The 141,920-nt window shown below is 51.2% G+C and overlaps 1 protein-coding gene across 1 annotated transcript; it reads right to left on the minus strand.

Annotated features, from left to right (window-relative positions):
- Positions 1 to 14,536: 14,536 nt before the first annotated feature.
- HIVEP3 (HIVEP zinc finger 3) lies at positions 14,537 to 111,390 on the minus strand. The gene is made up of 6 exons (XM_054395178.1): positions 106,270 to 111,390; positions 100,223 to 100,368; positions 46,819 to 46,994; positions 30,047 to 30,145; positions 18,301 to 19,361; positions 14,537 to 15,421 (listed from the first exon to the last, which is right to left on the minus strand). The coding sequence occupies exons 1-6, from the start codon at positions 111,388 to 111,390 to the stop codon at positions 14,537 to 14,539; spliced, it is 7,488 nt and encodes a 2,495-aa protein (XP_054251153.1).
- Between the last annotated feature and the right edge of the window lie 30,530 nt (positions 111,391 to 141,920).

A 141,920-nucleotide genomic window follows, 5' to 3' on the forward strand; every position in this document is an offset into this window, starting at 1 on the left:
ACCCATCTGGCCCTGATGGGCAGGAGGCTGAGCTCAGCCCCAGGCAGAGGGATGGGGAGGGGGGGAGGGCTGCCTCTCCCCACCTTGACATTTTTTCTTGGGTCCTGTTTCTCAGTGCTGGGTGCTGGGCACACGTGTAAGGAGCTGTCCCCTGGCTGGTCTCTGCAGCACAGCTTCATCTCATGTCCTGACTTGCTGACACCACCCCAGCCCCCTGCACTTGCTTGCAATCTTCTCTGTCTGTCCCAGTCATAGCAAGGGGACGTGGAGCAGGTGCAGAAAGGACCCTGGCCCTGCCCAGCACCCCACAAAGAGGCAGCATGGTGTCAGCTCCTGCATTTCATGTCAGTCAGGTGCCTCACAACCACAGGATGACAGAATGGGTTGGGTTGGAAGGGACCTGAAAGCTCATCCAGTGCCAACCCCCTGCCATGGGCAGGGACACCTCCCACCAGCCCAGCTTGCTCAGGGCCTCATCCAGCCTGGCCTTGAACACCTCCAGGGAGGGGACAGCCACAGCCTCCCTGGGCAACCTATGCCAGTGTCTCACCACCTTCACTCTCAAGAACTTCTTCCTCATCTCCACTCTCACTCTCCCCTCTCCCAGCTCAAAGCCATTGTCCCTCATCCTGGCACTCCCAGCCTGGTCACCTGCACTCCTGTGTGAAACCACAGCTCCTGGACCCAGCTGATTAAGTGAAAATGTTGGCTTCCATCATGAGAAAGGTTCACATCTGTGACCTGCCTGAGTGATCTCTCCTCCCCATCAGCTCACTGAGTCCCAGAGCCAGGTCCTCTGAGCCACTCAGCTCTTGGGGGTCTCTTCTCCTCCCTGTATAACACAACCCTAAGGCACAGGCAGGATCAAACAGGATCAGCTCAGTGCAGATTACTACGTCCCCTAAGCTCCCTGTAGCTTCCTCAAGAGGGACCAGAACCATAGGCACAGCCTGGAGGCACAGGGGCCACTGGGCATTCATTCTGTGTGCCAGAAAATCCATCAAATCCAAGGCTTCAAAGGCATTTCAGAGAATCACAGAATCACTCTGGCTGGAAAAGATCTTCAAGATCAAGTCCAAATATTCTCTAACTCCACCAGGGCCACTACTACACCATCTCCTTGAACACCATATCTGGCCAGCATTTAAACACATCCAGGGATTCATCCAATTCTCTGGGCAGCCTGTGCCAGTCTTTGAGAACCCTGGCAGTACAGAAGATTTTCCTGTTGTCCAGTTTCTCATTCTGGAAGCCTGAGGCCAGCAGCAGATTAGAGGCACTCAAGCTCAAGCAGCTCAGGGCAAGGGGTTGCTGCTACACCAAGAAGTGTGCAGGAAACACAGCACCAAGGTGAAGCAACAAAAATCTGAGTTTTACCTACTCCTTACTCACTCCTCACAATCCTTTGGCCATCATCACCCTCACTGGTGGCTCTCAGCCTCTCTTTCCCAGCTCCTTTCCAGCAAGCTCTGGCAGCTCCACTCCTCACAGAAGCATCCACAGCCCTTTGAACTGATGCTGGTGTGAAAGAGCATAACAAGAAACCAACCAAAACCTTGGTGGCAGGGCTGGATCTTGGTGTGGACAGTTGTCCCTGTCCATCTCCACCCCAGCTCAGCTTCAGTCCTGCTACATCTCCCTGAAGGCATCCCTTCATCCCTGTTCCCAGTCCTTTCCCCTCTGTTACCCCTCCCATGCACTGGTGCAGCTCTGGGAGTGTTCAAAAGCAGCTAAAATGGACTGAGTTTGGCTGAAGGCCTAAAGCCACCCAGCTCACCATGCACACCAGCTCACCATGCACACCAGCTCACCATGCACACCACCAGCTCACCATGCACACCAGCTCACCATGCACACCACCGGCTCACCATGCACACCAGCTCACCATGCACACCAGCTCACCATGCACACCACCAGCTCACCATGCACACCAGCTCACCATGCACACCACCGGCTCACCATGCACACCAGCTCACCATGCACACCAGCTCACCATGCACACCAGCTCACCATGCACATCACCAGCTCACCATGCACACCAGCTCACCATGCACACCACCAGCTCACCATGCACACAACCAGCTCACCATGCACACCACCAGCTCACCATGCACACCAGCTCACCATGCACACCACCAGCTCACCATGCACACCAGCTCACCATGCACACCACCAGCTCACCATGCACACCAGCTCACCATGCACACCACCAGCTCACCATGCACACCAACTCACCATGCACACCAGCTCACCATGCACATCACCAGCTCACCATGGACACCAGCTCACCATGCACATCACCAGCTCACCATGCACACCATCAGCTCACCATGCACACCACCAGCTCACCATGCACACCACCAGCTCACCATGCACACCAGCTCACCATGCACACCAGCTCACCATGCACACCAGCTCACCATGCACACCATCAGCTCACCATGCACACCAGCTCACCATGCACACCACCAGCTCACCATGCACACCAGCTCACCATGCACACCACCAGCTCACCATGCACACCAGCTCACCATGCACACCAGCTCACCATGCACACCAGCTCACCATGCACATCACCAGCTCACCATGCACACCATCAGCTCACCATGCACACCAGCTCACCATGCACACCAGCTCACCATGCACATCACCAGCTCACCATGCACACCATCAGCTCACCATGCACACCAGCTCACCATGCACACCAGCTCATCATGCACACCACTAGCTTACCATGCACACCACCAGCTCACCATGCACACCAGCTCACCATGCACACCAGCTCACCATGCACACCACCAGCTCACCATGCACACCAGCTCACCATGCACACCAGCTCACCACGCACACCAGCTCACCATGCACACCACCAGCTCACCATGCACACCAGCTCACAATGCACACCACCACCAGCTCACCATGCACACCAGCTCACCATGCACACCACCAGCTCACCATGCACACCAGCTCACCATGCACACCACCAGCTCACCATGCACACAACCAGCTCACCATGCACACCACCAGCTCACCATGCACACCAGCTCACCATGCACACCAGCTCACCATGCACACCACCAGCTCACCATGCACACCAGCTCACCATGCACACCAGCTCACCATGCACACCACCAGCTCACCATGCACACCACCAGCTCACCATGCACACCAGCTCACCATGCACACCACCAGCTCACCATGCACACCAGCTCACCATGCACACCACCAGCTCACCATGCACACCAACTCACCATGCACACCAGCTCACCATGAACACCACCAGCTCACCATGCACACCACCAGCTCACCATGCACACCAGCTCACCATGCACACCACCAGCTCACCATGCACACAACCAGCTCACCATGCACACCAGCTCACCATGCACACCAGCTCACCATGCACACCACCAGCTCACCATGCACACCAACTCACCATGCACACCAGCTCACCATGCACACCACCAGCTCACCATGCACACCAGCTCACCATGCACACCAGCTCACCATGCACACCACCAACTCACCATGCACACCAACTCACCATGCACACCAGCTCACCATGCACACCACCAGCTCACCATGGACACCAGCTCACCATGCACACCAGCTCACCATGCACACCACCAGCTCACCATGCACACCAGCTCACCATGCACACCACCAGCTCACCATGCACACCAGCTCACCATGCACACCACCAGCTCACCACGCACACCAGCTCACCATGCACACCAGCTCACCATGGTCACCAGCTCACCATGCACACCACCAGCTCACCATGCACACCAGCTCACCATGCACACCACCAGCTCACCATGCACACCACCAGCTCACCATGCACACCAGCTCACCATGCACACCACCAGCTCACCATGCACACCACCAGCTCACCATGCACACCAGCTCACCATGCACACCACCAGCTCACCATGCACACCACCAGCTCACCATGCACACCAGCTCACCATGCACACCACCAGCTCACCATGCACACCACCAGCTCACCATGCACACCAGCTCACCATGCACACCACCAGCTCACCATGCACACCAGCTCACCAGCTCTGCCCAGCAGAGATAGAGTAATTTGCCTGGGAGAGACCTTCAAGATCACCACTGAACCATTGCCCTCAGCACCACAGCTACACAGCTTTTACCCTCCAGACATGGGGACTCCACCGTTGCCCTGCGCATCCTGGGCCAGGACTTGACAACTTTTTTGGGGAAGACATTTTTCCTCACCTAAACCTCTCGTGATGCAACTTGAGGCCATTTCTTCTTGTCCTATCCTTTGATTCTTAGAAGAGACCAATTCCCACCTGGCTTCAACCTTCTTTTAGGGAGTTGTAGGGAGCAAGAAGGTCTCCAACCCTCCAACACAGTGCAGCTAAAACCCAGCCTGGTCTGGTGTAAGAGACTGGTCTCTCTTGATGTGAATCAACAAAGATGTGGTTGCTTGTCTGGTTCGTTGGGTTTTTTGGTGTAGTCTTTTTTTTTCCTCCTAATGGCCAGGCTCATTTCAGGAGCAGCACTGGCACTGGACCAGCCTTGGCCAGGGCTGGCACCCAAGATGTGCTGCTCACTGCACTGAGGCTTGCAGGAGCTGCAGAATGGGGTGGGAAAGGTTGGGGGTTTGCAGAAGTGTTGGGGTGCAGCAAGCACCCAGCTACTTCCTGCTGACAGGAGAAAGGGCAGAGCAAGAAGAAGAGCAGGGCAGAGCAAGGAGAAGAGAAGAGCAGAGCAGAGCCATCCCTGCTCCCAGGCTCCCTCTGCAGTTTTGCTCTGCCCTGGCTGCCCTATGGCAGGGATGCTGTGGGGCAGGCAGTGTGGGGCAGAGGAGGGACACCCAGAGGTGCCCTGGGCAGGGCAGGACAGAGTGCAGGGTGGTGACAAGGAGAGAGTGAGGACAGAGAGATATAGAGAGCTAATGGAGAGAGTCCAGCAGAGGCTGTGAAGCTGCTGAGGGGCCTGGAGTAGCTCTGTGAGGAGGAAAGGTTGAGAGCCCTGGGGCTGAGAGCCTGCAGAAGAACAGCCCCAGAGGGGATCTTAGACCAGAAGATCTTTGGGGTCCCTTCCAGCCTGGTATTCTGTGATTCTGTGATCTTCTCAATGCTCAGCAAGAGCTAAAGAACCTGTGGGGGGCAAGAGGCTCGGGGCAGACTCTGCTCAGTGGTGCCCAAGGACAGGACAAGAGGCAATGGACACAAACTGGAACCCAGGAGGTTCCATCTGAACAGAAGGAGAAAATTCTTTGGTGTGAGGGTGCTGGAGGCCTGGAGCAGGCTGCCCAGAAAGGTTGTGGAGTCTCCTTGTGTGGAGAGCTTCCAACCCCCCCTGGCCATTGTGCTCCTGGGCAAGCTGCTGTGGGTGCCCTGCTGGAGCAGGGGGCTTGGACTGAATGATGAGGAAAGGGACTTGGGGGTGGATGAGAAGCTCAGCAGGAGCCAGCAGTGAGCACTTGCAGCCTGGAGGGCCAAACACATCCTAAGCTGCAGCAAGAGAAGTGTGGCCAGCAGGGCCAGGGAGGGGATTCTCCCCCTCTGCTCCACTCTGCTCAGACCACACCTGGAGCTCTGTGTCCACTTCTGGAGCCTCTGTTCCAGGAAGGATCTGGAGGTGCTGGAAGGTGTCCAGAGAAAGGCCACCAGGATGAGCAGAGGGCTGGAGCTGCTCTGCTCTGGAGACAGCCTGAGAGAGTTGGGGTTGTGCAGTCTGGAGAGGAGAAGGCTCCAAGGAGACCTTCCTGTGGCCTTCCAGGATCTGCAGGGGGCTACAAGAAAGCTGGGGAGGGACTTTTTAGGCTATCAGGGAGTGACAGGACTGGGGGGGATGGAGCAAAACTAGAAATGGGGAGATTCAGATTGGATGTTAGGAAGAAGTTTTACACCATGAGGGTGGTGAGAGACTGGCACAGGTTACTCAGGGAGGTGGTGGAAGCCTCATCCCTGGAGGGTTTTGCAGCCAGGCTGGAGGTGGCTGTGAGCAACCTGCTGTGGTGTGAGGTGTCCCTGCCCATGGCAGGGGGTTGGAAGTGGATGATCCTTGAGGTCCCTTCCAACCCTGACAATTCTGTGATTCTGTGATCTCCAGAGGTCCCTTCCAACTTCCACCACGCTGGGATTCAGGGAGCAGCCTCAGCTCCCTGAGTGCCCTCCCAAAGGAGGGTTACAGAGGGGCAGCCAGGCACACAGGGGTAATGTTGGGACTTGAAAATTTATTCCAACATGCTGTTTTTTTAAAAATAGGCCCAGACAGAGCAGACAATCTGGGCTGTAGTAAAGGCAATCTTATACTTGTAAAAACTTCTCATTCACAGTACAGATGTCATTTACAATAAGGGTCACAAACATCAAATACTGAGTAGTTTTTTTCTTCCTCTTTTTTGTTTCTTTTTCCCTTTTTTTTCTTTTTTTCCTTTTTTCTTTTTTATTTTTCTTTTTTTCTTTTTTCCTCTTTTTTTTTTATTTCCTTCCCCCCTTTTTTCTTTTCTCCTTTTTTTTTCTTTTTTGTTTTTCCTTTTTTCTTTTTCCTTTTTTGTTTCTCCTTTTTTTTCTTTTTTCCTTTTTTCTTTTTTCCTTTTTCCTTTTTCCCCTTTTTTCTTTATGCTTTTTTCTTTTTTCCCTTTTTTCTTTTTGCTTTTTTCTTTTTTTAAAAATCTTTTCCTTCCCCCCTTTTTTCCCTTTATTTTCTTTTTTCTACTGCACGTTTTCTTTTTTCTCCTCTTTTTTCCTTTATTTTTTCTACTGTGTGTTTTATTCCTTTTTTTCTCCTTTTTTCCCCTTTATTTTCTTTTTTCTTCTCTGTGTTTTATTCTGTTTTTTCTCCTTTTTTTTCTCCTTTCCCCCCCTTTTATTTTCTTTGTCTTCTGCTGTGTGTTTTATTTTCCTTTTTTCCTTTTTTCCCTCCTTTTTCCCCCTTTGTTTTTTTTTCAGCTGTGTATTTTATTCTTTCATTTTTTCCCTCATTTTATTTTTTTTACATCAGACTGTGCTTTTACCTGCATTTTTAATTTTTTCTTTTTTTCTTTTTTTTTTTTTTGCACTGCTATAACCATACAGACATTGCAAGATGCAAGTGTAGAAACTGAAGTTAAAATCAAATCCCAGGCAAAAAAAATCCAAAACAAAAAAATAACCCCCGCAAAAAAACCAAACCCTACCAAAGGACATTGGAGGCTGTACATATTTACAGGACCTTTTGTTTGTTTGTTTGTTTCTTTGCTTCTCTTTGTTTCATTTCAGTTTGTTTCTTTTTGGAATGTATTGCCATTTTTAAGAACAGATAGAAACTCTCTACAGACTATTCCACTTACAGAATACAATAACACCTTTTAGAAAAAAAGGCAAATATTTATCTTACATGAGACCATGTATATTAAATTTGCTTACACATCATCATTATCATTAATTATTATTATTATTTTACATTACATTTACTAAAGTGATCTTAAGTGCCATCATATCTCAGTAATGAAAACAGGGTCAGGTTTTTTTTTTTTTCTTTTTCATCTTTTTCTCTTTTTTTTTTTTTTGCAAATAATTTACGTTTGTTTTTTTTTTCTTTGTTAAATGCTGTGCAATAGAAGGAAATCAAAAGCCAACCAAAAAGAAATAATAAAGAAAAGCAGATGGTGAAACCAAGTCAGCCAAAGGGGAAAAGAAAAAAAAAAAAAAAACAACTATTGCATGAACAGCAGCAAAGGGCTAGACCAAATTGTCCAGGATCTCAGGTGAAATTGGAATCACTTCAATGGCTTCTGCATGGCCAAGGGTATTGCTTGTTCAGGTGCTGTTTCTGGGGTGAAAGGGAGAGCTGGCTGAAGAGGAAGCAGCTCCTGCGCAGGGATTTTAGTGATGGTGAAAGAAAAGGGATGGGGAGGTGGCCAGTTGTGCCCAACCACTCTGCTGGAGATGGTGGTCAGCGACTGGGAGGGTGCTTGGATGCTTTACTCTGGCTGAGTGCAGGTAGACATCACCCAGCTCTGCCAGCAGACATCTCCTGCAACTTCCACCCAGCTCTGCCAGCAGACATCTCCTGCAACTTCCACCCAGCTCTACCATCAGATATCTCCTGCCATGCCCACACAGCTCTGCCAGCAGACATCTCCTGCCATGCCCACCCAGCTCTACCAGCAGACATCTCCTGCCATGCCCAGCCAACTCTGCCAGCAAATATCTCCTGTGACTTCCACCCAGCTCTGCCAGCAGACATCTCCTGCCATGCCCACCCAGCTCTACCAGCAGACATCTCCTGCCATGCTCACCCAGCTCTGCCAGCAGACATCTCCTGCCCCACATCCAGCTCCAGGGCTCAGCAAGTGAGTGGGAAGTGGGCCCAACAGAGTGCTCCCAGCAAACCCCAGCATCTCAGACAGCAGCAGGATTTGGGATGTGGTTTCTATCAGTGCCCCCAACACTGGCTGAGGATTGTAGCTTTAGAGACACCAGGGCCAAAATGTCACCCCCTGAGGAGCAGGTGATGAGGAACATTCTCCAGCCATAAGCTGTAAAGTCACAGCTACTTCATCATTACTGCTGCAGGTCCTGGGTATCCAGCCAACAACCTGTGAATAATCAGAGCTGACAGAGATCTGCTACAAGGCACAGGGTTGGTCTGGGGAGCCAACTGCCCCCCCCCCTCTTTTCCTCCCATGGTCTGCTCAGTCCTGCAAGACACCAAGCTCTGTAACCTTGATAAATTCATGCTTAAGCACAAAGAAGTTACTGAAACTCTAGAATTTCTTAAGGTTGTCAGTGTCCAAGTGCTTTATTAGCTCTGGATATAAAGCTTGGTACTTCACATGACTGCTTCAAGGAGTTAGGAGCCAACTCCTCCAAGTGCAGAATGATTTCTTGGATGCCACAGCATCCCTTTGCTGTTGAGTACCTTCATTCCTGGGAGCTACACCAACAGCTTGCCAGGGAAGGAAGGATCAGAGCAGGGTTTTGGCTGCTTGACCAGGTACATAACAAAGAGGAGCAGCCAGCCTCTGGAGGCCAGGTGCCTTCACAGAACCATAGAATTGTTTTGGTTGGAAAAGCTCTCTGAGATCATCCAATCCAACCAGCAACCCAACACTACCATGGCCATCAAACCATGGCACCAAGTGCCATAGCCACACCTTTCATGCACACCTCCAGGGATGGAGACTCCACCACCTCCCTGGGCAGCCTGTTCCAATCCCTGACCATTCTTGCAGCAAACAAATTTTTCCTCATCTCCAACCTGAGCCTCCCCTGGCACAATTTCAGGCCATTTCCTCTACTTCTCACCTGATCCCAGGGAGAAGAGAGCAACCCCATGTACTGTAAATTGAAGAACCTCTGCCAAAAGAAGAGCAGAAGGTTTTTTCTCTCCCTGCTGATGGAAGAGCTGGGATCTGCTTTTCCATTTGCAGTATGAATCCATTCTCTTGCAAACCACAGCTCTGCAAAGCCTCTGTGCAGATCCAAACTCAGCCACCCCTGCAGCCCTCCTGGGACATAGATCAGGATTTATCCTATCTATATGACAAAGGGAACAACACACCCAAAGTGATACCAAAAGCTGTGACCCTCCAAGCAGCTTTCCCCCAGCGGGAGGCAGGGCAGCCAATGGGTGCTGCAGATCGGGAAGGCAGCCACCAGCGCTGGCCGGGTCCCCAGCCCTGCTGTAAGCAACCCTGTGAAGGTCAGTGGGGCTGCACCTCTGTGCTCCTTGGCTGAATACGAGTTGGGGGGACACGGGATTTGCACAGGGTCATGCTCTGATTTCACAGCAGGGCTGGGGCTGCCCCTCGGCGGACTCCGGAGCTGCTCCTCGGCGACTCTGGGGCTGTCCCTCGGGGACTCTCGCCCTGCCCGCAGACGGAGATGCTGGTGCCGGCGCGGAGGAGGACAGCCTTCCGCGGAGCTCTGAGCTGTCAGTGTGATAATTAGCCCTTAAAGAGTAATTGATTAGTGTGTGTGAGCCTTTTTGCCTGGCCAATAGGCTATATTGCGCCCCTTGGGCAGAGCATGAAGCACCATTTCAGCCCAGCCAGAGCCTCCCTGCCATGCCCAAGCCCCGCCCGGGTGAAGATTTGGGGCAGCCTGGGCGTTTTGTTCCCCATCTCCTGAGTTTTCAGAGGTCCCGTGGCTGCCAGGTGGGGGGGCGTGGAATCCAAGCAAGACCATGACCCAGGAGCACTTCATTGCTGCGAGGACCTTTTCCTAAACTTGTTTTTGCCCGTGGGGAAGGACATCTGGGTGGTCACATAACTTGCTGCCCCACGCAGAGCTGGCTGCCAGCCTGGGTGCTCTGCAGCAGAGCTGCTGAAAGCTTCAACTGATCTTCAGCTGCTGGAAAAGTTTTAAATAATGATAATAATAATAACAATGACAAGAACAATAAAATAAACCACAATGACAAAAGAAAGAAATCAATGTAATGACTTCTGGGGTCTGTTGGGCTTTGTTTGTTTTTTTTTTTTTGTTTTTTTTTCTTCTCCCTGTGTCTGGATAGGACAAAGGGAGAAAAAAAAAAATCCATGCAAAGCATCACCAGGATTGAAACAGAGATACAGAAAGAAGCCAAGCAAATTTGATCTAGCCCAAAGCTGATCTCAAATGCACCAAACAGGAGGCTGAGTGCACAACTGCTGCAATATTCTTCCTTTTATGTACAAATTTCAATCTCTCTCTCTCTATATATATAGAATATAAAAATGAAATACAAAAAGCTATCTTGGAATAAATGTTAAGAGTGTGACAAGGGCAAGGGTGGGGGAAAAGCAGTTGGAAGCCAGGAAAGTCAAACCTGTTGCTGAGATTTGGAAGGTGGTTTCCCTCCAGAGGATGTTCACACCAACCCTGACTGAGCAACCCCCCTCCCACTCAGCTTGGTGTTAAGCATCAGCTTAAAGCTGGAGCAGGATTGAAGCTGGTGCTGAAGTCGCTCTGCTGAGCTGAACCCCCCCCAGCCCCTGCTCCTGCTCCTGCCATAGGACCTGGCTGGGTTTGGAAGCAGAACCAGGCCTGGGGCTAAAGAGAGGGGAAGCTGGGGGGGGGGGGGGGAAGGAAACTTGATAAAAGTGCTAATTAAGGTAGAAAAGGGTTCTGGAGGTTGTTTTGGTCAGTGTCACAGCCTTAATGCCATTTCCTTGATATCTTCTTTTGTACTTAATTCCCTTTACAAGAAAAGCAAAAAAAAAAAAAAAAAAAAAAAAATCAAATCAAATCACAGAAGACTATTGAAAAATTTATATTATTTGCCCATGAAAGGGGAACAGTTCATAGCTCATCAAGTCTGGTAAGGAAATAAGTTCTCATTCAGGGTTTTTATTTGATTTTTTTTGTCTTTTTCTTTTCTTTTTTTTCTTTTTTTTCTTTTCATTTTTTTCTTTTCTCCTTTTTTTTTTTCTCTTTTCCTTTTCACCTTTTTTTTTCTCTTTTTCTTTTCACTTTTTTTTCTCTTTTCCTTTTCTTTTTCCTTTTTGTCTTTTTTCTTTTATTTTTCTTTTTGTCTTTTTTTTTTCTTTTCCTTTTTCTTTTCTTTCTTTGTTTTTTGGTTTGTTTTTTTTTTTTAATTACAAAGTCTATTACATACCCAATAAAGCTGGAACAGCTCTGAAAGGGAAAATGAACTGCTCCACTGGTTAAATATTTAATTTTTTTTTGTCTTCTTTTTTTTTTTTTTTTGAAGGGGGGTGGGGTTAAAATTTTAAAAAATGGAAATTAAAAAAAGGAAATTAAAAAAAAAAAGGAAATTAAAAAAAAAAAAGAGGTTTGTAGAGAGATTCTATAGACCAGAAAAACCCTATGAAATAGTAAAGAACCTGCTGCCTGCTGGGGTAAACACCCATTGAGGAGGAGGGGGGTGGGGGTCTGTGTGTCTAAGAAGTGTGATAAGGGGACAGAGAGGGGTGGCCCCCCCCGGGTCTCTCTGTATTTGGTATCAGATCTCTTGGCAGTAGAGGACATTGCTCTGCTAGAGGATGGGCAGCCTTCAAAAGCCACTCTGGCAAGCAGGAGCTGATTGCAAACACCAAGTGCTCAGCAGAACTTCTTTTTTTTTTTCTTATTTTTTTTTCTTTTTTTTTTTTTCTTCTTGTCCATTTGCCATATCCAAAAAAATAAAATAAAAACAGAACATAAAAAGAAATAGGCCCAGCTGCAAAGTCATAGAATCACAGAGTGGGGTGGGGTGGGAGAGACCTTAAAGGTCATCCAGTTCCAACCCTCCTGCCGTGGGCAGGGACACCTCCCACCAGCCCATGTTGCTCATCCAACCTGGCCTGGAACACCTCCAGGGAGGGGGCAACCAGGACAAGGACTGCAGAGTTCCACTTACATAAACAAATTAACTTAAAACAAGAGGCAGAGTCCTTGGTGAACTGTGGAGCTGCAGGTGTGCTGAGGAGCAAAGCTCAAACTGCTCCTGCATCCCTGGAGGGATGAGATGGGATGGGATGTCTTCTCCTGGGAAGACAGGCTGAAGGGATTGAGGCTCTTCAACCTGCAGAAGGCTTTGGGGACATCTTAGAGCTGCATTTCAGTATCTAAAGGAGACCTATGGGAAGGCTGGGGCTGTAGAGATAGGATGAGAGGCAATGATTTGAAACCGGAGCAGGGCAGAGTTAGGTTGGACCTCAGGAGGAAGTTCTGCAGAGTGAGGCTGGGGAGACACTGGAACAGGCTGCCCAGGGAGGTGGTTGAGGCCTCATCCCTGCAGACATTCAGGATCAGACTCGATGTGGCCCTGGGCAGCCTGATCTATGTGGAGGTGTCCCTGCTGCCTGCAGGGGGGTTGGACAAGATGACCTTTGATGGTCCCTTCTAACCCAGTGCAATCTGTAAATCTGTGGGATGAAGGCAGGTTGTCCACCACTGAAAAATGTATGGAGGGGAAATGGCTGCAAGGTTGAGTTGACTTCTGCTTTGAACAGGGCAATGGCCTGTCCTACAAGGAGCAGCTGAGGGAGTTGGGGGTGTTCAGGCTGGAGAAGAGGAGGCTGAGGGAGACCTCATTGCTCTCTACAGCTCCCTGAAGGGAAGTTGGAGCAAGGAGGGGGCAGTCTCTGCTCCTTGGTGGCAAGAGACAGGAGCAGAGGTTTCAAGCTGCACCAGGGGAGGTTCAGGTTGGATCTCAGGCAATATTTCTGCACTGGGGGAGGGTTCTCAAACATTGGAATGGTCTGCCCAGGGCAGTGCTGGAGTCACCATCCCTGGGGGTGTTTGAACAATGTGAGGACCTGGTGCCTAGGGACATGGCTTAGTGATGACCCTGCAGTGCTGAGACAAAGGTTGGACTGGATGAGCTTGGAGGTATCTTCCAAGCAAAGATATTCTGTGATTCTGTGAAGGTGAGGGAGGGGTGTTCAGAGAGGGCTTCCAAACCCCAGCAAAGAGGGGCTCTGAGGCACAGGCATGACTTTGCCTGGGCAGTCATGGGATGGAAGGATTAAAGCAAGCAGGGGGATGGCTCGTCCAGCGAGAGACACCAATCCTGGCACTGGCTCTACATTGGATACATTCCTATGTTCTTGCAGTTAAATCTTTGAAGAAAAAAATTTTTTTTTAATTTTTAATTATTTTTTACTTTTTTTTTATCTTTTTTTTTTTTTTTTTTGTCCCTTTTTAGAAAAGTGCTTCGATGGGTTCTGCAGGAGGGAAGGAGGGATGCTCAAGATTCCTTTTCTCTTTCGAGTGCCAGCTCCTCTGGCTGCTCCTCTGCTCTCCCCCTACTCAAGGAAGTGCTCAGTTTCATTTACAAGTTCAGGGTAAACGCGTCTTTGAAATGTAAAGCAGTCTCAACTGGTTTTAAAGCACAACCGTAGGCAACCTGAGGGATGCCAGAAGAAAACAAAACCACAAAAAAAAAAAAAAAAAAAAAAAAAAAAAAAACAAACCAAACAAACCAGAAAACAACGACCAAGCACTTTGCAGGAATTAAATAAAGCTTGTAATAAATACCAACCATAAACATCTGTACAGGGGAGCCAGGAGGGTTTGGTTTTGTTCTCTTTTTTTTTTTTTGTTTGTTTGTTTGTTTTGTTTTGTTTTGAATCATTTCATCAGTATATATATATATATAAAAAATGTTTTTCTGTTTTGTTTTTTTTTGTTTGTTTGTTTTTCTTTGTTTTCAGTGCATCTTCATCCTCTTCAAATGCTTAACCCTTTCCTTTCTGCATCTCTCAGGCCCATAATTTATGCACACACCGAAATGGCAACAACAACAACAAAAAAAATACAACAACCAAAAAAAATTAAAATAATAAAGACAAGGTCTAACAAACCCCTTTTCCAAAAAAACTCTAAAAAATTATTCACAGCCTCGAACAGTTTTTTGTACATTTCAAGCAACAAAAGGTCTAGAAAAAGGCACAAGTAACTGCATACATGTGGAGATAAATACCAGACTTGGGACAAAGAAAACCAGGAAATCTTCCATGGGTTTGGTCATTCACTTAAAGAGTGCTGCTGATAGCCAGGATTATACCAAAGGAAATAGTGTTGAAAATGTCTTGTTGATTTTACAGAGGAAGCCTAAAGGTGGAACTGATGGTGGAGGCTTAAGCACTTCCCGTGTTTTCATCCACCTTTTGTTGAGTTTGACCTAAATCTGCCTGCTCTAGGTGTGGACTGCTCCTCCTGGAGGTTCCCCCCGCTTGGCAACTGGGCTCTCCGGAGAGGTTTCTCCTGCGGACGGAGAAGGGTTGGGCATGCGGGTGGCTGGGTGAGGGCTCTGAGAGGCAGCCGGTGCTGCTGCTTCGGTCCAACGGCTGGGAGGGGAGATCTGAGATGAAAGTGCAGGATGATTCCAAAGAAGTGCTCGAGCTGCCAGATTGCTTCTTGCCCGTTTGGATCGAGGCTTCTTCCCCGCTCGTCGAAGGCTTTGGAGAGTGCTCGTGGGGTGTGCTGGGGCTGGCTGGGGACGCCGAGCAGCCGGCCTGCTCCGCGCCACTAGGCTCAGCCAACGTTTTTACCCTGTGTTCCTCCTGCTCTGGCGACTGCTGAAGCTCACTAGTCCTCATTTTCTCTTCTAGGTAACCACCGCCGGTACGCTCTGGGGACAGGGTGTACTTAGAAACCTTTGCCACCGGGGAGACGGACGCCGAGGACGGCTCCCGCGGCGCCTGCGGTTCCTCGTCCCTGCTGGGAGCCCAGCGGAGCTCCGGGACGCCGCTGCCCTCGGAGGCAAAGGATCCTGCTGGCAGGGACACGACCGAGCTGGGCACCAAGCTCGGCCTCGCCTGGACCATCTGGATGCCCCCAATGGGAATCATGGGATACGGGGTCCTCGTGAGCTGCTGCGAATGCAACGGGAGATGGCTGAAGACATTCTCCTCCCCCCGGCTGGGAGCGTGGACGTGGATTTCGTGAGGTGCCTGCAAGGGTCTGGAGCAGACAGGCTGCGTGAGGCCGGGTGAGCACGTTGGGCTCCGTGGTTCTATCTTCTGCACCAGAGAGGGAAAAGAAAGAGCTGAATCAGTGCAACACACAGGTTACAGCATTAGCATCATTAATGCTCCCTACAGGGATTGGGTTTGTCAACGTTATGTTCGAGTTTGAGGGGGGTCGATCAAGTGAGGAGGATTTGGACCCCAGAACCTCTAAGGTAAGGAGCAGCACAACCCAGAGTATTGGCCTTCTGGGTATAAATATGCCCATAGTCTGTTGGGGCAGAGATCCAGGGCTTTGGTCCAGGCTTGGATCCTTATAAAATCATGGACTGGCTCGGGTGGAAAGGGACCTTTAAAGGTCTCTAGTCCAACTCCCCTGTGGTCAGCAGGGACATCCTAGTTGAGCCCCAAACAACTTGACCTGGAACAGTTCCAGGGATGGGGAATCTGCCACCCATCTGGGCAACCTGGGTCAGTATTTCATTACCCTCATCACAAAAAAATTGTCTTCCTTGTATCTAGCCTGAATCTGCCTCTTTTAGTTTAAACCATCACCCCCTGTCCTATTATCAGGGCTGCCTTTGAAGCCCTGGCAGAGGCTGTCAGTGTTTCCTGCCATCTGAGCTGCTTTGGATACCTTTCAGTTTCTGAGAGCCCCAAATGATGATGTTTATTTTCACTGTGCTTTCCTACAGCAGGATTACATCCTTACAGCTGCTAACTGCAAGGGAAGCTTTGGATGGAATGAGAGTTCATTAACTCTCCAGTGACACAAAGCACACCCATCAGTGTGGTCCCCACCACCACCCTCATGGTGTGGTCTGTAGAAATCAAGGGTTAAATCCCTACCATTTTACCTTTTCCTCTTTCTCTCCCGGTGCTTCCCATAGTTTCCTAACGTACATCATGGAGAGATATGTGGCTAAACAGAAATGGAGGAATTAGTGATGAGGTTAGAACTAAACCCGTGAACAGGGCTCCCAAGAAGAGGAAGCAACAGAAACTGAAATCAACTTTTGGTGAAGCTGGGGCTAGCTCTAAAATCTGAGGATTCACTGGAGGGTGAATTTCTTTGTAGGGCTGTGGAGAATTGCCTCACCCTGCCAGATGGATCTCTAGGAAGAGGTGACAGAGGAAAGCAGCAAAAGAGAAGAGAGAGAGAGCAAGAGCCACTGAAGATAGTATCTACTTGGTCAGCAGTTAGAAGATCAAAACCTCACTAAATCTCACTTAGCCACGTGGAGTCTTGCTAGAATCAGTAGAGGGGTGCTGGGAAACCCCCAAACAAACCATCTCAGTGGTGCAACAGCCACCAGAAGGAGAAATAATCTACTGCAAGAGCCACTGGGAAGGGAGATGGTCATGGTGAGGCCTTATGCAGAGCTGGCAGAAAGCCTTCTGTTGAAGCTAAGCTAAGATGGTCTCCAAGTTTCCAAGCAATGTGCCAAGCTCTGGTTGGAATCTGCTAAAGCCACCTCTGAGCTTTCTGTTTCTTGTAGCCTTACCAGCAGTGTAATTTTTCAGGGAAAGCCCAGCTGTCCATCTGACTGATAAATGGGAAGTGTCCCATTCAGGTCTTCATTGTGGCTTTGGAGGTGCAGGAGAAAAAGCAGTAGTGGAAGAGAACTGCACTCTTCTCGGGTGTGGAAGAGAAGCAGAAAATGGAGCAAAAAGGGAAGTGTGTGAGAGTGTCAGTTCAAAGGGGGGAATGGGCAGATAAGCAGAGGAGCAGAATTGTCTCCTACTGTGGAGTAGGGAGCTTAGGGCCCTTGCTCCAAGGTGGGGCAGTGGGGCAGTGTTCCTGACAGAGACGCCTTAGAGCTGAAGGGTTGGGGGTTTCCACAGCCTGGAGAGTCACCATAAGTTAATAGACAGGAGAGGGAAACAGCGTGAAAGTAAGGCAAAGTCTGGATCTATAGCAAAAGGTAGTCTCTGAGAAGGCAGAATAAAGACTCGCAGGGGGGAGCAGAAGGAAGATAGCACCAGAAGGTGTCACATATCATAGACATGGAAGAAACGCACACTGGGCAGCGCGGCTCTGCTGGAGGAGACCTGGGTCAGCATCTGCCGTGACAAGTTCTCCAGGGCTTGTACAAAGGCCTCTCTCTCTTCCCAGTGCAGTCCCTAAGGGCTCGGGGTCTCTCCTCACACCAGTTTCACAGCAGAGGAACTCCAGCAACTGAATCTCATGGTCATCAGCACAAAATACAGGAGAGCCAGGCACTTCAGGAGGAATGGGAAACGTTCCACCAAACCCGACGTCTAATTTGCCTGCAGCAGTGGGAGGAACATGCAATTTTCCTTTACCCATAGGATTGGATATGTCCAGCAGAGAGATTAAATAACTTTCTGGACCCAGTGGGAAACACCTCTCTGTGCTGAAGAGAGAAGTGAGATGAAATCAAGAGATGTCCAAACAAACATTTCTCAGCAGTCAATTGAACAGAGCTGGCCGCGTCTGGACCTTAGCCAGGAGCCAGCACTGGAGTGCAGCGGCCAAGTCAGATCTGCTTCAGGTCACTGAGCAGGGAAAGCTGATCACAGCTTCAGCCCAGATGGTGAAATCTCTGCAATGGGAACAAATATCCCAGGAGAACATACATCTCTTAGTGACAGCTCGGTCATTACTGAGTGGTGGTCACCCCTACTGCTTGTGTCAGCGGGAGGCTGCTTGGGGCAAGAGTGGAAGTAATCCCTTGGAGAAGGGACAACTTCCCTTCAGCTGAGAAGGGCAGGACCAAAGTGGGTGCAAAAGCCATTGCTGCCCACCAGCACTTTTCTCTGGGTGACCTGTGGCACTGGTCACAGAGTCACTCAGGTTACCTGTGCCATTGGTCACAGAGTCACTGTGCCCCTCTGCCTGGCAGCCTGCAGGAGAAGCACAACAGAGAAGGCACTGCAGGGATGAGGAGACACAAGGGGCTTGGACTTACCAGCTTGGACTCGTAGAGCTGCACGTTTTTGCCAAAGAACCTGTGAGGTAGAGGCATCGAAGACAATATCCCCTGCTGGGCTTGATATGAGCCTTGAACTTGGTCATCTGCTGCTGATTTGCTAGTCCCAGGCAAGTCCTCTTTCCCAGGGGATGGATACCTGGAGGACTCCAGGCAGCCTGGGGCCAAGACCTTCTTCAGGGACAAGTACCTGACCGACGACATCTCTCTGCTCGGCGATGAGTGCCTCACAGGGGAGGCTTCTTCTTCTGGTGGAAGGTATGGCCTTGGGGACAGCTCTCTTCTGGGGGAAAGATGCCTGCTGGGTGACAGCTCAAGTCTGGGTGACACACATCTCAGTGGAGATGCCTCCCTCCTGGGAGAGACACGCTGGCAAGGAGACAACACTCTCCCTGGAGACAGGCACCTTAGAGAAGACAGCTCTGCAGTTGGTGAAAACCGTTTGGGGGAAGTTTCATTTTTGGTCAGGAGATGCTTTCTCCCTAGCATTGGTCTGCTGCTGCCACCACCTCTGCCAGAGTCCTGGCTTGGAGACCACCTTTTCCTTGGGGAGGTGTCTTTGGAGGTTGACAGGTCCATGACTAAGGACATCTGTGGCCTTGTGACAGACTCTCTTTCAGCAGAAGTCAAGTGTTCAGTGGAGGTCAAAGCTGGTCTGTGGAGACTCAAGAAGCTGTGGCACACAGCAATGTCACTGCTGTCTGCTGACCACTTTGTTTCCAGCCCTGAGGACGAGGCCTGCTGGCCTTCACCTACTTTTTGGCTGCTGGAAACAGTTTCTTGGGCTAAGGGCAATGCTGCTTCAGTGCCTTCTTCTTGAGAAGATGGAGAGCCACCTGAAGAGTGCATTGGGAGCGTGGTCTGTTTGCCTTCAGGCAGCTTTAAAGGTGGCTCATCTTGGCTCTCCTCTTCCTCCTCATCTTCCTCATCTTCATTGTCATCATCCTCATCAGATTCCTCTAGGTCTGAAAACTGATGTTCCTCAATTGGCTCAGAGCCCTCCCGCCCCTCAGAGTCCTGGAATAGGTCTTCACTGGTTCCTGAAGGAGCAAACACAAACAGGGTGTAAACCACACACACAGCAACTGGGGTGGTGCTGAACCTGCTCCAACCTTCTGTGGGGACAAGAGGAGAGGACTTGGCTCTTTCCTAGGTCTGATCAGCTTATGTTTGAAGGCTGCAGGCTTGCCTTCTGTGCCAGCTCCCTCCTGATGATCCCAGTGAATCCCACCACGGGGACCTCCCACTCCACCCTAACTTTGGTGCTGTGCCAACACATGCAGACATCTGTCCCTGCTCCTGCTGTGCCCCTTCCACACCCTGCCTGACCTTCTCATGGGTGGATTCAGATTGGATGTCAGGAAGAAATTCTTCCCCATGAGGGTGGTGAGAGACTGGGACAGGTTGTCCAGGGAGGTGGTGGAAACCTCATCCCTAGAGTGTTTTAAGGCCAGGCTGGATGTGACTCTGAGCAACCTGCTGTAGTGTGAGGTGTCCCTGCCCATGGCAGGGGGGTTGGAACTGGATGATCCTTGAGGTCCCTTCCAACCCTGACAATTCTGTGATTCTATGCAAGGAAGGCTCCAGACAGAGGAGGGCATCACCACTGGCATCCCTTGCTGGGGTTTTTATGACTACCTGTTGCATTAGTGCCTGCAAAGTATCCACAGCTGCCAAAGGATGGGGAAGTTGCTGGGGTGGCTGCTCCTGTCCTCCACCTGTGGGGACTTTTGCTGCCTAGAGGTTGTGACAGTGAAGCAGCAGCAGGACAGGACTTTCATTACAAAGCAAACAATAAGGTTGGAATGAACCTCTGGATTCTGGCCAGTGCTGATAAAAGCTGGCTATGATGCAGATGAGTCTTGACTGTTGGCTGAAGATGAGCCAGGGTGTGCCAAGGTGTCCAAGAAGGCCACTACTATTCTGGCCTGGACCAGCAATAGTGTGACCAGTAGGAGCAGGGCAGTGATGGTGCCTCTGCACTGGGCACTGGGGAGGCCACACCCTGGGCATTGGGTTCAGGTTTGGGCTCCTCACTGCAAAGAAGGACATTGAGGGGCTGCAGTATGTCCAGAGAAGGGCACAGAAGCTGGCAAAGGGTCTGGAGGAGCTACCTGTGGTTGGTGGAGACACCTGTGGTTGTCCAGCCTAGAGAAGAGGAGGCTGAGGAGAAACCTTCTGGCTCTCTAGGAGGTTGGAACCAGGTGGGGGTTGGGCTCTCCTCTCAAAGACCACCTGATGGGATGAGAGGGAATGGACTTAAATTGCACCAGGGGAGGTTTAGGTCGGACATTAGGAAAAACTCCTTCACTGAAGGAGTGGTCAAGCATTGGAACAGGCTGCCCAGGGCAGTGGTTTAACCTCTGCCCCTGGAAGTGTTGAACAAACTTGCAGGTGTGGAGCTTAGGGACATGGTTTAGTGGTGGACTTGGCAGCACTGGGTTACCAGATGGACCTAATGATGATCTTGAAGGTCTTTTCCATCTGACTGTTTGTGGCAGAGGCTTTGCTGCTTGCCTGGGGAAGGCCTTGCACAGGGACACTGTGAGGATGTTTGTGAACAGTGAGGAACACACAGGAAAGAAATGCTAAAGGTGGCTCTAAAGACACAAACACAGCCTCTGTCTAGTGCAGGGGCCGGCAGAAGCGTCCTGAGGTCAGCACCAAGCTCCCAAGCAGATCACTGCCAGCTCCCCCTCTGCCCTGCACTGAGGACGAGCTGCCGTGCCCCATCCAGATCCCGGCAGCAGGGGAAGCTCAGCCTGCAGAGATCCATCGGGAACAGCCACTGGATGTCACTGCAGCTCAACACAACTGCACTGTCGGGAGGCTTCCCGGCGAGTCCCTCCTGCTCTGCAGGGGACAGCAAAGCACCCTGCTTGTGGCAAGCACCTTGCTTGTGCCAGGCACCGAGAGGAAGGGTGCAGAGCTTCTGGGACACAGCCAGGACGTAGTGTGAGGTGTCCTCCCCATGGCAAGGGGGGGTGGAACTGGATGATCCTTGAGGTCCCTTCCAACCCTGACTGATTCTATGATAAAGGGTGGTGACCAGGAGGAGGGAGACTCCCTTTCCACAAGGAATCCCATGGAAAAGCCAAGGGGTGATGGGGACAAGTGACTGCTGGGGACATAGAAGAAAAATGTTTGCCATGAGAGCAGGCAGAGATTGGAATCATCTCCCAAGGGCAGCAGTGGAGTCCCCTGCACTGGGCAGTTTCAGACTCAGCTTGCCAGGGTGCTGAGCCAGCTCATTGCAACTGCACCAGCACCTAGGGAGGTTGGAGCAGAGGATCCTTGGGGCCCCTTCCAAGCTGGCAGTCTGGGGTTGTGTGTAACACATGGTCCCTGGCTTTGAAAGGAGAGCTCTTGGATGCTGCTTTGACACCTATGTGGAGCCAGGTGAGTGCTGGCAGCACCACTGGCCTCTTTCCACCATCAGTTCAGCCTAGGACACAGTTCCTCCTCTGAAAACTGAGCTGGTTTTCCCTTCAGAGCTGCCATCTGCCAGCAGGATGAGCCCAAGGGGGGAACTCAGCAGAGCTAACCCTGAGGCTGGACCACACTTGCCTGGCAGCAAGCAGGGTGGCTCTCAGAAGGGGACATGGCCACACAGTGAGAAGTCACTGTGAGCTAGGGATGAAAAGCACAATGTTGTTTACTTTGAGTAGTGAATGCTCATGAGGTGTTTGTCCTTTCCACTCACAAAGGATGTGTGTTTCTACCAGGGCTTGGGATCCAGCCAAGGGTCAGCCTGAAATACAGCTCATTTGCTCCCCACCCCAGCTCACAAAGCTGGGGAAGGGTCTGGAGAACAGGGCTAGGGAGGAGCAGCTGAGGGAGCTGGGGGTGTTCAGCCTGGAGAAGAGGAGGCTGAGGGAGACCTCATTGCTCTCTACAGCTCCCTGAAAGGAGGTTGGAGTCAGGTGGGGGTTGGTCTGTTCAACCAAGTAACCAGCAATAGGACCTCAGGTTGCACCAGGGGAGGGTTAGGTTGGAGATGAGGAAAACTTTTTTTGCTGCAAGAGTGGTCAGGGATTGGCACAGGCTTCCCAGGGAGGTGGTGGAGTCCCCATGCCTGGAGTTGTTCATGGCACTTGGGGCCATGGTGGTGTTGGGTTGATGGTTGGACTGGATGATCTCAGAGGGCTTTTCCAACTGAAACAATTCTATATTTGTATGACTCACAGAATCACAGAATTAACCAGCTTGGAAAAGACCTTTGAGATCATCCAGTCCAATCTATCACCCAACACCATCCAGTCAACTAACCCATGGCACTGAGTGCCTCATCCAGGCTTATTTTAAACACTTCCAGGGATGGTGACTCCACCACCTCCCTGGGCAGCACATCCCAATGGGCAATCACCCTCTCTGTGAAGAACTTTCTCCTAATATCCAGCACAAACCTCCCCTGGCACAGCTTGAGACTGTGTCCTTTCCTTCTGTCACTGGTGCCTGGGAGCAGAGCCCAACCCCCACCTGGCTACAACCTCCCTTCAGGTAGTTGTAGAGAGCAATGAGGTCTCCCCTGAGCCTCCTCTTCTCCAGGCTGAACACCCCCAGCTCCCTCAGCCTCTCCTCACAGGGCTGTGCTCCAGACCCCTCCCCAGCTTTGTTGCCCTTCTCTGAACACCTTCCAGCATCTCAACATCTTCCTTAAACTGAAACTCTCTCTGTTAGTCCAGAAAGAAAGACCTGGTCAGGACTCACAGAGCATCCTGTTGAAGTCAGCAGCTCTTCACCAGGACCCTCAGTTGCCTTGGGAAATGTTTGTCTGATGATGGTTTTTGCTGGACTGAGGATCCAGCAATGGGTTGTTTGCAAAATTCCCAAAGGAGCTGAGCTCAGAACAAATATTATTCCAAACCACCAGCTGTAGGGTGAGCTGTGCATATTTCCTGCTTGGAGAAGGAATGCATTGCACTACCAGAGCTATGAGCTGCTCTGGTTTTGAGGTTTGACATCTCTGAGCTCTGGGATGGATGCAGAGCTATAGCTTCAGGATCCACCACATGGCTCTCAGAGCCTTGTCCTGTGTGGTCTCCTTGTTTGGCCTTCAGTGACACAACAGACAGGCTCTGGCCAGGACAGAAAGCAAGGTCAGAAGTATGGAGTGAGGGGCAAGTGAAGCCAGCTCCACACTGGGGGAGTTGTTTGCATTTGCCACTGAGAGAAACATTCCAGTGAGTGCTGGGACAGCCCAAAGGGAGTTTGCTTTGGCCTCCTAACATGATCCTTGCAGGCAGAAAGAGAGCTCAGACCTGAGCCCTGGTTTCTTGCAACTGAAAGGCATTTTGCTGAGCTGTGTGGCAGAGAAAGGGCAAGTCAGGAGAAGAGGGAGGGAGAGGCAGAGGGAGGAAAGGGGAGAGGGAGCTGGTGCAAATAGGCCCTGCCTGAGGGCTGCAGTTCATTCCATGTGTGTTATTCTAAGGCTGTTCCACCACACTGCTGCAGTCACACCAAGTAAAACCTCTGCAGGAGACGAGAATTTGACTCCAGATCTCCTTTTATAGTCACACCCTTCACTGTCTGCTGCCTCTTAAACAGCAAGCAAAACAAGCAGGCAAAACACTGCTCCAGTTTGAAACAATCTGGGGAGCTTTAGGGACTGCTTGCTCCCTGCCTGCCTGATCCCAGGGGGAAGCACAATGATCTGAGGGGAGACCTTCTCACTGCAAGGAGGGCAGAGTGAGGTGGGGGTTGATTTGTTCAACCAAGTGGCTAGCAAGAGGGTGAACCTGCAGGAAGGTTTGCCCACATCTTTTTTTTTTTTTTTTTTTTCTTCATATTTAGCTTAAATTGGCCATTTCTTGGTTTCACTCTGCAGTTCCTAGCATCACTGTCAGTAATTTCTGTCCAGTTTGGGCACTGCAGTCTAAGAAGGACATGGAGAGGGTCTAGAGAAGGGCAACCAAGCTGGTGAGGGGTTTGGAGAGCAGGGCTGGTGAGGAGAGGCTGAGGGAGCTGGGGGTGGTTAGTCTGAGGAAGAGGAGCCTGAGAGGAGACCTCATTGCTCTCTACAGCTCCCTGAAAGGTGAGGCTGCTGTTGGCCTCTTCTCACAGGTAACTAATGACAGGACAAGAGGAAAAGGCCTCAAGCTGCACCAGAGGAGGTCTCAGTTGGAGATTGGGAAAAATTTCTTCGCTGTAAGAGTGGTCAGGGATGGGCACAGGCTGCCCAGGGAGGTGGTGGAGTCCCCATTCTGGAGGTGTTCCAGAAACCTGTGGCCATGGCACTTGGGGCCAGGGTTTGGAGGCCATGGTGGGGTTGGGTTGATCTTAGAGGTCTTTTCCCACCTTCATGATTCTATCCTATTCTATGACCTTCCTGTGCTGGTTTCTGTCACATGGAAATAGTACAGATTTCTTTTTTTAATTATTTTTCTTTTTTCATTCCAAAAGTCCTTGCTGGGCTCTGTCCTCAGCCTCTTTGCAAAGGAGAGAGAAGGCTCTGTGGCTGCACAGGGAAAGGCTCTCTGCAATCCCCATCTCTGGGCATCTGTCTTCCAGCTCTGCTCTCTGATGGCTCTTGAACTTTTCTGCCATTTTTATGTTATTTTCTCATCCATCCAAACAGCCCCAACCATTATGGTAGAAACCACAATTTTCTGGCCATCTCCTGGGCTGCTTTATTTAGTATTTATTTGTCATTTGTGAGCAATGGAGCTGCTGAGGCTGGAGGGGCAGCAGAGCTCCAGCATTCCCTTCAAGCAGGTGAAAAAGAAACTGGGAGGAGAAGAAGGAAGCCTCCTCTGACGCCACCCCTGCCTCTTCTCACCTTTCTGCAGGCCTTCCTGGCAGACCATCCCCTTTACACAAGCACAGCCTCTCCTCATCTATGGGAGGAAAGGGAGAATGGATATTTTGGGGAATTCTAAAGTTACAGAGATTGCTGCATAAGGCCAGAAAGCCCAGAGAGGGCAACACACTGCATGGCCACAGAGCCAACAGCAACCACAGGAGTCCCTTCTGCAAGCTAAGCTCTTCCTGTCCCTGCACTCACAGACCCCAGCATGGTGTGGACTTGGAAGGGACCTCTGGAGCTCATCCAGCTTCCATCTGAACAGAAGAAAGTTGTTTGGTGTGAGGGTGCTGGAGGCCTGGAGCAGGCTGCCCAGAGAGGTTATGGAGTCTCCTTCTCCAGAGAGTTTCCAACCCCATCTGGCCATTGTGCTCCTGGGCAAGCTGCTGTGGGTGCCCTGCTGGAGCAGGGGGTTTGGACTGGATGATCTCCAGAGGTCCCTTCCAATCCCCACCTTGCTGGGATTCTGTGCACACATTCTGCCCACTGCTTTTGTTGTGTGTTCTGTCAGCTCCAGCATCTCTCCCCCCTCTCCATTCTGGTGCTGCTACTCTATCTCCACACAACCCCAAACAGTGCTCAGATGCAGTGTGCTGCTGTCCAACCTGAACACTGAGGTTCCCTGGGTACCCCAAAAGCCCAAGGTTGTCCAAGCTGGCTGGTTTTCCATCCAGGCCCATGGAAATTAACCAACAAAATACATTTATGTGTATCCATCTCAGAAGCCAAATCCTCACAGTGAAAACTTCTTCCACTGTCTGGGGTGTTCTCCAGCATTCCCACGTGGGAGCAGGGCTGAAGGAGTTCTCCAGCATTCCCAGAGGGGAGCAGAGGAGGCTGAGGGGGATCTGATCAGTGCTTACAAATATCTTAAGGGGTGGGTGCCAGGAGGATGGGGCCTGACTCTTCTCAATGGTGGACAAGAAGCCATGGACACAACCTTGGCCATAGGAAGCTCCATCTAAACATGAGGAGGAACTTCTTGACTGTGAGGGTGGCAGAGCCCTGGAGCAGGCTGCCCAGACAGGTGGTGGAGTCTCCTTCTCTGAAGACTTTCAAGGCCCTCCTGGATGTGTTTCTGTGTGACCCTGCTCTGGCAGAGGGTTTGGACTCAATGATCTGCAGAAGCCCCTTCCAGCAACTGCCCTTCTTGGACCCTGCACCAATCTGCAGCAGAGCAAACTCCATCCCTCCAGGAGCTGCACAGGGGAGCTGGCTCAGTGCCTTTAAATTCCCTGTGCAGCAGGAAGCCTGGAACACTGCCCATGGCCCAGGAACCAGCCCCCTGCCCTGCAGAGCCTCTGATGGGCTTGAGCCCAGCAGGGCAGCAGGGTGATAAGCACTGGTTGTGATTCCTGCCGACTTAACATTCCCTGGCTCTCAGCTCCAGAACTTGCTCAGCTGACGTTCACTGGACAAAAATAACCCTGGAGCTGTGTGAGCTTCACTTGAAGTCATTGGCAGCAAAGCCCTGGGGGCTGGGGCAGCACCAACCCCAGGGATGGGGGAAAGAAAACTGGTTGGGGTGAAATAGGAAACAAAAACTGCTGAAGGCAGCTGCAGGAGCTGCTTTCATACTGCCATTGCTGGGGTGGCAGCCAGGAAGGGTCAGTGCTAGCCTGACCAGTCTGCAAGGCAATGCAAACAGAAAGGACCACCCTGAGCTGTGGCTGTCAGGGTTGTTTCCAGGAATAGACCCAGGGCCAGAGCTGTGCTCCCAGAGCCTCTCTGCCCTCTAGGGCTGCTGTCTGCAGGGTCTCACAGAGTCACAGATTGCATTGGTTTGGAAGGTTCCCTCTCCCTGGGCAGCCTGTTCCAGTGTCTCCCCAGCCTCACTCTGCAAAACTTCCTCCTGAGGTCCAACCTAACTCTGCCCTGCTCCAGGTCCAAACCATTGCCTCTCATCCTGTCCCCACAGCCCCTTCTGAACAGCCTCTCCCCTGTAGGTCCCCTTCAGGCACTGAAATGCAGCTCTGAGATCTCCCTGGAGCCTTCTCTTCTCCAGACTGAACAGCTCCAACTCTCCCAGCCTGTCCCCACAGCAGAGCTTCTCCAGCCCTCTGATCATCTTTGTGGCCTCCTCTGGACCCTCTCCAGCAGCTCTCTTCTGTTTTGGGGGTCCCAGAGCTGGACACAGCACTTCAACCAACTCACTGAACACACATGCAGATGACCCAAAATTTCATGAGCATTTGAGATCTGCTGCCCCTAAGGCTTCTTCTCCATCACTGCTGCACTGAGGCTCCAGCCCTGAATTCTCAAGGGTCTTGCTAAAGGAAACAGAATAATAATGGCAAAAAACATCTGAGTGCTCCCTGGGGACACATAACCCAACCCTCCACAGCTGCTGGAGCACAGCCTCCAATAACTTGGCTAAAATATCTCTTTCTAGCTCCAACAGCACAGTGCACAGGGGACTTCCCCATGTTCCTTCATCTCCCAGCTTAAAAGGTTGGACTAGATGATCCTTGAGGTCCCTTCCAACCTGGTATTCTATGAATCTATCAATCTGTGACTCTTCCTCAGCATCTCTGATGGAGAGAGGATTGCTCATGGTCACCATGCACTTGCCTGATGCTCCCAGGCAGGAGCTCCCAGGAGGAAATCTGCTTCCTGGGATGGCTTCAGGCAAATCCAGCTGTGGCTATTATAAAGCAGGGGAGGAATTACTAATTCAGAGTCAGGTGCCCTCCTCAAGGAAGAGGCAGACCCCTGAGGGTCCTGACCAGACTCTGTGTGTGGGGTTGTCCTTAAGCAGATGAAAGAAATCAGCAGCAGAGTCAGGGGGAAGGTATCTCCTTGAGGTGCCCTCAGGATGGTGCCCTCAGATGTCACAGCACCTCCTTAGTTTGGCTTTGCTGCCTCTTCCCCTACTGAAAAACCTTCCAGGTCTTTTCTGACCAGGGTGATTCACCTTCATCCTACATATGGGAAAGACCCACGAGAGGGAGGGCTGAGGGAAGCAGCTGTCCCCACGCTGCTCCATTCCCATCCTGACATGCTGAGGTCTCCAGCAGTGGTGCTGGGTCTGCCTGCAGAGCTGAGAGCAGTTCATGCATGGCACAGCCCAGGTCTGCACTGGGGATTTGGAGTCTCTTGGGGTCAGGCAGACACAGTAAGATGTGCAGGTCCCCAGGAGAAGATCCTTGTGGAAAGGTCTTTCTCAAGAGGCCGTTTCAGGAGGTGGCTGCTCACTGAATCCCAGACTGGTAGGGGTTGGAAGGGACCTCTGGAGCTCATCCAGTCCAACTCCCCTGCTAAAGCAGGGCACCCACAGCAGCTTGCCCAGGAGCACAATGGCCAGGGGGGGTTGGAAGCTTTCCACAGAAGGAGACTCCACAACCTCTCTGGGCAGCCTGCTCCAGGCCTCCAGCACCCTCACACCAAAGAGATTTCTCCTCCTTTCCAGATGGAACCTCCTGGGTTCCAGTCTGTGCCCACTGCCCTTTGTCCTGTCCCTGGGCACCACTGAGCAGAGCCTGGCCCCAGCCTCTTGCCCCCCACAGCTCCTTTAGCTCTTGCTGAGCATTGCTCAGCTCCCCTCTGGGGCTGCTCTTCTGCAGGCTCTCAGCCTCAGGGCTCTCAGCCTTTGCTCCTCACAGAGCTGCTCCAGGCCCTACAGCATCTTTGCAGCCTCTGCTGGACTCTCCCCTGTCTCTTTTGAACTGGGGAGCCCAGAACTGGACCCAGGACTCCATCTGTGGCCTCACCAGGGCAGAGCAGAAGGTCAGGAGAACCTCTCCCAACCTGCTGACTACTCTTATTAATGCACCCCAAAGCCAGGCTCGGAGCTTCACAGCCCCAAGCAATGCAGCTTGAGGGTGGGTCTCATTTTGAGACCAGGCTCCTCCAGAGCACAGCAGCCAGAGATACTCTGAACACCAAGAAGCACTTTCTCACACCACAGATCCACTCCTTGTTATGCCCCAGCACACATGGAGCACTGGGCCAAGCACAGATGCTCACTATCCACCTGTTGAGTCCTGGCTCTGTCTGCAGCCAGACAGAGATGACCTCCAGGAGGGAATTTCCTTGAGATCCTGGAACAGGGATGTCCCTATGGCTGCCCCCTCCCTGGAGGTGTTCAAGGCCAGGCTGGATGAGGCCTTGAGCTACCTGGGCTGGTGGGAGGTGTCCCTGCCCATGGCAGGGGGTTGGAACTGGATGAGCTTTCAGGTCCCTTCCCAACCCAAACCATTCTGTGATTCATCCCTGGGCTCATACAGGGTTAGTAGTGATGGACTCAGCAGCACCTTCAGTGAGAGCTGTGAGAGCCCTTATGGGAACACTCTGCTTGTGAAAACTGAGGTCTGGGAGGTGACCAGGCTGAGCTGATCTCAGACTTTGTCCTTGTGGAAAGAGTAGGTCTAAGCAAAGGCCCTGGGCAGGTCTGTCTTGCATCCCCAGGTCACCTGGCAGAGCTCTCAGCAGAAAGCAGGGCACCAGCAGCTGCAGCACTGCCTGTGGCTGAACATGGTGGTTACACACCAGCTAAGGACAGCAGGGAAGGTTCCCCAGGAGAGTGGTGAGAGACTGGCACAGGTTGCCCAGGGAGGTGGTGGAAGCCTCATCCCTGGAGGTTTTTGCAGCCAGGATGGATGTAGCTGTGAGCAACCTGCTGTGGTGTGAGGTGTCCCTGCCCATGGCAGGGGGGTTGGAACTGGCTGAGCCTTGAGGTCCCTTCCAGCCCTAACTCTTCTATGTACAACCTGCAGCACAGGGACTCAGCCTCACAGAGCATCCTACCCTTCCAGCCTCGCAGGATGGCTCCAGAACTCAACCCATGCAGGCAGATATCCCCTCCCTGGGGTGAACCAAACTGCTCCACAGCTTTGAAAGGAGGATGTGTGGAGCACACCTCCTGCCTGGCTGGGTCTTGCTCTCTCAGCACCAAGAGCACTTTGGTTGTGTGGAAGATTTTACCTTCCTCGGCTTCCAGGTCCACCAGTGAAGATACCAACACGCCCATCTCCTGACATTTTTTGCTGTGGGCCTTTGACTTCATGTGTTTAGTCAGATTCCCTGGGGGAAAAAAAAAAAAAAAAGAAGCAGAAAACATATTTGGGTCAATGTGGATCTTCTTTTTGTGTTTCATTGAGCAAGCTCAGCAGTGACAATTCCCCATCAGCTGGCCCCCATCAGGAGGCCTCTGACTCTCCCCAAACCACCACCCATGGCACAAGGCTAAGTCCTCCCTCTCCTTTGCTGCTGCTCTGGAGGTGCTGCAACCTTTCAGGTGTTCTGCAACCTGAAATAAAACAGTTGGAGGGGGTGAGGGGGGACACACACATTTGGGTGTGGAGGGAAGAAAAGTCCTGGGTTACTTTCAGCTGTGATGGTGCAGCAAAGAAAAATGGTAGGAGAGGAGGAAAGAGAAACATCTCAACCTAGCATCCACCTCCCATCTCATCCCAGTATCCACCTCCCACCTCATCCCAGTATCCACCTCCCACCTCATCCCAGCATCCACCTCCCACCTCATCCCAGCATCCACCTCCCACCTCATCCCAGCATCCACCTCCCACCTCATCCTAGGTCACCTGCCTGGAGGTGAGGAGCTCCTTAGCACCATGGGGCAGAGTGGTACTATCAAAATGAGTGCTCCAGGTGCCAGCAACAGGATAATAATGGTAAAAAATATCCAAGTGCTCCCTGGGGACACATCACCCAACCCTCCACAGCTGCTGGAGCACAGGCTCCAATGACTTGGGTAAAATAATCTTTTTCTAGCTCCAACAGATAAGTGCACAGGGGACTTCCCCATGTTCCTTCATCTCCCAGCTTAAAGGTTGGCCTGGATGATCCTTGAGGTCCCTTCCAACCTGGTATTCTATGAATCCATCTACCAATCACCCTACCCCCACAGCAGGATGGCTCAGGTGCTCTGCTCTGGCATGCACTGAAGCAAAAGTTCTCAGCTCCCCTGGAACAGGCCTCCTGGACCTTTGTAGCCCTCTGCACCAGGGTCTGGCAGCACTGAGGAAACCTGCTGAGCACTAATGAGGCTTAATTGGGGCCAGGATGGAACAAGCAGCCCCTGTAAGGGGGAGGTCTGGGATGGGGGCCATGGGCTACTGGTCTGAGACAGCATGATGGGATGACTGGTGGGCATGGTGGCCTCACAGGGCACCTCTCTTAATTGTAACTCCCAAATTACAGGCAGGTTAATTAGACACTTATTAACTTGACTTGGATCCAAGGGAAATGCTGAACAAAGGGAAACCTTTTTCTGAGAGGGAAAAGGCAGGGAGGTGGAATGAAGGGAGAAATAAAGGGCAGGAGAATAAAAGCAAAAATGTCATCAGAGAGTCATGGAATCACAGAGTGGTTTGGGTTGGAAGGGACCTCAAAGCTCATCCAGTTCCAACCCCCCTGCCATGGGCAGGGACACCTCTCACCAGCCCAGGATGCTCAAAGCCTCATCCAGCCTGGCCTGGAACACCTCCAGGGAGGAGACATCCACAGCCTCCCTGGGCAACCTGTGCCAGTCTCTCCCCAGCCTCACTCTAAACAATTTCTTCCTAAATGTCACATTTTCCCCTTTTCTCTCCCACACCTCTTTGTGATGAGGATAAACCTGAGCCTTTGCTGAAGCTCCACCAAGGGCTCTTTATCTTCCCAGCAGAGCCCAGGAGGTGGCTGAGCACTGCCAGTGCAGGGCAGTAGCAGGATGTGCCATCAGCCTTCCTGTGAGCTAACACTTGAGTGCTCTGCACCAGCCTCGTTTTTCTCACAAAACAAACCCCACAAAACCAAAAGCAAAGCCAAACACAAAACCAAAACTAAACCAAGCCAAATCAAAACAGAAAAAAACCCCAACAAACCAAAACCAGACAAACAAACACACAGAAAAAGGCAAACAACCACCAGAAAAAATATTAATTCTTGCACTTTTTAATAACCTTCAGCTGAGGACTGAGGTCCCTCTGCTGGTATCCTGCTATCCACAGAGCACCCTGGTCCCTGAGCTGGGTGGGAGTAGAGAGGGGTCTCTATCAACCTCTCTTTGGGTAGTATAGATCAATCAGTAAGCAACTATTCATTGGAGCAGAGCATTGCCTGTGATGCCTTCACATCTCAGAAGAGTTGCATAACCACCCAGCCACCAATTTCCTGTCTCTTTAGAATTATAGAATTGTCAGGGCTGGAAGGGACCTCAAGGCTCAGCCAGCTCCAACCCCCTGCCATGGGCAGGGACACCTCACACTACAGCAGGTTGCTCACAGCCACATCCAGCCTGGCTGCAAAAACCTCCAGGGATGAGGCTTCCACCACCTCCCTGGGCAATCTCTGCCAGTCTCTCACCACCTTCATGGGCAAGAACTTCTTCCTAACATCCAGTCTGAATCACCCCATATTTTTTTGCTCCATCCCCCCCAGTCCTATCACTCCCTGACACCCTCAAAAGTCCCTCCCCAGCTTTCCTGTAGCCTCCTTCAGATCCTGGAAGGCCACAGGAAGGTCTCCTCAAAGCCTTCTCCTCTCCACACTGCACAGCCCCAACTCTCTCAGGCTGTCTCCAGAGCAGAGCAGCTCCAGCCCTCTGCTCATCCTCATGGCCCTTCTCTGGACACCTTCCAGCACCTCCAGATCCTTCCTGGAACAGAGGCTCCAGAAGTGGACCCAGTGCTCCAGGAGTGGTCTGAGCAGAGTGGAGCAGAGGGGGAGAATCCCCTCCCTGGCCCTGCTGGCCACACTTCTCCTGCTGCAGCCCAGGCTCTGCTTGGCTCTCTGGGCTGCAAGTGCTCACTGCTGGCTCCTGCTGAGCTTCTCCTCCCCCAGCACCCTCAAGGCTTTTTCTTCAGGGCTGCTCTCCAGCCAGTCCCTGCCCAGCCTATGTCACTGCCTAGGACTCCCCCTCAGCTATTGCCTGAGCCCATTTTATACAGAATGGAACAGCTCCAGCAGGAAAGACCAAGAGAGAAAAAGGCTGACTATAGAGCCTGATGTATCCCCAGCTGGGATGTGGATTCCAAGGATATTTAAGAATTGCAATGCAGCAAACCAGCTTCAATGAAAGAGGTTTACTTGGGATGAGGATGAGGCAAGCCTGGCTCAGGTCCTTGCTCCCAGTCAGACCTTTCTTTCTCCTCTCTGGGGTAGGAGCTTTGTTGTGCACCCCATGACACTCAGCCTCATGCTCTGCTTCCAGTGAATCACTTGTTCGAAAGTCAAAAACTGTTTCACCCTAAAGTATCCAATGAGTTCCATGTGGCCTCATGGAACTGGAATTGAATTTTGGACCAAATTAGCAAAGAGACAAAACTGGCTCAGGCTGTTGAAATCAAGCCCTGCTGCTGCTGCTGCCTGTCCATCAGGGCACATCACATCTTGGCTGGCAAAAGTGACTCAGCTTTGCCTGCCTGCCACAGCAAAAGCCCTTTCTGGTTTCCATCCACACAGGAAATCAGCCCAAGGTGTGAGCAGGGGGTTGTTGGTTAACCCAGGCTCTGTGGCACCTCAGGAACTCAGCTGTGATCCCCATGGTGTGGGAGGAAAGGTCCAGCAGGTGTTCTGGTGCTACCTCATGGCCCAAATGAGCTCAGAAATGCTCTGTGCTGCATGAACATGGCCTGGGCTGGACTGGGAGGGTGAAGGGACACTGTTCAGTGCCATGCTTGGGGTAAGACTGCAGCCACCTTGTGCTGGGGGGAAGGGCTCTGGTCCTCAGAGGCACACAATGGCCACCTTGGCCACTTCAGGTGTCCAAAGGACCTCCTGCTGCCTTAGCCCCAGGGCTGTCCACCTTGAACTCTGCTCTCCCTTTGCTGCTGCAGGATCTGGGTGGGCCTGGGGGCACCCAGCCAGCCACTCCTGCAGCTCTGCACTCATCACTGCACCTCTGCTTTGCTCCACCTCCACCCTGACCAACAGCTGGGGCTGGCAAGCTCTGCATGAAGCCAGCACTGTCACTTCTTTTTTTTTTAAATTTTCCTTCACTGGGGGCAACTGTCCTTGAGCAAGGCAACACCACAGCTTCTCCTCTTCCTCCCACACACAGGTGTGAGCTAAAGTCACTGCAGGGGCAATGCCAACTCCCCCTGTGCAAGGGAGTTTATGCAAAACACCCAAGGGCCAACTCACAGCATCTGTTGTTCTCTTTTCCCTTCTGTTTTCTCCTCTGCTTTCCACTTCCCTTCATTCTCATTTGCTTAGATAAGGGAATACTCACACTAATGAGCATGATAAGCCTGCAGTGCTCACCCCCCTGGGCATTGTGACAGCATCAGAGGATGTTAGGGGTTGGAAGGGACCTCCAAAGATCAAGTCCAACCCCCTGCCAGAGCAGGACCATAGGATCCAGCACAGGTCACACAGGAACACATCCAGACAGGGCTGCAAAGGCTCCAGAGAAGGAGACTCCACAACCTCTCTGGGCAGCCTGCTCCAGGGCTCTGGGAGCCTCACAGTGCAGAAGTTCCTCCTCCTGTTGAGGTGGAACCTCCTGTGCTGCAGTTTCCATCCATTGCTCCTTGGCCTATCCCAGGGCACAACTGAGCAGAGCCTGTCCCTGTCCCCTCCCTCCTGACCCCCAGCCCTCAGCTATTGACAGACATTGATCAGATCCCTCTCAGCCTTCTCCTCTCCAGACTGCACAGCCCCAGGGCTCTCAGCCTCTCCTCCCCAGGCAGTGCTTCAGTCCCTTCAGCATCCTTGCAGCCCTCCCTTGGAGTCTCTCCAGCAAATCCCTGTCCCTCCTGAACTGGGGAGCCCAGGCCTGGATGCAATATTCCAGGTGAGGTCTCCCCAGGGCAGTGCAGAGGGTCTGTCCATGCACAGCACCCTGCATGCACCCCAGGAAGAAATCCCAACCACAAAGGGATGCTGCCAGCCTATTAGGGACAGGATGCTCTGCAGACTAGATTCTCATCTGCCCTAGGACTGCACCACTTCAAGGAAGTCAAAAGCTCCAGGCTTCTACACATCATCTGAGAAGCTGAGCTCTCATCTTGGGAGCTCTTTGGAGGAGAAGGACATTTATCTCATCAGGTTTCTTCTTACAGTTTGTGATTTTAGACCCTCTTGAGCAGTGCTGGCAGGATTAAATGCTAAAGTCCTTCCAGTAAAATCAAGACCACTGTGTCTAAGACAAAGCTGGATGTGACTCCTACAAGGAAGGACTCACAGCTGCTTCTTGCCTTACAGAGTTCTGGCTCCCAGCTTCCTAAAAATCACCAAAATCCACCTGGCCTTACTTCCTTGGAAACAGTGGGAAAGTGTATTTGGAGGGGCAAGAGAGAAAGGAGCAGGCAGAGAGGGAGGGTGTATGGAAATAGCTGAGCAGTTGGATTGAATCCTAGGTGAGAAGTGGTCCTCACTAGGGACTGTTTACTAAACCTTCCCAGATCTGGAACCATACAATCATAGAACCACAGAATGGGTTGGGTTGGAAGGGACCTCAAAGCTCATTCAGTTCCAACCCCCTGCCATGGGCAGGGACACCTCCCACCAGCACAGCTTGCTCAAGGCCTCATCCAGCCTGGTCTTGGACACCACCAGGGAGGGGACAGCCACAGCCTCCCTGGGCAACCTGTGCCAGTGTCTGCCCAGCCTCACTCCAAAGAATTTCTTCCTCATCTCCAGTCTCCATCTCCCCTCTCCCAGCTCAAAGCCATTGTCCTCATCCTGGCACTCCCAGCCCTTGTCCAAGTCCCTCCCCAGCTCTCCTGGAGCCCCTCCAGGTACTGGAAGGCTGCTCTGAGGTCTGCCTGGAGCCTTCTCTTCTCCAGGCTCAACAGCCCCAACTCTCCCAACCTGTCCCCATAGGGAAGGTTCTCCAGACTCTGATCATAGAATAATAGAACTACAGAATGGTTTGGGTTGGAAGAGACCTCAGAGACCATCGAGTTCCAACCCCCTGCCATGGGCAGGGACACCTCCCACCAGCCCAGGTTGCTCATCCAGCCTGGGCTCAAACATTTCCAGGGATGAGGTGTCCACACCTTCTCTGGGCAATCCATTCCAGTGTCTCACCACCCTCAGAGCAAAGAGCTTCCTCATGTCCCCATGCTGTGGCTCTATTTACACTCAGGAATCAGTGGAAGTTGTGACCCCACCCCAGCTACTGCTGCATCAGAGGAGCACAGGTGGTGTCAGCACAGCTCGCTCTCTGCTTACAAGTGTCTATTATGGGCTGCTTAAGCTCTTCTGATGTTGTGAGGTCTTATTCTGGGCTTAAAGCAGCTTAAATACTTGTGTTGTTTTGAGAAAGCTGAAAGTCTCATGTTCCAAAAGCACTTAAAGCAGCTTAAGAGGGACAAAAGTGATTTCCCAGTGACACTGGCAGAGGGGAATTAATTTCTCAGAATAGCCATTGCCATATTGAGTGGTGGCAGGGTTAAAGAAAAAAGTAGGAAAAAGAAAGATGAACACACTGGAGGGAAGGATCCATCCAGAGGGACCTTGACAGGCTGAGAGCTGAGCCCAAGCCAACCTCAGGAGGTTCAACAAGGCCAAGTGCAAGGTCCAGCAGCTGGGTCAGGGCAATCCCAAGCACAGATCCAGGCTGGGCAGGGACTGGTTGGAGAGCAGCCCTGAAGAAAAGGCCTTGAGGGTGCTGGGGGAGGAGAAGCTCAGCAGGAGCCAGCAGTGAGCACTTGCAGCCCAGAGAGCCAAGCAGAGCCTGGGCTGCAGCAGGAGAAGTGTGGCCAGCAGGGCCAGGGAGGGGATTCTCCCCCTCTGCTCCACTCTGCTCAGACCACTCCTGGAGCTCTGTGTCCACTTCTGGAGCCTCTGTTCCAGGAAGGCTCTGGAGGTGCTGGAAGGTGTCCAGAGAAGGGCCAGGAGGATGAGCAGAGGGCTGGAGCTGCTCTGCTCTGGAGACAGCCTGAGAGAGTTGGGGTTGTGCAGTCTGGAGAGGAGAAGGCTCTGAGGAGATCTTCTTGTGGCCTTCCAGGATCTGAAGGGGGCTACAGGAAAGCTGGGGAGGGACTTTTTAGGCTCTCAGGGAGTGATAGGACTGGGGGGGATGGAGCAAAACTAGAAATGGGGAGATTCAGATTGGATATTAGGAAGAAATTCTTCCCCATGAGGGTGGTGAGAGACTGGCACAGGTTGCCCAGGGAGGTGGTGGAAGCCTCATCCCTGGAGGTTTTTGCAGCCAGGCTGGATGTGGCTGTGAGCAACCTGCTGTGGTGTGAGGTGTCCCTGCCCATGGCAGGGGGATTGGGACTGGATGAGCCTTGAGGTCCCTTCCAACCCTGACAGTTCTGTGATTCTATGAAGATTTTTGTAAAAATGATCCTGTCTGTCCTGGCCATACCCCATCCTTTTATTTCTATTAAATGGGAACAAATTAACAACTCCATGTGTCCCTGGGCAACCTGCTCTAGCTGGAGGTGTCCCTGCTGACTGCAGGGGGGTTGGACAAGATGCCCTTTGAGGGTCCTTTCCAACCTGATGCAATCTGTGAACAATAAACCAACAAGTGACCAACTGCATGGACTCCTGCACCTGGGGAGCAATAAGCTCCTGCAGTAGTACAGATAAGGAGTGACCTGCTGGGAAGGTCCTGGGAGTGCTGGGGGACAATGAGGTCACCATGAGCCAGCAGTGTGCCCCCATGGCCAAGAAGGCCAAAGGGGTCCTGGGGTGCATGGAGAAGAGTGTGGGCAGCAGGGTGAGAGAGGTTCTCTGTCCTAATGAGGCCACAGCTGAAGTCCTGGCTCCATTCTGGGCTCCCCAGTTCAGGAGGGACAGGGATACACTAGAGAGTGTCCAAGGGAGGCTATGAAGATACTGAGGGGTCTCCAGCAGCTCTGTGAGGAGCAAAGGCTGAGAGCCCTGGGGCTGAGAGCCTGGAGAAGAGCAGCTCCAGAGGGCATCTCAGCAATGCTCAGCAAGAGCTAAAGGAGCTGTGGGGGGCAAGAGGCTGGAGACAGACTCTGCTCAGTGGTGCCCAGGGACAGGCCAAGGGGCAATGGGCACAGACTGGAACCCAGGAGGTTCCATCTAAACAGAAGGAGAAAGTTGTTTGGTGTGAGGGTGCTGGAGGCCTGGAGCAGTCTGCTCAGAGAGGTTGTGGAGTCTCCTTGTGTGGAGAGCTTCCAACCCCCCCTGGCCATTGTGCTCCTGGGCAAGCTGCTGTGGGTGCCCTGCAGGAGTGGATGAGCTCCAGAGGTCCCTTCCAACCCACAGCACTCTCTTGATTCTGTGAGTCTGTGACTTAAACATCCATCCTGCCTGCATCAATGCAGGCTATAAAATATTTCCCATCTTCTGGAGTAACCCTATCAGCTTCTATTTAGCCTAAAATGAATCTTCCAGAAAGGGATCTGGGCTGGATTTGCATATTTCCAAAGACAGAGCATTAGCAGATTTCCCATTGAGGGTTTTGCTGAGACTTAATAGCTGCACTGTTTAAAGAAATAGCAGCCAATATCCCACTTGAATTTGCCAGTCTTGTGCCTCCAGCCCTCAGTGCTGGTTTTATTTTATTATTTTATTTTATTTTATTTTATTTTATTTTATTTTATTTTATTTTATTTTATTTTATTTTATTTTATTTTATTTTATTTTATTTTATTTTGGTTTATTTTTTTTTTCACCTTTCCCTGAACGATTTTCTCACCATGTGCCATCTCCTGGCTGAGCCACTGGGGTCCTTTTGTGTTCCCAGCAACCCATCTCAAGCCACTCTGTGTAATGGAGAAGGTAACAAGTTCATGAGGATCATAGAATCAGAGAATGGGTTGGGTTGGAAGGGACCTTGAAGCTCATCCAGTTCCAAACCCCCTGCCATGGGCAGGGACACTTCCCACCAGCACAGCTTGCTCAAGGCCTCATCCATCCTGGCCTTGAACACCTCCAGGGAGGGGACAGCCACAGCCTCCCTGGGCAGCCTGTGCCAGTGTCTGCCACCCTCACTCTCAACAATTTCTTCCTCATCTCCAGTCTCCATCTCCCCTCTCCCAGCTCAAAGCCATTGTCCTCATCCTGGTACTCCCAACCCTTGTCCCAAGTCCCTCCCCAGCTCTTCTGTAGCCCCTTCAGGTACTGGAAGGTTGCTCTAAGGTCTCCTTGGACCCTTCTTTTCTCCAGGCTGAACAGCCCCAACTCTCTCATCCTGTCAAAGTAACTCTGTCCTCATGGGATAGCTCTTCCAGGATAACTCTGTCCTCATCCCATTGGAGATTTGCCACATCCTGAGGAGTTGAGGACACCAAAGCCTCTTCCCAGCAGTGGCTCCACAGGGATCCTCAGACCCTTTCCCTCTTCCCCACCTCTAAGGAGTGGTCCCAGAACCCCCAGGCCGCAGGGACATTCTGCAGATCCCCATCTCGGGCTGCCCTGCTCCCACAGCAATTAATTCCTTCAGAGCTTTCCTCCAGTGGGAGCTGCCCTGGAGTTTCCAGAGGAGGCTTTAGCAGGGGTCTGAGTCTGCTGGAGCAGTAATAACAACAATAAACTCTGCAGCCCTGAGCTTGCCTGTAAGGGCTGAGGGGTGATGCATTTAATACATTAACATGCTCAGGAACCTCAGTGCCTGCCCTGTGCTGATTGAAGGAACTGCAAAGTCATTTATTAGAGGAAGGCTATGGCAGAGGACCTGAAGAAGTCTGGTGTCTGGAACCTGGGAGTGGAGCAGACTGTCAAAAGGAGACCTTCCGCCAACAGGCAGTGGTGTCCTTCCCACAGGCACCTTTTGAATCAAGACAAAGCTCTGTGTCCCTCCTGACCTCCAAGCCCAGGCAGCAGCAGCTCTGCCAAGGTCAGCTCCACCTCGAGCAGCTCCACTGTGAGCAGCTCCACCTCGAGCAGCTCCACCTCGAGCAGCTCCACCATGAGCAGCTCCACCTCGAGCAGCTCCACCAAAGCAGCTCCACTGTGAGCAGCTCCACCTCAAGCAGCTCCACCTCGATCAGCTCCACCGTAAGCAGCTCCACCATGAGCAGCTCCACTGGAAGCAGCTCCACTATGAGCAGCTCCACCAAAGCAGCTCCACTGTGAGCAGCTCCACCTCAAGCAGCTCCACCATGAGCAGCTCCACCGTGAGCAACTCCACCTCGAGCAGCTCCACCATGAGCAGCTCCACCTCGAGCAGCTCCACCGTGAGCAGCTCCACTATGAGCAGCTCCACCATGAGCAGCTCCACCGTGAGCAGCTCCACTGTGAGCAACTCCACCTCGAGCAGCTCCACCTCGAGCAGCTCCACCTCAAGCAGCTCCACCATGAGCAGCTCCACCTCGAGCAGCTCCACCGTGAGCAGCTCCACTATGAGCAGCTCCACCATGAGCAGCTCCACCGTGAGCAGCTCCACTGTGAGCAACTCCACCTCGAGCAGCTCCACTGTGAGCAACTCCACCTCGAGCAGCTCCACTATGAGCAGCTCCACTATGAGCAGCTCCACCATGAGCAGCTCCACCGTGAGCAGCTCCACTGTGAGCAACTCCACCTCGAGCAGCTCCACCTCGAGCAGCTCCACCTCGAGCAGCTCCACCAAAGCAGCTCCACTGTGAGCAGCTCCACCATGAGCAGCTCCACCGTGAGCAGCTCCACCTCGAGCAGCTCCACCATGAGCAGCTCCACCTCGAGCAGCTCCACTATGAGCAGCTCCACCATGAGCAGCTCCACTGGAAGCAGCTCCACTATGAGCAGCTCCACCAAAGCAGCTCCACTGTCAGCAGCTCCACCTCAAGCAGCTCCACCTCGAGCAGCTGCACCACGAGCAGCTGCACCACAAGCAGCTCCACTGTGAGCACCTCCACCTTGAGCAGCTCCACCTCGAGCAGCTCCACCTCAAGCAGCTCCACCATGAGCAGCTCCACCTCAAGCAGCTCCAGATACTTTGCTCAGACACTTGGAGACATTGTAATGACTCAGGAGGTGAGAGCTTGGTGTGAGCCTGAACCAGAGCAGAAAAGAGCTGTGGGAGGCAGAACATCTGCACAGCAGGGCAGTACTTGTGCCAGCACTGCCCCACACCCCATTTCCTTCCCAGTTTTCCAACTTATTTTCCTCTTTTTTTTCCCTTTTTTCTTTGTTTTGCTTGTGGGTTTTGGTTTGGGTTTTTTTGTTTGGTTTGGTATTGGTGGGGGTTTTTGTTTTAGTTTTTGGGGTGGTTTTTGTTCGGTTTTTTTTTGGCTGTGGTTTTTGGTTTGGTTTGGTTTTTTGTTTGGTTTTTTTTTTTTTTTTTATTTGGTTTGGTTGTGGGTTTTGTTTTTTTGTTTTTTTTTTTTTTTAGTTTTGTTTGGTTTGGGGGATTTTCTTTGTTTTAGGGTTTGACTTTTTGGGGGGGTTTGTTTTGGTTGTGGATTTTGTTTTGGTTTTTATGTTTGTTTTGGGTTTTTTTGGTTTTGTTTGCTTTGGTTTGGGTTTTTTTTTTTGTTTGGTTTCGTTTTTTATTTGGTTTGTTTTTAGGGGTTTTGTTTGTTTTGGTTGTGGGTTTGGTTTTGGTTTTTTTGTTTGTGTTGGGTTTTGGAGTTTTTTGGTTGATTGGTTGGTTTTTGGGGCTGTTTTTTGTTTTGGTTGTGAGGTTTGCTATGTTTTTTATTCTTGTTTTGTTTGGGGTTTTTTGTTTGATTGGTTTGGGTTTTGGGGTTTTTTGGGGGGTTTTGTTTTGGTTGTGGGTTTTGTTTTGGTTTTGATGTTTCTTTTGGGGTTTTGGTTTTTGGTTTGGGTTTGGGGTTTTTGTTTGATTCTGTTTTTTTTGCTTGTTTTGTTTTTGGGGGGGTTGTTTGTTTGGTTTGGTTGTGGGTTTTGTTTTGGAGGTTCTCTTCCCAATCTACTCTGCCCTGGTAAGGCCACACCTGGAATATTGCCTCCAGTTCTGGGCTCCCCAGTTCAGGAGGGACAGGGAGCTGCTGGAGAGAGTCCAAGGGAGGGCTGCAAGGATGCTGAAGGGACTGGAGCACTGCCTGGGGAGGAGAGGCCGAGAGCCCTGGGGGTGGTTCAGTCTGGAGAGGAGAAGGCTGAGAGGGGATCTGATCAATGTCTGTCAATAGCTGAGGGCTGGGGGTCAGGAGGGAGGGGACAGGGACAGGCTCTGCTCAGTTGTGTCCTGGGATAGGCCAAGGGGCAATGGATGGAAACTGCAGCACAGGAGGTTCCACCTCAACAGGAGGAGGAACTTCTGCACTGTGAGGCTCCCAGAGCCCTGGAGCAGGCTGCCCAGAGAGGTTGTGGAGTCTCCTTCTCTGGAGCCTTTCCAGCCCTGTCTGGATGTGTTCCTGTGTGACCTGTGCTGGATCCTATGGTCCTGCTCTGGCAGGGGTTGGACTGGATGATCTTCAGAGGTCCCTTCCACTCCCCAGCAGTCTGGGATTCTGGGATTCTGTGAAGTCACCCACGAGAATGTGGGGAGTCAGGGGCTGCACTTCCCTGGAGGGTCTGGAGATGAGTGGCAAGGGAAAGCTCCGAGTCCTCTCTGCCAAGGTGGCCAAAGGAAAAGCTCTCCCTGACCTTCCTGAAAGGGAAAATTATTAGACTGCAACTTTTTCTTCATTTCCTTCCTGGTAAGAAAACAATGAAGAAGCTGCTTTTAAACAACCTCTTGGAGGCCACATAGCAAAACCTCTTAGGGGAGCACTGCTGCAGTGCAGGAGGAGGCAACTTGGTAGAGAGGCACTTCTAGACCTGGTCCAGAGACAGAAAATCAAATCAGGCTTCAAAAACTACATCTCCAAGGCTGCTGCTTCCATCAGCTAAGTAACCACACACAAAAAAATCTCATGGGCTTGCTTTAAGGTAATCATAGTAATAGCAATAGTAATAAATAGCAATAGCAATAGCAGTAGCAATAATAGTAATAGCAATAATAATAGTAAAAATAATAAAAATAAAATAAAATTTAATAATAATAAAATTAATAAAATAAAATAAAAATAATGTTACAATTAAATAATGAAAATATTAATGAAAATATAATAATGATAAAAATGATTATGATGATAATGATAATATTAATAAACAATATGCAATAATAATTAAAATTAAATTGAAAATACCATTAAAACTAAAATGAGAAAAAATAGGAAAAATAATACAAAGAATAAGATCATAATGATAACATAAAACATAAAACATAAAATAACATTAATAATAAAATAATAAAAATATTGTACATGAAAATATAATAATAATTATGAAAATAATGATAATGATTCTAACTATGATAACAGGAATTAATATTAATAATATATAATAATGATGAAAATGAAAATACCATCAAAACTAAAATAATAAAAAATAGGAAAAATAATACAGATAAGATAATAATGATAAAAATAAAATTAATAAACGATGATAAGAACGATGATTTAAAATATAATAATAGTAATAATAATAATAGTAATAATAATGATAATGATAACAATAAGAAAATTATTCCCTGCAGTTCTGTAACCCAAAGGAAGAGGAACACCCAAAAAGCAGTCAGACAACAGCATCAGTGAAAAGGGGAAAACAGTGAAAGCTTTTTCTCTTGTGAAAGTTTTCACAGCTCTTGGAACATGGATATGGATTTTCTGGGATGGGAAGGGACAGGGAGGGGAGGTGCATTTTAACCAGATAAAGATCCTCATTAAACACAATAATAATCTCCGCTCCCCCCTCTCCCTCCCTCCCCTTGAACTGCTTCCAGACTACCTGAGAGTTTAGAGCATTAGGTCATGCTGGAGAGATCTCCCACAGCCAGAATGAAGACAGCTCCCCAGATAGCCCCAGGGAGCTTACCCTGAAGGCTAAAATTCCCTTTGGAAAGCTGATTTCTGAAAGAGCTTGGGCTTTTTGCAAGAGCAGCCCTGAGCTGCAGCTTCTCCATCCTGCAGCCCACTGCGGCTGCAAAACTGCACACCAGGAAGGAGGCTCCTGATGAAGCAGGATACAAACAAACCTACTCTCAGATGGCTGCAAACTGAACTGTGAAACCCTCCCCCTCCTCCCCACCCCCAGTTCTGCCAACCTCCTGGACCTCTGCATCACACTCCAGGACCACCAGCAAGGATTCTGGAACTGGACTTTTAACTGCTCACTGTATCAGCACACGAGGCTGATCTTTTTCTCTCTCTTCAGTAACTCTTCCAAAGGTCCTCATGTCTCCATCAGCAAACAGCTTTTACCCCCGTGGGGTGCAGCCATGCCCACAGGACTGTGTCAGCCCCTTCCAGCAAAGAGCTATTTTCATGCAATTCCATATTGCTATCATGCAACTACTTGTCCTGAAATGCTGATGTGGGGAGGTTCTGCCCCCCTCATGCATCCAGAGGCAAACAGAGAGTTTTGCATTTGAATCCCAACACTGGGTTGGATTGGTTTGGGGCTTTTTTTTTTCTGAAGGAAGCATTTCCATGCTCCCTTCCTCATGCAAGTTTCCTGCAAAGCTGAAGAAGCTTGGGGGCAAGGGAGTGTTTGCAGTGTGCAGTCAGCACAGTCAGTAGCACTGATGGTTCATGTGCTTCAAGGGAGCAGAGATGAAGAGCAAAGCAGCTAGAGAGATGGTGAGGAGGATGGTTTGATCACAGCATCCTGAACAAAAGCCCTACAGAAGCGTGGGGGATAGCAAGGTGAAGGGAGGGAAGAGGCAGAATGAATTCACCTCTGGAAGGCAAACCTCAGAACAAAGTGACACAAGCAAGAGGGAAAGAGAAAGAGAATTAATCAGAGAGAGCTCCAGGAGGGGGGGGAGGAAGGAAGAACCATCACTCAGACTTGCTGCATGTGTCTGACAAGAATTTGGCCTCAAATCCAGTATCACTTTCCCGTGCTCCCATATGCCAGTGATTACCAACAGGTCCTTACCCAGAAATCACCACCAGCTAAGCCCTCATCCAGCAACTGCCAGCCTGAACCACCCAGCATCAGGGGCACTTGTCTGGCACAGACATGCCCTGGCTAAGTACATGTGCCATGGTCCACACAGCACCCAGTGCCTCCTCCCCACACCTATGCTGTGCCAATTCCTTGGACAGCACTGGGGTTTTTTTGGGGGTGATGCTCTTCTTGAGCAGCCAACTGTCCCCATCTGCTGAGATGGAGCTACAGACCACAGCCTGTATTTTCCTATTCACATCACACTCGAATCAAGAAACTCGGCTCAACATCTTTATTGCAAGGCTTGATGCAAGCAAAGATGGAGAGGAGCTCTGTCAAACCCATGGTGCCAGACTCTTCTGAGAAGTTAAAGGTACCTGGGCACCTCTGAAAACTCTCCCCACAGTCTCTTGGAAAAGACTTTTCCTTTGCAGCTCCTCCCTGCTAGAGCTCACTCGCACGCTGAGGCAACGGTGGAGGTGTCTTGCAAAGAATTTCAGGGGGTGGTGAGGCTGTGGATCATTCATGACTAGATGCCCTGGAATGGAGATCTTTAGAGAAAAAGCCCTACTGATGTGATCTAGAAAATGTGGAAGCTACATGCAACTGTGAGGGATGAGAATGTGCAGAGCAAACAGATCTTGAGAGCAGCAGCATCAAAAGCCACCCAAAACTTGTCCTCCAGGGGCTCGGTCAGGGATGTTTCCCTGAAGCCAGGAGCTGCTGCTGTCACTTTGGGGGTGCTTTGGTCTATAAATCCCTAGACATGAAGCTGTACTTCAGGATCATTCCCTTTAAGAAGCACAAATAGGATGGCACAGATTCAGAGTCATAAATTCGCAGAATGGTTTGAGTTGGAAGGGACCTCAATGATCATCCAGCTCCAACCCCTCTGCCATGGGCAGGGACACCTCCCACCAGCCCAGATTGCTCAAGGTTTCATCCAGCCTGGCCTTGAACACCTCCAGGGAGGGACAGCCACAACTTCCCTGGGCAACCTGTTCCAGTGTCTCCCCACCCTCACTCTAAAGAATTTCTTCCTCATCTCCAGTCTCAGTCTCCCCTCTCCCAGCTCAAAGCTATTGTTCCTCATCCTGGCACTCCCAGCCCTTGTCAAAAGTCACTCCCCAGCTCTCCAGTCTCAATCTCCCCTCCACCTCCAGGGATGGGACAACCTGTCCCAGCATCTCACCACCCTCACTGTAAGCAATGCTCTGCTGCATGCTCTTCACCAACACCCTCATCCAAAACCTCATCCTCCCTCCCCCCAGTTCCTGGGGGAAAAAAAATCCAAAGCAAACCAAAGCAAACCAAAGCAAAGCAAAGCAAAGCAAAGCAAACCAAAGCAAAGGAAACCAAAGGAAACCAAAGCACAGCAAAGCAAAGCGAACCAAACCAAACCAAACCAAACAAAAGGAAACCAAACCAAGGGAAACCAAACCAAACCAAACCAAAACGAACAAAAGGAAACCAAAGCAAAGCAAAGCAAAGCAAAGCAAAGCAAACCAAAGGAAACCAAACCAAACCAAACCAAAGCAAACTAAGCCAAACCAAGGCAAAGCAAATCAAAGCAAAGCAAAGCAAACCAAACCAAACAAAACAAAAGGAAACCAAACCAAACCAAACCAAACCAAACCAAAGGAAACCAAAGGAAACCAAACCAAACCAAACAAAAGGAAACCAAACCAAAGCAAACCAAAGCAAACTAAGCCAAAGCAAAGCAAAGCAAAGCAAAGCAAACTAAACCAAACCAAACCAAAGGAAACCAAAGCAAAGCAAAGCAAACCAAGGCAAACCAAACCATAAACCAAACCAAACCAAACCCCAAACCAAACCAACACCCAAACAAACCCCAAACTTTCCCTTCCCCTTTTCAGCAGCACCCCCGGAGCAGGTTGGGAAGTGAATCCACTAAGGAGAGGTGCTAGGAGCTGGCTGTCTCTTACCTTTGGTTTTAAAAGCAAAGTTACAGTACTTGCAGACGTACGGCCTGACGTCTGTGTGCGTGCGAATGTGCTTCTTCAGCATGCTGGGTTTCTTGCAGCGAATTCCACACTCCTCACATACATACTTCCCTCGTCCACGGCCTCGCACATACACATACTCTTCGTTTGATTTGTACCTATGAGCAACAGGGGGCAGGATAATATAAAAAAAAAAAAAAAAAAAAAAAGAAGATTCCCACCTCCAAAGTCAGCACAGCTTCCCTGCTGGGCGTTCGAGCAGCTTCATCGACAGCACGACTGAGGCTGCTCTGAGCTGTACAGTTATAGGGGAGGAGAATGGGTCTGGGTTGGAAGGGATCTTCAAAGGTCAGACAGCCCAACCCCCCTCACTGCAATCAGCAAGGGACATCCTCCACTAGGTCAGGTTGCCCAGAGCCCTGTCCAGCCTCATCTTGAATATCTCCAGGGATAAGGCCTCAACTACCTCTCTGGGCAACCTGTTGCAGTGTTCCACTACCCTTGCGGTAAAGAAGCTGTTCCTAGCATCCAATCTAAATCTGCTCTGCTCTAGTTTCAAACCATTGCCCCTGGTCCTGTCCCTGCAGGCCTTTGCAAACAGTCCCTCTGCAGCCTTCTTGCAGCTCCCTTCAGGTACTGGAAGCCTGCCCTAAAGTCTCCCCAGAGCCTTCTCTTCTCCAGGCTGAACACCCCCAGCTGCCTCAGCCTGTCCCCATAGCAGAGATGCTCCAACCCCCTGAGCATTTTTGTGGCCTCCTCTGGACCTGCTCCATCAGGTCCATGTCCTTCGTGTATTGAGAGCTCCAGACCTGGAAGCATCCCTGCAGGTGAGGTCTCCCCAGAGCAGAGGGGCAGGATCCCCTCTCTCCATCTCTGGCCACACTGCTTTGGATGCTGCCACTGGCTACATTCAAAACATCTTCATCAGCTTTTTGCCCAGATGTCTGTTTCCTCTTCTGGAGCATGGCCTGCAGCTGTCTCTCTGTACATGCAAATAGCCCTAAGGCTGAGATAAGTCACAGGGCCACCCAAATGCCCTGTTTTGCCCTGTCCTCAAACACCAGCTTAGGTGCTTGGAATAGCCTGAGTAAGATGTGTCACAGTGCAGCCTGGCTGCCTGAATCATCTCTCCCTCAGCCCCTGCTGCATTTTAAAATAAGCCCAGTCTGGTGATGTGCTGTGCAGAGCACTGAGGAAATCCACCCCAGCTAAACCTCTTGTGATCCAACCTTCCCCACCCACTGGGACAACAGCAGAAGCCATCTGAGGAGACTGTGATGCCACACTGCAGGTTGTGTTCCCTGCACAGACATGAGACACCCAGGATGGCCACAAAGAGAAGAGAATCACTCTTCAAAGAGGTTGGGACCACCTCTACTTGTAAACACCACCAGGCACATTATCAGGATTTAGGATTCTCTAAGGGAATCACAGAATTGTCAGGGTTGGAAGGGACCTCAAGGCTCAGCCAGCTCCAACCCCCTGCCATGGGCAGGGACACCTCACACCACAGCAGGTTGCTCACAGCCACCTCCAGCCTGGCTGCAAAAACCTCCAGGGATGAGGCTTCCACCACCTCCCTGGGCAACCTGTGCCACTCTCTCACCACCCTCATGGGGAAGAAGTTCTTCCTAACATCCAATCTGAATCTCCACACTTCTAGTTTTGCTCCATTCCCCCCAGCGCTATCCCTACCTCACACCCTAAAAAGTCCCTCCCCAGCTTTCTTGGAACCCCCTTCAGATCCTGGAAGGCCACAAGAAGGTTGCCTCAGAGTCTCCCCTTCTCCAGCCTGCACAACCCCAACTCTCTCAGTCTGTCTCCAGAGCAGAGCAGCTCCAGCCCTCTGCTCATCCTCATGGCCCTTCTCTGGACACCTTCCAGCATGTCCAGATCCCTCTTGTAACAGAGGCTCCAGAAGTGGACACAGAGCTCCAGGAGTGGTCTGAGCAGAGTGGAGCAGAGGGGGAGAATCCCCTCCCTGGCCCTGCTGGCCACACTTCTCCTGCTGCAGCCCAGGCTCTGCTTGGCTCTCTGGGCTGCAAGTGCTCACTGCTGGCTCCTGCTGAGCTTCTCCTCCACCAGCAACCCCAAAGCCTTTCCTTCAGGGCTGCTCTCAAACCAGTCCCTGCCCAGCCTGTATCAGTGCCTGGGATTGTCAGAACCCATTGCTCACCCTCCCTCACCATTTCTTTTCTGTCCACACATCAGTGCACAGGGAAGGCTACGTGATGGAAGGGAAGGGGGGAGGGGGAAGCTGAAAAATATTTGTGAGCCTGAGCCAAATCCTTCAGCCTCCTGCTGCTTAGCAAATGGAGGCTGTAATTTCCTGTGCTTGCAGCACAAGAAGAATAAGGTAACACCAAAGTGGTCCCCTCAGGTTTTTCAGAGGCCAGGTTTCTGAAGCAGGGGACTTCTTACAACTCATGTTTTGCCTCCCTCTCCAGTAAGAATTATGTGTGGACTTCAGAAATCTCCAAACATCTGCCTTTGAAAATCAGACCTTTTAAAGCATCTTAATAGGGAGCCAAAAGCACACACCACCACCAGGCACCTTTCCATAGCTTCCCAATAAAACCTATTCCAACCCAGAATGGTGAGAAAAACAGCAGCCAGAGCAGGGAGAAGCAGCAGTACCAGGAACAGCTGGTGGGAGGGGGAGGGTTAGTAAATCCTAAAAAACTCTGCATTTATCATGAAAGAAAATAAATCAATTAAAACCGAGTGAAAATACATCAAGGGCATGAGTCCAGCCCTGAGCTGGTAGGATGCTAATGGCATAGTCTGCACAGGATGCATCCAAAAGAGATCCCAGTTACCCACCAGTGTAGATGTAGGAGCAGGTAAGTCACACTGCATGAGGCCCTTGATCAGCCATAGAATGGTTTGGGTTGGAAAAGCCCTCTGAGATCATCCAGTCCAGCCATCAACCCAACCCCACCATGGCCACCAAACCCTGTCCCAAGTGCCATGGCCACAGGCTTATGAACACCTCCAGGCATGGGGACTCCACCACCTCCCTGTGCCAATCCCTGACCACTCTTGTAGCAAAGAAATTTTTCCTCATCTTCAACCTAACCTTTCCCTGATGCAATATCAGGCCCGTTCCTCTCCTTCTGTCACTTGATCCTAGAGAGAAGAGACCAACCCCCACCTGGCTCCAACCTCCTGTCAGGGAGTTGTAAGAGGGCAAAGAGGTCTCCCCTCAGCCTCCTCCTCTCCAGGCGGGATGCATGACCTGGGGTCCAGTTTGTTTCATTCCTTTCTGCAATTTCAGTCCCTGGTGGGTGTTTAAGGGACCTGCTGCAGTAATCTGCCTGGGTGCCATCTGATACATGTTCTGGACTGAGCCCTTCCTCTCCTGCCAAGACCTGGTTTCTCTGTCTCAAGGTCTCATCTGTAAGAGGCAGCTGAACCACTTCTTTGCTTCACAGGAGAGATGTCAGCAGCTGCTTGAAAGGTGATGAGCTGCTCATGCATGAAGGCAAAGTCACAGATCCGCTCTGCAAGTTCAGACACAGAGAAGAGAGAGGAGAAATGGATGTCTAGATAGCCCCAACCCAACCTGAAGTACCAGTAGCAGCACCACCATAACCAGGTCTTGGTGTCCAACAGCTACAGGTAGGGGGATGAATACCTTTTTGGTTTTGTCCTTCAGCATCAGCAGAAGTTCTCCAGCCCATAACCAGGGTCACCTGGCAGCCCAGTCTGTCCCATCTCCTGTAACTGGAGGCACAGCAAAGCCACCTTCTCCATGGCTTTCCCTCTAAAAAAAACCCAGCACCCAAACTCCTTCCTCACAAGGTTCTCCAGAAGGGACAGTTTAGGTTGGGCATCAGGAGAAAGTTCTTCACAATGAGAGTGGAGAAACTCTGGAACAGGGTGTTCAGTGGGTTGGTTGGAGTGCTGTGTCCAGCTCTGGAGCTCCCCAGGGAGCACTCAGATGTTTTTTGCCATTATTATTGTTTCCTTTAGCAAGACCCCCGAGAATTCAGGGCTGGAGCCTCAGTGCAGCAGTGATGGAGAAGAAGCCTTAGGGGCAGCAGATCTCAAATCCTCATGAAATTTTGGGTCATCTGCATGTGTGTTCAGTGGGTTGTTGGGAGTGCTGCATTCAGTTCTGGGACCCCCAAAACAGGAGAGAGGTGCTGGAGAGGGTCCAGAGGAGGCCACAAAGATGATCGGAGGGCTGGAGAAGCTCTGCTGTGGGGACAGGCTGGGAGAGTTGGAGCTGTTCAGTCTGGAGAAGAGAAGGCTCCATGGAGACCTTAGAGCTGAGTTTCAATATCTGAAGAAGACCTCCAGGCAGGCTGGGGAGGGACTGCTCAGAAGGGGCTGTGGGGATAGGACAAGAGGCAATGGTTTGAAACTGGAGCAGGGCAGAATTAGGTTGGACCTCAGGAGGAAGTTCTGCACAGTGAGGCTGGGGAGACACTGGAACAGGCTGCCCAGGGAGGTGGTGGAGGCCTCATCCCTGGAGACATTCAAAATCAGATTCAGTGTCTCCCTGCTCTAGTTGGAGATGTCCTTGCTGACTGCAAGGGGGTTGGACAAGATGACCTTCGAGGCTCCTTTCCAACCTGATGCATTCTGTGAGCATCCTAACAGCACAGCCTCCACCCCAGCATGTCCAGTCAGCTCCCTTTAACCACACAGACACCAGGGTGCACATCCTGAGTTGCCAGGGCTGGCCAATTTCCCATCCTTATTCAATCAGTGACTTTAAAGGAGCAGAAGGAGCACAAGGAACCCAGGAGCCCTGATTTGTCTTTTTCTCTTCCAATCTGTGCTGGAAGCCTCCTCCTCACCCTCCTTCCTTCTCCCCTCCTGTCATTGTGCTGGTAATCACCTTGCCATTTAAACATTGTAACTGCTCCTTCATCAGCCTTGTACTTGCACCACCCTTAATTACTCTCTCACATGGAAATCTCTAAGCAAGTTCTTTGTGTCCAGCAGTCCCTCCAGCAGCCTCATTAGAGCTACCAGGAGCTGCCTTTTGCAGAACAAAAAGGGACAGTCGATGTGAGCCCAAAGGAGACCTTGCTCCTGATCTGACACTGTTGAACCTCAGCCCTCTCCACATCTGAGACTTCTCTACAGCTCCCTGAGACCATGTGGAAGCACAGAGAGAATCACACAACGACAGCATCACACCATGGTGGGGGGGTGGAAGGGACCATGGGAGATCATCCAGTCCAACCCCCCTGCCAGAGCAGGGTCACCCAGGGCATGTCACACAGGAACACATCCAGGTGGGTTTGGAAAGTCTCCACACAAGGAGACTCCACAACCTCTCTGGGCAGCCTGCTCCAGGCCTCCAGCATCCACACACCAAAGAATTTTCTCCTCCTGTTGAGATGGAACCTGCTGGGTTCCAGTTTGTGTCCATTGCCCCTTGTCCTGTCAATGGGTGCCACCAAACAGAGCCTGGCACCTTCATCCTGACCCCCACCTCTCAGCTATTGATAGACATTGATCAGATCCCCTCTGAGCCTCCTCCTCTCCAGACTAACCAGCCCCAGGGCTCTCAGCCTTTCTTTATCACACTGTAGTTGCAGTTCCATGATCATCCTTGTAGCTCTCCACTGGACCCCCTCCAGCAGTTCCCTGTCTCTCTTGAACTGGGGAGCCCAAAAGAGTGTTCAAGGTGTGGTCTGAGCAGGGCAGAGTAGAGGGGTAGGAGAACCTCTCCAGACACACTTTTTTTGAGAAGCAGAAAAAGGAAGGTAACCCAAAAAGCACCAAACCTAACCAGAAGAAGAAAGCAAGGGAAGTGAAACTGCCACAGCACAGGAGAAGGCTGCTGGAAATGCCATCTGCCTACACTGAAGGCTAAAGCAGGAGACAGTGAGGTCCTGGAGCAGGTCCAGAGAAGGGCAACCAAGCTGGGGAAGGGTCTGGAGAACAGGGCTGGGGAGGAGCAGCTGAGGGAGCTGGGGGTGTTCAGTCTGGAGAGGAGGAGGCTGAGGGAGACCTCATTGCTCTCTACTGCTCCCTGAAAGGAGGTTGCAGTGGGGTGGGGGTTGGGCTCTTTTCCCCAGTATCAGGTGATAGAAAGAGAGGAAATGGCCTGAAATTGTGCCAGGGGAGGCTTAGGTTGGAGAGGAGGAAAAATTTCTTTGCTGCAAGAGTGGTCAGGGACTGGCACAGGCTGCCCAGGGAGGTGGTGGAGTCCCCATGCCCGAAGGTGTTCCAGAAACCTGTGGCCATGGCACTTGGGGCCAGGGTTTGGAGGCCATGGTGGGGTTGGGTTGAAGGTTGGACTGGATGATCCTAGAGGTCTCTTCCAACTAAAACAGTTCTGAGATTCTATGCTTCTGTGGATAATTACTTCAATACAACCCCAGGGTTCTCCACTTGCATGATTTGCATCCGAATGACAAACCAATGAAGGCTGACCCTGGAGAAAGGATCTTCCTGCTCTGTAAGGCTGGATGTAAGCAGATCCCTCTAATATCCACAGCTGGAGTCTATGTCAGCAAATCTGGGCTTCTCCTCCAGAGCACTGTGGAATTCATCACCTTGCAGCTAGCAACTTCCACAGCTCCTGCCCCCATCTAATACCCAGGAGGCTCAGTGGTCATGATGAGCTCAGAGACTAATTTAGGAAACCATTCTTTCAAACAGACACACCAAAAAAAAAAAAAACCAAAACCCCAATTCAGTTATTTTCTGCATTCTTGGATGAGTATTTGCTGTGTTCTGCTGCAAGTCCATCAATTGGGAGCAATTCTGATGAATTTTGTGCAACCTCTCCAAGCTTAAGAGGAACTGGCAGGGCCATGGCAGCATCAGTGCTACCAAAGGCAGTGCCAGATTCAATCATAGCATGGGTTGGGTTGGAAGGGACCTCAAAGATCATCTAGTTCCACCCCCCCTCCCACCAGCCCAGCTTGCTCAAGGCCTCATCCAGCCTGGCCTTGAACACCTCCAGGGAGGGGGCATCCACAGCCTCCCTGAGCAACCTGTCCCAGTGTCTCCCCACCCTCAATCTAAAGAACTTTTTCCTAATCTCTGGTCTAAATCTATCCTCCTGAAGCTTCAATCGTTTCTCTGGATTGAATGAATGAAGACTTGGTGGTCACAAGCCAGGCCACCACTCTCAGGAGTCACAAGAAACCCAACAATGAGCAAACATGAACCTGGAGAAAGCTCTGTCTCAGCTCTTTCCCTTAAACTGAGTTGAAACTTAAACCATGAACCATTTATTCCTTTGCAGCCTTTAGGAGGCTTAGCTCTTAATATTTGCTGTTACAAACATCTGAGTCTCCTTTTTTTAGCCACAGACACAACTTCTTTCTTTCCCCCAGCACTGTGAGCCACATCCAAAATCTTCATGTGGCTGAAAACCACACAATAAAACCTTGGAGAGCAGAGAAGGGAGGAAGTTTGGTGGTTCTCAGGCAGGAAAGGAGAGCAGGTTTCTGGGGGACTCATTGCTTCACTGAGACATGGTTGGGCTGAACTGCCACGTTGCTCTGCTCTAAGAACTCATCTGGAGTACCATGTCCAGCTCTGGGACCTCAACACAGCAAAGACCTGGACCTGCTGGAGTGGGTCCAGAGGAGGCCACAAAGATTATCAGGAGGCTGGAGAACTTCTGCTATGGGGACAGGCTGAGGGAGGTGGGGCTGTTCAGCCTGGAGAAGAGAAGGTTCCAGGGAGACCTTAGAGCTGTCTGAAGGGACTACAGGAGAGCTGGGCAGGGACTGTTTGCAAAGGCCTGGAGTGATAGGATGAAAGGCAATGGTCTGAAATGAGAGAAGAGCAGATTTAGATTGGATGTGAGGAGGAAGCTCTTTACCAGGAGGGTGATGGAACAATACAACAGGTTGCCCAGAGAGGTAGTTGGAGTCCCATCCCTGGAGATATTCAAGGTCAGGCTGGACAAGGCTCTGAGCAACCTGATCTAGTGGAGGATGTCCCTGCTGACTGCTGGGGTTGGACTGGATGAGCTTTAGAGGTCCCTTCCAATCCAAACCATTCTGATTCTCTGAATCACTCCATCTCTCCTGCTCCTATAACCCCTAAGAGTTCACCTTGTCTGACAAAGCCTTTGCTGCTGTGGCCTTGCTGGTCACAGCCCCAGCACAGCAGCTGCACACATGTAGGCAGCCAGGTTTTGTGAATCCCCAGAATCTGGAGCTCCATCGTGCCCTGGTGAAGGCTACACCACTGGTGAGTTTTGCAGCAAGTGGAGAAGTATTTCCTGGGCTGGTTTTGACATTTGTTAGTCACTTGTTTGCTTTTTGGCACTTCTGGTGCCTGCTCCCAGCAGTCAGACATCTGATCCCTGTGCTTTGTTCCCCACCAAGGGAAGAGAGCAGCTCCAGTTGTTGTCCTGGGTGGAAGTCCTCTGGTTTCACTGATGGCACATTTGATCTGTCATCAGGCTGCCCACTCATCTGGCCTGGCTGCAGCCTCCAGAAGTTGCTGACAGCCTGCCCTGCCGTTAACAGCTCTGATTTATGGGGTTTATGCCTCCTGCAGAATTTGCCAGATTGCTGATAAGTGTGAGGCTCTCAGAATGTCTCCTTGCTAGGCAGTTTGTGACCCCTCCTCACAGCTCCCCACTGCATAAGCACACAACTTCTGCCACCCTGCAGTCCCACTCTGAAACTGCATTGCAGAAGTCCTCAGCCTCACTCATCCCACACCCAAAGGAAGCTCAGGGTGGGAGAGCTGCAGCCCATGTCAAGGATCACCACACACAGAGGAGTGTCCTTAAGACCAGACAGTTCCTGTGAACTCTCCCTTAACTCAAGCCAAGCTGCAGCAGAACAAACAGATTGATTTCCTTCCAGATCCAGACCAGACAATGTCATTTCCAGGTTTCTAAAAGCATCACAAATCCTTCTTGCATCCCAGACAGGGACACTGCACCAAGACAAACAAGGAACTACAGCAAGACCCAGAGCAAGAGCTGGGTATGACATGGGAGAACCTGGCAGAGAGATCTCCTCTGCCCTGCTCCAGACTCTCACCACCCTCTTACTGAAGAACTTCTCCCTCAGCTCCACTCTAACCCTGCTCTGCCTCAGCTTCAAACCATTCCCCCTTGGCCTGTCTCTAGACACCCTCAGGAGAAGTCCCTCTCCTGTGGGATCCCTCCAGGATCCTGGAATGCAGATGGACTTACACCTACAGACTTCCCCATGCTGTCATCCACACCAGCTGAACAAAGCAGAATTAAAAGTGCTGCTCAGATTTCCAGGGCCAGGTCCCAGGTGTGGCTCAGGCCTTTGCAGAGCAGGTAGGCAGTAGGTCAAGCAAACCAAAGCCAGGCTTTGCTGCTTTCCCTTCATCAGCCACTTGCAGCTGGGACTAACAACACTGAAAGTCATCCTGGAGAGATCACGAGCCTTCTTGATGACCTTAAAGGTCTTTTCCCACCTTAATGGTTCTGTGATTCTCTGGTTTGTGTGGAACAAGGCATGGTGTAAAGAAATATAGTTGTGAACCTCTCCTGTCCATCCTCCCCAGGACATCAGTGGGGCTTAGAGGCCCTGCTGAAAAATGAAGGACTTGGCAGGAGGGCAGGAGCAAGGAGACATTCCTGCATTTTGGCAGGTTCTCTGGATGATGCCCTGGCAGTGTGAGAGTCAAGCAGCACTGCCACCAGAGCAGCTCTTGCTCCCCCACTGAATGGGACCTGGCAGCTCTGCACCCAGTGAGGATCACTTTCTGCACCTCCAGCTGTGGGGCACAGTGCTACAACTTGCCTGCGTTTTTTTTTCCTCACAGTGAGGATCATCTCTAACCCAAGCCCTTAGTGAAGATGCCATGACAAGCCCAGGAAAGGAAATTTTGTCCCAAACCCAGAGCTGCTTTCCAAGCCCTAGGCTCTTCAAAGCTTCTCATGACTCAGCAGCAAACACTGGAGAAATCCAGAGGCCAGGAACTCATAGCCACAGAATCACAGAATGGGAGGGGTTGGAAGGGACCTCTGGGGATCACCCAGTCCAATCCCCCCTGCTCCAGCAGGGCACCCACAGCAGCTTGCCCAGCACTACAACAGACAGGGGAGGTTGGAAGCTCTCCACAGAAGGAGACTCCACAACTTCTCTGGGCAGCCTGCTCCCAGCACCCTCACAACAAACAACTTTCTCCTCCTCTTCAAATGAAACCTCCTGGCTTCCAGTTTGTGCTCAGTGCCCTTTGTCCAGTCCCTGGGCACCACTGAAAAGAGCCCAGCCCCAGCCTCTTGCCCACCACCCTTTTGCAGATTTCCTTTCCTACATGGAGTGGGAACCTCCTCACAAACTCACCTCTGTGATCTTCTCTGTGGGATCACTTCTGCACTCACTGACATTTCATATTCACATCCCAGCCACATACACAGAGCAGCTCACCAACTATCTGCCACTTATCAGGAGTCATGAAGCAGCAGGAGAGCACTGCAGAAGGGGCTCTGAGTGGATGGAAACCCAACCTGCCTATGGCAGGAGAGGCACCAGTCAAGGACATCCTGTTGCTGGTCTTGAAACCTACCAGAACTGATTGATCTTGCTCAGAGAACCGAACAGGTGGAGTTACAGGAGCACCAAATAATGGTACTTCTACATCAAAAGCAGATCAAAGTTTTTCAAAGAAACTCTTCAAACCATTTTGCAGAGGAAAGGTTTGAGCCTAACCAAAGTGCAGCACCTCCAATATCACAGAGTCACAGAATGGTTTGGCTTGGAAGACATCCTAAAGCTCATCCAATGCCAACCCCCTGCCATGGGCAGGGACACCTCCCACCAGCCCAGCTTGCTCAGGGCCTCATCCAGCCTGGTCTTGAACACCTCCAGGGAGGAGACATCCACAACCTCCCTGGGCAACCTGTTCCAGTCTCTCCCCACCCTCACTCTCAACAATTTCTTCCTCCTCTCCACTCTCAATCTCCTCTATCCCAGCTCAAAGCCATTGTCCTCATTCTGGCACTCCCAGCCCTTGCCCAAAGTCCCTTCCCAGCTCTCCTGGAGCCCCTTCAGGTACTGGAAGGTTGCTCTAAGGTCTCCCTGGAGCCTTCTCTTGTCCAGACTGAACAGTCCCAACTCTTTCAGCCTGTCCCCATGGGAGAGGCTCTCCAGCCCTCTGATCATCAGATGAAGATGCTGCTTATGATCCTCCAGTCCATCCAGGCAAAGAGAGGTGATGATCAAAGAACCATCAGGTTTCTTGCCTGTGAACCTCCTTTGTGCAATGCCATTGACTGGAGGACAGGCAGACCACTCACACAGCCCCTGGCACACATGAAGCACAGGACAGCACATTTCTTTGGGTTGGAGATCAGAAAAAATGTCTTTGCTGCAAGAGTGGTCAGGGATTGGCACAGGCTGCTCAGGGAGGTGGTGGAGTCTCCATCCCTGGAGGTGTTCCAGAAATGTGTGGCCATGGCACTTGGGGCCATGGTTCAGTGGCCATGGTGGGGTTGGGTTGAAGGTTGGACTTGGATGATCTCAGAGAGCTTTTCCAAACCATACAGTTCTATGATTCTGTGATCTGCTTGTTTGGACACCAGTTCTCCTTGTTCCAGAGGGACCCTGACAGGCTGCAGAGCTGAGCCCAAGCCAACCTCAGGAGGTTCAACAAGACCAAGGGCAAGGTCCTGCAGCTGGGTCGAGGCAATCTCAAGCACAAATCCAGGCTGGGCAGGGACTGGTTGGAGAGCAGCCCTGAAGAAAAGGCCTTGGGGGTGCTGGGAGAGGAGAAGCTCAGCAGGAGCCAGCAGTGAGCACTTGCAGCCCAGAGAGCCAAGCAGAGCCTGGGCTGCAGCAGGAGAAGTGTGGCCAGCAGGGCCAGGGAGGGGATTCTCCCCCTCTGCTCCACTCTGCTCAGACCACTCCTGGAGCTCTGTGTCCACTTCTGGAGCCACATCACAAGAGGGCTATGGACATGCTGGAAGGTGTCCAGAGAAGGGCCACGAGAATGAGCAGAGGGCTGGAGCTGCTCTGCTATGAGGACAGACTGAGAGAGTTGGGGTTGTGCAGTCTGGAGAGGAGAAGGCTCCCAGGAGATCTTCTTGTGGCCTTCCAGGATCTGAAGGGGGCTCCAAGAAAGCTGGGGAGGGACTTTTGAGGGTGTCAGGGAGTGACAGGGCTGGGGGGAATGGAACAAAGCTGGAAGTGGGGAGATTCAGATTGGACATGAGGAAGTTCTTCCCCATGAGGGTGGTGAGAGACTGGAATGGGTTGTGCAGGGAGGTGGTTGAGGTCCCATCCCTGGAGGTGTTTGCAGCCAGGCTGGATGAGGCTCTGGCCAGCCTGCTGTAGTGTGAGGTGTCCCTGCCCATGGCAGGGGGGTTGGAACTGGCTGAGCCTTGTGGTCCCTTCCAATCCTGCCTGATTCTATGATTCTATGATTCTCCTTGGCAGTGCTGGTGTCCCACAGAGCTAAACATCCCCTTGGCTTGGCAGCACTGTTGATCATCACCCCTGCAAGACACAGAGAGATGCAGCAAGAAGCTCTACAGGCACCTTTAGGAACCAAGGATCCTGCTCATTCCCTCTCTGTGGGAATCTAAGCATCAATAGGAGGATCAGGAATTTCCTGGCACTGCAAAAGAAGCCCTGATCACACAGGACAGCTCAGGCCTAATTTACCCTTTCTGCTTTTTCTGCTATCCCTGGTGGGTCCTCCCAGCTCTCATTTCACTTTTACTTAAGGCCATTTTCCACATCTCTCTGAATGGGAAACAATGAACTGGGTGTATCACCACGGGGTGCTCCTTGGGATCCCAGCTCTGGCAGCACGACCTTGGTGGCACTGGGGCTGTGTGGGACATGCCAGCTGCTTCAGAAGTGCTGCTAGCACCATGGGTGGTCAGGGCACTGGCCAAAAGCAGAGCAGTGACTCTCCAGCTTGCCTGCAAACAAACCATCCATGCAAGTAGCCTCAGGAGTTGTTTCCTATAGCTCTGCCCTGTGCCAAGGCAGCCAGGCCAGCAGGACGTGGGGAGGTGGATGTAGAAACACCAAGGCAGAGGAAACCTCTCCTCCTGTGATCACATCCAGGACACTGTGCTCAGGATTTTGAGGACACTGCATCCAGGTTTTTGAGTTTCAAAACTCAAATGGTGCCAGCAAACAAGGAAAAAAAAAAAAAAAAGGGAAGGAGAAGAACATCTCTGGTGAAAGGGATGGACTCAAAGAGGGGTTAGGGAGGAAAGCACAGAAAAACTGAGCTCCAGACACAGGCAGTAAAAGGTCTAGGGGCAAGCAAATGATCTGGAAAGTTGTTCATGATGGGCAGGACGGAGAGACAATCACTGGGATCACAGAGTCATGGTTGCAGCTGGAAAAGACTTCTAAGATCATCAAGTCCAACCTTCCATCCAACACCTCCATGGCCACTAGACCATGTCCCAGAGTGCTACATCTGCTTGGTTTTTGAACACCTCCAGGCATGGAGACTCCAGCATGGTGTTGCAATCCCTGACCACTCCTGCAGCAAACAATTTTTTCCTCATCTCCAAACTATCCCTCCTCTGGCACAACTTCAGGCCATTTCCTCTTGTCCTGTTCCTAGTTACTGGGAGCAGAGCCCATCCCCCACCTCACTGCTACCTCCTTTCAGGGAGCTGTAGAGAGCAATGACATCTCCTTTTAGCCTCTTCTTCCTCAAGCTGAACAACCTCAACTCCCTCAGCTGCTCCTCACCAGCCCTGCTCTCCAAACCCCTCACCAGCTTGGTTGCCCTTCTCTGGACCAACTCCAACCCTTCGATGTCTTTCTTAGACTGCACTGCCCAAAGTGGACAGAAGCTGATAGAATCATAGAATCATAGAATCAGTCAGGGTTGGAAGGGACCACAAGGCTCAGCCAGTTCCAACCCCCCTGCCATGGCCAGGGACACCTCACACTACAGCAGGCTGGCCAGAGCCTCATCCAGCCTGGCCTTAAACACCTTCAGGGATGGGACCTCAACCACCTCCCTGGGCAACCCATTCCAGGCTCTCACCACTCTCATGGGGAAGAACTTCTTCCTCATGGCCAGCCTGAATCTCTCCACTTCCAGCTTTATTCCACTCCCCCCAGTCCTATCACTCCCTGAGAGCCTAAAATGTCCCTCCCCAGCTTTCTTGGAGCCTCCTTCAGATACTAGATGGCCACAAGAAGGTCACCTCAGAACCTTCTCCTCTCCAGACTGCACAACCCCAACTCTCTCAGTCTGTCCTCATAGCAGAGCAGCTCCAGCCCTCTGCTCATCCTCATGGCCCTTCTCTGGACACCTTCCAGCATGTCCATAGCCCTCTTGTAATAGAGGCTCCAGAAGTGGACACAGAGCTCCAGGAGTGGTCTGAGCAGAGTGGAGCAGAGGAGGAGAATCCCCTCCCTGGCCCTGCTGGCCACACTTCTCTTGCTGCAGCCCAGGCTCTGCTTGGCTCTCTGGGCTGCAAGTGCTCACTGCTGGCTCCTGCTGAGCTTCTCCTCCCCCAGCACCCCCAAGTCCCTCTCCTCAGGGATGCACTCCAACCAGTCCCTGCCCAGCCTGGATTTGTGTTTGAGATTGCCTCGACCCAGCTGCAGGACCTTGCCCTTGGTCTTGTTGAACCTCCTGAGATTGGCTTGGGCTCAGCTCTGCAGCCTGCCCAGGTCCCTCTGGATGGATCCCTTCCCTCCAGCCTGTCCAGGTCCCTCTGGATGGATCCCTTCCCTCCAGCCTGTCTGCTGCACCACACAGCTTGGTGTCAGCAGCAAACCTGCTGAGGGTGCACTCAATGCCTCTGTCCATGGCACAGACAAAGATGCTGAACAAGCCTGGTCCCAGGACTGGTCCCTGAGGGACTCCACCTGTCCCTGGCCTCCACTGGGACATGGAGCCATTGACAGCCACTCTTTGGGTGCAGCCATCAAACCAGTTCTGTATCCATCTCATGATCCACCCATCAAACCCATGTGTCACCAGTGTGGAGCCCAGGCTGTGATGTGGGACAGTGTGGAAGCTTTGCTCAGCTCCAGGTCAATGCCATCAGTTGCTCTCCCCTCATTTATTAATGTTGTGACCTGCTCACAGAAGGCCACCAGGTTTGTCAGGCAGGATTTGCCCTTGGTAAACCCATGCTGACTGTACCAAATCTCCTCTTCACTATGCTTCTGTCTCAAGTTACTGACAGTGATCCTAGGAAGTACAGAGTGAAACCAAGAGGTGGCCAATTTAAGGAAAGCATGGAAACAGAAGGGCAAATCTTCCTGCAGGTTCACCCTGCACAAACCCATGGCATGGGTTCAAGCAGTTTAACATCTCCTGCATGTTCAGCCTCTAAGGCCCCTTTCACTGGACACAGCTTCTTGCTTTCACTGGAAGAGCTGGCAAAAAAAAAAGTGCTGACACCTCTGCACCACACATCCAGAGGTCTCCAGAGGTGGACAAGCAGCCAGAGTGAAGGCAAGATGGAAAATAGGCAGAAACAACCCAAACCCACACAAGGAGCTTTTGCTGCCATAAAAGCACAGGTCAGAGAGTGACTTTTGATGGAATTTCTCCATCAGCAAAAGCAAATCCTTTTGATATGAGAGCCTGCTGTGATTGCAGTAGTTTTGTGGGCTATGGGCTACAGGGACTAGAAGATCTGCAGTTGCATGAGGTGGACTCCACCAAGAGGACTGCTCCACCAGCAGCCACACCTGAGCCCTGATTCTGAAGCTGGCCCTTGAGCAGTGTGGTATGGGCAAGACAGACCTTGGGACTTCATTCCATTGAAGTACACAGAACCACAGAATGCATCTGGTTGGAACAGACCTCAGAGACCTCTCCTCACCAGACCTGCTCTCTAAACCCCTCACCAGTTTCATTGCCCTTCTCTGGACACACTCCAGCCTCTCAGTGTCCTTCTTGGAGTCAGGGGCCCAAAACTGAACTCAGGATTCAAGGTGTAGCATCACTAGAGGTGAGCACAGGGACACAACCACTTCCCTACTCCTGCTGGCCACACCACTGCTGGTGCTTCACCTGCCCCCCTGAGCCAGCTCAGGCACCAAGGTCACCAATGAATCAGCACAGAGAAGTCCCCAGGGGAAAGCAGACGTGGTGTTCCCAGGGTACTGCTCCAACAGCACCTTTCCCTTCTGGAGGTCAAATACAAATCACAGGATCACAGGATCACAGAATCACAGGATCACAGGATCACAGAATCACAGAGTGTTAGGGGTTGGAAGGCACCTCAAAAGCTCATCCAGTCCAACCCTCCTTGCCAGAGCAGGATCACCCAGAGCAGATCACACAGGAATGCATCCAGGCAGGCTTTGGACATCTCCATAGAGGGAGATTCCACACCTGCCCTGGGCAGCCTGTTCCAGGGTTCTGTCAGCCTCACAGGAGAAAAAAAATTTCCTCCTGTTTCCATGGAACTTCCAAGGAGCTTCCACCAGTGCCCCTTGTGCTGTCTTTGGGCATCACCCAGCAGAGCCTGGCTCCAGCCTCTGGGCACTCATCCTGCACATCTTTATCAGCATGAAGCAGGTCACCTCTCAGGCTCCTCCTCTCCAAGCTAAAGCCCCCCAGCTCCCTCAGGCTCTCCCTGCAAGCAAGATGTTTCTCTCCCTTAATCATTTTTGTGGCTCTGTACTGAACTCCCTCAAGCAGTTATTGAGGTCTTTCCTAAACTGAGGGGCCCAGAACTGGACACAAGATTCCAAAAGTGGCCTGACTAGAGCAGAGTATAGGGGGAGGAGAACCTCTCTCAACCTCCTGACCACAGCCCTTCTAACCCACCCCAGGAGTCCCTTGGCCTTTTTGGCCACCAGAGCACTTTGTTGGCTCATGGTCAACCTCCCATCCAGCAGGACCCCCAGGGCCTTTTCCCCTTCACTGCTCTCCAACAGGTCAGTCCCCAGCCTATACACAATAGACAGTGAAATACCAGATTGAAAACCCAATCTCCACAACACCAGCCAGCTGGTTCATAAAATATTCCTGGCCACAGTCCCCCACGGATGTCCCCACAGAGGACCTGTCTCAATCCCACTCTTTCCTCCTCTGCCTCCATCAGAATTGATTAAACAATGTCTGGATTAATGACTCTGTCTGACTCCAAGTGACTCCCATCTGACACAGGTTCCTCCTGTTCTCAGAACAGCTCCTTCTGAAACTGTTTTGCTAAGTGCTAGGAAGGACTCTGGCTGCCATGGCTGCTTCAAGTGCAGGCTGTCACCATCTCCTTCTGCTGCTGGTCACAGACAGGAGGAAGGACTCTGCTTAATGACTTCTCTCCAGTCTGTTATTGCTGACTCCCTGCAGGACATGCTGGAGTGCTGGAGAGGGTCCAGAATAGGGACAAGAAGATGATCAGAGGACTGGAGAAGCTCCCCTGTGGGGACAGGCTGGGAGAGTTGGGGCTGTTCAGCCTGGACAAGAGAAGACTCCAGGGAGAGCTCAGAGCAGCCTTCCAGTATCTGAAGGGGCTCCAGGAGAGCTGGGGAGGGACTTTGGACAAGGGCTGGGAGTGACAGGATGAGGGACAATGTCTTTGAGCTGGGAGAGGAGAGAGTGAGAGTGAAGATGAGGAAGAAATTGTTCAGAGTGAGGGTGGGGAGACACTGGCACAGGTTGCCCAGGGAGGCTGTGGCTGTCCCCTCCGTGGAGGTGTCCAAGGCCAGGCTGGATGAGGCCTTGAGCAAGCTGGGCTGGTGGGAGGTGTCCCTGCCCATGGCAGGGGCTTGGAACTGGATGAGCTTTGAGGTCCCTTCCAACCCAACCCATTCTGTGAATCACCTATGAATGGTTGGAGATGTTAGGTGCCTCCAGTGCTTGTTTGTCCTAAACAGATCATCAAATTCTTGATGACTACTTCAAACTCTCCTGAGGACATCAAATGGAAATATCCAATGTAAGAAGCAAGACCCTACATCATTGGCCAAGAAGGTCAATGGTCTACTAAGGAGCATGAAGAAGAATGCAGCTGGCAGGTCAAGGGAGGTTCTTATCCCCTTCTGCTCTTCCTCAGTAAGGACACATCTGGAGTACTGGTTCAGTTCTGGATTCCACAGTTCATGAGAGACAGGAAAACACTGGAGAGAGTCCAGCAGAGGTTACAAAGACTCTGAGGGGCCTGGAGCAGCTCTGTGAGGAGCAAAGGCTGAGAGCCCTGGGGCTGAGAGCCTGGAGAAGAGCAGCCCCAGAGGGGATCTGAGCAATGCTCAGCAAGAGCTAAAGGAGCTGTGGGGAGCAAGAGGCTGGGGCCAGACTCTGCTCAGTGGTGCCCAGGGACAGGACAAGGGGCAGAGGGCACAAACTGGAACCCAGGAGGTTCCATGTGAACAGGAGAAAGTTTGGTGTGAGGGTGCTGGAGGCCTGGAGCAGGCTGCCCAGAGAGGTTGTGGAGTCTCCTTCTCTGGAGTGCTTCCAAACCCCCCTGGCCATTGTGCTCCTGGGCAAGCTGCTGTGGGTGCCCTGCTGGAGCTGGGGGTTTGGACTGGATGATCTCCAGAGGTCCCTTCCAATCCCCACCATGCTGGCATTCTGTGCACACATTCTGCCCACTGCTTTTGTTGTGTGTTCTGTCAGCTCCAGCATCTCTCCCCCCTCTCCATTCTGGTGCTGCTACTCTATCTCCTCACAGCCCCAAACAGTGGAAGAAGTTTTCACTGTGAGGATTTGGCATCTGAGATGGGTACACATAAATGTGTTTTGTTGGGCAATTTCCATGGGCCTGGATGGAAAACCAGCCAGCTTGGACAACCTTGGGCTTCTGGGGTACCCAGGGAACCTCAGTGTTCAGGTTGGTCAGCAGCACACTCTATCTGCCTCCACATTCAGCTTTTTTCCTACATCATTTCCTGAAAGGTTGCTGCTATTTATTAGCATTTTTCACATTTGCTGGCTTCTTCCACTTGAGAAGCTGAACTTCCAGCAGCCCAGCAGAAATCCACTCCTTTGGAAGGTCAGTTCCATTCCTTACAGTAGTCTTGATCTGAGCCAGTTATTAGTTACATGGGTAAATAGAACTAATGCTTCAGCCTCTAATTAGTCCATTTATTAGCTGCTGAAGTGCACACACTACAGGATTAAGCAGCTCTGGGATGTAAAAGTCTCTCAGCAGCAATATTCAGGCGCAAAAATCTGCTTTCTGGCATGATGCTGTCCAGTGACTCAAAGTTTATTCCATTCAGGCATGAATTTTGGAGGAAATTTGGTTTCAATCCCCTCCTGCTCCACGTGGGATATGCAGAGGTTGCTCAACACCTCCGGGTCTGCTGCGGGGATGGTCTAGAAGATTCCATTTGTCAGGATTTCCTTCTGTCTCCCAGACATGGCTGTCTCATCCTTAAGCTCTCTGTGTGGTGCCAGTGCATTCTGAGGGGTTCAGAGTGCTCTGCCTGCCTGCTCCATCTGTGAGCCAGGTTTGCCTTTAGCTGGCCACTGGGTCACAGCAGTGCTGTTACCAGCCTGGCCCCAGCTGCCCAACAGGAGGCAAGGTGAGGAAAGCTTTAACACTCCTGCTGTGGCACAAGCTGAGAAACCTCTGACTCCACTGACTCCCTTACACAAGTGCAGGCTCTCTTCTGTCACCACATCTGGCACAGCCTTCCTGTCCTCCAGCCTATTAGAAAGGAGCAAATAGGCCAATTCCAGCTCACACCTCCTGAGAACACAGCAGTGGGTCCTGGGGACATGGACAGACAAAAGCACCACTGCCTCTGTGTGCTCTCCAGAGCTGCACCACAGAATGGGTTGGAGTGGGAGGGGTATTAAACTTCATTCAGTGCCAACCCCCTGCCCTAGGCAGGGACATCTCCAACCAGCCCAGCTTGCTCAAGGCCTCATCCAGCCTGGCCCTGAACACCTCCAGGGAAGGGACACCCACAGCCTCCCTGACAACCTGGGCCAGTGTCTCCCCACCCTCACTCTCAACAATTTCTTCCTCATCTCCACTCTCAATCTCCCCTCTCCCAGCTCAAAGCCATTGTCCCTCATCCTGGCACTCCCAGCCCTTGTCCCAAGTCCCTCCCCAGCTCTCCTGGAGCCCTTCAGGTACTGGAAGGTTGCTCTGAGGTCTGCCTGGAGCCTTCTCTTCTCCAGGCTGAACAGCCCCAACCCTCCCAGCCTGTCCCCACAGGGGAGCTTCTCCAGCCTCTGATCATCTCTGTGGCCTCCTCTGGACCCTCTCCACCAGTTCCATGTCCTCATGCTGGGGGCCCCAGAACTGGAGGCAGTGCTGCAGGTGAGGTCTCATCAGAGCAGAGCAGAGGGGGCAGAATCCTCTCCCTGTCCTGCTGCTCTCCCTCCTTTGGCTGCATGGCTGAGGTTCAAATTATTCAACAGTGGAATTTCATCATTTCAGTTGAGACACAAACTCAGCTGACACTTATCAGAAGGCTGTGCTGGATTTTTGGTGGTTTGTTGTTTTTTTTTTCCACCCTAGCATTCTATCCAAAGTCATATTTACATTGTTTTGCCCAATCATTGCTCCATCTTCTGCAAGTAATTCCTCTGCCCACAGAGATCACTGACCCACAACTGGAGCTGTCCCATCCATGCTCTCTGGAATTACTGCTAGGCAGGCAGGGAGGGGGGAAAAAAAAGAGCTGTCTGCTGGCTTTTACAATAAATCTGTGGGGTAGCAGCCAATTTTGCAAGGCCTTCAAACACTGAAATCTTATTTTATGCTCAGCCTGATGCTGATTGCTTTCGTGGTGAGACTCCTCAAGCTGGTACCTAATGAGGTTGGTTGTTCCTTTTGTACAGAAAAAAACCCCAACAATCCTAAAGTAACAAAGCAGAAGTCATGCTGCACAGCTTCAGACTAAACCACTCTGGTGTTAAAAGGCATTAAAAAAAGAAAAAAAAAAAAAAGCCCAAATTTCTGCACATAAGGAAAAACAGTAATTAAGAGGAACACCACTCAAGGGAAGTCTCGCTGCGGCGTTGTGCTCCTGCTCTGGAGTGAGGCAGTCTGTGCCTGGCTCTCCTGCCTCCTGTTCTCAGGATCACAGCACCTGAGGATGGTAGGGGTTGGAAGGAACCTCCAAAGATCATCCAGTCCAACCCCCCTGCTAGAGCAGGACCATAGAATCCAGCACAGGTCACACAGGAACACATCCAGACAGGACTGGAAAGGCTCCAGAGAAGGAGACTCCACAACCTCTCTGGGCAGCCTGCTCCAGGGCTCTGGGACCCTCACAGTGCAGAAGTTCCTCCTCATGTTGAGGTGGAACCTCCTGTGCTGCAGTTTCCATCCATTGCTCCTTGGCCTATCCCAGGGCACAACTGAGCAGAGCCTGTCCCTGTCCCCTCCCTCCTGACCCCCAGCCCTCAGCTATTGATAGACATTGATCAGATCCCTCTCAGCCTTCTCCTCTCCAGACTAACCACCCCCAGGGCTCTCAGCCTCTCCTCCCCAGGCAGTGCTCCAGTCCCTTCAGCATCCTTGCAGCCCTCCCTTGGACTCTCTCCAGCAGATCCCTGTCCCTCCTGAACTGGGGAGTCCAGACCTGGATGCAATATTCCAGGTGTGGCCTTACCAGGGCAGAGTAGGGGGAGAGGAGAACCTCTCTGGATCTTCTGGACACACTCCTCTTAAAGAACCCCAGAACGCCATTGGCCTTCTTGGCCACCAGGGCACATTGCTGTCCCATGCAGAACTTGCTGCCCACCAGCACTCCCAGGTCCTTCTCCACAGGGCTGCTCTCCAGCAGATCCCCTCCCAACCTGTACTGGTTATCTGATATTCACTCCTGCACTGGGGGCATGTGGGGGGACATGTGGTGCTGGAGCTGAATGAGGCATCTGAAACCTCCACATCGTTCACAATGTGGGGGAAGAAGCAGCAAAGAAACTGAGGTTGAGATCAACAACACCCACTGTGAATTCGTGGTTCCTAAGCACTAGAAATGTCCTTGCTGGGCAGCACTGCTGGAGAGATGCCAGCTGCATCTTGAGCAGAAACAGTCAGTGGCAAAGAAGGTCTCAGGAATGGCAAGGAATGCTCTGGAGTTAAAAGAATTCATGGAAGGGCTTCCTGGAGCCTTCTCTTCTCCAGGCTGAACAACCCCAGCTTTCCCAACCTGCCCCCACAGGGGAGGTTCTCCAGCCCTCTGATCATCTTCTGGACCTGCTCCTCAGTTCCATGTCCTTCCATATCCTTCTTGTGTAGGGGACCCCAGAGCTGGACACAGTGCTCCAGGTGAGGTTTCACCAGAGCAGAGCAGAGCAGAGTCTGCTTTGTCACATCTGTTCTCCTCTTGTTGTCTCATGGCCTTCATCCTCCTCACATGTAAGCTTATTTATGGCAGACTCTGACAGTGACCTCCTACATTCCCACTGCTTGGTCAGTGAGAGATTTTGGGACCATCACAGGAGGAATCTGTAAGGACAACAGGAAAGGTGAAAGCAAAGTAAACTTCCTCTCAGGTTCCTCCACCTCCACACTGGAGATGCTCTCCCTGGGGCACACATTCTCCTTCTCCAGTCTACACCAGCAGGCTAGAGCAGTCAGCCCTCAGTGGAGGTGCAGAGGGGTTTTGGGGGGGAGGGGGATGATGTTCAGGAACTGTTTTTATCCTCATCCTTTTTTTACTTAGCAATAGAAACCCAAACACTTCTCCTCCAAGTGCAGAAGGCTTCCAGCAGCTCCAGCAGGAGCCCTGCAGGGAGTATTGGATTTCACTCACTCCTTCACCAGTGACATGAATACCCCTCCATGAACTGTTGGCACAACAGAAGTGGAACATCTAAGCCTGCCTGCCATGAACAATGAGGCCAACCCTGGCCAAGCAGTGGCTGCTTACACTCTGAAATAACAGGAAGTGCCTCGAGTTCAAAGAACCTTGGACCTGAACCTGATATCTTGCACATTATGGAATAACTTCATCAAGGCAAACACTTCATTTCCAAATGTCTTCACAAGACAGCCCAGACAACCCTACTGCCAACCCCATGCAGAGCTTCAGCAGAAGGCAGGTTGCTGGTTGAGTGCTTCAACAGCAGAAATGGGTCCCTGTGCTGTGTCCAGCCCTTCAGAAAGGCTCAGGCAAGGATGCACTATGGATGGACTGGCAGCATCAGCTGAGTCATTCGAGGTTCCTTGTGCTTCCCTGGTCTGCCCTCTGGCTGACCTCAGGATGTGGGAAGACCTCTCCTTGCTAGCAGGATCCTGGGGCTTTCCTGGGGCTGCCAGCTGACTCTTCTGAGTTACACACCTTGGCTCTGACAGCCTCTGGCAGGTGGGAATAGACCAAGTTCCACCAAGTCTGACATCTCCTTAAGGGAGGTCCAGCTCCCCAGGGAAAGCTTTGAGTAAGTAATAATAAATGACAATAACAGAGGAGCTTTAGTTGTAGAGCATGGAAGCCAAAAGCCTCTGGGTTTACTGAAAGGTAGTAAGACCTTGAGATGTTGGAGCAGGTCCAGAGAAGGGCAACAAAGCTGGGCAAGGGTCTGGAGAACAGGGCTGGGGAGGAGCAGCTGAGGGAGCTGGGGGTGTTCAGGCTGGAGAAGAGGAGGCTGAGGGGAGACCTCATTGCTCTCTGCAGCTCCCTGAGAGCAGGCTGCAGGAGGTGGGGATTGGTAATTAGTGCTTGGGGGTTGGTAATTAGTGACTGGGCAAGAAGAAATGGCCTCAAGGGGAGGTTTAGGTTGGAGATGAGGAAAAATTTTTTTGCTGCAAGAGTGGTCAGGGATTGGAACAGGCTGCCCAGGGAGGTGGTGGAGTCCTCATCCCTGGAGCTGTTCAAGAAACCTGTGGCTTGGGGCCATGGTTTAGTGGCCATGGTGGTGTTGGGTTGATGTTGGACTGGGTGAGCTTAGAGGGATTTTCCAACTATAGTAGTTCTCTAAGTCCAGTTGCCTGGTCCCTTCTTTACCCCAGAGGTAACACAACTGCATAGAAAAGCAGAGCAAAGACAATCTGAGAATCAGTGGCACCAAAAGTACTCAGGCAGGATCACTGCCTGAGCTGCTCTTGCCCTCATCACCACTGGGGACTGGCAGCTAATGAATTTCTGATCTGCAGATATAAATACCACTGCCAAAATACCCAGAGCCACTTAGGTTATTATCACATCTCAATACCCCAGAGGATCCCGTGGATGGGGCTGAGACTATCACCAGAAGGAGACCATCATGTCAAGCCTCATCCTGCTCTTCAGGACCTCAGGGTTGGAATTATTAATGGAATTCTGTACATTGTTCTGGTGGACAGAGAAATGCTGCCAGCAAATGTGAGCCTCAGACTCATCCCAGGCCTTCAGCCACCCTTCAGACTGCATCCAAGTCAAACCCATTTGTAAGAACTGATTCAATTATTTCTTATTGCCTGTGCTTCCTCTCTCCTGGCAAGGCCAAGCAAGGAAATGAGGACTAATCCCAAGGAGTCCTGAGATACTGGACAGCAGGGATATCAGGAACTGCATAAGAAGGCTTTGTCCTACCAAATTGCAGACCAGTTCTAGACAAGTAAGAGAATCCAGATGGGCTGGAGGGTCTTGACCCACAGGCACTCACCTGGCCCAGTGGGATGAGAAGATCTTAAGCCCTACTTATGTAATGATGAGGAGGAGGTCCTGTGCTGTGGAGGCAAGAAGCAGTAAGACTTGAGTCCCATTGAATCTAGGAGCAGCAGAATGCTCCTCTAGGGTTTCTCCAGCCAACATATGGGCCCCAGTCCAACCTGCCCTCAAGTCAGCGTGAGGACCTGGCCATGGGCTGCAGGCAGGGTCAAGCAGAGGTTTGCTTCAGACAGCACAAACGGGGTCCATGTGCCAGAAATCCATCACTGACCAAGCAGTTGAATTCCTGCCAACTAGGCAGCCCAGGCACTCTGCAAGGGGTTTGGTGGCTGCCATCCCCACATCTGCACAAAATCACACATCCCCAAGGACCATCCTCTGTCAGCCACATGGTCTCCAGCCAAGTTTCAACAGCCCTGGGGCTTTCCAAGGCCACACACTGGAGGGTAAGGAGTTCCTCTGGAAGTGCCCCTTCCCATCCCACTGCTCCTCCCCAGGGCATCTTCAGAGTCAGAATTTCTGCCTGCAGCAGCTAAGGAAAGTTTGTGAGTTCCCTCTCCTGCTCTTGCTGCAAAACCCAAGGTAGCCCAGAGAGAGGGAGCTGGATCCTGTTCTCTCTTGCACATCATCAACCTAATGATTTAGGCAGCTCCATCCCACATGCAGAGCAGTGGTAGGAAACAGGGCAGCACCAGGGTAAGTAGGGGTAGAGCCTTCATTACCCATGATGATGTGTGAGGAGCTGAGCAGAGCCAAAGTTGTGCTTACAGGACCTGAAGTTAAAAAACCCTCAACCTTTAACTTGGAACCAAAAAGCACATCAGATACCACAATTATTGAGGGGGAAAAAAAAAATCTGGAAAGCCCATAATGTTCTTTCCCAGCCATTTTTCTGCAACTGAATTGAAAAGAATGAAGAAAAAAAACCAAAACAAAACACCAACCCCCAACCCACCTCTCTCTTCAGCATCTGCTCTTAGCTGGCACATTAGATAATTGCTGTGCAGAAGTTTCAGTGCACTATGATCATAATAATCATCAAAGTAGGATCATGCCAAGAGCAGCCTCTTCTGGAGCTGAAGCTGTATCTGGGCATGCCCTAAGTAAGTGCTTTTAGAAGTCATGGATGATGTCAGTTACAGAATCCCCAAATCCAGCATGGCAGAGGTTGGAAGGGACCCCTGGAGATCATCCAGTCCAACCCCCCTGCTAAAGCAGGGCACCCACAGCAGGTTGCCCAGGAGCACAGTGGCCTGGGGGGTTTCACAGTACCACAGAATCACAGAACATTAGAGGCTGAAAGGGACCTCAAGAGATCATCCAGTCCAACCCCCTGCCAGAGCAGCATTACCCAGGGGAGTCGGCACAGGAATGCATCCAGGTGGGATTTGAAAGTCTCCATCCACAACCTCTCTGGGCAGCCTGCTCCAGTTCTCCATCATCCTCACTGTAAAGAAGTTTCTCCTCATGTTGAGCTGAAGTCTTCCATGTTCAAGCTTGAACCTGTTGTTTCTTGTCTTATTGTTTGGAATCTCTCCACAGAAGGAGACTCCACAACTTCTCTGGGCAGCCTGCTCCCAGCACCCTCACAACAAACAACTTTCTCCTCCTCTTCAAATGGAACCTCCTGGGTTCCAGTTTGTGCTCAGTGCCCTTTGTCCAGTCCCTGGGCACCACTGAAAAGAGCCCAGCCCCAGCCTCTTGCCCACCACCCTTTTGCAGATTTCCTTTCCTACATGGAGTGGGAACCTCCTCACAAACTCACCTCTGTGATCTTCTCTGTGGGATCACTTCTGCACTCACTGACATTTCATATTCACATCCCAGCCACATACACAGAGCAGCTCACCAACTATCTGCCACTTATCAGGAGTCATGAAGCAGCAGGAGAGCACTGCAGAAGGGGCTCTGAGTGGATGGAAACCCAACCTGCCTATGGCAGGAGAGGCACCAGTCAAGGACATCCTGTTGCTGGTCTTGAAACCTACCAGAACTGATTGATCTTGCTCAGAGAACCGAACAGGTGGAGTTACAGGAGCACCAAATATTGGTACTTCTAAATCAAGTGATATCAAAATGCACCACTGGGAAGAGTCTGCCCCTATCCTCTTGCCCCTCACCCTTCAGCTCTTGCTGAGCATTGCTCAGCTCCCCTCTGGGGCTGCTCTTCTCCAGGTTCAACACCCCCTGGGCTCTCAGCCTTTGCTCCTCACAGGGATGCTCCAGGCCCCTCAGCAGCTTTGCACCTTCTGCTGGACTCTCTCCACTAGCTCCTTGTGGTGGTAAGGCCATGACCCATGGCCCAGTACAAACCCAGACAGGCCTCAAGATGTCAGGACAGGTCCTGTCTCTCCCCTCCTTCCTGCCACAAAAACAGGACAAGGTGGGAAAAGGAACAAAGGGGACAGGCCCTTGCCCGTCTGGTAACCAAGATGCCAGCTGGGGGCAGAGCAGGAAAGCTTCCCCAGAGACAAGGTCCTGGCCTCTGCCTTTGATGGTCACAGCCTGGCAGAAGGCTTCCCACTGGGTGGCTCCATGTTAGCTTCAGTGCCCATTGGCCCAAGTGACCTCTGGCATTTGTATGTATGCAAGTGGCTGGGGAGCCTGGGGGCTTGCTCAGATCCCCTTGCTCAGATCCCCTCACTCAGATCTGCCTTGCTCAAGCCTTGCTCACATCTGCTGCAGCCTCTCCTCACTCCAAGCCTTGTCGTCTCCAGTGTCCTGCCTTGCTTCCAGTGCCTGCTCCAGGGCCCTGGGACAAAGCCTGAGCCTCCAACTGGATTACAAACCAACAGTTTCTGGAGCCTGTCAGCAGAGAGAGCAAACGAGGGACCCTCTCCAAATTCCCACTCTGATCCTCCTGAGTAAATCCTGGCCTGATCATATCTTCCTAAGGGTTATTGATTGGCCTTTGTTTTCTCAGTGGGTGAAGCTATTTGTGTCATAGCTTTTCCAGTCTCTGAACTCTCTAAATTGTGCCAAAATTGCCACAAGCATCCTGGAAGGATTCACGACCCAATAGAACCTGTCAATAATTCTATCAATCAGTTTTGTACAGAGTTTTGGGGTGGGGTTTTGGGAAAATAAAAATAACTACACTTTATAATTCCCACCTCGTTAATTTAACCCAAAACTAATACACTCCTCACATGCTGCTAGCTTTCAAAATGGTTTCATCCCCACAGACAGAGCTTTCCAGCTAGCAGCTCCATGCCCCAGAAGTGTTTCCACGAGCCCCAGCAGCAGGGTGGTTCTCACAGGACCAGGGAACAGCTGCTGCAGGTCTCCCCACGCTGGTGGGGAGCTGCCACTGCCCAAGGATGATGAACATCCTCCTGCATTCCTGCAAGGGCCACGGGATCAGGGAACGGCTGCTGCAGGTCTCCCCATGCTGGTGGGGAGCTGCCACTGCCCAAGGATGCTGCACAACCCCCTGCATTCCTGCAAGGGCCACGGGATCAGGGAACGGCCCTGCTGGGGGAGCTGCCACTGCCAAGGATGCTGCCACCCCCGCATTCCTGCAAGGGACGACGGCGCTGCAGTCTCCACGCGGTGGGAGCTGCCACTGCCCAAGGATGCTGCACAACCCCCTGCATTCCTGCAAGGGACACGGGACCAAGCTGCTCCTGCCGTTCCCAGACGTTGTGCCACGCTCAGATCGGAGACAGAAGCAGCAAAGCAGCTGGGAAATGAGTTGGGATGCAGTCCCTGGATCCCGGCAGGGACACACACCGGCAGCATGGGGCTCTCTCTCCAAGGAATGTGGAGCTGGTGGGAGGAGGAGATCAGCTCCCAAGGCACTGATGGAAAATGCCACGGGTCTGGCCACCTCCCCTGTGGGGTGAAAGGGGACTGTGAAAGAAGTCCTCCTTGGAAAGTTTCCCATGGAAATCTCACAGAGGAAAACATGTCCATGGCTGTGTGTGCACGTGGGGGAAGGTCATGAGCACTGGGGGAGGGGAGAATGTTTGAACAGGATGAAATATATATAAGGATATATATAAAATGTCCCCTGAGAGCCCCAGGGACTGCTGCTGACTTCGAAGGGCTTCCATTTTCAGTCCTCAGTGCAACATTCAGCCCAAAAGAGTGGCTGAAAGCTGTCACAGCTTTCTGTTTTCTGTCACAGCTACAGCTTTCTGGTAGCTCCTAAGAAAGAAGCTGCTGACTGCAGCTGAGCTCCTATGGAGCCTGTCCAGAGAAGGGCAAGGAGGGTGGGAAAGGGCCTGGAGCCCCTGGGCTAGAGGAGGGGCTGAGGGAGCTGGGGGTGTGCAGGCTGGACAAGAGGAGGCTGAGGGAGACCTCATTGCTCTCTGCAGCTCCCTGAAGGGAGGTTGGAGTGAGGAGGGGACAGCCTCTGCTCCTTGGGTGCAAGGGACAGGAGCAGAGGAAATGGTTCCAAGCTGCCCCAGGGGAGCCTCAGGCTGGATCTCAGGAAATATTTCTGCACTGGAAGGTTCTCAAACATTGGAAGAGGCTGCCCAGAGCAGTGCTGGAGTCACCATCCCTGGGGGTGTTCAAGCAGTGTGAGGACCTGGTGCTTGGGGACACGGTTTGGTGGTGACCCTGTAGAGCTGGGTCGGGGGTTGGACTGGATGAGCTTTTAAGTCTCTTCCAGCCAGAGGTATTCTGTGATTTTCTGGGATTCTGTGTCCTGCATTGCAGACTGGCTGTTCTTATTAGCTTCTCTTAATGGCTCAGAACAAGTCCTCTTCAGCCTCTCATCATCACACAGTGACTTTGCTCCCCAGTGCTGCACACATAAAGGAGGAGAATCAAGGCAGGAACTCTGTTAATTGTCTCAACAGGATGCCTTCAAGAGTGAAAAATGCCAATTGGGTTTTACCCTATGGAGTTCCAGCCCCAAGGATGTATGGAGACACAGCAGATGGCCACTGCTGGATAGTATGGGACAGCATCAGGACAGCTCTGGAGAGTGGGATGTCCAGAGATGTCCTGGCACAGCAGCCTAAGTGTTGCCCTCATTTCTGCAGCCATCTCAGAGCAGAGGGGAGTTGAAGGAGGGATAAGGTTGGTAGATGTTTTCAGAGAGCTCTTTCCAGAAGGAAAACCTTACAGATGGGAAGTGGAGAGTGTGGTCACCATGCAGAGGCAGGAGGTGATGGTTTTGTAATCCAAAAGAGACAACAGGCAGGGTGGTGCTGAGCTGTGTTAGTGACAGCAGCTTGTGTCTGTGTGACACAGAGCGAGCAGGCAGTGCAGGAGGAAGCAGAGGGCTCTGTGTGGACAGAGCACTAAGGAGATGATTTTTTTCGCTCCTGTTCTCCAAACCAGACTGTGACAGATCCAGCTTGCCACTGTCAGCATGTAGGACAGCAGACAGGGAAGGAGCTGGATCAGCATCTGGTGAATTTTGCTCCTCTGCATGGACTGGAAAGGGATCTGAGCATTGGTGAAGCGCAAACAGGACCTGAGTGTAGAAGGGAAAAGCCCTGCCCAGAGGGAGCACCCCCAGGTACCAGCAGAGGATGCTGAGTGCAGTCATGCCAAGGTGCCAAGGATGGAGAGCTTGAAGCACAGCAGGTTCTTGCCAGGCTGAACTTGAGCTGGGGCTCTGGGCAGCATTCCTCTCATTCCACCTCAGTCACCTCCACACTGCCTGCCCAGGCTGGATTAGCCACGCAGACAGGAATGCCCCATGGGCAGGAGTGCTCTGGTGGCATCATTCTCATGCCAGCTCCTGGCTTTGCACATGTTCATCAGAGAAGAAACAAGTCAGGCTGCATCATCCATGCTGGGGGAGCAGTTAGGTGGAAACAAGGACAAGAAGCTTGCAGCCCCCTGCTGACAACAGAGGAGTTGGTGTCCACCCAGCAGACAGGTGGAGTGCTGGGAGTCAGAATGACCCCCAGGGAGTGGGGGAGAGATGTCCAATCCCTCCTTTGAGGTGAGCTGCCAGCTGGCAGTGGATCATAGAATTGTTAGGGTTGGAAGGGACCTCAAGGATCATCCATGGCCAGGGACACCTCACACTCCAGCAGGTTGCTCACAGCCACATCCAGCCTGGCTGCAAAAAACCTCCAGGGATGAGGCTTCCACCACCTCCCTGGGTAACCTGTGCCAGTCTCTCACCACCCTCATGGGGAAGAATTTCTCCCTAACATCCAATCTGAATCTCCCCATTTCTAGTTTTACTCCACTCCCCCCAGTCCTGTCACTCCCTGACACCCTCAAAAGTCCCTCCCCAGCTTTTCTGTAGCCCCCTTCAGATACTGGAAGGCCACAAGAAGGTCACCTTGGAGTCTTCTCCTCTCCAGACTGCACCACCCCAACTCTCTCAGTCTGTCTCCAGAGCAGAGCAGCTCCAGCCCTCTGCTCATCCTGGTGGCCCTTCTCTGGACACCTTCCAGCACCTCCAGATCCTTCCTGGAACAGAGGCTCTAGAACTGGACACAGTGCCCCAGGTGTGGTCTTGGGGAGCTCAGCAGCACATGGCTTACAGACCAGACTCAGCCTCCTCAGTGGGGTATGCCCAGGGGAGTGAAGCTCATCCTCCAGGTACTTCAGGAAGCTCCTCTCCCCACTAGCTCCTCAGGGTATTTCCCTTTACAAGAACAAGAGTGGAACAGCACAGAAATCCCTGCCCAGAGCTCCTCCTTTCTATCTTTTGCATGTGCAAGGAGCCTGTCAGAGGCACCAGGACATTGTCTGCAGTTCTGCTGAGACCAAAATAAATCCACTTTTATCTCTAGAAAGTTACAAACCCAGTGACCCTTCTTTATCCTACCACTGGGGCACTTTTCCCAAGCCAGGGAGGGACAAGCAGGCTTCTGAGGGTCTCATGTCCATGTCTTCAGTGGGCTTGCTTCCAGCTGAGGCTCTGCTGGCAGGCAGGCTGCTGTTTGCAGACAAGGGGACACTAAACCCCGCAGGAATCTGAGGTGACTCCTCCTCAAAACCTCTCTTAGATAAACACCAAGTGGTTGGAGGCTGCCAACAACCACTAGCGCTCCTGGGATCACCGTCCAGCTGGGAGTTCCCTTGCTGGGGCCATCTGCAGGGGAATTTGAAGCCATCTGATCCCAGGCACAGTTCATGAACCCTCTGCTCCAGATGTGACCTCAGCTGCTGGAGGCTTCAGCGGTTCTGGTGACAGGACTCACACTTCTGAAGCCATGGCAGGAAGGCTGCAGGGACTGTCTGTGCAAAAATAACTGGCTGCTGCTGCTGCTGCTGCTGCTGCTGCTGCCATGTCCTCTGCTCTCCAGCATTTCTGGGCTACACAGGAAAAGGAGGACCATCACATGAAGTCCTCTTCTGAAGCAGGGAGGAGGGGGAGGGAGGGTGGTGTCAGAGTTAGAAACTATTTTAACTCCCTGCTCTTCACTGCAAGAAACAAAACCTCCTTAAGCTTCAGCAGAGAGAGCCAAAGGCTATGCTGAGCTGCCCTGGAGAGCTGCTGTGCTGCACAACAGAGCTGCACCATGGCACTGCTGGAGGAGAAGCTGGACAGGAGCCAGCAATGTGCACTGGCAGCCCAAAGAGCCAACTGTGTCCTGAGCTCCATTCAAAGAAGCTTGGCCAGCAGGTGAAGGGAGAGGATTCTGCCCCTCTGCTCTGCTCTGCTCAGACCCCTCCTGCAGCACTGCCTCCAGTTCTGGGGCCCCCAGCACAAGAGGGACCTGGAGCTGCTGGAGAGGGTCCAGAGGAGGACACAAAGATGTTCAGAGGGATGGAGAGCCTCCCCTATGGGGACAGGCTGGGAGATCTGGTACTGCTCAGCCTGGAGAAGAGAAGGCTCCAGGGAGACCTTAGAGCAACCTTCCAGTTCCTGAAGGGGACTACAGGAGAGCTGGGGAGGGACAGGGTGAGGGGCAGGAGTTTGAAATGAGCAGGACAGATTTAGTTTGGACATCGGGAGGAAGTTATTTACTATGAGGCTGGGGAGACACTGGAACAGGTTGCCCAGGGAGGTTGTGGCTGTCCCCTCCCTGGAGGTGTTCAAGGCCAGGCTGGATGAGTCCTTGAGCACCCTGGACTGGTGGGAGGTGTCCCTGCCCATGGCCAGGGGGTTGGAACTGGATGAGCTTTGAGGTCCCTTCCAACCCAACCCATTCCATGATTCTGTGGCCCAGCACCACAAGGTCAGGAGCCACAGAGACTTTCTGTGCTGGTAAAGTGGAGCTGCAGATTGTAAATATTCCCAGTCCAGGACAGCTCTTCTATTTTTGTAGCCTGTTGCTGCCTGCAAGTACCCTTGGGGATGGATTAGCACCTTCTTAATTTACCAGCAGTGGCAATGGTGCCAGAACACAGCAGGGCTACAGTTCTCTTTCTTGGATGCTCTGAGCTTAGTAAACTCCTATGGTGGCATCCTCCAAAGGGCCACTTTGCACCCACAGTGACCACAATGAGCTCTGCCCATTCTCAGCACCTTGGAAGACCTTCTTTGGGTGATGGGCTTGGTTTTCAGCCCAACTCAAGATTCAGCTTTTCAAGAGGTGAACTACTAATGAATTATTGTAATTAATGATGCTTTTGCAGCAAACTCTGAAGGTTTCAGCTCCAAAACTCAAAGTCCTTCACAACTCACAGAATAGTTTAAGGAGGAAAAGACCTTTGAGATAATTGAGTCCAACCATGAACCCAATGCTGCCAAGTCCACTGCTGAACCATGTCCCTCAGCACCAGAATCAGAGAACAACAGAATCAGAAAATTGCTTGGACTGGAAAAATCCTCTGAGATCATCTAGTCCAACCATCAACCAACCCCACCATGGCCACCAAGTGCCATGGCCACAGGTTTCTGGAACACCTCCAGGGATGGGGACTCCACCACCTCCCTGGGCACCCTGTGCCAATCCCTGACCACTCTTGCAGCAAAGACATTTTTCCTAATAGATCTCCCAGGCTTTTAAACACCTCCAGGGCTGATGACTCAACCACTTCCCTGCAGGGGAATTGCAGGGGATCTCCCTGCAGCTCTCAATACACCACCACCTGGGGGGAGAAGGAAAATATCCACAAACCAAGGCAGTAACAAGAGTCACGCAAAAAATGTCTTCTCCCTCTACATTGTGCACCCTCTGAGCAAGCAGATGCCAAGCAGCACTTAGTCTGTTTGAATTCTAGGGGAAAAAAGGGATCACTGTTTAGCCTGAACTCCCCAAGGAGTTTACCTCCTGCATTTCTCCAGCTGCTCTATAACCCCAGGACACTCAACACAGAGACCTCCCCAGTGACCAGCTCCAATTATCTGACAGCCTCCAGGTCCCTCCCTCCACAGCAGGGTTGTGTTTTTATGAAGGTCTTTGCTCAGATCATGTGTAGGGAAGGTTCTTATTTGATCAGAAGCAGCTTGCAGGCTCAGCAGCTGCTCTGACACACTTCAGCCCAATGGTTTGCAGGTAACTCCATGCTGGTTGGTTTTGTAAAGAGGTTGAAGTTCACAGAGTTGAGTTTCAGATGGGAGGTGGGAGTGCTCAGCCTCTTGCAACCTTGCAAACCACATCATTCTATCACCAAATTGTTTAAAGAAGAGTGGCAAGAACCTCACAAACACTGAACCCTGATGGGAACCATCTGCAAGCAATATTTGCCCTGTGAAAGGGCTGCTCCTGCTCTGCTAACCAAAGCAAGTGTTCCAGAGAGCAGTTCAGTCATGCCTAGGATCTCCTAGAAGCCAAAGCACCCAAGAAATAGGTTTGTCAGAACCTGGCTTCCTGCATCTGATCATTCCCCTGTGCTTGACATACCAAGTCCTGGGCAAAGTTGAGAGGCAGAGGCACCCAAGGGTTCAGAACCTCCCAGGAATCAACCCTCAGCAGCACACTCACATAATAGAACCTTAGAATCATAGAATCACAGAATTGTTAGGGTTGGAAGGGACCTCAAGGCTCAGCCAGTTCCAACCCCCTGCCATGGGCAGGGACACCTCACACTACAGCAGGTTGCTCACAGCCACCTCCAGCCTGGCTGCAAAAACCTCCAGGGATGAGGCTTCCACCACCTCCCTTGGCAACCTCTGCCAGTCTCTCACCACCCTCATGGTGTAAAACTTCTTCCTAACATCCAATCTGAATCTCCCCATTTCTAGTTTTGCTCCATCCCCTCAGTCCTATCACTCCCTGACACCCTCAAAAGTCCCTCCCCAGCTTTCCTGTAGCTCCCTTCAGATCCTGGAAGGCCACAAGAAGGTCTCCTGGGAGCCTTCTCCTCTCCAGACTGCACAACCCCAACTCTCTCAGGCTGTCTCCAGAGCAGAGCAGCTCCAGCCCTCTGCTCATCCTGGTGGCCCTTCTCTGGACACCTTCCAGCATCTCCAGATCCTTTCTGGAACAGAGGCTCTAGAACTGGACTCAGTAGTCCAGGTGGGGTCTCAGCATAGTGGAGTAGAGGAGGAGAATCACAAGTCCACCACCTCTCTGGGCAGTCTGTGCCATTTGTGCAGGTGAACACCATCAGGAGAGTTTGCCCAACCCCTGCCTGTAGCTCCCCTGCTTTAAAAATCTTCTATCCTTCATTTTTTTTCACTACACACCACAAGCAGCACAGCAGAGCAGCAAAAGTACCTTACTGGGTCACCTTCCTTTGGTCTTGCCTTTGGTTCAGAACTCAAAGCATCACATGATTAGGAGCAGCCTGGATTTGTGTTTTCCAACACTTATCATAGAACCACAGAATTGTTTTGGTTGGAAGAGACCTTTAAGATCATCAAGCCCAGCCACTAACCCAGCACTGCCAGCTCACATCTAAACCATGGCCCTCAGCACCACATCTCCAAGGCTTTGAAACCCCTCCAGGGCTGGGGACTCCATCACTGTCCTGGGTAGCCTGGGCCAGGGCTTGGCAACCCTTTTGGGGAAGAAATTGTTCCTCATGTCCAAGCTAAACCTTCCCTGGTGCAATTTGAGGCCACTTCCTCTTGTGTTATCACTTGCTGCTATGGAGCAGAAAGCAACCCAGGCCTGGCTCCAACCTCCTTTCAGCCTCCTTTTCTCCAGGCTGAACACCTCAGCTCCTCCTCACAACACTTCTGGTTTAGACCCTTCCCCATCTTTGTTACTCTTCTCTTGATCCACTCCATGGATTTCTCACATGGTTCTGAAGAAGGCCACCATATCCCATTCTCCCTTTTGCTTCAGCTGCAATGTGTCACAGCCTCACAGCCTCACAGCCTCACAGCCTCACAGTATATCAGAGGTTGGAAGGGACCTCCAGAGATCACCCAGTCTAACCCCCCTGCCAGAGAAGCATCACCCAGGGGAGTCTGCACAGGAATGCATCCAGGTGGGGTTGGAAAGTCTCCAGAGAAGGAGACTCCACAACCCCCCTGGGCAGCCTGCTCCAGGGCTCTGTCACCCTCACTGTAAGGAATTTTCTCCTCATGTTGAGCTGAAATTTTCTATGTTCAAGCTTGAACCTGTTGTTCCTTGTCCTATCACTGTGCACCACCCAGCAGAGTCTGGTCCCCTCCACTTGGCCCCCACCCCTCAGCTATTGATAGACATTGATCAGATCCCTCTCAGCCTTCTCCTCTCCACACTAAACAGCCCCAGGGCTCTCAGTCTCTCTTCACAGGGGAGATGCTCAAGTCCCCTAAGCATCCTCCTGGCTCTGCATTGGATTCTCTCCAGTAGGTCTCTGTCTTTCTTGAACTGGGGAGCCAATGTGTGCCAGCCTGAGCAGCAGCAGGTCCTCCAGGACAAGGAAATGACTTGAAACCCTTGCAGTGAGTAATCACAGCTTTCCCCCACTGCTCCATCCTGGAGAAACTGAGCTGGGCTGGCAGCTGCCTTGTAGCACTTCATGATCCAGAGATCATGGGACTCAGATTGGCTACAGCTTTAAGCTGCATTTGCCTGCACCATGTCCCCAGTGAGCTTCTCTTCAAAAAAAAAAAAAAAAAAAAAAAAAAAAAAAAAAAAAAAAAGAAAAAGACTAAAGTAGACATTGGGTAAGCAGGTTTTATAATAAACCCCCTGGAAACACAACTTTTAAATAGTGAGAAGCAGCTTGGGAAGATTGAATATCAAAACAAAACAAAAAGTTAAAGTTCCTATGCAGCCCTTCCCAGCACATCCTTGCAGCTGGATCCTTGCCTCCAGCAGACTCTGGTCCCATTGGTCTTCTTCCCATCTGCTCCTGCCACGTCCCACAGCCTCTCAAACCTCTCCCCCCTCCTTCCCTCCCCCAGCTTTGAGCAAGCCCAGTGGTGTCCCACGGGGGGGAATGATCTCACCTTCCTTCCATGGCATTGCAGCTCCCTGCCTTGTGCAGATGAAGGATGATATTCAGAACCATCACAGCTCTGGTTACATCATGAGGCTATCTCAGGACAAAGCACACAAGCTGGGCTGCTCCCCTTCCAGCAACAAACCAGGAAGGGTTGGAAAATCTGTCTTAAAGACAGAGCCTGGCTCTCAGAGTCCCACTGCTGAGGGATGGAGCAGGCTTTCCTCAGCTTTTGCACTGCTCTTGCCACCAGCATGACTTTGTGTGCTCACTTCCAAATTATGCAAGAAGCCCCAGCGTTGCCAGAAGTAAACATTTGGAGTCCAAACTGGGAGTGGGAAGTGCTTCACTTCCAGGCTCAGGGATAAGGTCCCTCTCTAGGTGAAATACTCAGTCAGTGGATGGATTTCATAGGATTCCTGCTCCCAAATCACAGAATCATAGAATCATAGAATCATAGAATCATAGAATCATAGAATCAGGCAGGGTTGGAAGGGACCACAAGGCTCAGCCAGTTCCAACCCCCCTGCCATGCCCAGGGACACCTCACACTACAGCAGGCTGGCCAGAGCCTCATCCAGCCTGTCTGCAAACACCTCCAGGGATGGGACCTCAGCCACCTCCCTGGACAACCCATTCCAGGCTCTCACCACTCTCATGGGGAAGAATTTCTTCCTCAGGTCCAGTCTGAATCTCCCCACTTCCAGCTTTATTCCATTCCCCCCAGTCCTATCACTATCTGATCCCAGCATGGTGGGGGTTGGAAGGGACCTCTGGAGACCACCCAGTCCAACCCTCCTGCTAAAGCAGGTTTAATGAAAATCTGGTAGCTCTCAGACCTCTGTCATGCAGAATGTTCCCAAGAGTTTTCCATCCCATCTGTCAGCACCAGGATTCTGTGGTAGTTGATACTAAAGAGAGATGAAAATCAGGTTGGACTTGATGACCTTAGAAGTCAATCCTTAATAATTCTATGAAGACTGAAAAAAACCCACCAAAAAAAATATCAAAGAGGAATCAGATTGACATCTGCCTCGAGAAGAGCTCTGTCTCCTCCAAAGTCCTTTCTTTTTTTTTGTCATTAGAAAGGGATAGAAAAGGAAGTCCCCCAAAGCCAGTTCAGAACCATACCCTCAGAGTCATCTTGCAGCTATTCTTCCCTTACTGGACTAGGGACTGAGTAGGAAGCAGTCAGATCTGGCTCTGTCTGAACATCAGGTTTCTAATTGATTGCACAGCCCTTGGAATCTCTTAAAGAGCTTCTAAAAATTCCATTTCTGTGCAGGACAGGCTGCCTGGAGATGCAGATGTCAAGAACTGGCTGCTCTTGAGCAAACCTGCTCAAAAAGTTTCCTTCTGCAGTTTTCCCACCAAATCAATTGCAGGGCTCATGTCACTGAATCAATGAAGAGCAAAGCCTCTGGTCCTACTGTTTGCCCACAAACAGTCTGCTCCCAGGGAGACTTCATGGTTCCAGACAGTTGGCCCCCATCAGACAGCAGCTCAGAAGAAAGCATTAGAATCATAGAATCAACCAGCTTGGAAGAGACCTCCAAGATCATCCAGTCCAACCTAGCACCCAGCCCTATCCAATCAACCAGACCATGGCACCAAGTGCCTCATCCAGGCTTCTCTTGAACATCTCCAGTGATGCTGACTCCACCACCTCCCTGGGCAGCACATTCCAATGGGCAATCATCCTCTCTGTGAAGAACTTCCTCCTAACATCCAGCCTAGACCTCCCCTGGCACAGCTTGAGCCCAACCCCCACCTGGCTACAACCTCCCTTCAGGGAGCTGTAGACAGCAATGAGGTCTGCCCTGAGCCTCCTCTTCTCCAGGCTGAACACCCCCAGCTCCCTCAGCCTCTCCTCACAGGGCTCTGCCCCAGACCCCTCCCCAGCCTCATTGCCCTTCTCTGGACACCTTCCAGTCCCTCAACATCTCTCTTGAACTGAGGAGCCCAGAACTGGACACAGCACTCAAGGTGTGGCCTGACCAGTGCTGAGCACAGGGCAGAATCACCTCCCTTGTCCTGCTGGCTGCACTATTCCTGATGCAGGCCAGGATGCCATTGGCTCTCCTGGCCACCTGGGCACACTGCTGGCTCATCTTCAGCCTACTATCAACCAGCCCCCCCAGGTCCCTCTCTGCCTGGCTGCTCTCAGCCACTCTGTCCCCAGCCTGTAGCACTGCTTGGGGTTGTTGTGGCCAAAGTGCAGAACCCTGCCCTTAGCCTTGTTCAGTCTCATCCCATTGGCCTCTGCCCACCCACCCAGCCTGGCAAGGTCCCTCTGCAGGGCCCTACTGCCCTCCAACAGATCCACACCTGCTCCTAACTTGGTGTCATCTGCAAACTTACTGATGATGAACTCAATTCCTTCATCCACATCATCAATAAAGATATTGAACAGGATGGGGCCCAGCACTGATCCCTGGGGGACACCATTAGTGCCTGGCTGCCAGCTGGCAGTGGCATCATTCACCACCACTCTCTGGGCACCATTCACCACCACTCTCTGGGCACCATTCACCACCACTCTCTGGGCCCTGCCCTCCAGCCAGTTCTTGACCCATTTCAGAGTGAATCTATCCAAACCCCAATCTGCCAGCTTTGCCAGGAGCTCCTTGTGGCAGACAGTGTCCAAGGCTTTGCTGAAGTCCAGGCAGACTACACCCACAGCCTGCCCTGCATTCACCAGGCAGTAACCTGATCATAAAAGCAGATCAGGTTGGTCAGGCAGGACCTGCCCCTCCTGAATCCATGCTGGCTGGGCCTGATCCCTGAGCATCTTGTAGGTTCTGAGGCATGCCTGGGAATCCAGCACGCAGCAGGACAGCCCAGGTGAGCATGGACTTACTGCAGGGCTTCCCGTGGAGTGCTTTATATTAGCATTTTCCAACCCCTGCCAAAGGAAAGTCTGCAGCTTGCCTTTCATTATTCTGCCCCTAAAGCATCTCTCTCAGGAAAGGGAGCACACAACCACCCCTGGCAAGGCTACAGGCTTGGGCCAGGGTGGCTGGAGGGCTGCTTGGTGAAGGACCTGGGGGTGTTGATTGATGGCCAGCTGAGGATGAGCCAGCAGTGTGCTCAGGTGGGCAAGAAGGCATCCTGGGCTGGATCAACAATGGTGTGGTCAGCAGGTCCAGGAATGTGATTGTCCCCCTGTGCTTGGCCACACCTTGAACACTGGGGTCAGTTTTGGGGTCCTCTCTCTAAGAAGGACATTGCTGGAGCAGGTCCAGAGAAGGGCAACAAAGCTGGGGAAGGGCCTTGAACACAAGTCCTGTGAGGAGCAGCTGAGGGAGCTGGGGTTGTTTACTCTTCAGAAGAGGAGGCTGAGAGGAGACCTCTGACTGAGAGGTCAGAGAGACCATGGCTGAGAGATCATTGCTCTCTACAGCTGCCTGAAAGGAGCTTGCAAGTGGGGTGGGAGTTGGTCTCGTCTCACGTGCAACCAGTGACAGGATAAGAGGAAAGAGTCTCAAGTTGCACCAGAGGAGGTTTAGGTTGGAGATTAGGAAAACTTTCTTCCTAGCAAGGGTTCTCAGGCACTGTCCCAGGCTGCCCAGGGAGGTGGTGGAGTCACCAGCCCTGGAGGGGTTTAAAAGCTGTGTGGCTGTGGTGCTGAGGGCCACAGTTCAGTGGTGACTTAGCAGCAGTAGTGGGTTGTGAGCTCTGGGAAAGCAGCTGGACTTGATGATCTCAAAGGTCTTTTCTAACCCCAGCAGCTCTCAGGCTCTGTGACTCTGTGAGCAGCCTTGGAAATGCACAGACACCCGTGGGGGTTCCTGACCTGGTACCTGCACACAGCCACTCCTGGAGCTGCCATCTTCCCTGTCCTGAGATCATCTCTGACCTTCGTCCTCTCCTCTTCACTTCTTTGCTGCCAGCAGCTTGTACCATTTCAGTTTCCATCCCACACTCTCTCTCTCTTTGTTGCCAGCACTCAGCTCTTCCAGCCTGACCCTCTCCTGCTTGGATAATTGCAGTTTCTTACCTTCCAACCAACATCCACCTCTCTTACTGCTGTTCAGCTGCCAGAACTGTCCTCCTGTCCACTGACTTCCCCTTACCTGTGTGCTCACAGTGCCTTCACTGTGTCCCTTCATCTGCTCTCAGATGTCACATCTTGTCCCATCCCATGCACAGCTCTGCTGTGCCAACAGCCCTGGACCTACACCACCCACTGACACTTTTTGGCCCAAAAGCTGTTTGTCCATTTTGGTTTGTACATGCTCAGACCTCCCCATCTGGGATGACAAAGTCATCTTCTCCATGTTCTCTAAGCTCCCTTCCAACCTCAGCCATTCTGTGATTCTCTCCAGGCTGGATGAGGCCTTTTGCTGCTGAGCTGACTTGAGAGGTGTCCCTGCCCATGGCAGGGTTGGAGTAGATGATCTCTGAGGTCCCTTCCATCCTGAGCCATGCTGTGATTCCATGTTTATTTCATCCCTGCTCTGATCCCATACACTCTGTGCCCTCACTACAGACAATGACCCCAGAGTAGGGTTTCATGACCACACATTTCTTGAACACCTCCAGGCATGGGGACTCCACCACCTCCCTGGGCAGCCTGTGCCAATCCCTGACCACTCTTGCAGCAAAGACATTTTTCCTCATCTCCAACCTAAATCTCTCCTGGCACAATTTCAGGCCATATCCTCTTGTCCTATCACTTGCTCCTTGGGAGCAGCCCCAGCCTCACTGCAACCTCCTTTCAAGGAGCTATAAAGAGCAATGAGGCCTCCTCTCCTCCAGGCTAAACATCCCCAGGTCCCTCAGCTGCTCCTCACCAGTCCTGTTCTCCAGACCCTTCCCCAGCTTCATTGCCTTTCTTTCCTGGTTTGCCTCAGTCAGGTACCCCAGGCAGCTGTGAAAAGCATCAAAGACATTTCCTTGCTTGGTACTGCTCACAAATTTGCATTTTCAATGATCTGAATGGGAAGCAAAAGAGAATTCTTGGCTTTGTGTAACACAAAGAACATAAAAGTCATGCTGAATGGAATATAAGAAACTGGGAAAACCCTACTGGGAATGCTGGGCTTAGGAATCACAGAAGCAACCAGGTTGTAAAAGACCTTCAAGATCATCAAGAGCATGGCCTTCCAGGATTTGAAGGGGGATACAAGAAAGCTGGGGAGGGACTTTTTAGGATGTCAGGTAGTGACAGGACTGGGAGGAATGGAGCAAACCAGATTGGATGTTAGAAAGAAATTCTTCCCCATGAGGGTGGTGAGAGACTGGCACGGGTTGCCCAGGGAGGTGGTGGAAGCCTCATCCCTGGAGGTTTTTGCAGCCAGGCTGGAGGTGACTCTGAGCAACCTGCTGTGGTGTGAGGTGTCCCTGCCCATGGCAGGGGGGTTGGAACTGGCTGAGCCTTGAGGTCCCTTCCAACCCTGACAAGTCTATGATTCTATGATTCTAAGGTTCTATTATGTGAGTGTGATGCTGAGGGTTGATGCCTGGGAGGTTCTGAACCCTTGGGTGCTTCTGCCTCTCAACCTTGTCCAGGACTGGAGTTGAATGAGCCTTGAGGTCCCTTCCAACCCTGACAATTCTATGATTCTATGTTAATCCTCCACCCAAGGACCACACTCAGCCTCATCATTACAATGTCACACTGGGGACATCCATGGGCTGGCTGGCAGGATGCTAACAGGGAGCTTTACTCAAGGAGGAAAGAAATTCCTGCAAAAAATGGAGCATCCCACACAAGGGCAGACAGGAAACTGGAGCTAATGATTGTTAATAAGTGGCTGTGGGAAATTAGCATCAAGTGCCTGCCAGCAGGAAGTGTCAAGGAAGTGGGCTGGAGAGAGAGGCAAAAAACCATTTAGGGAAAAATAATAAGGAAACCCAGACAACAGCCTAGACTAAACCCTTCTGTGTTTGTCAGATCTCCTGGGAAAACTTCAATAAGCTGCAGAATGAACCCAGTTTGTTAAGAGAAGGAGCTGGAAACATTCACCATTGCCACTGAGGAGTATTAGGACATTTTAAAGTTAAAGTATAATCAAGCTTAGCAGTTGGTGAGTTTGTGTGTCCCAAGAGGAAACTGAAATAGGGAATCAGAGAATTGCTTGGGTTGGAAAAATCCTCTGAGATGATCCAGGCCAACCAGCAACCCAACACCACCATGGGCATCAAACCATGGCCCCAAGTGCCATGGCCACAGGTTTCTTTAACACCTCCAGGGATGGGGACTCCACCACCTCCCTGGGCAGCCTCTTCCAACCCCTGACCACTCTTGCAGCAAAGAATTTTTTCCTAATGTCCAACCTAACCCTCCCCTGGCACAATTTCAGGCCATTCCCTCTCCTTCTATCACCTGAGACTAGGGAGAAGAGTCCAACCCCCACCTCACTGCACCATCCTTGCAGGGAGCTGTAGAGAGCAATGAGGTCTCCCCTCAGCCTCCTCTTCCTCAGACTAACCAAGCCCAGCTCCCTCAGCTTCTCCTCCCCAGCCCTGTTCCCTTACCCATGGTGAGTCACAGGTCCCCATCCCCAGGTCTCACTTCCCTGCTCCAGGCTCTGTTCAGGAGGCCAGGGAACAGCACATTCAGGAACTGCTCAGCACAAACACAGCTGGTAGCAAAGGAAAGCTCTCAGCTGTGGGCTCATGCTGCATTTCAGAGCCAAGGTGGAGGTGGTGCAGGGCTGGCCAGTCATCACCATGCCCAAAGCATGAAGAGCACAGGGGCCATGGTGCTTGCATCCAGCTGCATCAGGGCTAGGATGGTAGCTGAGGGAGGGACCATGGCTGAAACATGCAGGATTTCAGGGGGTTATTTGTACCTGCAGCCAAGAGGGGAAACCAAAAGAGGGAGCAAAGAGTGTTACCAGCAGGACCTGGGCAGGGATTGCTCCCCTGTGCTTGGCACTGGTGAGGCCTCACCATGAGGAGTTGGTTCAGTTTGGGGCCACTCACTGCAAGAAGGTCATTTGAGGTCCATGTCCCAAAGAAAAGCAATCAAGCTGTTGATGAATCTTGAGCACAAGCCTGGTGAGGAGCAGCTGAGGGACCTGGGATTGTTCAGCCTGCAGAAAAGGAGGCTGAGAGGAGACCTCATTGCTCTCTAGAGCTCCCTGAAAGGAGGTTGGAGCCAGGTGGAGGTTGATTTCTTCTCCCAAGGAAGCAGCCTCAAGGTGCATCAGGGGAGGTTTAGGTTGGACATGAGGAACAATTTCTTTACTGAAAGAGTAGTCAAGACATGGAACAGGCTGCCCAGGGCACTGGTGGAGTCCCCATCCCTGAAGGAACTGAGAAACACTGTAGAGGTGGTGCTGAGGGACATGGGTTAGTGGTAGACTAGGCAGGATTGAGGTTAACAGTTGGATGAGATGATCTTAAAGGTCTCTTCCAACGAAAACAGTTCTGAGATTCTATGATCTGCACTGCACAGACCCTGGAGAAAGGCTTCACAGGAGGCAACAACTCCCAGCTTGCAGGTACTGTCATAAACCCAAGGAAAATAAAATGTGCTGAGCCCTGAGCTCTGTTCCAAAGGCACAAGGTCTGCATGGTGCTTCCATGGTGCTTATACAACCAGAAGCTGCTCCCAACACAAATTAATAACCTGTTTTAAAGTTAATAACCCGAGGTTACTTCTGTATTATACAAGGTTACTTATACAAGAGCTCCTGGCACATGGCACCATCTGCTGAGTGGCAGGTCCAGGAACTGGCACTGTTTCAGAGCCATCCCACTCTTTCCCTCTGAAAGGAAATCTGTCAGCTCTCCCAGACACACCAGCTCTTATCTAACACATCCCAGCAGGAGCTCCAAGCAAGCAGACAGGCTGAGGTGTTCAAAGATGGAGCCAAGGGAGTTACAACTTTGCTTTCCTGCTCTCTGCACTGCCACAGGAGTGATCAGAGGCCTGGGGAAAGGCTGAAAGCTGAGTTTGTTCAGCCTGCAGAGGAGAAGGCTTAGGGCAGACCTTATCACCATGGACCAGCACATAAAGGGTGGCTACCAGGAGGAGAGAGAGTCCCTTTCACAAGGAGTCCCATGGGAAAGCCAAGGGGTGATGGGGACAAGTGACTGCTGGGGACAAGTGACTGCTGGGGATGTTCCCATTGCACTCCACAAGAAAATGTTTGCCCATCAGAGCAAACAGAGACTGGAATCATCTCCCAAGGGCAGCAGTGGAGTCCCCTGCACTGGGCAGTTTCAGACTCAGCTTGCCAGGGTGCTGAGCCAGCTCATTGCAACTGCACCAGCACCTAGGGAGGTTGGAGCAGAGGATCCTTGGAGTCCCTTCCAAGCTGGCAGTCTGGAATCCTGTGTGACTCTACCTGCAAACTTCTCACCCTTTTCCTCTTCCACACACTGATTCCTGCTCTCTACCTTGCTCTTCTTGATCCAAGAAAAGATTCCCTGATCAGAAAAATCATAAAGGGCTGGTTTTTCAATGTGGCTACTTCTTCAGTTACCAGGGGAAATTTTTTTTTTTTTTACTTAAATTCAAAATTACAAAGAAAGAAAAAAAAATGCAAATTCTCATGAAGACATTTTATGAGGAGAAAAAACATTTGCTTCAAGTCACAGAATCATAGAATCACAGAATTAGTCGGGTTGGAAGGGACCTCAAAGCTCATCCAGTGCCAACCCCCTGCCATGGGCAGGGACACCTCCCACCAGCTCAGCTTGCTCAAGGCCTCATCCAGCCTGGCCTTGAACACCTCCAGGGAGGAGACAGCCACAACCTCCCTGGGCAACCTGTGCCAGTGTCTCCCCAGCCTCACTCTCAAGAATTTCTTCCTCATCTCCACTCTCAATCTCCCCTCTCCCAGCTCAAAGCCATTGTCCCTCATCCTGGCACTCCCAGCCCTTGTCCAAAGTCCCTCCCAGGCTTTCTTGCAGGCCCCAAATCAAACCTTTTCTTTCTAATAACTTTTAAGTCTATTTCAGTGCAGGACTGTGATGGTTTTCAAAGCCAAAAGCTCATATTCTTTTCATTTGGAAAATATCTCTTCCCCAATTTCTATTATTCTCTGCTGCTATTCCTGAATCTCTCTTCCAAGCAGCCTTGCTCCCTGCTTGCAAACCTGTCTGTTCAAACCTTCCTTTCATCTTGACAGCATCCCTGACATCCACAAACTCATCCTTCCTGCACTTGCCACCCTGTGTCTTGTTTCCTTGGGACTGTTAGCTGTTCAGGCTGAAAATGTGCTTTGCTTGTGCTACGGAAAGAAAAAAACCAGAGTGTAAACACACAGTGCTCAGAAGAGACCTCAGCTTCAAGAGACCTCAGCTTCCTAGGGCCACTGAGATGCTGAGGGCCACTGGAACATCTCTGAGGAGAGGCTGAGAGAGCTGGGGCTGGGTAGCCTGGAGAATCATAGAGCCATAGAATGTTGGGAGTTGGAAGGGATCTCTGGAGATCATCCAGTCCAACCCCCCTGCCAAGGCAGCCTCACCTAGGACAGGGCACACAGGAACACATCCAGGTGGGTTTTGAGTCTCCAGGGAAGGAGACTCCACAGCTTCTCTGGGCAGCCTGCTCCAGGGCTCCAGCACCATCACAGCAAAGAAATTTCTCCTCATGTTAAGAAGAAGGAAGCTGAGGAGGAGAGAGATGCTGAGGAAAAGAGGAGGCTGATGGAGGATCTTGTGAATTATGAACAAAAATTTCCACATATAGGAAACTCTCTTGGTTTTTTTGAAGGCCCTTTTACAGAAGCAGGACCAACAGCTGTGCTGAAGCTGACACTGAGAAGGTAAAACCTTATGTGAGTGAGCAGCTTGACATGTGGAGGATCAGATTCTCAGATGGGCAGTGCAGTCACAGGGCTGTCCAAAGGGAGCACAGCAATGCCACAGAACCACACAACCATTTTAGTTGGAAAAGATCTTTCAGCTCATCCAGTCCAACCTTGAACCCAGCACTGCCAGCTCACCACTAAACCACATTCCCCAGCCACACATCTCCACAGCTTTCAAACTCTTCCATGAATGGAGACTCCAACACTGCCCTGGGCTGCCTGCTCCAGGGTTTCACAACCCTTTTGGGGGAGAAATTGCACTTCAAGTCCAACCTAAACCTCCCCTGGTGCAACTTGAGGCTGTTCCCTCTGGTCCTATGGCTTGTTCCTTGGGAGAAGAGCCCATTCCCACCTCACCACACCAATGCCTGTTCAGCACTTCTCAAGTCAAGGAAAACCCAGCAACCAAACCCCATGAGATGGTCAAACTAACACCAAGTGCTCAGTCTGGCACCACCAGCCCTAAGGGAAAGATTTTAGCACCAACTTCCCACTTTGTGCTGAGCAGAGTCTCAGGAAAACCCCTTTCACTTGGAATGGGAATTTCAGGAATTCTTTGCTTATATCCAGGAAGTGAGGATGCAGTAAAATCACAGAATCACAGAATGGTAGGGGTTGGAAGGGACCTCCAGAGATCATTGTGATCAAGGCAGGGTCACCTGGGGCAGGTCACACAGGAACATGTCCAGGTTGGCAGATTGCTCTTCAACCAGCCCTGCTTCACAGAGCTCTACACCCACAGGAGGACCTGAAGTGAGGCCACTGCAGGATCCCAGCAGGTTTCCAGCTGAATGAAGGAACAGAAGCCACAACCTGCCACTGGTGGACACAGCAGCTGGATGACATTCCTCCTTCCCTGCTCTAGCAGCATGCTCAGGCTGCTGCCTTGGGGACAAATGACTCCTTTCAAAATCAACCTGGAGAATTCTTAGCCCCCATCTGAGCAGCAAAGGAAATCCCCTAAAGGGAAGGGTCAGAATTACAGGCTGAGGACCTTTGCCTGGCCAAGAGAGAGGCTTTCTCAGGGGTAACAGAGCTCTGCCCACTGCTGTGCCAGGGATTTTCCACCAGCTCTGTCAGGGGCTGCTGGGAGCTGCTGCTTCTGGGGCCAGGCATAGAAAGAGAGTGAGATCACCACAGAGCAGCCGACCACACATCCCAGTGAGCCCACAGGGGCAGGAACTGGGAAGAGAGCTGGGGGAAGGGAGGTTGGCACACAGCTAAAGCATCCCCCAAAGACTGGGGTCTTGTCCACTAATTAGCAGTCATGTTCAGGTCTGATCAATCAGTCCCAAAGCTTCTCAGTTTTCCTGCAAGCCAGGGGGATGTCTCTCCCTAGACAGGCAGATGTGTGGCTCCATGGTCTCCCTGCCTGTCTGCCTGAAATCCCATGAGCAGCTTCATGGCACGGAGACAAAGGGCAGGGTTTCACAGCAGCCTCCACCCCTCAAGTCCTAGGGCTCTGCAATGGTCACACCTCATGGAACCCCCTCAGTTACTTGTACTGCAGGAGGCAGGCAGCAGGGATTTCACCCCGGCTCAAGGGAAGTGATTTAGGAGGGCAGCAAAGCTGGTGAAGGGTCTGGAGAACAAGTCCTGTGAGGAGCTGCTGAGGGAACTGGGGGTGTTCAGTGTGGAGAAGAGGAGGCTGAAGGGAGACCTCATTGCTCTGTGCAATGCCCTCAAAGGAGGTTGCAGTGAGGTGGGGGTTAGGCTCTTCTGCCTAGCATCAAGTGACAGAAGATAGGAAATGGCCTGAAATTGTACCAGGGGAGGGGTAGGCTGGAAATGAGGAAAAATGTCTTTGCTGCAAGAGTGGTCAGGGATTGGAACAGGCTGCCCAGGGAGGTGGTGGAGTCCCCATCCCTGGAGGTGTTCCAGAAATGTGTGGCCATGGCACCTGGGGACAGGGTTTGGTGGCCAAGGTGGTGTTGGGTTGATGTTGGACTGGATGACCTTAGAGAGCTTTTCCAACCCAAACAATTATATGATTCTAAGGTGGGGGCTCAGAACCCCAGTTCAGAAGATCCCCAGGCTGGTGAACCTGCAACTCTTACAGAGGAGGACAAAAAGTGAAGGACTTGGATTCATATCTGAGTCAAACCAAACTGCTGACTTGGAGCAGCCTGGGTCCCAAAAGCAGTGTGAGCACTGCTGATGACACCGAGCTGCGTGGTGCAGCAGACAAGCTGGAGGGAAGGGATCCATCCAGAGGGGCCTGGGCAGGCTGGAGGGAAGGGATCCATCCAGAGGGACCTGGGCAGGCTGGAGGGAAGGGATCCATCCAGAGGGACCTGCACAGGCTGCAGAGCTGGGCACAAGCCAACCTCAGGAGGTTCAACAAGACAAAGTGCAAGGTCCTGCAGCTGGGTCAAGGCAATCCCAAGCACAAATCCAGGCTGGGCAGGGACTGGCTGGAGAGCAGCCCTGGGGAGAGGGACTTGGGGGTGCTGGGGGAGGAGAAGCTCAAATGGAGCCAGCAGTGAGCACTTGCAGCCCAGAGAGCCAAGCAGAGCCTGGGCTGCAGCAGGAGAAGCACAACCAGCAGGGCCAGGGAGGGGATTCTCCCCCTCTGCTCCACTCTGCTGAGACCACACCTGGAGCTCTGTGTCCAGTTCTGGAGCCACATCACAAGAGGGCTATGGACATGCTGGAAGGTGTCCAGAGAAGGGCCACGAGGATGAGCAGAGGGCTGGAGCTGCTCTGCTCTGAGGACAGACTGAGAGAGTTGGGGTTGTGCAGGCTGGAGAAGAGAAGGCTCCGAGGTGATCTTCTTGTCACTATCTGAAGGGGGCTACAAGAAAGCTGGGGAGGGACTTTTTAGGCTATCAGGGAGTGACAGGACTGGGGGGAATGGAACAAAGCTGGAAGTGGGGAGATTCAGACTGGACATGAGGAAGAAGTTCTTCCCCATGAGAGTGGTGAGAGCCTGGAATGGGTTGTGCAGGGAGGTGGTTGAGGTCCCATCCCTGGAGGTGTTTGCAGCCAGGCTGGATGAGGCTCTGGCCAGCCTGCTGTAGTGTGAGGTGTCCCTGCCCATGGCAGGGGGGTTGGAACTGGCTGAGCCTTGTGGTCCGTTCCAACCCTGACTGATTCTATGATTCTATGATCACTTTTCAAGGCATTACAGCACCATGGGTTCTTCTTGCCCAGGTGTGGATTTTTACCTATGGGATGGTGTGAAGGGGAGATATCTTTGAAGCTATGAGTGCAAGGATAAGGATACTTGCCTCTGCAGTCATAAGGTTGCCACCAAAGGGTGGGTTTTTTTTCTCTAAAAAGCAAAAAAATGTATTTTTCCAAAGGGACTCTTCCTTCTGACTTAGTTTTCATTTTCCATGACACTGGCCTGGAAATGTCAGTTAAGATCTTTAGTGGTCTTTAACCTTCCATATCTTGGTGTTGCTTTCCCTACTGGTTGCAATCAACTCATGCAGTAAGCCCCAGAAAAGCACAGAGGCTTTGGCCATGAAACAAAAGGAGAGATATTGACTGTAACTCCCCCACCACTATCAGATGTCAGCCTGGCAATGCTAATGCACCATAAACAGGCAATATTTCCCTGGGCAGACCACGATACCATCACAGACCTCACTCTCAAACCAGGTCGATACCAATCTACAGTTTCATGATGTAAGATTTCAGAATGGGCCTGGTGCCTCCACAGCACCAGAGTGGATTGATGAAGGTGACACAGAGCCACCAAGGAGTCAGCATGCTTCTCAAGCAGTGCTGGCCAGCTTGACCTTCAAAGATCATTTTCACTGCTCCAAACCACCACATCCCTCAGGACAAGTTCAATGGATATTTTTATGAGCTCCTTCAGGAGCATAAACATTGCTTAATGGCATGGGCTCCAAAACACAACCCAACAAGGCTGTGCAGTGTCCAGCCTGGGCAGGGGATGTTAAACAACTCCCCATGCCTTGCAGCCAAGTGCATGAGGTGGGGGGTGAGTGCTGGTGGCAGTGGAGCTGATTCCAGCCTTAGGAAATTTCAGGGCTACAAGGAAAAAGGCCCTGCTGGGATTAGTTATGCAGGGATCTTAAGGCTTGCTCTCTACAAGGAAGTTCTTCTCTAAATGGGAGCCCAACAGAAAACGGATCCCATGTACACTGAGCTGTGCAACAGGCACAGCAGAACCACACATCCCTCCTGTGGACCCCAGGAAGCCAGAGGCACAATACAAAGGGACTACAGATCCTCTTCTGCCAAGGGTGGTAGCTGCTGCAAGGGCTGAGCAACTGAACAGGAGCTGGACACCTCTACTGCCCAGGTCAGCCCCAGTGACTGCTTCTTCACATCCTGCGATGGCACCAGAGGAGACAACTGACATCCCTCATGGAAAGAGTGATGAGGGATGAAAATGAGCTCAGGCACACCTGGTGCATGGCACTACTGAGCCTTGGATCCTAAACCCAGCTATGGATGCACCTCAAGGCTCAAAGGCTCTGCAAGCTGCTCGTTCCAAAACACTTCCCAGTGAGTAAAGACAAAGCAAAAGCAACCATCCATGTCCACAGCCTGGGAGGGGAGGTCTTCAGAGGAGAGAGACTTCCCAAGGGAAGACAAGATGCCCCACATGCTTCAGCAGCCTCTGGTGGGTTCATTGGTTCCTTCCTTGAAAAATGGGCAGTGGGTGTGATCCAAGAATGAAATCTGGCTTTGCTGGTCTTCTCTCGTTGGTGGGCAGGAGAGCAGCAGAGCTGGTCCTGGCAGGGCTTTAACCAATGGAGCAATGAGGGCAAGGCAGTAATGGGATTGGGGAAATCTGGAGACTGCAAAGAGGGAAGAGCAAGTGTTGAAAATGGCAGTGAATGAGAAAGGCAAGAGCTCTAAGGAAACAAAAAATGAGGACAAGAAGGAGCCAAAAGAGTTGCAGCAAGTTCACCTTTGGTGGGAACACTTCAGTTCCTTCATAACCCACTCCTTCTTTGAAGCATGAGATGGCTCCCAAAGATTTGAACCCAGCAGCATCGCTCTGGAAGGATGCTCCCTCAGCCAGCAGCAGACCACGTGGAACCAAATAATAGGGGGAGAAGTGAGACAAGGAGGGAATTTTTATGGGAAGGAAAAAAAGAAGATGGTGAAATAGAGTCTTGAGCATGGATGGAATTTATGTAGAGCATTTTCAAGAGCTGGCCAGGAAAGGGGACTGAGCCATTTAGCAGCTTGCACAAAGCACCCTCTGGATCCATCTGCAGCCTCATCCCTTCACTGCAGGAGAACACCCTCATGGCCATCAGCTGCTGAGGCTGAACACCTGGACATCAGAAACCTGGAGGATTAGCCATGGACCAGCAGCACTGAGCCCCTGGTGGGGACAGCCTGTCCTGCCTGCCCTCCTTGCAGAGCAGGTGCTGGGTAATTCAGATCTCACGTTGCTTGCTGCAGCCTGCTGTGTTCCACCCGTGCCTGTGCTTGGCATTAAGCAGCTCCTGTATGCTGTCTCCCACCCAGAAGGATGCCTGCCTTCAGTCGGTGCCACAGCAGCTTTAAAATAGACCAGAGCAGACGTTCAGGGTGACTAATGCCTCCCCTGATGGTGGCTTCCACAGAACATGTTGGAGAAGCTGCTTGGATTTGTGTCTGTCCTTCAGCAAATGTGACTCTGCATCCGTTGTGCTGGGCTCAGGGATGCAGGCAGCCTCCCTGTGCCAGCATGGGGACGTGGAGATGCAGCTCGCCTCGGTGGGGGCAGCAGGGGGCAGCCAGCACCCCCACAGCTCTCCTCAGAAAACCTCAGCAGAGCTGCTCAGGGAGGAGCAGGGAGATTTTCATTCCTGTTAACAGAGTCCTTCTGAAACAGTCTCAGCTCTGGAACAGCCCAGTTGAGGGCAATGGAGGCTTCTCACAGGCTTTAGGGCAATAAAACCCAACAGTGCCATGGGTGATGGCAACACACCAAACCCATGGCATGGCTCAGTCTGTGGCTTATTTGCCAGCCCCTGGCACCCTCCCTCCATCACTTCAGGTCCATAACCATCACAGGTTGCCACCACTGTAGCTCTTCACCTTCCCCACTCACCGCTGATGTATCTAAGCCTGAGCTGGAGCCACGGTGCCTACGCCTGGGTGAGAGGTGAGTCCCCCTGAGCAAACAAGCAGGTTCCCTTTCCCAGAGCACTGCTTTACTCATTTGGTTAGCCAGTTTGATCATCTCCTCATGAAATAGTTTCAAATAAAAGCAAAGTTCAACTGGTAAGGGCAGAAAACCACAACCACTGACTAATTAAAGCCTTCTTCTAACACACAAAAAACAAGGCCACCCAATGGCAAGAGCAGAATCCTGTTAGGGATTTCCTCCATCTCCCTGACCCCCTCAACAACACACAGGAGGGATGATCTTTACCTGTATCCCACAGATGCTACTTAATAGCTGATTTTTTTTTTACTTTCTTACAAGATGAAGAACAACCTTAGACCAGTGCTGAGTTAGAGAAGAGTGCTCTGAACCACCTGGAGCCAAGAATTGAGATAGACATCAAACTGAGACCTTGCATCCATTCTGGTTGGTTGGGTGGGATTAAAATCACATAAACAGAATCCTTCTTTTCTCCCCTACCCAAAACCCAGATATCAAAAAAAAGATCTCCCCAGATCCTCCTTGTAATGGTAACAACCATTAGGAACAACACTTTAAGGAGAAGGATTTAGAAGATATGGAGTACAGCCCTGTCACATCAGAGCCAGCTACCACATCTATTTGTGCTCCTAAGCCATCTTGGCTCAACCACCCACTCAGAACAGAGACTGAGGTCCTTGCTAACTTAAAGACAACTCAAAGAAAGACAATGAATGCAGTCTGGAGTCTTTACTGATCTCCAGGGCCAGGTTTGCACAGTGGCTGTAGAACATAAGCTGCAATCCAACTGCTTCTGGCCTTCTGCTCACCTCCACGTGGCACCTCCACTGATTTGCCATCATTGTTAGCAGCAGCTCCCACACAGCTGGGACACAGCAAGAGAAATAAAACGAGACACTTACCCTCCTTCAAAGATCTTGATCCTGACTGGCTCCCCTCTTTTGGTCACAAGAGCCTCTTCTTCTGCTTTTCCTCTTTTATCCTCTTCCTTCTCAGCTCTAGTTATATCTTTTCGACCTTCATTAGAAAGGAGCGAAGGCAAATGAACCTATCTCCCCAAAAGAGCAAAACAATCCATGATTACACACAGAGGCACTCCAAGACAGACACAGACCAAACAGCCTCAGAAGGAGCCATCAAACCTACCACACACTGCTCCTGACAGCTAAGTGCAGTCACTGGGGACAGCCTCTTAACAAAGACCTCTGCTTCTGCACTTGGAGCTGTGTTCTATTTGCTGCGACCACTTACAGGTTTTTACAGCTGCCCCTGCATGTGGTGGCTCAAAGTCACCTGGGGAGACCTTAGAGCTACTTATCAATATCTGAAGGGGACCTACAGGAAGGCTGGGGAGGGACTGTTCAGAAGGGCCTGTGGGGATAGGACGAGAGGCAATGGTTTGAAACTAGAGCAGGGCAGAGTTAGGTTGGACCTCAGGAGGAAGTTCTGCACAGCGAAGGTGGAACAGGTTGCCCAGGGATGTGGCTGAGGCTCCACTCCTGGAGACATTCAAGATCAGACTTGATGTGGTCCTGAGCAGCCTGATCTAGTTGGAGATGCCTCTGCTGACTGCAGGGGAGGGGGGATGTTGGACAAGATGACCTTTGAAGGTCTCTTCCAACCCAATGCAAACTGTGAATCATCCAGCTCTTGTCAACTGGAAAACTGAGGCATAAAGAGAAGTGTCTTGGCATGTGGTGGAGCCATGGGCCTCTGTTCCCAAACCCACTGCTCTGTCCTTGGATAATCCTCTCTAATATGTACATCTACAGAGGTCTAGAGTGGAGACATCTGCAGAATTCATCTCTTTAAGCTCAGCCTTTGGGTTTCCCCCACATACATTCGCAGGGGTTTGGCCTGCAGCCACCATCTACACTTGACATGAACCACTTGACAGCCGAAGCTCTTGGGTGATTTCCTTTCACCCAAACCCTCTTGCCAAGGGCACAGCACAAAGAAAGCCACAAAACCAATGGGAGAAAACAATCCTCAACCTCCCCAGATGTTCCCAGGGTAAAAATCTGATTTTTCCCACTGTTAAATTTGCCACCCCCTTGTTTAGACCCAGGTCTAAACAGCTCCTCCAGCTTGTTTAATGGTATTTGTTGTCCTGTGTGGACCTAAACATTACAGCTGCCCCTCCAGCTCTGTGTACTGCAAGGGCAGCTCTCCACACTCAGAATGAAATCTTGGGATCTTGCCTACCCTATAACCTAACAGGACAAATAAGAGAGGCCTTCAAGGCTCTGGAAGAGGAAAGCAGATTCCATTTACCAGGGGTGTTCTTCACACAAGTGCAAGAACATCTTTGAAGTCCCACTTGAATTACCCATGTCCTGCTTTTTATGTAAGTCATGGAAACACTGGGGGCATTTGAGACACCAGGCTTCTGAGAGGGATTTGGGCCTGAATGTAGCCAAATGGACTGGAAGAAATCCAAAGCAGAGCTGCTCACCCTTGACTCTTTAAAGTTACTTGGAAGAGTGGCAGCTCTCAAGAGTGATTCATCTGCCCTACCTTAGACACTTATCTTAAGGGGGAATGAATCACTCAAGAGGTGCCTCCTTGTCTCCCATGGTTGCAGGGGAAGCCAGAGAGTGACTAGCTCCAAGTGAGCCATGCACAATTCCACGGGCTACAACCCAGCCTCCCCAGCAGTGTGCTGCTGGTACTACCATCAGGTTCTCAGTGGGAGAAGAGAGGGACTCACTAAAAAATAGCTTTGTAAAACTGAGCTCAAACATTGGAGATTTTCCCAATCATTTCAGGAGCTCAGCTTAGAGCATTAAATGCACCCAGGATGGCTCTCTGTGCCCTTGGGGCCAGGGGCTCAGCTTAAAGCATTAAATGCACCCAGGATGGCTCTCTGTGCCCTTGGGGCCAGGAGTTCAGCTTAGAGCATTGAATGCACCCAGGATGGCTCTCTGTGCCCTTGGGGCCAGGGGCTCAGCTTAGAGCATTGAATGCACCCAGGATGGCTCTTTGTGCCCTTGGGGCCAGGGGCTCAGCTTAAAGCATTAAATGCACCCAGGATGGCTCTCTGTGCCCTTGGGGCCAGGGGCTCAGCTTAGAGCATTAAATGCACCCAGGATGGCTCTCTGTGCCCTTGGGGCCAGGGGCTCAGCTTAAAGCATTAAATGCACCCAGGATGGCTCTCTGTGCCCTTGGGGCCAGGGGCTCAGCTTAAAGCATTAAATGCACCCAGGATGGCTCTCTGTGCCCTTGGGGCCAGGGGCTCAGCTTAGAGCATTGAATGCACCCAGGATGGCTCTTTGTGCCCTTGGGGCCAGGGGCTCAGCTTAAAGCATTAAATGCATCCAGGATGGCTCTCTGTGCCCTTGGGGCCAGGGGCTCAGCTTAGAGCATTAAATGCACCCAGCATGGCTCTTTGTGCCCTTGGGGCCAGCTTGTTCAGGTGAGCTCACATCCACACCATCCACCCACATAGCCTTCCTAGATGCTTCCTGGGCATGGTCTGTGTCCTATCTCCCTGACTGTGCTTGGAAATTGCTTGGGAGAGCAGACAGAACAGTGCCAAGAACCACCTTAACAAGTAGCAGCAGAAATGGCCTCAAGTTGGTTTCTCTGGGCATGGAGATATCTGTGCTTGGAGGAGATCAGTGGAAGGAGATACACTGAGCACCTTTAAAAATGAAACCTTCTCTGTTAGGAATTGAGAATCTGATGTGAGCTCCACAGAAGTACTGTGATGGCCTGGCCAGGGCAGGTCCTTATCGACTGAGTAATACAAAACAGTTGACTTTCTAGATGATGCATCAGGTTTATTTATTGCAACTTTGGAAAGCACAAAACACAGGCAGATGAAAGGCACCAGAGAGAGCCAACATCATACAGTCACTGCCAGCCCCTTGTACAATCCCAGTCACTTTACAAAGCTGTGCAAGCCCCACACAGTGTCATGAGCCATCCCCACACGCAGCCTGGAGCCTACTGGAGTCACTTCAGAACTGATCTGCTCAGGAGATCCCATCAGCAATTTCAAGACCAAGTACACAGACAGGATTCACAGCACTGCTGCTTGCTGGGAGCTTGTTGCATGCCAAAGTGTACAAAGCATTAGAGCTGCTTCCCCTTTTCTGTTGTGTCAGCTGACAGCTTCAGAGAATGCTGGAATGGGTTGGGTTGGATTGGAAGGGACCTGAAAGCTCATTCAGTTCCAACCCCCTGCCATGGGCAGGGACACCTCCCACCAGCCCATGTTGCTCAAGGCCTCCTCCAAACTGATGCTGAACAACCTTGTTCAAGGCCAGGCTGGATGAGGGAACCTCCCTGGGAACCTCCCTGGGCAACCTGTTCCACTGTCTCACCCTCCTCTCACTGGAAAGAATTTCTTCCTAATCTCCAGTCTCAATCTCCCCTCCTCCAGCTGAAATCCATCCTCTCTTGTTCTATCACTGCAAGCCCATATAAAAAGTCCCTTCCCAGTTCTCCTGTAGCCTACTTCAGGACACCTTGCTCAAGGCCACATCCAACCTGCCCTTGTAGGACCTACACAAAATCAGAGCACCCCTAGAAGTGCTCAACCCAGGGTGGTGGCCTTGGGGGACATAGAGCAACCCCATCAGAGGTATGTAAAGAAGAAAATATTGAGAGGAAGTAGCTGGGGCAGGGATAACAGAAGGTTGGACTTTCAACCTTGCATGTTGAAGAGCCATGCAGCTCCTGTGAACTGCATCTTCCTGAGTGCCCAGCAAAGCTCCTTCCTCACCTGTGCCATTTGAAAAATTAAACTGAAGATTTCACTCCCACTGCTCATCTAATCAGAAATTATTTCTCTGCTTGGCATGAGGTCAATTTCCTTCCATTGCCATTAACAATTTGAGCAAAACACACTCCTTTTAGCAGCAGGTATTAATGGTGGGTTTGGGCTACACCAGGGGTTTTTTAAGTGAATTTGGCAGGACAAACTCTTACTGTTGCAAATTGGACCATGAAAACATCAGCTTTCACCACCAGTCAGCTCATGGGGTTTTGTCTAAAAGGCTTTTGAGTCTTTTCACAGAATCACAGAACCATAGAATGCTTTAATTTGGAAGGGACATTTACCTAGCTCAACCCTTCTGCAGTCAGCAGGGACATCAGCAACTAGAGCTGGTTGCTCAGAGCCCCAAATCCCCTCACCTGGAGCAATTCCAGGGATGAGACATCTACACAAGACATCTCTGGGCAACCTGGGACAGGCTCTCAGCATCCTCAATGTCAAACTTTTCTTCCTTCTCTCCAGTCTGAAGCTCTGTCTTTCAGTTTCAAACCATCACCCTTTTTTGTGACACACCAGGCCCTGCTCAAAACTTTGTTCCCAGCTTTCTGCTCAGTCCCTTTCAGCACTGAAAGGCCACCAGAAGGTCTCCCTGGAGCCTTCTCTTCTCCAGGCTGAACAACCTCACCTCTCTCAGCCTGGCCTCACAGCAGAAGGTTTTCAGCCCTGCTCCACCAGGTCTCTGTCTGTGCTGAGGACCCCAGAGCTGCCCCAGCAGTGCAGGGGGGGTCTCAGCAGAGCATGCAGTGAAGTATGTCTTTTGATGACTAAGGGCTGCTCCATCCCTCCTAGAGCTTGAACTTTAATGAGGGTCTCTCTTTCTCAAGCACACACTGGGTGTGTGTTTTAGCACCATGTCAAAGAGCAAAGCTCAGAGGAGCACAGGCACTTCTCCTGGAGAATGACATCAAGGATGGTCTGACTGCATTCTGAGAGAACCCTTCTGAGAAGAGTGCATAAATCTCAAGGCTGGTTATTGCACTGCACAGGTAATTATCTGCCCCTGCATCCCTAGAAATTCAGCCTTTTGGCTTTCTGCAGAAGAATGATGGAAATGCTGAATAGAAAGAAAAAGATTTATTGACTCAAAGCCACTCCACTGTGTATTTGAAGACATATTTATAAGCAGCAGCTGCAGCAGTGATTAGGAGAAATTTAATATTCAGACTTCATTCCACGATACAGAAATAAAATGAATAATCCATCAAATAGAAATTAACTGGAGATGGATATCAGATTGCAAAAATCTTCAGAGCACATTCTGTTTGCTAATCTACAGGAACATGGCCTGGATTAAAGGGATCTGTGTGGTTCAGCATTAACCAAGATGGGCAAAATCTGCCCTCAAAATGAGATATCTAACACTAAGCAGCTACCAGAACTGTATTAAAGACTTCTGTGCCCCAGTGGCCAATGTCTTTGGTGAGCTCTGCCCCCCTGAAGCCATCTGCCTTGATCCTCTTAACTCCACAGACCAGCTAGAAACTATCCTTAGACACCTGGAAAAGCAGGTGGACAGCTACAGACATGAACTGCAGGGCCCAAAGCTCCAGGTCTGACCCACTGTGGCACTTCTCTAGATGCCTTTGCATGCCTCTGGGCTTCTTTGGGAGCCTACAAACTCTTGCAAATCTCCCTTTAATGTTTCTCTTAAAGACTTTTAAGCATGCCTCTCCATGTTCATTAACGTGAGCTCAGCAGCTGCACGAGCAGGCAGAATCCCATTTCCCCTAGGTAATCCTCTCTTCATTTAGCACATGGAGAAAGGGAGGGAATTATGACAGCAATTTAGAGATAGAGATAGCAAAGAAATGGTGAAGCTGTTGGAAATATCCAGACAAATGCAAATCAGGGCTAATCCTCTGTTGCTGGAGCAGTTCACAGTGTGGTGGTGATTCCTACATGCTCCTTGGATTACAAGGCAAGTGGAGAGGAGAGAGGAGGCACATTGCCTTGGAGCAGGCTTGCCTTGCTTGTTGCTTTGGAATGGTTTGATTACAGTAGGGTTTGTCTGCTTCATTCTAAAAATTTCACTGAGAACAAGTGCTTACCAAACCGAGGGAGGGATGAGCAAACTCCTATCAGCCTAAGGACAGCAATTCCCCATCCCTCGTCCCCCTCTTCCCACGTATCCAAATGGATGAGGAGAAATAGATAGGGTTGCATTACCTCTGTCATTTTTGGCTTCCTGGAGCTGGATGGGACAAGCCTGCCTGCCTCTGGACGTGGAGCAGTAGCCATGGTGTAGGTCTCCTTGCTCACTTTCTGCTTGGACCTCAGGAGGGCCAGGGCTGCTTTAGTGGATATACCTGGAAGGTTAGGATTATACAAGCTGATGCACCAGCTGGCATAGACTGAGGAGCGTCGATCAGCTTGCTGGGTATGATTTGGCTTTATGTAGTTTAAATAGCACCAACTGACATTAGTGGTTGTGTGGAGGCTGGGGAACTGCAGTACCTTCTTCGTGTCTGTACCTTCGCGCGGCTTCACTGCACTGTGAGCACCCTCAGACAGAGGGGCAGGGCTTGGAGGGTTTGGTGGAGACTGCTCCACTGGTTCTTTGGAGTCTTCTTTCTTCACAGGTTGCAAAGGTGCCTTGCTGAGGAACTGTTTGCCAGCTGGCTGCTTGTACTCTTCCAGTGCCTCAAAACTTGGAGAAGCTGAAGGAGACTCAGTTTGCGGCAAAGTCCTTGGGGTTTCCTTTGGCTCTGGCTGCTCTAAGGACAGAGTTGGTGGTGTTTCAACCTCAGCCCTGCCTTGGCTTTCTGCTGGAAACTGGGATTTGTCCTGCTTTTTCCCTTCCTCTATTGCACTGGGCGGCTTCACCACTTCCAACTTCTCTTCTGCTTCAGGCACCTCCTCCTCTTTCACTCGCTTCTGCTGTTGTGTTTCCATCGTCAGCTCCAAACTACCGGCTGGAGAGAGCATCCTTTTGCTTCCCCCAACTGTTGAAGAGCCTCCTTCCAAGCCGAGGATGCTGTCTGATGGGGAGGTGAGCGGCATGTAGCCTTTGCGCTCTGGTAAGGGTAAGGGCACCCTCAGGTACGGGCTCTGGAAAATGCTTCTCTGATCCTCTGTGATCATCTGTGCCAGATCAAAACCTAGTCCGTGAACATCAGCACTGCAGACCAGGGTGCCCTTGGGCTGGCGATCGTCGAACTTGGGGAGAACGATGGAAGAGGAACTGCACTGGGACTGAGTGACCAGGATCTGGGAGAGAGTGGTGTACATGGCGCTGCCGTAGGATGGCATGTTGGTCTGGATGCGAACGGGGACCACCAGGGACACCACCGGCTCTGGCCGTGTAGGGACCACCAGCTGGGATGCAGACACAGAGGCTGAAGGGCTTGTCGTGCGGGTCAGAGGGTGCAGCCTGCTCTCCGAGTCATACTCTGTGCACGGGGAAAGCCTGGAGGCTTCCACTGCTGGGAATAAACTGGATTTGATCTGCGGCAAGTGGCCACCGGCTTCACCTGGCAGCTGGAGAGCAAACTGAGACTGGAGAGGCAGAAAAAAGGCTGAGGGGATGGGTGAGGAGACCGGGTAATGCATGGGCAGGAAGGAAGGATGCTGCCTGAAGGGCACCTCGGCTGGGTGAGACATCAGGGGAGGAGCGATATGGAGCGGGCCTGGGTGGATGAGCGTCTGTGGGAGAGGCAGCGGTGGGGTCTGAAATATGGAAGGAGGAAGCTGAGGCATGGTGAACTGAGCAGAGAGGATGTCAGACATGGTGTGTGCAGCAAAGAGCTCTGCAGACTGCCCTGGCTGTGGCAGGAGATGCTGGTAGGGAAAGATAGAAACCTGCGGGGCCATGAAGTGCTTCTCATGCAGTGTGAGCTGTGGGATGGGATGGTGAAACACCTGCAGAGCTTCTGTGTACGGCTGGGTGTATGCTGGCGGAGAGCTGTCTTTTGGCTGACTCTTCTCACTTGGGTAAGTACCATGAGAGGGCAAAGAGGGTGAGGATGTTGGCTGATGAGGCAAACTTGTCGAGGGAGATTTGCTTGAAGAAGGAACCGGATCCTCTGCCTCTGGCCGGCCTGCTGGGCCTGAGTCTGGCTCATGCTCTGGGTGTCTAGTGAGGGATGCTTGCCTGACCAGAAAGCATTTCCTTCTCTCCTGTGGAGCTGAGGAAGCTGAGGGGCCAGGGGTGGAGGCAGGAGTGGACGACAAACTCCCATAGTCAAATGATTTACTGCGGGTCTCTGACATCTGGGAAGGATGGGACACGTTGGGGGTCTGCTCAGAGGCAGATCTCCGCATTTCCCTGGAATGGTGATGGTGGCTTGGTACCATCAACATATGTGAGCCAACGCCGGGAGGCTTGGGCTGGGATTCAGAGGGCTGCCCAGCAGACTCTGACTTGCCGTGATCCTCCCGATCCAAGGAGACGGAGTGGCTGGAGCCGTGGGACACGCTGCTCTCCTGACTCGGGCTGCGGGTGAGAGACACTGACTCAAAGCTGGACTCCCCGGAGGACTGAGCCATTTCTGCCAGCCGCAGCCTCTTCTTTTTTGGTGGCAGTTTCTCTGCAGGGAGCTGAGAAAGGGTCTGGCTCCTCTGTGGCCACTGGAATTCCTCTGTTTTCTCTGGCTCTTTGGGAGGAGGCTCTGGCTCTGTTTCTGGTCTGTCAGGCTCTTCCGTGACCAGGATCTCTGGGACCTGGATGTTGGGCTGGCGGACCAGCTTGGGCTGCAGGGAGTGAGGCGGTCGGCTGTGCTGGGCTGTTGGCTGGGATGAGTATTGTGCCAAGGGTTTGTCTTCTCCTTCCAAGCTGCTCACCTGCTCGATGGAGTCAGACTTCTCAAAGGAGCTCGTGTGCTGGATGACCGAGATCTCCTTTGAGGTCGTTCTTCTCTCTTTGCCCTCTGTGCTCGGAGCAGGTTTGGTGGTCCTGGCATGGAAGCTGGCTCCGACATCAGAAGGTGTGGATTTCCCCGGCTCTGCTGGTGACTTCATGGATTCACGGGCTAGGTTTAAAGTGACATCAGATGATGCTGGGTTTGCAAACTGAGTGCCTGGGCCAGCACTGGAGGAGGGAGTGTCTGACACCTCGAAAGCTGGAGGCTCCTCGTCATCACCCAGGCTCTTTTCCTTCCGCCTTTTGCGGAGCGGGGTGAGCTCCAAACTACTCCCCAGCTTGTAATGCATCATCTGGGGCCACGTGTCAGGATCTGCAGCGCTTTTCTCAGTCTCTGAAGAGGTGTGGGAAGCAGAAGAGCGAGGCTTTGAGAGCTGCAGCTCTGAGCAGTAGTACTTCTTATGGGCTTCATAGTTGTCCCTTTTCTTATAGCGAGCACCGCACACGCTGCACTCGTACATGAAGCCTTTGACCTTCGGCCCCTTCCGTGACTTTTTGGTAGGATCGCTTTCCTTGGTTTCAGGCTCCTCAGGAGGTTTGGAAACAGTTTCTTTGTTTGCAGAGCTAACCTCCTCCGAGAGATATTCCACTCCCAAAGGGAGCTCGATAGCTGGCTGCCGTTTAAGCATTCGAGGGTGGGAGGAAAACGCTTGACTGCGGCTTAAGACTTCAGGCTCCATGATGTGATCATCGAACGAGTAGCTACCTCTAAAGGTGTGTGGGGAGCTTATAGTGCATGCAGCAGAAGGCATTGAGTGGCTTCTTAGGAGAGGCACTGTCTCTGTGGCACTGTGGGATTGCTGAAGTGACAACAATGATTGTTCAGGCTTAATTTTTTCCCCGTGGGATGTCAACGCTTTCGATGCCTCCAACTGGCCGCTGGAAGCAGATTTGATATCGAACTGAAACGGTTCTCTGTACACACCAGACTTGGGAGATTCGATGCTGCTACGTCTAGACAGAGAGCTTCTTCTGGGCTTCACACTATCTATTTCACTGGTATCTACAACAGCCTCATTAATTGTAATTAGCTTAGTGATGTGTTCAATGACCTGTGTCCTAGGCACAGACAATGGGACCATGCTGGGTTTCTCTTCGGCAGACAGGTGTGGAAAGCCCTGGGTTGTGTTGGCAGCCAAGGCCGCAGTCCTCTGCCCGATCCGGCCACACTTCCCAAAGATGATTTCTGCGTAAGATTTGGCATTGGTATTGGGAGGGCTGATCTGCTGCTCTGCACTTTCTGATCTGGAGAAGTAGCCTGACTCGGTGCTGCCCTTGCTGCCGGGGCTCAGGAAGGCTTGCTCGTCGATCACCTTCTTCCGCTCGCTCAAGCGCAGTGCCAGCTTCTGCTTGATGGTGTGGCTGTCCTCGGACTTATGGCTCGGAGCATGGTCTGAGGACGGCTCTGCGAACTGGCTGCTGTCCTCCAGAGACTGAGACAGGCTGGAGTGAGACAGCGAACACCGCTCCTGGCTGGAGCCTTGGCTTCCTCCGCTCAGCAAACTGCCGGACAGCAGGGAGTGCTTCTGCCTGGGGGAGAGCTCCGCTGAGTGGCCTGACATGGCCCCCGTTTCCTCCTCCGAATCTGTGCTCTCTCCTTCTGTTGGCTCTTCAAACTCCTCCCCACCAATCCTCTCCATCTCCAAGCTCGATGGATACATCTCTGCTCCGATCCCTGAGGCCAGCCCAGCTTTGATGCGATGAGCATGAGATTTCCTATGCTTATACAAATTACTCTTAGTCTTAAAAGAAAAGCCACATGGAATGCAAGGGTAGGGCCTCTCCCCTGTGTGGGACCTGATGTGTTTTTGGAGCACGCTTGGCTTCGCACAAGGCCTGCTGCAGTACTGGCAAATGTATTTGCCTGGCTTTTGAGGTTTCTTTTCCTTCTTGTGCACTTCCTCAGCTTGCTTTAAGGAAACCTGTGAGGAGCGAGGGATGTAGACCTTCTGAACGGACGGCATGTCCTCGGCAGGAATGATTGGTGAGTGGGAAGGTAGGAGCTGGCCGTGGTGAGAGTGAAGCCCGGGTGATGAGAAGGAGCCAGAAGGACCTGCTCGTACTGGATCAACTAGCTGCCATGTGGGACCTTCCAGGACGTGCTCTGGTTTCCCAGGAGACATGAATGCTGGTGTCAGTGCGTGCTGCTGAAGCTGAGAAACGTGGGGAGGGTGTTCAAAAGAGGAAGGCTTAGGTTGCTTCTGATGTCCAGGCTTCTCCTGAGACTCCTCCCTTGGGACTGGCAAAGACCCAGAAAAGTGCTGCTGTGAAATGATATCTCGGAGAGGGGTTCCTTGCGAAGGAGCAGAGCTGCCCTGGTATGTAGTAGTGGATGAAACACTGGCTTGGAAAGCCTCTCCTTTGGGAAGCCTCTTTCTTGGACTTTCCTCAGCCTTTTTTGTGCTCTTCTGGCTTTGTTCAGGATCCATGACCTTAAAAGGGTCTCTGAATGCTATTTAGGGAAGGTTTTGGCAGGCTTCATTTACAAATAATAAAGGTCTCTTCTGTAGATTCCCTGCTTTGCCTGCATTTGCTACGAAGCTGGAGCCACCTGGAGATGCTTGTGGAGTTCAGATTTGACTGAAGTGTCACTTAGTTGCTATTGGATTCCAAAAAAAAAGAAAAACAAAACAAAACAACCCAAAACCCAAAAAAAAAAAAAAAAACCACCAACGTTTCAAGGTCAACAAAGTTCACATTGGTAACACATGACAAAAACTACTTCAAAGAGAGAAAACTTTCCAAAACTTTTAGTCCAAATATTTTCCTTGTGAACTTGGTTAAGGCTTTAAACCTTGCCATTTTCTTTCAGTTGACAGTGGCAAGCCTTCAAAGTCAAGATGCAACCCACAATGTGTCTCTTGTTTGTTATGCAGACCTTTGAAAACTTGAGCCTTTGGTGCTCATCTCATCCTGATCTTTGCCTTCCTTTTTTCTTTTTTTTTTTTTTTTGTTCGTTTCCCGTGCAAGGAAAACAACACTGAACGGTGTAGGTCCCCCCTGTGTCTTCCTTCTGTTCCACTGTGGAGTTCAAAAGCCTTGGAAAAGCCTTTCCCACATTTCTGTAATTACATCCAAAAGAAAACAGACAGAAAACAAAACAAAACAAAAAGGATTACTTGAGCGTTTGGGTTATGGCACTAAGTGCTGCAGCTTCTATAGAGGATGAAGGCAAATATTTGGCACCAAAGGAGTTCAGAATGACTGATGGAGCACTGGCCACACACAGGACATTGCACCTCATAGTAATCTAAACAGCACTGGAACTGCTTGAGCACTGCAACAGGTTGCCCAGGGCAGTGGTTGAGGTCTCATCCCTGGAGGTATTCAAGGTGAAGCTCAACAGGGCTCTGGGCAACCTGATCTAGTGGAGGATGTCCCTGCTGAGTGCAGAGGGGTTGCACTGGATGAGCTTTGCAGGGGGGTTGGACTGGATGAGATTTGGAGTTCCCTTCCAGCCTGGGGGATTCAATGATTCTAAAGAGCACTAAGTCAAAGCTCAGGGCTTGAGCTCAATTTAGCATCCACACACAGCTCTGCAGCAGTAACCAGAGACCATAACTTGAAACAGGGACAAGTTTGAATAATGGATTAAGAACATAAAATCACAGAATGGGTTGGAAGGGACCTTAAGAATCATCCAGTTCCAATCCCCTGCCATGAGCAGGGGCACCTCCCACCAGCTCAGGTTGCTCAAAGCCTCATCCAACCTGGCCTTGAACACCTCTGGTGGGGGACATCCACAAGCCCTCTGGGCAACCTGTTCCAGGCTCTCACTACCCTCACTCTAAAGAATTTCCTTTCCATCTCCAGTTTCAATCTCTCTTCTTCCAGCTCAAAGCCATTGTCCCTTGTCCTGTCACTCCCAGCCCTTGCAAAAAGTCTCCTTTTATTGTCCCTTATTTCCATCCAAAAACATTATACAAATCTGTATTTAGCCTTTGTTGGATTTTTAACAGCTGTTACTCATCCAAAGAGTTCATCTTCATCCTTGTCAAAAGTCCCTCCCCAGCTCTCCTGCAGCCCCCTTCAGGTACTGGTAACAAGACCAAGGGCAAGGTCCTGCAGCTGGGTGGAGGCAATCCCAGGCACAAATCCAAGCTGGGCAGGGACTGGTTGGAGTGCAGCCCTGAGGAGAGGGACTTGGGGGTGCTGAGGGAGGAGAAGCTCAACAGGAGCCAGCAGTGAGCACTTGCAGCCCAGAGAGCCAAGCAGAGCCTGGGCTGCAGCAGGAGAAGTGTGGCCAGCAGGGCCAGGGAGGGGATTCTCCCCCTCTGCTCCACTCTGCTCAGACCACTCCTGGAGCTCTGGGTCCACTTCTGGAGCCTCTGTTACAAGAGGGCTATGGACATGCTGGAAGGTGTCCAGAGAAGGGCCACGAGGATGAGCAGAGGGCTGGAGCTGCTCTGCTATGAGGACAGACTGAGAGAGTTGGGGTTGTGCAGTCTAGAGAGGAGAAGGCTCCGAGGAGACCTTCTTGTGGCCTTCCAGGATCTGAAGGGGGCTCCAAGAAAGCTGGGGAGGGACTTTTTAGGCTATCAGGTAGTGACAGGACTGGGGGGAATGGAACAAAGCTGGAAGTGGGGAGATTCAAACTGGATGTAAGGAAGAAGTTCTTCCCCATGAGAGTGGTGAGAGCCTGGAATGGGTTGTGCAGGGAGGTGGTTGAGGCTCCATCCCTGGAGGTGTTTGCAGCCAGGCTGGATGAGGCTCTGGCCAGCCTGCTGTAGTGTGAGGTGTCCCTGCCCATGGCAGGGGGGTTGGAACTGGATGAGCCTTGTGGTCCCTTCCAACCCTGACTGATTCTATGATTTTACTTGAAGACTGCTCTAAGGTCTCCCCCAGCTCTCCCAGCCTGGCCCCATAGCAGAGCCACTTCCCTATGGTTTCAAACTGGAATTCCTTCTAATCTCAACAGTAGTTGCACATCTGTGAATGGGAATGTATGCTCCCCAATATGAAAAGTGTTCTTAAGGGCTTTGAAGTTAAATTTCATCACATTTTCAATAAATTATTACACAGCTAGCATTTGCCTCTCGGATCTTGTTGGGTAACCAGATCATGGCAGATCTTAACTTTTCATGGTGAGTTTTTACAGGGGCTTGTAGTGATGGGAACTTCCCAAGAGTGATCATAGAATGGGTTGGGTTGGCAGGGACCTTAAAGATCACCCAGTTCCAACCTCCCTGCCATGGGCAGGGACACCTCACACTAGGCTACAGAATCACAGAACCACAGAACCAACCAGGTGCAGAGATCATCAAGTCCAACATATTACTTAATACCTAACACCTCCTGACAACTAAACCATGGCTCCAAGGACCACATCCAAGCTTTGTTTGAACACTTCCAGGGATGGTGACTCCACCACCTCCCTGGGCAGCACATCCCATGGCCAATTGCTCTTTTTGGGAAGAACTTTCTCCTCACCTCCAGCCTAAACTTCCCCTGGCACAGCTTGAGACTGTGTCCTCTTGTTCTGGTGCTGCTTGCCTGGGAGCAGAGCCCAACCCCCACCTGGCTACAACCTCCCTTCAGGTAGTTGTAGACAGCAATGAGGTCTGCCCTGAGCCTCCTCTTCTCCAGGCTGAACACCCCCAGCTCCCTCAGCCTCTCCTCACAGGGCTGTGTTCCAGACCCCTCCCCAGCCTCACTGCCCTTCTCTGAACACCTTCCAGTACCTCAGAGCCCAGAACTGGACACAGCACTCAAGGTGTGGCTTGACCAGTTCTGAGTACTGGGCAGAATCACCTCCCTTGTCCTGCTGGCTGCACTATTCCTGATCCAGGCCAGGATGCCATTGGTTGTCCTGGCCACCTGGTCACACTGCTGGCTCATGTTCAGCTACTATCAGCTTCTGCTCCTCTCCAGCATGAGTTTCACACCTCCCTATGACCTGCAGAGCACCTGCACTTGCCTCAGATTGCTAGAGAGGATGCCTCATGTTCATGGGCTCGTTGCTATGAGGAGCAATTAATTACATCTTGAAACTCCCTTTTGGAGTGTGATGGCTCCTCGATGCTGACTAACACCCAGCTCAGTCTGGGCTGGACTGAGAGCACTGCACTTCTAGCACAGGACTCACTCAAGATCAAAGTCAGTCATGGACCTGCTTCATTGTGCTTGCTTTTGCCCAAGATGCTGCTCTCTGCCCCACTCATGACCAAGAATATTAACTTGGTAGAAGTGGACTTAAGCAGAGGTTTCTTCAGCAAGAGCAAAGCAAAGGCTGCCTCCCACAAACTCAAACACTCACATCCAAGATCTGCCAACTCCAGAACGCCTGAGACACACAAATGTTGTGGTTCCTCCCACAGGCTCCAAATCCACTTCTAAATGTGTCATAAATAGGGTTGTGAGGAAGCTTCCTGAAATGATATAGACTGGGAGAAGAGTGGCTTGAGAGCAGTCTTAAGGAGAAGGCCTTGGGGGTGTCAGTTGGTGACAAACTCCCCAGAAGCCAGCAATGGTCCCTGGCAGCCAGCAGGCAGCTGTGTGCTGAGCTGCATCCAGAGCAGGGAGAGCAGCAGCACAGGGAGGGGATTCTGCCCCTCTGCTCTGCTCTGCTCAGACCCCACCTGCAGCACTGCCTCCAGCTCTGGGACACAGCACAAGAAGGACCTGGAGCTGCTGGAGAGGGTCCAGAGGTGACCATGGAAATGGGCAGAGGGCTGGAAAAACCTCTCTTAATGGGGACAGGCTGAGAGAGTTGGGGCCTGGAAAAGAGAAGGATCCAGGGAGACCTCAGAGCAACCTTCCAGTACCTGAAGGGGCTCCAGGAGAGCTGGGGAGGGACTTTGGACAAGGGCTGGGAGTGACAGGATGAGGGACAAAGGCTTTGAGCTGGGAGAGGGGAGATGGAGACTGGAGATGAGGAAGAAATTCTATAGAGTGAGGCTGGGGAGAGACTGGCACAGGTTGCCCAGGGAGGCTGTGGCTGTCCCCTCCCTGGAGGTGTTCAAGGCCAGGTTCAGGCCATCCTCATCCTCCTCTGATGAACACATGGCCCCAGCCCATTTTGTTAGGAACTCTGCACAACAGTCACCAACCAATGACTCCTGCTGCCCACAGCAGTCAGTACAGACATTCCAGGGCAATTCCAGCTGGAAATGGCCCTTGGAATGGCAATGGAGAAAGATAATTCTGGTTGAATGCAATTAATCCAGTGAGAGCTCCTGTGAGGCCAGGCTGGGAGAGTTGGGGTTGTTCAGCATGGAGGAGAGAAGGCTCCAGGGAGACCTCCTGGAGGCCTCTGAGGATTTAAAGGAACTGATCAGAAAGCTGGGGACAGACTTTTGAACAGGATCTGTTGTGAGAGGACAAGTGGGGGATGGTTTGAACTGAAAGAGGGAAATTCAGAGTGGAGAGAAGGAAGAAATGGTTGACACTAAGGGTGGTGAGAGCCTCTCCCAGGTTGCCCTGAGAGATGGGAGCTGCTCCATCCCTGGAACCATTCCAGGTGAGGTTGTTTGTGGCTCTGAGCAACCTGCTCTAGCTGCAGCTGTCCCTGCTGACTGCAGGGGGTTGGACTGGGTGAGCTTTGAAGGTCCCTTCCAACCCATCCTGTCATTCTGTGACTCTGTAATACATGGAGATAGTCCCCGGGCAATGAGGGGCCAACCTCAAGCTTGGTTATCTCTTCCTCAAACCTTTTAGTAGGACTTAGTTGAGGTTTGGGGTTGGAAGAAGCTGCCTGCTTGGGCCTCACCTCAGGAATTCATTCCAGCCATAATAAAGTCATTGAAAATAGAACCAACTGGGACTTTCTAACAGAGCTTTTCTAAGCATTTACATCCCAGGCTTTAGGGGAAAGTCCTTTTCCCAGGAAAATCAGAAGGAATGTTGTCATTGATCTCTTCCATCAGGGTGGAGACCTTGTCTCCACCACAGGCTCATGAATTTCAAGTGAAACTCTAAGAAATCATCTCTGAGTGGAATTCAGAGCTGCAGTTCCCACTCCCAGTGCCTGTGCTTTGCATTTGGCCACAGACATGCAGTGCCAGCAGCTGCAAGCCATGTGCCACACAACCCATGTGGCTGTTTGCTCTTGAAAGGTTTGGTGCTGTGCCAGTGTCCTGTGCTGCTGTGCTGAGCTCTGCTGCTGTGCTGAGCTCTGCTGTGCTGCAGAGAGCCAAGAGAAAGTGAGAGGCAGAAACCATGAGAGAATCACAGATTGCAGGGACCCTCAAATCTCATCTTGTCCAACCCCCCTGCAGGCAGCAGGGACAGCTCCAACTAGATCAGGCTGCCCAGGGCCACATCCAGTCTGACCTTGAATGTCTCCAGGGATGGGACCTCCACCACACCCCTGGGCAACCTCTTCCAGTGTTTCACCACTCTCATTGTGGAGAACTTCCTCCTGATTGTACAAATTAAGAAGGTCCTCAGGTCATGAGGAGGAGGAGGAGGAGGAGAGGAAAGTGAAAGCAAAAGAGTTGCCTCTTCTGAGAAAACCTGGGAGTGCTGGGAAAGGGTCATGAATATTACAAGGTTGAAGCCTGAAGGTAGATTTTTGTCTGAGGGAAAGAGAACAGAAACTGGAAGGAAAATGAGGAAGAAAGAGTAGGGATTCCTATCTCTGTTAGTCCCAAGGGATTTCCCAAAGGAAGCTGCCTGTGCAGAGGAGCTCTGGGAGGGCTGACCCCTGGCAGCCCCCTCCTCTCTGCTACCTGCAGGGGATGCATCAGGAAACAGCAGAGGCAACAAAGTCTCTCAGAGAATGACAGAATGATTTGGGTGGGAAGGGACTATCAAAGCCCATCCAGTCCAACCCTCTGCAGTCAGCAGGGACAGCTGCAGCTAGAGCAAGTTGCTCAGAGCCCCAAACTACCTCACCTGGGATGCTTCCAGCCATGGGACATCTCCCACCTTGCTGGGCAACCTGGCACAGGCTCTCACCACCCTCAGTGTCAAGACATCTCTTCCTTCTCTCCACTCTGAATCTCCCTCTTGCAGTTCAAACCATCCCTCCTTGTCCTATCACATCAGGCCCTGCTCAAAAGTCTGTCCCCAGCTTTCTCCTCAGCCCTTTAAGCACTGCAAGGCCACCAAAAGGTCTCCCTGGAGCCTTCTCTTCTCCAGGCTGCACAACCCCAACTCTCTCAGCCTGGCCTCACAGCAGAGGGCTTCCAGCCCTGCCAGCACTGCTGTGACCTCCTCTGGCCCTGCTCCACCAGGTCCCTGTCTGTGCTGTGCTGAGGGCTCCAGAGCTGCCCCAGCACTGCAGGGGGTTCTCAGTAGAGAACAGCAGAAGACAGAATCCCCTCCCTGGCCCTGCTGCCCACCCTGCTGGGGATCAGCCCAGGACAGGCTGCTGGCTCATGTCCAGCTTTTCATCATGCAGCCAGGCACCAGCTCTTTACCATTGGATTTGGGACTGAGACTCTCTGTAAGTGGTAGGAGAAACGCTGCAGGTTGCACCTGACACCCGAGTTCCAGGTGGGAAGACGTCTGGAAAGACATTTGAGGGCATCAGGACTTCATTCCCGTTTTGGTTGGGCTCCAGAACCCATCCCTTTCAAGTGACATGTGGCAAAGGGCAGTGCTTGGCTTTCTGTCACTTGCCTTTTGTTTCCAGGACACTGAACCATCTTGTTCAAGTGGGTCCTTAAAACCCTCTTGGTGGCAGAACTGCTGCCTGCAACACTCCAGCAGATGGAAGGATTTGCTTTGTTGGTTGGCCCTGTCCCAGCCAGATGGAGATCCAGTGTGGCTGGTGGGAAGCTCTTACAACTCTGCCCTTTCTAATGCTGTTCCAACCACAGCAGCAGTGCCTTCTACACACCAGCTTCTGGCTGCTTCTCAGGATGCCAGGCTTATGTCAGCATGCTTGCTGTGCTCCTAGGAGACCTGCCTGCTTGTTTCTCCTGCTGGTTTTTAAATCATTTGGCCAATTTTAACCAAAGGTAACCAATGGCCGTCATAGAATCACAATGCTTTGGGGTGGAAAGGACCTTCAAAGGTCATCTAGACCTTTGAGATCATTGAGTTCAACCATTACTGAACTCTACCTAGTCTGGTGCTAAACCATGTCCCTCAGCACCATATCTCTGCCTCTGTGAAACACCTCCAGAGATGGGGATTCAGTCACCTCCCTGGGCAGCCTGTGCCAGGCTTTGAGAACCCTTTCAGGGAAGAAGTTTCTTCTAATGTCCAACCTAACCCTCCCCTGGAGCAACTTGAGACCATTTCCTCTTGTCCTACCAGCTGTTCCTAGACCAACTCCCACTTCACTTCAGCCTCCTTCCAGGAAGCTGCAGAGAGCAATGAGGTCTCCCCTCAGCCTCCTCTCCTCCAGGCTGATCAACCCCAGTTCCTTCAGCTGCTCCCCAGCCCTGTTCTCCAGACCCTTCCCCAGCTTTGTTGCCCTTCTCTGGACCTGCTCCAGTCCCTCAATGTCCTTCTTGGCATGAGGAGCCCAGAACTGAATCCAGCACTCAAGGTGTGGCCTCAACAGTGCCAGCTACAGGTGGACTCTGTCTGCCCTGGACCTGCTGGCCACACTATTGCTGGTCCAAGACCAGGCTGCTGGTGGCCTTTCTGTCCACCTGGGCACTCCCTCACTCATCTTCATCTGCTGTTGACCACCACCTCCAGGGCCTTTTTCCATCAGGCAGTTTCCAGCCCTTCTGCCCCAAGTCTGGAGCACTCATGGGGTTGCTGTGACCCAAGTGCAGGACCTGGCACTTGGCCTTGTTGAACCTCAGCCCAGTGGCCTCAGATCACCAATGAGTGCTGCTTCTTAAGGTCTTTCTGTAGAATTTCCCTGTCTTCAAACAGATCCTCACACCTGTCTAACTTGGTGTCATCTACAAACTGCCTGAGGCTGCCTCAGTTCCCTCATCCAGATCAAGAAAGATATCAAAGACTACAGACATCCCAGCTGCAGGCTTAAGCAAAAGAGCTGATGCCAGGTGAAGACTTTCAGGTGATTTATGGCTGAGAGGGATTTACAATGCAAGCAGCAGTAGCTGATCTCCTGTAACCTCTTCTTACATCTTGCAACTAGACTCAGAAACACAAAACTGCAGTGGAGGACATGGAACTGTTGGAGAGGGTCCAGAGGATGCCATGGAGATGATCAGAGGGCTGGAGAACCTCTGCTGTGGGGACAGGCTGGGAGAGTTTGGGCTGTTCAGCCTGGAGAAGAGAAGGCTCCAGGGAGACCTCAGAGCAGCCTTCCAGTACCTGAAGGGGCTCCAGGAGAGCTGGGGAGGGACTTTTGACAAGGGCTGGGAGTGCCAGGATGAGGACAATGGCTTTGAGCTGGGAGAGGGGAGATGGAGACTGGAGATGAGGAATTCTTGACAGTGAGGGTGGGGAGAGACTGGAACAGGTTGTGGATGCCTCCTCCCTGGAGGTGTTCAAGGCCAGGCTGGATGAGGCAACCAGATCTAGTGGGAGATCATAGAATCATAGAATCAGGCAGGGTTGGAAGGGACCACAAGGCTCAGCCAGTTCCAACCCCCCTGCCATGGGCAGGGACACCTCACACTACATCAGGCTGGCCAGAGCCTCATCCAGCCTGGCTGCAAACACCTCCAGGGATGGGACCTCAACCACCTCCCTGGACAACCCATTCCAGGCTCTCACCACTCTCATGGGGAAGAACTCCTTCCTTACATCCACCCTGAATCTCCCCACTTCCAGCTCTGTTCCACTCCCCCTAGATGTCCCTGCTCGTGGCAGGGGCTGGGAACCAGAATGCCCTTTGAGTTCCTTTCCAACCCAAATCATTCTATGATTCTCAAACAGATTGAAAGAAAATCAAAGCAAACCAGAGACAGAGCAAAGCAGGTCCTGTGGCCAGGCTGAGCCCACTGCAGAGGGCAGTGCACACACAAGCAGAGGTTACTCACAGTGGTTCTGGTCGTCTGGAGTGCTGCTGATGTCTCTCTTCTGCTTGCCCAGGATTTGGTTCAGTCTGTAAGAGAAACAGCTCCATGGAGTCCTACTCTGTGTCTAGCAAAGTGCCACACAGGACTTACAGCAGGTGCCCTGATGGAGAGGATTGCTTGGTAACCAAAACAGTACACAAACTGAGGCCCAACAGCTGGAAAAGCCCTTGGTGACTGCATTCACCTCCTCCAGGAGGTTTACCCAGATGGTGATGTGGAAAACACATCCCCATGGGGTGATCCTCCTCCTGGGTGAGGCTGCAAGGGAAACCTCAGAATAAACTGGGTTGGAAGAGACCCTCAAAAGGCATCTTGTCTAATCCCCCTGAAGTCAGCAGGGACATCTCCAACTAGATCAGGCTGTTCAGGGCCACATCAAGTTTGACTCGAATGCCTACAGCAAGAGGTTCTCCACCATCTCTCCAGGCAACCACCCTCCCTGTGCAGAACTTCCTCCTGATGTCCAACCTAAATCTCCCCTGCTCCAGTTTCAAACCATTTCCCCTGGTCCTACTCTTCTCTGCTGAACAGCCCCAACTCTCCCAGCCTGTCCCCACAAGAGAAGGGCTCCAGACCTCTGATCATCTCCCTGGCCTCCTCTGGATCCACTCCAGCAGGGAGACATCCCCTTGGAGGAACCATGCACCTCCTGGGGGCATTGCAGTGCTTGCTGTCTTCTTTGCCTTGGAGCATGACCCATGCTCAGGGTGGTTGTGGATGCCCCCTTCCTGGAGGTGCTCAAGAACCCTGTGGCCATGGCACTCTGGGACATGGTTTAGTGGCCATGGTGGTGTTGGGTCCATGGTTGGACTAGATGATCTGAGAGGTCTTTTCCAACCCAAACAATTCTATAGTTCTATGATCTGCCCAGCTGCTGAGGACTCAATTCCCACTTGAGTTACACATTTCCTGTGTGAAACTCACAGCAGCTCCAGTCCCTGTTAGTCCCTTTCTGAAGAAGGAGACTTCCCTCTTTCACAGATGGGTTGTGACTCATCCCCTGATGGCTGTGAGGCCCTCGGATGCTACAGGAAGGGAGAGACCCACAGAGACAAACAGGGCTCCATGTAACCAGAAACAGCTGGGAAGACATCCAGGAGCCTTTCTCTGCTCATTAGAAACTCCAGGACTGAATGTTGTGCTCAGGAACTTTCACTTCTGCTCCATAAGGCTTCAGCAATCCTGAGCCCCCAGGGCTCAGCACTGGGACCAGTTCCCTATAGTAACTTCATCAGTGATGTGGATGAAGGGATAGAAGCACCCTCAGTATGTTTGCAGATGGCACCAGATCAGGTTGCCCAGAGCCCTCTCCAGCCTCACCTTGAATATCTCCAGGGATGAGTCCCCAGCCACCTCCCTGGGCAACCTGTTCCAGTGTTCCACCACCCTCCTGGTGCAGAACCTGTTCCTGATACCCAATCTAAATCTGCTTTTCTCTCATTTCAGACCATTGCCCCTGGTCCTGTCCCTGCAGACCTTTGCAAACAGTCCCTCTGCAGCCTTCTTGTAGCCCCTGCAGGTCCTGGAAGGCTGAGGTCTCCCTGGAGCCTTCTCTTCTCCATGCTGAACACCCCCAGCTCCCTCAGCCTGTCCCCATAACAGAGGTTCTCCAGCCCCCCAAATCATCTTTGTGGGCTTCTCTGGACCCTCTCCAATAGGTCCATGTCCTTCCTGTGTTGAAGGCCCAAGAGGTGGATGCAGGACTGCAGGTGAGGTCTCACCAGAGCAGAGCAGAGGGCAGAGTCTCCTCTCTCATCCCCTGGCCACCCTTACACAATGCCAATGCACCACTCACAGTCCAGAGGGTTTCTGGGGTTTGGTTTTCTTAACATCTGTAATGAAACTAATCCTGTTTGGTTTTGGTTTTGTGTTTTTTTTTTTCCCTGCAAACAAAACTCAAGGAATCCAAGTTCCCTCCCAAGGTTTAAAGTGACCCTCAAGAACCATTCAACTCTTTGACTGTGAGGAGGGATTAGGTGCACCACCAGAGGATTGTAAAAGTCTCTGCTGCTTTCCCTTCTCACAAACTCCTTGGTGCAAGGAAGTCATTAGAAAAGTCATCTCTTGAAACTACTGCTGCACAATGATGCCTTCAAAATGCCTCTGAACTGAGCCACTCCAGCCCTGCCAAAGCAGGAGTGGGAAGCCAGCTCTTGGTGGTGACTCTTTCCAAGGTCCTGTGCCTCACACACAGCTGAACAGGAATTGCCTTTCCCTGAGAAGGCTTTCTCCCTGCTGAGGCTTATGGTTAAACTCCTGCATTGAGAAACCTTCCCAAACATTTCTACAGAGCTTCAAGCCACAGAAGGGAAGAGGAAAAAAAAATAATGAGGGGAGAAGAAGAGTTCAGATGGAGTTTATGATCTCTGCTCCATTGCCTAATTGCAGGGTCAACCAGTGGGGAATGAGGGTTTAGACAATACCACAGGGGCTGCTCTCATGGCCAGCAAGCTTTGCAGAGATCAGCTGGAAATGGTTTCCCTTGACCCTTCTCTGACTCATGGAAGCATAGAATGGCTTAGCTTGGAAGGGACCTCACAGATCCTCCAACCTCCCTGCCATGGGCAGAGAAGCCTCTCAATGAGACTTGGCTGCTCAAGCCCTCATCCAACCTGGCCTTGTACACTTCCAGGGTGAAGATATCCACAGCCTCCCTAGGAAACCCATTCCAGAGTCTCACCACCCTCCTACTGAAGAACTTCTTCTTCAGCTCCAGCCTAACCCTGCTCTGCCTCAGCTTCAAACCATTCCCCCCTGGCCTGTCTCAGACACCCTAAGGAAAAGTCCCTCTGCAGCCTTCCTGCCGGATCCTTTCAGGTATTGGAAGGCAGCTCTAAGGCCCCCTTGGAGTCTTCTCCAGGCTGAACACCTCCAGCTCCCTCAGCCTGGCCTCACAGCAGAGCTGCTCCAGCCCTTGGATCATCTCTGTGGCCTCCTCTCAGCACCTGCCTTGCCTCTCCTCCACAGATGCACACAGCCATGGCCTGGCACAGGACCCACTGAGCACTGGCTGCTGGCTCCTCTCTTTGCCTTGTGCAAGAGCCAGCTGGGTGATGGAGGTATGATGCAAACCCCCAGCAGCCATACCAGTGTCCCAGATTATTTTGCTGGGCAAGAAGCAGAGTCTTGCTTCAAGATGAAGCTTCCCCTTCTACAGAGAGCACACACAGAGCCTAGACACTGAGACGGAGTGAGGTCCTTCCACGGCACCGGCCCTCAGGGTCAGCACATTGATCTGGGCTCCTTGTAATTACTGCTACAAGAGTACCTTCAGTGGCTGCAGAGGTTTTTATCTGCAGTTAGTCACTCCCCTGCTCCTCCTGCCCTGAGGAACTGACTCCTCTCACTGTCTGGTGAACTCAGGGGCTGGGACAGAGCAGAAGGAAGTGCACCAGGGGAAGTTAAACAAGGACAGATGAACCACAGTGGAGGTCAGGCTGCCAAAGAGTTAAGGAACAGATAACAGTTTTCAGACAGCAGACTCAGTGCTGACTCACAGCTTGCAATTCTGGTTTGACAAGACCTGGAAGCAGCCAGTGGGCTGAGGAGGGGTCCCAGCCAGACCCATTGCACCCCTCAGCCAGGTTGGTCTGTAGCCCAGCAGCAAGCCAGATAGAGCTCAGGTCATGAGGCTGCTGTTTTGCATGTGTAGGAGCTGGGGCTCACTGCACATATCTCACCAAGCCCTATGCAAATAGCAGAGCCAGAGTCTGAGGCCTTCATCTGCACTGGGAACCAAAATAAGCATCACAGGGACACAGCCCTCAGTATGAAAAATGGAGACCTCTGCCCTGGTGAGACCTCTCCTGGAATATTGCATCCAGGTCTGGGGTCCCCAGTTCAAGAGGAATCTCCTGGAGAGAGTCCAAGGGAAGGCTACAAGGATGCTGAAGGGCCTGGAGCACTGCCTGGGGAGGAGAGGCTGAGAGCCCTGGGGCTGTGCAGTCTGGAGAGGAGAAGGCTGAGAGGGATCTGATCAATGGCTATCAATAGCTGAGGGCTGGGGGTCAGGAAGGAAGGAACAGGCTCTGCTCAATTACACCCTGGGATAGGCCAAGGGGCAATGGATGGAAACTGCAGCACAGGAGGTTCCACCTCAACATGAGGAGGAACTTCTATACTGTGAGGGTCACAGAGCACAGACCACTGGAAGAGGCTGCCCAGAGAGGTTGTGGAGTCTCCTTCTCTGGAGGCTTTCCCGGATGTGTTCCTGTGTGACCTGTGCTGGATTCTGTCCTGCTCTGGCAGGGGGTTGGACTCCAAGATCTCCAGAGGTCTCTTCCAACCCCTAACATCCTGTGAGCCTGTGGAGCCAAATCAGCTACCAAAATGAAAACAGGTTTGTTCCACCACTGCTTAGATTTTCTTTTCCCCTGCAATAACACAGAGCAAGTGCCAGGTCCTGGCTCCTGCACAATCCCAGCACAGTGGGAGATTGGAAGGGACCTCTGGAGATCATCTAAATCCAGGTTTACCCAGATCAAGTTGCCCAGAAATGCATTCAGGCTGGTTTTGAATGCCTCCAGAAAGGAGTCTCCACAACCTTTCTGAGCAGCCTGGTCCAGTGCTCCAGCACCCTGCACACACATCCACTTAAGGGAGTGCTTTGGAGCCTCTTCTCTCAGTGACTCCAGGAGAACAACTAATGCAGGAAGGGATTACCCAGCAGGCAGCCTGCAGCTGCCTAAATTAGGGGGTCAGCTAATCACCATGCAGAAGCTTATTGAATGACAGAGAAGTGGTGACAGCAGCAACAAGTCCTGACTGTGTCAGGATGGATTCCCACTCCTTGCAGACCATTCTCCAGTGCTTTGCACAGACAGATTTTACCAGCCATGATTCAGAGCCCACACCACACTATGTAACTCCTCAGAGGTTTTCCTTCAGGAGGACACAGAAGAAGCTCTTCAAAATAGGAGGCAACTGTGCTCTTGAAGACTGAAACTGCTAATACCTGCTGTAGCCTTCTACAGCTCTCCACAGCTGGAGCAGCACCCTGCACAGGGCTGCATGTCCCAGCCTCTCGTGTGATGGGCACCAGCTGAATTGGCATCACTTCCTTTCCAGGTCATTTTGTGTTTTATAGAAGCATAGAATTGTTCTGGCTCCAAAAAAAAAAAAAAAAAAGCCCTCTAAGACCATCCAGTCCAACCTTCAACCCAACCCCACCATGGCCATCAAACCATGGCCCCAAGTGCCATGGCCACAGGGTTCTTGAACACCTCCAGGGATGGGGACTCCACCAACTCCCTGGGCAGCCTGTGCCAATCCCTGACCACTCTTGCAGCAAAAGAATTTTTCCTCATCTCCCCTGGCACAATTTCAGGACATTTCTTCTTCTATCACCTCATTCTAGGGAGAAGAGCCCAACCCCCACCAGGCTCCAGCCTCCTTTCAGGTTGCTGCAGAAAGCTCCTTTCCAATTCCACCATTCTATAATTCCAGGAAGGGAAAAAAAAAAAAAAAAAAAAGAAAAGAGAAAGAAAAAGAGAAAGAGAAAGAAAAAGAAAAAGAAAGAAGAAAAAGAAAAAGAAAAAGAAAAAGAAGAAGAAATAGAAAAAGAAAAAGAAAAAGAAAAAGAAAAAGAAAAAGAAAAAGAAAAAGAAAAAGAAAAAGAAAAAGAAAAAGAAAAAGAGAAAAAGAAAACGAAAAAGAAAAAGAAAAAGAAAAAGAGAAAAAGAAAAAGTGAAAAAGAAAAAGAAAAAGAAAAAGAAAAAGAAAAAGAAAAAGAAAAAGAAAAAGAAAAAGAAAAAAAAGAGAAAAAGAAAACGAAAAAGAAAAAGAAAAAGAAAAAGAAAAAGAAAAAGAAAAAGAAAAAGAAAAAGAAAAAGAAAAAGAAAAAGAAAAAGAGAAAAAGAAAACGAAAAAGAAAAAGAAAAAGAAAAAGAGAAAAAAGAAAAAGTGAAAAAGAAAAAGAAAAAGAAAAAGAAAAGAAAAAGAAAAAAAAAGAAAAAGAAAAAGAAAAAGAAAAAGAAAAAGAAAAAGAAAAAGAAAAAGAAAAAAAAGAGAAAAAGAAAACGAAAAAGAAAAAGAAAAAGAAAAAGAAAAAGAAAAAGAGAAAAAGAAAAAGTGAAAAAGAAAAAGTCAATGAAAAAGAAAGAGAAAAAGAAAAAGAAAAAGAAAAAGAAAAAGAAAAAGAAAAAGAAAAAGAAAAATAAAAAGAAAAAGAAAAACAAAAAGAAAAAAAGAAAAAGTGAAAAAGAAAAAGAAAAAGAGAAAAAGAAAAAGTGAAAAAGAAAAAGAAAAAGAGAAAAAGAAAAAGAAAAAGAAAAAGAAAAAGAAAAAGAAAAAGAAAAAGAAAAAGAAAAAGAAAAAGAAAAAGAAAAAGAAAAGAAAAAGAGAAAAAAAAAGAAGAAAAGAAAAAGAAAAAGAAAAAGAAAAAGAAAAAGAAAAAGAAAAAGAAAAAGAAAAAGAAAAAGAAAAAGAAAAAGAAAAAGAAAAAGAAAAAAAGAAAAAGAGAAAAAGAAAAAGAGAAAAAGAAAAAGAAAAAGAAAAAGAAAAAGAAAAAGAAAAAGAGAAAAAGAAAAAGAGAAAAAAAAAGAAGAAAAGAAAAAGAAAAAGAAAAAGAAAAAGAAAAAGAAAAAGAAAAAGAAAAAGAAAAAGAAAAAGAAAAAGAGAAAAAGAAAAAGTGAAAAAGAAAAAGAAAAAGAAAAAGAAAAAGAAAAATAAAAAGAAAAAGAAAAAGAAAAAGAAAAAGAAAAAGAAAAAGAAAAAGAAAAAGAAAAAGAAAAAGAAAAAGAAAAAGAAAAAGAAAAAGAGAAATAGAAAAAGAGAAAAAGAAAAAGAAAAAGAGAAAAAGAAAAAGTGAAAAAGAAAAAGAAAAAGAGAAAAAGAAAAAGAAAAAGAAAAAGAAAAAGAAAAGAAAAAGAAAAAGAAAAAGAAAAAGAAAAAGAAAAAGAAAAAGAAAAAGAAAAAGAAAAAGAAAAAGAAAAAGAAAAAGAAAAAGAAAAAAGAAAAAGAGAAAAAAAAAAAAAGAAAAGAAAAAAGAAAAAGAAAAAGAAAAAGAAAAAGAAAAAGAAAAAGAAAAAGAAAAAGAAAAAGAAAAAGAAAAAGAAAAAGAAAAAGAAAAAAAGAAAAAGAGAAAAAGAAAAAGAGAAAAAGAAAAAGAAAAAGAAAAAGAAAAAGAAAAAGAAAAAGAAAAAGAAAAAGAAAAAGAAAAAGAGAAAAAGAAAAAGAGAAAAAAAAGAAGAAAAGAAAAAGAAAAAGAAAAAGAAAAAGAAAAAGAAAAAGAAAAAGAAAAAGAAAAAGAAAAAGAAAAAGAAAAAGAAAAAGAAAAAGAAAAAGAAAAAGAAAAAGAAAAAAGAAAAAGAAAAAGAAAAAGAAAAAGAAAAAGAAAAAAAAAAAAAGAAAAAAGAAACCCCAATCTCCAAGTGTCCTGGGCTCACAGCTGTGTTGTCTAACCCAGCCTCTGGTTTTCTGGTCACCTCAGGAGCTGAAGCCATTCCACTCCATGGAATGTGAGGAATTTTGGTGTACTTCATTATTACAAGAAGAGAGAGCTTCAGGTGCTGCCAGAAGTGACCAGAGGTGAAGGAGTGCTGGAGTGCTCAGGCAGGCACCAAGGGTGAGTATGGGCCTGGGACCACACTACCCCATGGGGAGAACTCCTCCTACTGCCATGGTCCAGACCAGGCTGCCCCAAGGATGTGCCTGCAGGACTCAGGTCAGGGAGCTCACCTGTAGGGCACGGCAGCTTTGAAGGACTGAACAAAACCAAATGAGGAATTTGAAGGCAATGAAAGCAATCAAAAGAAACTTTCACCAAGCAAATTCCATCTCTGCTCCTGGATAATTTTACTCTGAGAGCTATTACACAAACTGCTTTCTGTCTCATTACCAAGAAAGCAGAAGCAATTAAGCAAAATGCAGTAAAACATAAGCAAAATAAAATTAAAGCAGACTCCAGGATTGTTGTACAACCTCACTAAAATGACAAAGTGATCTCTCAAGCTGACACCACACAAAGCTTCCAGCTTGCCTTGAATACAGAAGCAAGGAGAAGAAATAAACCAGAGAACATCTCTATACAAACAACATCTCTCAATGGGAGCTGCATGTTTATTTGGGCAGGCATTGGAAGCTGCTGAGACCCCATCTGGAGTACTGCATCCAGTTCTGGAGCCCCTGCTACAAGAGGGCTATGGACATGCTGGAAGGTGTCCAGAGAAGGGCCAGGAGGATGAGCAGAGGGCTGGAGCTGCTCTGCTATGAGGACAGACTGAGAGAGTTGGGGTTGTGCAGTCTGGAGAGGAGAAGACTCTGAGGTGACCTTCTTGTGGCCTTCCAGGATCTGAAGGGGGCTCCACGAAAGCTGGGGAGGGACTTTTGAGGGTGTCAGGGAGTGATAGGACTGGGGGGAATGGATCCAAGCTAGAGGAGGGAAGATTCAGATTGCGTGTTAGGAAGAAATTCTTCCCCATGAGGGTGGTGAGAGACTGGCACAGGTTGCCCAGGGAGGTGGTGGAAGCCTCATCCCTGGAGGGTTTTGCATCCAGGCTGGATGTGGCTGTGAGCAACCTGCTGTAGTGTCAGGTGTCCCTGTCCATGGCAGGGGGTTGGAACTGGCTGAGCCTTGAGGTCCCTTCCAACCCTGACAATTCTCTGATTCTATGATTCTGTGATTGGCACAGGCTGTCCAGGGAGGTGGTGAAATCACCATCCCTGGAGGTGTTCCAGAAACCTGTGGCCATGGCACTTTTGGGACATTTTTAAGTGGCCATGGTGGTGATGGGTTGAGGGTTGGATTGGATGATCTTAGAGCTCTTCACTAACCAAAAGAATTCTGTGGTTAGCAGTTGGACTCCATGATCTTGGAGGTCTTTTTCAACCTCCAAGTTGAAAAAGAGTGATTCTCTGATCATTTATCCCTGTCCAGGAACACAAGGGCAAGCCCACAGTGGGGCTCCCTCTCTGTACACAGGTAGAGCAAAACAGAGTGCCTGGCTGCATTTGCACCTTTGTATCTCCATACAACACAACAAACACACAGAGCTCAGTCACCTCTTTGCCTCATTTAACAAAACAGAAACAACTGCTAAGGGTCCCTCCTTTTCCATCCTTCACTTTGTTATCCTTTCAATGGCAGCACTTCCATACAGCCAAGCTGATGCTCTTTTCTCCAGTGACTGATTTCTTGTGTCCTGTTGAATTAATTTCACAGACTCCCAGCGTGGTAGGGGTTGGAAAGGGACCTCTGGAGATCATCCAGTCCATCCCCCCTGCTAAAGCAGAGGAACCAGGATCACAGAAGAGGTCATACAGGAACACAGGTGGAATGTGAAAGTCTCCACAACCTCTCTGGGGAGCCTGCTCCAGGCCTCCAGGACCTTCACACCAAAGAAGTTTCTCCTCCTCTTCAGATGCAACCTCCTGGCTTCCAGTTTGTGCCCTCTGCCCTTTGTCCTATCACTGCAAAAGAATCTGGCCCCAATTTGTGCAAGATTGCACAGGACTCTGTCCTGCAGGCAGATGAGGTCTGGCAGCCCAGGTGTGTCCATGAGATGGTAGAGCAGGGCTGCAGACTGTGCCTTGCATGTGCACTGTCCTGCACGGTGAGCAGCTCAGAGGTGCTAAACCAAGCCCCTGATCCAACACCTGAAGCCAACAACCTGCCCTGCCTCGTGGTCCAGCCACCTCCAGCCACCCTCAGCCTTCAGCACACACAGTCCCAAGGCCCTGCAGACAGAAGGACATCTGTGCCTTGCTTGCTGCTCCATCGCTGCTAGCAGATGGAGCTGCTCTGACAGCCACTGCTGGCTGACACAGGGGACACAAACCAGAAACCAGCCCAGCTGGAAGCAGCAGCAGCTGCTGCTGAGCCAAGGCTCTGCTGTTGGCAGATGCAGCAGCTCCCATCCTGTCTGGATGGCACAGAGGGGGACCTCTGCCATCATTCACACATGGGTGGCAGGGTCACTTCTGTCATCGATTACTGACAGCCCAGCTCTGCTCTTCATGCTTTGTTTGGCCCAGCACAGAGACTCTTACTGCCTTGGTTGTTTCTTTTCTTTCTTTCTTTTTTTTCCCCCCATTTTAATGTTTTCTGGTTTATACTTTAAAAAAAAAAAAAAACAAAAAAAAAACACCACCAACCAAACCCCAAACAAATCATTAAATATCTCTGGGGTTTTGTCATTTCCCTCTCTCTGAGAAAACAAAGCAAATTTACAAGGTTTGAGCAAAGTTTTGGGATGTGCCAAGGGCTGCATCCTTCCAGAGCTGAATGCCAGTAAAGGTGAGAGGCGTTTGAAAGGCAGCCAGGAAAATCTGGAGCAGTCCATTTGACTTGGACAATAGTGAAAGAAGCCAAAAGCACCCAGGCCACCACCTCCAGAGCTCCTTGCAGAGCTGACTGATGAGCCTGCTCACCACAGCATTCCCCCACAGCTCCAGCAAAGCCAACACATGCTCAGCAGAAAGTTTCCACAGAAAACAGGAAAAGCTTTGCCCTCTCAGAGTTTTTTCTCTCCTCTCTGAAGCAAAGAAGAGAGAGATGCAGGCTGCTGAAGTGCCCCAGCCATGAAGCTTGGCATTGCTCTGGCTTTAGAAAACACCACACTGACCCAGGAGCAAAGCTGAGGAGCTTGGTGCTGAATCAGCCCCTGCCCTGCTAAGCCTTTGTCCCAGGGAGCTCAGAAGGGAGGTGGCAGGAGGAGAGCACTGAGCATACATGAAGGGAGCAGAAAGAAGCCACTTGTGTCCAAAAAACTGCAACCCCCTGCATGTGGGAATGAAACTACCTGACCTGAATTCTAGCTCCCTCCCCTCAGCAAAACCCAAACAGCAAAAACACCACCTGGAGAATGAATCCCCCTGCAGTGCTGGGGCCAGCTCAGCACAGCACAGACAGGGACCTGGTGGAGCAGGGCCAGAGGAGGTCACAGCAATGCTGGCAGGGCTGGAAACCCTTTGCTGGGAGGCCAGGCTGAGGGAGTTGGGCTTGGGCAGCCTGGAGGAGAGAACACTCCAGAGAGAGCTTCTGGTGGCCTTTCAGGACTTAAAGGAACTGATCAGAAATCTGGGACAGACTTTAGAGCAGGGCCTGATGTGACAGGACAAGGGGGGATGGTTTGAACTGAAAGAGGGAGATTCAGACTTGAGAGAAGGAAGAGATGTTTTGACACTGAGGGTGGTGAGAGCCTGTGCCAGGTTGCCCAGAGAGGTGGGAGATGACCAGAGAGATGGGAGATGCCCCATGGCTGGAACCATCCCAGGTCAGGTTGGATGGGGCTCTGAGCAACCTGCCCTAGTTGCAGCTGTCCCTGCTGACTACAGGGGCATGGACTGGATGAGCTTTGAAGGTCCCTTCCCACCCAAACCAGTCTGTGACTGATAAAACAGAGCCCATGCCCAGACACTCGGTGCAGCCACACAATGCCCATGGTGATGGGAAGCAGACAGCAGCAGACAACCTCCCCTGGCTGTGCAGTGTCAGTGGAGGTTGTGTGCTGCTGGTTCCAGCACAGGACTGAGCTAAGCCCAGCGAGCAGGAGCCAGGCAGAGCCAGAGCAGCCAAGCTTTGCATTGCAGGCTCTATGGCTATCCTAACTCCTGTGGCAGCTTTCTCCCTGCAGACCCATTTCTCATGCCACCCAGAAGCTGTGCTCCTTCCATGGTACCCAGGGTGAGTTGCTCAGGCTGCAGAGCTGCTGCCTGCTCAGAGGCTTGGGGTCAGAAGGAAGCAGCTTTCTTCTCCACACAGCAAAAAGCAAGCTCAAGCTTTCTGCCTCACTTCCCCAGATCATGGCATGCCAGCTGGGTAATGCCTGCTGCTGCTGCTGCTGCAAAGGTTGCATCACTTCAGGTCATGACCTCACCAGATCTCAGTGGCCACACCAGGAGCTGGAAGATGCTGGTATTTGGCTAGAGGTTCTGCAGGGAAATCCAGGCAGACATTCAACAGACACTGCCTGACCCACGAGGAGCAGCTCCAGCAGCGCCTCCAGGGAGGAGGAGAGGACTTTGTGACTGAAAGCTGAAGATGGATCATTAAAGATCTCATAAACCCTTCTGGGCAACCACAGGCTGGAATTCCCACACTGCTAGGCAGGAGGTTTTGCTTTCCCTGCTGCCCATGCAAGGTCAGAGCCTGCTCTTGCCCAGCTGCCCTCTGCCCATGCACAGTATCCCAACATCGGAAGCTGAGTGAACCAAGTTCCTACTGCTCTGATACCCAATAAGGACAGAAGATGCTGGAGGAATGCAAATAAATTATTAATTCCCTGGGTTAGGATGATGCAAAAGCAGGATGTAGAGGGGAGAATTACAGCAGCTGTCTGCAGCCTCTGATAAGAAAAAAAAATAAAATAAAATTACCTCACCTGGAGCAATGCATCCAGTTCTGGTGGCCCCAACACAACAAGGTCATGGAACTGTTGGAGAGGGTCCAGAGGACACCATGAAGATGATCAGAGGCTGGAGAACCTCCCCTGTGGGGACAGGCTGAGAGAGTTGGGGCTGTTCAGCCTAGAGAAGAGAAGGTTCCAGGAAGACCTCAGAGCAGCCTTCCAGTACCTGAAGGGGCTCCAGGAGAGCTGGGGAGGGACTTTTGACAAGGGGTGGGAGTGCCAGGATGAGGGAGAATGGCTTTGAGCTGGGAGAGGGGAGATTGAGAGTAGAGATGGGGAAGAAATTGTTTAGAGTGAGAGTGGGGAGAGACTGGCACAGGTTGCCCAGGGAGGCTGTGGATGCCTCCTCCCTGGAGGTGTTCCAAGCCGGGCTGGATGAGTCCTTGAGCAAGCTGGGCTGGTGGGAGGTGTCCCTGTCCATGGCAGGGGGCTTGGAGCTAGATGATCTTCAAGGTCCCTTCCAAGCCAACCCATTTTATCATTCTATGATAAATCAGAATCTCCCAAAGCTGGGTGTTTCTTTCTGGACACAGCATCAATGCACAACACTGCATTGTGCCAGCCTGGATCTCATTTAACCAAACACAAAGAGCAGATGCTGAAAGAATTCTGTCTAAGGGACAGTGCAAAAAAACCAAACCAAAACAAAAGAAAAACAACAAAACCCCCAAGCCTGGGATCTCAGTGGAAATAATTCAACAAGGAAACTTCCCTCACTGATTCAGGAGCAAAGACAATGGGGTTTTTCCTACCCTTGATGAAAAGAAAGATAGAAAGAGAAGAAAATGGTCCTTTTATTCTCTACAAGCAAAAATAGAGCTTCTGATCCTATCACCAGGCTGGCAACCTCCTATTTACTGAATCAGTCTTGATTCATTGGGAGCATGCAGTGCAATTCAGTGTTGTTTTTTTCACAGAACAGAAATAGGGAAATAAAGCAAAAAGCATCACTGGATGCACAGAGCAAGTGGCTACCTGTCCCCAGTGCCACCCTCAGCCAGCAAACTTCCTCCATGAAGACCTTGCTGTGTTTTTGTTCCATGGCAGGGCAGCTGCTGGAAGAGGCAGTTTCATTCAGAGGACTGTGCTCAAGATCAATATTTTCTCAGGCAACACAGAGCTGAGGAAATGCTGAGCACTGGCTGCTGGGCAGGTGGGAGCAGACCTGCTCAAGAACTGCAGGAGATGCTGCAGCTCCTGCAAGTTCTTCCTTCACAGAATCCCAGCATGGTAAGGGTTGGAAGGGACCTCTGGAGCTCATCCAGTCCCACTCCACTGCCCCAGCAGGGCACCCACAGCAGCTTGCGCAGGAGCACAATGGCCAGGGGGGGTTGGAAGCTCTCCACACAAGGAGACTCCACAACCTCACTGGGCAGCCTGCTCCAGGCCTCCAGCACCCTCACACCAAACAACTTTCTCCTTCTCTTCAGATGGAACCTCCTGGCTTCCAGTTTGTGCCCATTGTGTCCTGTCCCTGGGCACCACTGAGCAGAGCCTGGCCCCAGCCTCTTGCCCCCACAGGTCCTTTAGCTCTCGCTGAGCATTGCTCAGCTCCCCTCTGGGGCTGCTCTTCTCCAGGCTCTCAGCCCCAGGGCTCTCAGCCTTTGCTCCCCATGCCTCTAACTATTTTCATAGCCTCTGCTGGACTCCTTCTAGTAGTTCCCTGCCCCTCTTGAACTGGAGAGCCCAGAACTGGACACAATACTCCAGATGTGATCTCACTAGGGCAGAGTAGAAGGGGAGGAGAACCTCCCTGGACCCTTCTTAAGGCACCCAGCAATGTGCAATGTTTCTCCAGCCTCACCTCGGCAGGATGACCTCCACACTGCAGATGCCTGCACCCTCACACAGGTTCTGTGCCTGAGGGATTCCAAAGGAGAGGCTGCAGAGCTCTGTGCCAGCAGCCCCAAAGGACACAGCAGTGCTGGCAGGCCCTGGTGTTCCTCACCCCAACTGCATGGAGCTTCAGAGGGAAATGTCACATTTTACAGCTCCTGTGCTGCCAGGAGAGCCCAAGCCAAGTCTCAGAAAGCAGAACTAGTCTTAAATCAAGATATCTATTTGTTTAACAGGGGAGGAAGGAAAAACATGACCGAGTTTGGAGGGAATGCTGTTAGCTTTGTAGGAAGAGAAGGATCAAGTCTGGACAGTGTTTGCTTCCCTGTCATCACAAGCTCTACAAACCCCCCTCTCTATACAGCCAGACAAAGGCACACCTTGTGGCAGCCCTTAATGAGCAGCACAGTGTGCTGTGGTTCATTTCCAGGTGATTGGCCTCTCATTAGCAGATCCTTCTTGGAGATGAAGGCAAATATTTACCCAGGGACCCCATCAGCTGCCTGCCTGTCCACTGTGTTTCCCCCCCTCATAAACCTGTTCCTCAGGAATCCACAGCACCAGCCCTCACTGGAGGGAATAAGAGAAAACCCAGAGCAGGATTTTCCACCCTAGACAACATCTCCTCCCTGCCAGAGAGTCTCTACTCCTTTAAATCTGATTGGATTAAAGCATCAATCAGAAATTCCCCATCCTTGACTCCTACACAGGGATGCAGCCAGACCAAATATTCCCTCTGGCATCTGCTCCTTCCAAGGAGTTGTGGTAGCTCCACTGGAGAGCTGAGGTGGGTTTTGATGAGGGCAGCTGCTCTTCACCATGGTGGCACAAATTTGTTGAGTGATGCAGCAGGACAAAGAGTAATTTTTTACCTGCATCTGGGTTGGGTCAACCCTAGGCACAAATCCAGGCTGGGTGCAGAGTGGGTTGAGAGCAGCCCTGAGGAAAGAGCCTTGGGGGGGTTGGGTGCTGAGCAGCTCCCTAGGAGCCAGCAGTGCCCTCCTGCAGCCCAGCAGGCAGCTGTGTGCTGGACTGCAGCCAGAGGAGTGTGGGCAGCAGGGCAGGAGAGGGGATTCTGCCCCTTGGCTCTGCTCTGCTCAGACCTCACCTCCAATCCTGCCTCCAGCTCTGGTGTCCCCAGCAGGAGAAGGACACAGAGCTGTGGAGTGAGTCCAGAGGAGTCCACAAATATGATCCAAGGGCTGGAGCAGTTCTGCTGTGAGGCCAGGCTGAGGGAGCTGGGGGTGCTCAGCATGGAGAGGAGAAGGCTCCAGGGGGACCTCAGAGCTGCCTTGCAATAGCTGAAGGGATCCTGCAGGAAGGCTGCAGAGGGATTTCTCCTGAGGGTGTCTGATACAGGCCAAGGGGGAATGGGTTGAAGCTGAGGCAGAGCAGGGTTAGACTGGAGCTGAGGAAGAAGTTCTTCAGTGTGAAGGTGGTGAGCCCTGGAACAGGTTGCTCAGGGAGGCTGGAGATGCCTTCTCCTTGGAGGTGTTCAAGGCCAGGCTGGATGAGACCTTGAGCAAGCTGGGCTGGTGGGAGGTGTCCCTGCCCATGGCAGGGGGCTGGCACTGGATGGCTTTGCAGGTCCCTTCCAACCCAACCCAGTCTGTGATTCTGTGACTATGTTCAGGGGTTTAGCTGAGAGGTGTCCTTGCCCACGGCATGAAGGTTGGAGTAGATGATCTCTGAGGTCCCTTCCAACCTAAGTCATCCTATAATCCATTTTTTCCTGCCAAAGACACTTCATTTAAAAATACACCAAATGAATGTTCTGAAGCCCAACTGGTTCCTGTCGAGCCCTCTGCTAAGAGCAGTAAGAAGTGAGGTTTCCTGGATGACTACTCACACAAAGCAGTCCATCTGCTTTGCTGGGGATGTGAGATCAGGCTTTGAAAAAAAACCAAAACAAAAAAACATTTATTTGCCTTGAATTCATTAATAGTTGCCCTCCATAGCATCTCCTTAATGCCATTCCAGCTCCAAGCCCTGATGAGCTGAGCTGTAAAGTGCCAAAGGAGACTTTGGAGGTGTCTCAGGCCACCAGCGTGAGCTCATTTCTAATTAAACACACAAGTTCACACTTTTATTTCATTAGAAGCATAATAATAAATGCACACATAATTGGCTGATTCTTAATTCATCAGCTATTAGAAACAAATTCCCTGAGTCTATTAGGATTAGAAAGTGGAGCTTTGTGTGGCTGAAGTCTCCTCCTGCTCCTGATCTCCATTAAGATGTCATTTTGCTCAGGGCTTCGAGGGGTTGAGGTAATTTATCCAGACCATGGCTGCAATAACAGCAGGCACAGCTTCTGCTGAAGTGGTGCTGCTGCAAGGGTAGAGCAGCAGGAGATCCTTCCCCTTGGATTTGGGGCAAGTTGGGGAACTGCTGGAGCTGGTCTAGAAAGGTCATTTAGACAATTCTCACTGGACCAGGATGCTCAAGGCCTCATCCAGCCTGGCCTTGAACACCTCCAGGGAGGGATCACAGGATGTTAGGGGTTGGAAGGGACCTCCAGAGATCATCAAGTCCAATCCCCCTGCCATGGGCAGGATCACACAGGAACACATCCAGACAGGTCTGGAAAGTCTCCAGAGAAGGAGACTCCACAAGCCCTCTGGGCAGCCTGCTCCAGGGCTCCAGCTCCCTCACTCTAAAGAATTTCTTCTTCATCTCCAGTCTCTGGCTCACCTCATCCAGCTCAGAGCCATTGACCCTCATCCTGGCACTCCCAGCCCTTGTCAAAACTCCCTCCCCAGCTCTCCTGGAGCCCCTTCAGGTACTGGAGGGCTGCTCTAAGGTCTCCCTTAGACCATCAAGGTCTCCATCAAGACCACCTCAACCTTTCACAGCCAGGTGGTTTTGCTGGCTCCCAGGGCCAGACCACTGCCTGGTCAAACTACAAAAGCACCAAGTGCTGTAAGAAGACTTCTGTCTCTGCCTTCCCCTCCATGTGCCAGACAATGTTTGCAGACCAGGCAAGTCTGAAACTGCCTCCAGCCTCTTTAGGAAAGCTTCAAACAAGTGCTTTATGTATGAGCTCTATGAGATCTTCTGCCTTCTCTGTGCTCCCCCCTTGCTCACTCAGTGATCTGCAAGCTCAGCCCTTCTCCCTGCACGCTTCCTCCGGGCTGCAATCAGTGGTGCTGGGTGCCTGGGGTGTGCCCCACAGCGAGGGCAGGATGTGGTCCCACATCTCCTGTGCACGGCAGCTCACCTCTGTGCAGCGTGCAGCACCCCAGGCACAGCACAGCCCCTTCAGGCCTCGGAAACCCTGCACAGCACCACGGCATGAAGGTTGCTGAGGTTTGCCCCCAGCTCCTCCTCCACCACCACCTCGGTGGCTGGCCACAAGCCACCCAGGAGTGTAGCTCCTCCGCTTCCAGGCTGCAGGTCTCGGAGCTCCGCGCTGCACCCCTCCCCGCCACGCCTCTTGCATCACCGATCGCTGCTCCACCCTGCAGGGCTGCAGACCAGAAGGTGGTGCTGCAAGAATGGTGGAGACCCAAGAACCTGACCCGAGCTGGGGTGGAAGATGCTGAATCATCCTTTGAGCTTCACAAAGCCCCCACCGCCTACCAGAGCTGCTCAACCAAAACCAACAGGGTCCAGAGCTGAAGGAACCCAAGCAATTAATTGGCCATCTGCTTAGAAGCACTCTTCTGAGGAACCTGAAATGACAAACCTGGCTGTTCTGCCTTGTGAAATTTTTCCTCTTTTGAGTCTTTTGCATTCATTCATGAAGAGGCTTGTGGGGGAGGAGAGCTCTTCAAATGGCTCTGCTCTGGTTGCAGAGAGAGGATGCTTGGGCAAAGAAGCAGCAATCAGACCACACACCCACAGAGACAGAAACAACTTTGGTTGTTTTATATTTTTTTTCTTTTTGCCTTTTTCTTTTTAATTTTCTCCTCCAAGTCAGTTTGGCAGCTCCTGCTCCTTCCCACAAGAGTTCCTTCCCACCACAGGACTGCCATTCTCACAACCAATCCTGGAGTTTCAGAGGAAGGGCCCAGAAACAAGAACTTCCCAAGAGTTCAAGACTGGATGCAAAAGAGTTAAACTAAACCTACAAGAAGTGCATAATTGTACAGGAGCTCATTTATCTCCACACTGAGCTTCTGCACAGCTCACAAACCAAATACTGTGACCTGTGGGGGCTCCATGGGTGGTTCTGAGGTGCCAGGTCTGAGCTGGTGTGCAGCTAGTCCAGCATCTGTCTTGGGAATTCCTTCTCCTAACCCCAAGACTGAGCAGCAAGCAACATCCTATTGAGATAGACTGAGAGAGTTGAGGCTGTTCAGTCTGGAGAGGAGAAGGCTCCAAAGAGACTTTCTTGTGGCCTTCCAGGATCTGAAGGAGGCTCCAAGAAAGCTGGGGAGGGACTTTTTAGGGTGTCAGGAAGTGATAGGACTGGGGGGGAGGGAGCAAAACTAGAAATGGGGAGATTCAGATTGGATGTTAGGAGAAGTTTTACAACATGAGGGTGGTGAGAGACTGGCACAGGTTGCCCAGGGAGGTGGTGGAATCCTCATCCCTGGAGGTTTTTGCAGCCAGGCTGGAGGTGGCTGTGAGCAACCTGCTGGAGTGTGAGGTGTCCCTGCCCCTGGCAGGGAGGTTGGAGCTGGATGCTCCTTGAGGTCCCTTCCAACCCTGACAATTCTATGATTCATTCTCCCATTCATGGGGCACCACAGAGAGAGGATTGCAGGAGAGCAATTGCACTGCAGCCAAGGGCTTTGATTCTTGTTTGGAATAAGCATTTCCACGAAGGTTAAAAGGTTGATGTTCAAAACATGACACCACAAGCTCACAGGGGCTTGAGAGAGCCTCAGATGTGAAGACCAGAAGACAGCTTGATAAATGCCCAAGCCTGACCTCCTGCTAAACACAGGCTGCAGCAGCTCACAGACATTGCTGCATCAAGCTCATTACTGGTCCCTTGAGCTTCAGTATCTCTTACAAAAATAGAAACCAGACTTGATTTAAAGACTAGAAATGGTGGTGGAAGAAGCAGTTCTCAGTTCAGATGTTCCAGTGACCGATTTCTTCTCTGCTAAGATTCTGTTCCTTTTTCTTTTTTTTTTTTTTTTTCCTAGGCTTTCTGGCTAAGCTTCACTGCCCAAACCCTGCCCCTAGCACATTCAAGACCAGCTTTTTGGGTGGCTGTTTTTGCTCTTCCAGGAGCAATACCCTGACTATCACAAGCCAAGAACAGCTCTTTGTGGGCCTCTCCTAACCCCAAGCCATCTATGTTGTAAGTCCCCACCTACAGTTACCACTTGAGATCTATTTGGGGTAAGGGAAAACACAGAGGAACATTTTAGACCTTACACAAAACAAAATGCAGGAGAGTTCTTGGAAGCTTGCTCCTTTTCAGTCAGCCTTCTATGCATCTTACACAAACTTCCTAGCTCCAACTGGTTTTGTGGTCTGCAGAGGCTGACTGGCACACTGGGGAATGGCTTTGGATGAGCAGCAAAGGTCAGGAGTCAGAAACCATCACAGTTGTCCCACAGTGGTCATGGAGACTCAAGGATGGTAAAGGTCAAAAGGAAAAATAAAAGAAGAGAAAAAAAAAAAAAAGAGAGATTTCTGTTCTTTGCAAACTAATTGACATCACTGTACCCACACCTGGCCATCCACCTCTGGCAAAATTCACTTTTTATGTTGTTGTGTTTGTTTTTTTCTTTCCAGCAGTACTGAGATGTTGGAAAAGTTCTGAAATACTGCAAACAATTGGAAAAAAAAAAAAAGGTTGTGAGTTTTGTCTTGGCAATTGCAATGTTTAATGATGACAGAGGCTCAAAGTTTGTAGAATCATAGAATAGTTTGGGTTGGAAGGGACCTGAAAGCTCATCCAGTTCTAAAAACGTGGCATGGGCAGGGACACCTCCCACCAGCCCAGGGTGCTCAGGGCCTCATCCAGCCTGGCCTTGAACACCTCCAGGGAGGAGACATCCACAGCCTCCCTGGGCAACCTGTGCCAGTCTCTCCCCACTCTCACTCGAAACAATTTCTTCCTCATCTTCACTCTCAATCTCCCCTCTCCCAGCTCAAAGCCATTGTCCCTCATCCTGGCACTCCCAGCCCTTGTCCAAAGTCCCTCCCCAGCTCTCCTGGAGCCCCTTCAGGTACTAGAAGGCTGCCTGAGGTCTGCCTGGAGCCTTTTCGTCTCCAGGTTGAACAGTCCTAACTTCAAGCCCCTAGTCCAACACATCACAGCCACCAGCCCCTGCAGTTTCTCTATTCACTCCCCAGTGCACAGCTGGAGGACTGGGGACCTGGGGCAGGTCTTTCTAGAGCTAAGTCCCAGTAAAACCATAGAATCATAGAATCAGGCAGGGTTGGAAGGGACCACAAGGCTCAGCCAGTTCCAACCCCCCTGCCATGCCCAGGGACACCTCACACTACAGCAGGCTGGCCAGAGCCTCATCCAGCCTGGCTGCAAACACCTCCAGGGATGGGACCTCAACCACCTCCCTGGGCAACCCATTCCAGGCTCTCACCACTCTCATGGGGAAGAACTTCTTCCTAACATCCAGTCTGAATCTCCTCACTTCCAGATCTGTTCCATTCCCCCGAGTCCTGTCACTCCCTGATAGCTTAAAAAGTCCCTCCCCAGCTTTCTTGTAGCCCCTTTCAGATACTGGAAGGCCACAAGAAGGTCACCTCAGAGCCTCACCTTCTCTTCTCACAGCCCCAACTCTCTCAGTCTGTCCTCATAGCAGAGCAGCTCCAGCCCTCTGCTCATCCTCCTGGCCCAGTAGCCTAAAGCAACAACAAACCTGCAGGGCTATCAGAGCAACTCCAAGAGCAAACTTAAGAGGGAGGCACATTTGGTAGCTGTTCCTTCTGGCTGGAAGATTGAAGGGAGTC

Source organism: Indicator indicator, chromosome 33 (assembly GCF_027791375.1).
Source record: "Indicator indicator isolate 239-I01 chromosome 33, UM_Iind_1.1, whole genome shotgun sequence".
Taxonomy (NCBI): Eukaryota; Metazoa; Chordata; class Aves; order Piciformes; family Indicatoridae; genus Indicator; species Indicator indicator.

Excerpts from the sequence above, each read along its gene's own strand:
- HIVEP3 (XM_054395178.1), bottom strand. The coding sequence starts at position 111,390 with ATGGATCCTGAACAAAGCCAGAAGAGCACAAAAAAGGCTGAGGAAAGT. Across the intron at positions 100,369-106,269 it reads GGAAGCCAAAAATGACAGAG|GTTCATTTGCCTTCGCTCCT; the intron begins GTAATGCAACCC and ends TTGGGGAGATAG. Across the intron at positions 46,995-100,222 it reads ATCAAGATCTTTGAAGGAGG|GTACAAATCAAACGAAGAGT; the intron begins GTAAGTGTCTCG and ends TGTTGCTCATAG.